General features: G+C 44.7%; 2 protein-coding genes and 1 long non-coding RNA gene across 3 annotated transcripts in view; all 3 read left to right on the top strand.

The window, feature by feature from the left end:
• Positions 1–23,043: 23,043 nt before the first annotated feature.
• Positions 23,044–95,848, top strand: LOC121281412. The gene is made up of 17 exons (XM_041194356.1): positions 23,044–23,141; positions 33,106–33,215; positions 39,495–39,833; positions 46,590–46,937; positions 47,689–47,958; positions 51,768–52,109; positions 52,201–52,470; positions 55,515–55,868; positions 55,947–56,216; positions 65,037–65,381; positions 66,984–67,256; positions 69,547–69,885; positions 69,964–70,233; positions 76,423–76,530; positions 85,054–85,107; positions 94,470–94,605; positions 95,725–95,848. The coding sequence occupies exons 2-17, from the start codon at positions 33,128–33,130 to the stop codon at positions 95,846–95,848; spliced, it is 3,930 nt and encodes a 1,309-aa protein (XP_041050290.1). The 5' UTR covers positions 23,044–23,141; positions 33,106–33,127.
• A 793-nt stretch (positions 95,849–96,641) lies between these two features.
• On the top strand, positions 96,642–98,157 carry LOC121280689. Its single transcript, XR_005943688.1, has 2 exons — positions 96,642–96,685; positions 97,662–98,157. It is a non-coding gene; the product is annotated as an uncharacterized LOC121280689 (long non-coding RNA).
• Positions 98,158–120,677: 22,520 nt separating this feature from the next.
• The window catches only part of LOC121281411, a 28,169-nt gene continuing 4,667 nt past the window's right edge, over positions 120,678–144,179 (top strand). The window contains exons 1-3 of the mRNA XM_041194355.1: positions 120,678–120,723; positions 121,513–121,833; positions 123,763–124,035. Coding sequence (XP_041050289.1) covers positions 120,678–120,723; positions 121,513–121,833; positions 123,763–124,035 — 640 coding nt within the window. The remainder of the gene's footprint in view (positions 120,724–121,512; positions 121,834–123,762; positions 124,036–144,179) is intronic.

Here is a 144,179-nt window from a genome sequence, read left to right as displayed (position 1 = left end):
CATGATCCTTACTTCACTGCTTTTAGTTGGTGAATCTGGGAGAATAAGAAATGGCTTCTGCTCCTTTGAGTTAGGGAACAGAAATTCAGTCAAGGTTCTAATCACTTATCAGATGTCCTCAGGGTGACCGTAAGCTGGGAAACCTCACTAGTGAGAGGAGAGTCATACGACCAGGTGAGCAGTGACAGAATGGCTCCCCTCTCTTTCCACCTCTCAGTTGACTGCAAAAGGTTTTTGTTAAAGAATTTGGTTGCCAATTCAGTGAGTGTTGAACTGTTTAAGAGCTGTGACTGTAAAAGACACACACAGGCTGGTTTTCTTGTAAGTTTTAAAAGAAAAGATAACAGCATTTATTGCACTTTAAATAAATAATAAAAATGCTCCAAATCTTACTCCCACACACACACACAAACCATCCTTCCATTACTGAGGGTTTCCCAGCTTACAGTCACCTTCTATTACATTGCCCAGTGAGTCTGGACAGCAATCAACCCTGAGGACATCTGATAAATGATTGTTAGCCAGAACCTTGACAGAATTTCTGTTCCCTAGATTAAAGGAGCTTAAGCCATTTCTTATTCCTCCAGCTTCACCAACTAAGAGCAGTGAAGGGTCATGGATTGAACCTGGCACCTTCCCAGCCTGCCTTAAGCATCTGAGACTGGAATACAAAGACAGTGTAGCATGGCTGCCTTAATGAGTTCTGACAAAGAATGTTAGGACATAGACTAGTGTCCTCAATTATAAGGGGAAGCTGAATGACAGTAAAGACTTTTGACATTTCAAGCATAAAATATCAGGTAGGAAATCTTTACTTCAGCTGTTCCCATTCCACGTAACAACCAGATAAAGATTGTCACTAACAAAGGTCTTGGACAAGTTTGCTTGTCCACTGTCTTATCTGGTGCGAGAGCCAAAATACTAATGAACATAGGACAAAAATAAACTATTTTTCTTTCTTATGTCTCTTCGGATTTTTAAAGGGTATAAAGCACCTCAAAGGTGCTTGGTTAGGAGGTCAAGGGGGCAAATTTGCTTTCATCAATATTTGTAATAAGCGCTTGTAGGTTTTTTTCCCCTGTGCGCTCTAAATGAATCTCTTTCTTTAAATGGCTTAATGAATGTGGCAAAATATCTCAAAGAATGTCATATGAGATATTGCTGAATACAATTTCACTCCACAAGAATATTTCCGGATTGTTTATTTATAAGGAGAGGAAGACATGATGCCAAAATCAGCACATTAAAAACTTTTTTGCAGATCTAGCCTTGGCTGCACTTGAATTGTGCTGTGACTTTCAATGTGGCAGTGCAACAGCTGGGATTTACAGACAGTATGTTCCTTGGCAGTTCCAGATAATGGATCTCTTTAAAAGCTCTCTCAGAAGATGATAACATCACATTAACGTATGCTATTTTTTATGTGGATTTTATACTCAGCAAAAGCAAAAACGCTTGTGCTCATCAAACTGTTGGAGCCCAAATTGCACGTAAGTTAACAACCAACTCCAACAAACTAACAGATGGCCAATGCAGAGGGAAAGAAAATCACTTTGGTGCAGTTAAGGAAGATGTTCCAGAGTTGTGATTATTGCACTTTGTTTAACTCTAATCTGGCCTTTAACTCTAATTTGGATGTACTAGAAATGACTCATAAATATTTGAATCTGACACCAACATCATTTACATTAGCGAATCCAATTTTTAAAATTCTCTCATGGGATGGGTGTGTCACTGGCAAGGCCAGTATTTGTTGCCCACCCCTAGTTGTCCTTGAATTGAGTGGCTTGCTAGGCCATTTCAGAGTCAACCACATTGCTGTGGGTCTGGAGTTACATGTAGACCAGGCCAGGTAAGGCTAGCAGATTTCCTTCCCTAAAGTGAACCATTTGGATTTTTACAACAATCGATGATGGTTGATATGGTAACCATTACTGAGACTAGCTTCCAGTTCCAGATTTATTAATTGAATTTAAATTCTAACAGCTGTCATAGTGGGATTCGAACCCATGTCCCCAGGGCATTAGCCAGGGCCTTTTGGATCACTAGTTCAATGGCCATTATGTCACTACCCACCCCATCCTTATTCCTAAGATATGTCAATGTACCCACCCTTATTTCTAAGAATGAAATGACATAAAATATACGGAAAAATAAAGTTAAAAAATAACCTTTTGTTACTGGAAATATTTGAAACTGGACTACAACACAAACTAACTCCTTCAGCTCTCAAGAATAAGGAGCAATAGCCAGAAATGTGTTCATCGATAGAAGTGCTAAGTAAGTGCATGTCCTAGTCTATAGAAGAAATAGTGGCTGATGAGTAAATAAAAAAGCTGTGATGTCAAACACTGAAACAAATTGCTTCTAATCTTGTCATCCCGTTCGATCCTGAGCTGAGCATCTCACCTCACAAGTTCTCCATCACAAAAACTGCCTATTTCCACCTCTGTAACATCACCTGCCCTTACCTCAGTCCATGTGCCACTGTACATTTCATTCATTCTTTTGTCACTTCCAGCCTAGCCTATCTCAATGCTCTCTTAGCTCTCTTATTGTCCATCCTTTGTCAGCTTCAACTCATCCAAAAGAGAAGAAGAAGGAGGTCAACCAGCATCTTGCTTTTTCAATCCAGCTGAGAAGATGAAATCAGGATGTAGTGGAGAGCACACACATTCAACATAACTAAATGCAGCTAACACAAATGATTCAGGAATTGTTTGAAATTTTCAAATCAGTCGAATAGACGATATCAAACATTTAGTTGTCTGATATTGGTGTAAAATGCAAATTGTGTGTTAAGCACACATTCCAATATCGAAACGGATCATAATTTCTGCTCTCATTTTTTTTTTTGCATTTTTTTTGGACAGTAGCTGTTGGTGTTGATCTTATTTTCCATTTGCAAAAGACCCAGTTTCTGTTTGTACTCTTGTCCATTTACCACCCATTTTACCTTGCACCATCATCCCTTTTGCCATTTAATCACTCCTGCCTTTCATCTTATCAGAGATGTTTTCATCTCCTCCTCTCCTTTTCCTCCTCTCCCCCCATTTCCCTGCCTCATCTTGATTAAAACTTGCTAATCTCTAACTTGTTCATGTTTTGATGAACAGTCAACGATCTGAAATGTTAACTATTTCTCAATCCATGGATTCCACCTGACATGCAGAGCACATCCACCATTTCCTGTTTTTTTTATTTCAGATTGCCACCATCTTTTGCTTTTGTTCAAATAATTTGAAACCACTTTGATACTGGCACAATAATTTGTGAGTTTGTAGGTTCCTAAATGTTCAGAAAACAACAGAGCAGCTAAATGTCCAATATTTTCCATGAATGATTGGTTGAATTGTTTTATCTGTGGTCATCAAGGTAAGATGACTAGTATCTGCCCAAATACTATGAATGTTCACCAGATCCATTATAATATCATATTGCATTATTATCACTAGGCTGACCTGTCCAATGGAAAATAAAATGCAATAATTCAATTTAAGCAGCTAACATTTGTAAAGATATCTCTTGAACTATGTTCAAGATTGTGATTTATGTCCTAAAGACAATTGCCAGTAAAAAGGGCTTAACGAACTACACTAAAAAAGCATAAGTTTCATGTTTCAATTAAATATTTTATATTGCTTATAGCAGTCAATGACTTATTGACAGGTAAATTTATTCAAATCAAGTGAGCATTGGAATCAGATTAAGATCATCCCCCACTGCTTTTTCTTTATTCATCCATGGGATGTGAACATTACTGGCAAGGCCAACATTTGTTGCCCATCCCTAATTTCCTTTGAGAAGGTGATCTGTTTTCTTGACCACTACAGTCCCTTTGGTCTATGTACACCCTCAGCGCTGCCAGGGAGGGAGTTCCAGGATTTTGACCAAGTGATAGTGGAGGGACAACGATATATTTCCAAGTGAGGATGGTGTGCGACTTGGAGGGGCATATGCTTAAATTTGGTAACTAAGTCTCCTCAACAAAAAGGGATTTAGAGAATTGTGCAAAGAATCTGAATGACTAAAAGAATGGAAATGGTAAATCTGACTCATTATTTAAAGAACAAGAATGGCAAAAGTTGGAAGAGCACCTGCTGACAATTAAGCGGGCAATTAAGCTCATTTATGGCCTAATTGTAAGTGATTTTTGCCTCATGGTTGCCGGGCAGGCCAATCAGCCAGGAGGCCTTTACATTTTTGATGAAACCTCATCCAAGGTCGGGATGAAAATTCCATTAGGGCAGACAGTCAGGCAGGGGTTCAGCAGGAAAAGGACAGGAGGGTGGTTCTCAGTGGGACTCCCTTCTCGATGCCAAGTCTCTCTTTTAGGCTCTGAGTGCCTTTGAATGAGGGGCCAACCCATCAGCCCACAAGCAAACCTGCCCCACCGTATGGTGATCTCCCTGCCCGTCACTGGGTTAATACTAGTGGAGGTGGGATGGGGTCCTTAAAGTGAACATGAATTGTCCATGTAAGGGCCTCAATTGACAATGGTGTGGGAAGGCCGACCACACGCCTTCCCAACTGAACTTAATCAAGGCGCAGGGGAGACAGGTGGCAGGGTTCCCACCCACCATCCTCCCACATGATTAAATGACCTCCCTGCACCCAAACTTACCATGGAGGTGGGCAGTTGATTCCACCCAATGACTTTGGTCACCCCAATATTTAATTGGAGGAAACTTCGGCTTATCCAATGCTGGATGTTGGACAAGCAGAGCTGATACATTGGACTCAATGGAGAGGTCAAATGAGATAGTGATGAGTATTTCGTTATCCTTTGACATTGTTGTTGAGCATTAGTGAGATTTCATTAATACCATGTTTTCTTGGTTTTTCTAACCTTGATAAGTCTTTGCTTCACTTTGACAGACTTAAGATAGTTAGTATGGTTTAACTTCAAACCTTTTATTAAGAGCTATTTACAAATAAAGTGAACATGAATTGTCCATGTAAGGGCCTCAATTGACAATGGTGTGGGAAGGCCGACCACACGCCTTCCCAACTGAACTTAATCAAGGCGCAGGGGAGACAGGTGGCAGGGTTCCCACCCACCATCCTCCCACATGATTAAATGACCTCCCTGCACCCAAACTTACCATGGAGGTGGGCAGTTGTAAGCACATTATAATCAGGACACAGAATATTCTGCTCCTCACTGTCTTAATTGGAGACTCTTTGTCATCTGACTACTGATGTCACAGTTACATTATTAACAGCATCATGGTCTCATTAACATATTCATTAACCTATTACCCTACATCCACCCGCCAAGTGTAAACTAAAACTGTTACATTCTTTTGTCAAACTATTTACATTACATTTTCCAACATCTTTAAACCTCCCATATTGTTTACAGTTTTTATCCAACTCTTACACTTCCCCCTGCCAAGTCACCCTGACAAAGGGCTTTAATCTCCAACAGTGTTATTGGCTATCTTGGAGGACATTGTGGACACATGCAGTCACTAGTCTTTTTCTGGAAGACAAGCTCGTTGGCAGTGTGGGATAGCAGCATTCCATAACTGCTGGTGTCTGGGCTGGGATCCCTATGATGACTGAACTGTAAGGGTCATGAAACTGATTTAAGGAAAGACTGATTCAAGACAGAAGACTTCAGGACATGGACAATTACATTCTTTTGAATAGGAAGGGGACAAACTAGGGTCACCCAGATCACTCAGCTCCTGACCTCATTACAGCCTTGGTTCAAACATGGACAGAGGAGTTGAACTTCTGAGGTGAGGTGAGAGTGACTGCCTTTGACATCAAGGCAGCATTTGACCAAATGTGGCATCAAGGAGCCCTAGCAAAACTAGAGTCAATGGGAATCAGGGGGAAAAGTCTCCGATGGTCGGAGTTACACCTAGCACAAAGGAAGATGGCTGTGGTTGTTGGAGTCACTCATCTCAGTTCCAGGGCATCACTGTAGGAGTTTCTCAAGGTGGTGCCTGAGGCCCAATCATCTTCAGTTGCTTCATCAATGACTTTACTTCCATCATGAGGTCAGAAGTAGGGATGTTCGCTGATGATTGTACAATGTTCAGCATCATTTTTGACTCCTCAGATACTGAAGCAGTCCATGCCTAAATGCAGCAAGACCTGGACAATATCCAGGCTTGGGCTGCCAAGTGGCAATTAACATTCGTGCCACAAAAAGGCAGGCAATGACCATCTCCAACAAGAGAGAATCTAACCATTGCCCCTTGACATTCAATAGCATTACCACTGCTGAATGCCCCACTGTCAACAAACTAGGGGACTGGGGGTTACCATTGACTAGGAACTGAACTGAACTAGTTATATAAATACTGTGGCTACAAGAACAGGCCAGAGGCTGGGAATCCTGTGGCGAGTAACTCACCTCCTGACTCCCCAAAGCTGGTCCACCATCTACAAGGCACAAGTCAGGAGTGTGGTGGAATACTCCCCACTTGCCTGGATGAGTGCAGCTCCAACAACACTCAAGAAGCTTACACCATTGAGGACAAATCAGCCCACTATATTGGCAGCCCATCCACAAACATTCATTCCCTCCCCCACTGACACACAGTGACAGCTGTGTGTGTGCCATCTACAAGATGCACTGCAGGAACTCACCAAGCCGCCTTACACAGCACCTTCCAAACCCACGACCACTACCATCTAGAAGGACAAGAGCAGCAGATACATGGGAACACCACCACCTAGAGGTTCCCCTCCAAGTCACTCATCATCCTGACCCGGAAATATATCACCGTTCCTTCACTGTCACTGCGTCAAAATCCTGGAACTCCCTCCCTAACAGCACTGTGGGTGTACCTACACCACATGGACTGCAGCAGTTCAAGAAGGCAGCTCACCACCACCTTCTGAAGGGCAATTAGGGATGGGCAATAAACGCTGGCCTAGCCAGTGACATGCACATCCCATAAATGAGTAAAAGAAAATCCTGTCTGGAATCTTCTGCTCCCTGGTTGCACTCTAGGGAAAGGCCTGGAAGAATGAAGCATTTTCAACTCCTACGAAGAATTTCACAGCTGTATCATTCACTGCTACATGGACGACAACAAAGGCGTACAATATCTAATATTTGTGCTATGGACAGGGGGGATTTAATTTAAACAGCCCTGATTTCTCTTCTCACCACCCATCTGTGAACAGAAAGGCAAATTGATTTTGATTTCCCTCTTTACAAGCGGTGATGTATTTCCCAGCCACTCAATTTTGGTGTGATCCATTTTTTATTAATAGCCCCACAGCAAACTTGAGATAGGGTAAACTTAGAGGGTTGGTTATTTGCACACACTCAAAACATAGAGATGGGTGTCACTATGTCACCCCTGGTGCATTCATACAATAAAAGAGGGATAGAGAAAGAAAGATTTACAGGGCAAAGACCACAGACCAAAGATTTATTTTGTCACGAGGGTCCAGAGTCCAGAATCAAAAGTACGAAGATGAATTCCGTCACAGAGGTCGACAGGTTGAAGACTGATGCTGGATAATTCACTTTTCCAGTAGAGATAACTTCCACAATGAGGTAGGCACGCAGAGGTAAGTTAGTCTTGGATGCAATGGTATAGAAGTTCAGAAATCCCATGAGAAACAGTATAGATGGTGAAGGTAGTGGTGGTGAGAGGGTGGGCACAGGTATTCAAACCTGGATTGAGCCCTTTTTCTGAGTTGCTGCTTGCTAGATGGAAAACGGCAGACTTAGTGGCAGTACAGCAAGATAGGGTAGGGTGGTTCTCCAAGCTGGGGGAGACGGGGTGAGGGGGGGAGGTTGTGGATGGTCATGTTACATGACTCCCTCTTCTCCACTTTGGCTTTGACAAAGGATGGGTGCAATGGAGCTGTCACTGGCAATTTTTGCAGCTGCTGACATTGCACACAATGCTTTAACAAACTCTCTATTTCGTCATCCTTTCCTGGCCATCGTAGATGCTATGGTCTTCATTCGGGAAGGGCACTGTGTAGTTCAACTAAAAGTGGCTCCTTTCCCTTTGGAGGAACTCTTGCATCCCATAATAGGATGCCATCCTGACTGGTTATTTCGTGTCTTCTGTTGAAGTATGGTTTTATTTAGCCAGATATGGGCTCCTGGGACCAATCATGCAGCACTTATTCTTGTATCTGAGATAGGACTGGGCCCGGACTTGTCCAGTCTCTGACCTGTCGAGCACATACCAGCGAGGAATCTAAGAAAGTTAACAATAAGACAAGCTACTGTGGAACTGGGATGTGCTCATCATTTTCTTGTAAAGGCAAACAACTAAGGGCATCGGCGTTTGCAATTTGATTGCTAGGCCTATGTACAAAAATGTATTCGTACACTGCCAGGATTAAAGTCGTATTGGAATTTCTGTATCTTCTTTCTAGTGCAGACTTTAATCTCGGCCTTCTTTATGACTTCATTATTGGCCAGACTTCTCTCAGATGCAAGTCCCACTTGACTGAGCTCAGTGGCTGAGTCTCCCAAAATTTCATTATCTGTCTGCTTCTTGGAAAATTCTGCAACTTTTGCTTCCAAAACCTCTTTGGCTTCATCTCGCTGATTCTTCAGCTCTTCCATTTCTTTTTTAAAATTTGTTTGCTGCCTCCTGGAAAATTGAACATTGTTGTGTCCTTCTGCCAATTGATTCTTCAGTTCGTTCAGAGGGGTGCTGAATTCTTTCTGTTTCTCTTTGTATTGTTCCAGAGGAACAAACTTTGACCTGAGGGAATCTTGTAGTGTGTGAAGGTCTTTCAGCAGGTTTTCTTTTTCCCTATGATGATTACTCACCTTGCTTTGAACTCTGTCATCAAACAGGGTCTCTTCAAGTTTCTTATGCTGTTCTTCTAGGTTTTGGTTTAAGACAGCCTTCATTTCTTCAAGTTGTTGAGTCCTTACACACTCCTTTTCCAAAACAGAAATGCTTCCAGCTTCATTTTGGAATCTCAGTGACCAATCAAGGTTGATTTCCCTTAGCCAATTTTGCCCTATAAGGCTTGGTCCTCTGCCATTCAATACCAACACTGGTAGCTTTGCCGATTGGCTTCCATAAGTTACTCTTCTTATTCCTTTTACTTGAATATCTTCACCTGTGTAAGTTTTGAGCTTGGCATCTGTTTGTTGCAAACTTAACCGATGTTCACCATAATTCAAATATCTGAAAATATGGTCCCCGATTACTGTAGTGGAAGCTCCTGTATCTACTTCCATTTTAACAAGTTTGCCATTTACTTTCACTTTGAGAAATATTGGTTCTGACTTTTCAACTTTCAGATAAAACAGTGAGTAAATGTTTGAATTTTTTGTTTCAGACTCTTATACATTAACGATTTCACTGGGCTTCTTCTTTTGTTTACAAGCCTGTTTGAATCTTTCCTAGTACTACCTCATCATATGTCCATTTCTGCGACAATAGTGGCATTCAATTTTTTTAAACTGCCAATCACTAAAAGACTGATTGTTGCCAAATCTATTATAATTATTTTTTGATTTTGCTGCTAAGTTATTTTTCTTTATTCTTTGGCTAGCTGGGGCTGTTTCCCGCTTCTCGGCAGAGTCTTGCTTTCTCACGCCACTTTTGGCTGAGGTTTCCCACCCGATGTGGAGGACGGCGCCATTTTGTGCAACCTGTATTGTTGTGAAACTCTTACAGAGCTTTCCATGGCCAGCACTATCTCTAGCACCTTCATGAAATCCAGATTCACTTCAGACAATAACCTTTTCTGAATAGTGTCCTCTTTCATATCACACACTGAACGATCTCTGAGCATATCATTCAGAGTCATACTGAACCCACAACATTCCATTAGCTGCTTCAATTTGCCACATACAATGCAATTGTCTCACCCAGGTCTCTACTCCATGGATTAAACCTAAACCTCTGCATTGTGACTGAGGGCCTGGGCTGAAAGAGGTCCACCAATTCATCAAAATTCTTTGAATCTGGGGCATTGGGTGCCATCAAACTTTGAATCAAACCATAGGTTTTGCTCCTACAAGTACTCAAGGGGATCACTCAATCACTCGCCTCTTCTCTTTCCTCGTAATCTAGTTGACTTGAAAAAAGGTGAGGCGTTCTATGTATAGAGACCAATTGTCTGTGGCTAGTTAAAAAGGATCAATTCTCCCACATTGTGGCATTTTGAGAGAGGATAATTTCAATTCTAACAGAGCTTAATACTTACAATCACTGGGTGAGGTACAGTGCTGATTTCTTTTCAATTTGATTTTTTCTGCTCAATTCTGTTTTATCCTCATCACCAGTTTGTTATGGGGTGGCTGAGTTGCCTATTTGTAATAGAGTTGAACTGCAGACACTTCTTGAGTGGGAACATTAAGCTTATTTATGATATACTCAGCAGCAACTACACATATGCTTTCAACTCCAACTCTATATCTTCACTGACTGCAGAAGTAGCCCACAGTACTCTCCTTTTTTTTAAATTTATTTATGGGATGTGGGCATCAATAGCTAGGCCAGCATTTATTGCCCACCCCTTGTTCAGAGGGCATTTAAGAGTCAACCACATTGCTTGTATTTGGAGTCATGTGTAGATTACTAAAGATCATGTGATCTTCCCTAACAAGTATTATTCTTAAAGGTACATGACGCACTAAACAAAACCATAATTACTACAAAGGCACTATATAAATGTAAGCTGTAGATATTGTTGTTGAATATACAAAATCTGCAGCCATGCAATCTTGTTCCATGAGTTTGAGTGTTATTCACTCCTAGATTTGGTAAATAAAATACTGTGATGTGTAAGTGGCATGTCAAAGGGGTTTTCAGGTACTAATTGGTATCCAGACACTTAATATGGGATCCACCTAATTTAATGCCATAACTTTGATGCACTGCCTGAAGAATTGACAAAAATGAACATTTTTATCAGCTTCTTCATTCCCTCTGGAGATTCTGTTGAGCTTCTCCGCAGGTTACAGTAGTCAATCAGAGAACCCCTGACATTTTAGTGGACAAATCTTCTGTCTCCGGATAGTCAGAGACTGGACACGCGATTGAGATGCTTGTTGGGATCCTGAGGCACAGACCTACATGGCAATTGCCCGGGAATTTTCAACTTTCAATGGGCAATTCCCCCACTCCTTGGGGCTGTCCATGAATGTCTCCGACTCTAGTTAGCATTAAAGCCTTGAGACAGCTCTGTGGTACTTACCTGGATAGTTACCCAGGAAATGTTAGACAGATTAAAATCTAGTCTGACATTTGAATAACTATACAAGCAACATGCAAATCACCACCTCCCGTGACTCGACCTGATTAACCCCCAACCCGAGCACTCATCTACCCCCTACCCCTTTACTCCCTAACCAATAACCCCCTACCCAATTACCCATCTCACACACTTACCCACTTTACCCACCTACATCCCTACAACCTCACACCCTACCCCACCTACTCACCTCACCCATGTAACCACCTTAGCCACCTCACCCACTTACCCACCTCAGCCACTTATACACCTCACACAACTCACCCACTTCCCCACCCTACTACATCACCCACTTACCCACCTCATCCACTTACCCACCTCACAACTTACCCACTTACCCACCTTACCCACCTCACCCATTTACCACTTCACCCACCCACCCATCTCACCCCCTACCCACCTTAATCACCCTACCCACCTGACCCACTTACTTACCTCATGCACCCATTTATCCATTGATCCACTCATCCATTCACTAACATTCAAACTGGACATTTAAGCATACCATACTGAAAATAGTACCATAAAAAGGGGAAGCATCTTCTGCGCTGATCCTCTTCGCATGGATTGCTGCACTGAGTGAGTTCTTCTGGCTGCTGCATCAAAAGTCGGAGCCTTTTAAACGTACCTAGGTAAGTGCACAGCTTTCTGACTGATCAGTGTCAGACACAACACTTTCAATGCTGATTGGAAGATTTGGACCTAGAACTATGAAATTACAAACACAATGCTGGACAGGTGAAATGATAACAAATACCGATATGATATAGTTCATTAACATTTCATGTTTAGGGGTCGTTTTTCTTCTTTTCAGTAGTATTAGTGGTAAATTAGTGAGGCTAATTATCCCATTTTTACCTAAGTTGAAAGCTTTGCTAAAATGATCTAATAGAGAGCATCCCCCTTAGTGTTTAGGATTCTATCAATGGTTCTTGATAGTTTGGCAGATAAGGTAATTAACCAGTGGGTAAGTGAGCCATACAGACCAGAAGGTTATTGGGAGTGGTCCCTGGCCTGTGCTAAGTTAGCAAGTCCCCGCTAAGTTTTCATTGACTATCACCAACTAAATGAAGCCATTTGTTCGGAGGTAAGGTAAATTGATTTAAACTTTCTACCATTACTAGACCCATCTTAAGGATGGGCAACAAATGCTGGCCTTGCCAGTGATTCCCACATCCCATGAAAGAATAACTTTATAAAAATGCAAGTAGCCTGCTAGTAGAGGGAGTATGGCAAGGAAACATATGTTAGTGGCCATTTAAGTTGCATACCAAGCCGTTCAGTTTTATTTAACAACGGTTTTCTGTGGTAACTGGGTATTAAATGTGACCTTGTTAAGATTGCCCACATCCTGAGAACAAATAAAAAGTAGACAGCAGCTCTAAAGTTGATGCCATTTTGTTTATTGGTAACACAATTTAAAAAAAACAAAAAAGGCAGCACATACTAATTATCAGAAATAATCCTACTAAATGATCAATCAATGTCCATAATCTCAATGGACAGCCACAAGTTAGCAAAATAGTAGAGCTTTGTAGCAATAAAGAACCAATCTTTAATTCTAAAACTTCGACACAACAGAAAATGAATAAGTGTTGCACAGGAAAGCCAAAACCCACAAAGGATGTGTAAACTGATGAAATTCTTACAAAACTGCTCATTCTAAGGGCCAAGAACAACAAGCAGCTCCTCTTCAGAACCTCCTGCTAAATCTGAAGAGTGATTCTGTTTGTTATTTTTTTTGATCAGACTTGTGTTGCCTTGCACATGGAAGATTCAAGGATATTTTAATTCAAGTGTTTAAATTGATTGAAGTGTTGGCTCAGGTAGGTGGAGAAAAGCAATTTCCTCTTGGGTGGGGTTCCAGAACAAGAGATAATAATCTTAAAATTAGAATGAGGTCTTTCTGGAGTGATGTCAGGAAGCACTTGCTTACAAAAGGGTAAGAATGAATAACAGACTCAAGGGACTGAATGGCCTTTTCTTGTTCCTCTGTTCCAAAATCATGTCAGGCAAATGTTTTGGAATTCTCCTCTGTAAAACATGTCAGTAATGTGCTCCTGATTTCACAATGTTCTTTGTCCTGCATCATTCGCGGTGCTTCAATATGTAAGGAAATTAGTGGACTCTCCATTTTCAGCAACTGTCTCAATGGGGACTTTAGGCCTTGGTGAATTGTTCAAATAATATTAGAATTTGTGAGTCTCCACTCCTTGTGCATTGAAAGTCACTCAAGGAGAGCAGTGATTGGAGGTCAGGAGGTCATTAGGTCCATTTCACCAATGCTTTTTGAGAGTGACTCCAATTTGTTTGGGAATGTAATGTAGACAGTTTCATATATTTGCACAGATTAATCAATTTTGGTTTATTGCATGAGGACATCACCAATCCCAAAGAGAGGGTTGATGTAGTCATACGTAATAACACGGTTATGCAGGGGTGTAAGACAAAACCTTCTACTCCTGACAGGTTAGTCATGAGAATTATGTGAAATTATGCGACAAAACCTAAAGCTCAAATTAAACACTAATGTTTTTATTAGTTTTGTAGGAAATCGTACACCCATTACAACACATCTGTTAACAATATACCCATTGATAATACAACTGTTGATCATGAATATGTATGATGACCCAGTGAGTGGTCGCCTCCCTTTTGGTCATAGCCTTCAGCAGTTGATCAAGCTCCCTAACTTAAGCACCAGATTATTCTTTGCAATGATTTTTTATCTCTTTTTTTCTCAGGTGGGCAGGATATTTCCCTGACAAGATTTTTCTCTCCTATCAAAACCTACCTTAAGCTACAATTGTACAACAAGGCATCTAATTTTTCTTTGTTAAATCTATGATACTAAAGACAGTCTTGATGGTATACATCTGTTTAAACTTCCTCCAGTAATTCCATTCCTTGTGAATGCTACAAATATCATCAGGACCTTAATCAGTAATTACAACAGCAGCTTCCTTTCCAGTCTTAAATTACTGACTTCTTACAAATTGTTGCTTTGAGAATTATAGGGCAATTAAAGATGGACTAAAATGTTGGCTTAGCCAATGATCCCCACATCCCATGAATGAATAAATAAAATAAAATTGAAGGCATATAAACAAAACGTGTGTTTTGGGGTGTTAGGTGCTCTGTATTTCAAAAGAAAGCAAACTCAGGCATTATCAATCAATGTCACTCTCTCACAGTTTTCAAAGCACTTTGGGCTACTTAGGCCAACTGAATTAGTATTTTAAAAACATATTTGATCATGTCAAGCTCTTATCTTCACGCTCCTTCAAATGTCTGAATTGGCATCAAAGTAAAACATAGCTTTGAAGTATGTCTGTTTATTGGTTTCGATCCATTTTGTGACTTTTGTGCTTTTTGCTAAAATTTCCATAGCCTTAAGATATTTTTACTGGTGACTTTTTGTTATCTACAATAACAAACTGCAGCTGTTAATAGGTTACTTAAGATTGAAAAGCTATTTTGACATTCACATTGTATACTTGTCAGACTTGATCAGTTTCTTGCATATTTGCATACAGCCAACAGCAGTCAGCATTACATGTTAGGAACTAGAGATAGTTTTTAGTAAGTTATGTGTATTTATGTGTGTTAGGAATACGCTATAGGTTTAATTTAAGTTTAATTTATATTTTTCATGTTTGTGTTTCAAAAGGGGAAACCTGGACTTTGGTCACTTTAGAATGTTGTGTACAAGTCTATGGGTTTGTTTATATACCTTCATTTTAATGAGGTTTTATGACCCTTGATGAGGTTTAGGGAAGGTAAAACAAAGTAGAGAAAACTGTGCTGTTGCCTAGCAACAGGGGACCTCAGAGACAGAGAACCAGAAGACAGTTTGAGTTCTGTTGGTGATTATGTTCTAGGTGAAGGGAGCAGTTTAAGTCTCTCTCGCTGGACATACTGGCAGATTTCTGAGGCAAATAAGTCTAAGAATCTTAGATGAGTTGCTTTAAATTTAAAGCAAGAGCGACTGTTGAATGAGTTCTGGATCTCAAGGGGGAAACCAAGTTGTCAGCAGTCTACTGGGAGAGGGAACTGCAGGGAATATGTCCTAAAGGAAAAGGAGAAAGGTCCCAAGAAAACCTTTAAGTTAAGTCAAAGGACAAAGACAGGAATCTGAAACAAGATCCTATCAGTGAAGTGAAAAGGAGTGGGGGAAAAGGCTCCAATTTAAAGAGAGAAAGCTGCGGGGAGCAGAATCAAGTCAAAGTGGGCTTGTGAAAAGCCAGAAGATCCGGGGACACAGCTAAAGGTTGGTGATTCCTTTATACAGGCCTGTGAAGCAGTGGTGTTCTGTTGGCATGGCTGAGCATCTGAGTGTGCATGGAAGGTGAAGCTTGAATGCACGTGGCTATCCAGGGGAAAGGAACTTCAGAAGTAAAATTGAAACCCTGGGGGTGTATCTTTGTGGAAGATGACTATGTGAAAGCATTGATTGGGAGAAGATTCCAAGGAGAGTACTTTAAGTGTTGAGTTTGGAAACGTTCGAGGAAAAAGATGGAGTTCAGTGAGATTGGATGGCTCACAGTGTGACAAGTGCCTGGGGGAGTTGATGAGAGATCCATAGCATCTACTTGGGTGGCAGCTGTCACTTGATCTAGGAGTGTGATGTGTTTGACCACAGGTTGCCTATTGGTTTACATAGGTTGTATACTTACTGTGAACATTCTAGTATACAATACACTTTGTAACTTGTGTTATTCTCTATAAAGGTATGATTGTGCGTGAAGGAGTAGTGTAATATAGTTAATCTTTTCTTGCTAATAAATGTTTTATTCTTTTGTTAAAAATACACCAGAAGACTCTGTGACTCTGTTCAGTAGCCACCCTCCACGTTTCTAAAGAAAAAAATAGAAGTTAAGAGCTATCAAGCCAGGTTCCACCCTGGAATCTGACTTGTCCAGTATTAACATCAGCTGGGATTGTAGCATTCATTTCAGTTATTGATGTTCACTCCTGGTGAAATAGCTTCCACAACTCCTAGCCACAAATTCCAATTAAGAGTAAGGTTAAGTCAGTCAAAAATATTACAGTTTCTTATAGGGGCTAGCTCCACAAGCCACAGGATATGAGTCTTAGACAACTACTTGTGTTAGTGAATGGTAGGAAGACATTATACCTCTGGCTGTTTCTCCTGGATTCAATTCCCAAATTTTACTTTTACACCCAAAAGCAAATATAACTGTAAATAGTTTGTGGTGAAAAATTATTTGGAACAGGGGCAATTGGGTCAAGAAGCTGGAATTGAGGATTGTTGAGGAAAAAACCCAAGAATTTACGCCCCACAGGTGAGGCATGTACCCGACCTGATCGGGCGTAAAATCGTGGGTGAAGACATTGGGTGAATGCCCAGTGTCATCGCGCACTCGTGCAATATTTCACTCGGCGGGTGCACATAAAAGTTGGAAGCACACCCTCCAACAATTAAGCAGGCAACTAAGCCCATTAACAGCGCAAATGACCCTGATTTTCCATTGCCCGTCCAACCTTACGGTTGGCGGACGGGCGAATTGGCCAGGCGGCCTTTGCAATTTTCATTAAACCTCATCCAAGGGCGGGATGAAATTTCCATGATGAAACAAAATAAAAATAAATTTCTGTGGACAGCATTTTTAGCAGCTATATTTTCAGATGTTTGATTATGATGCATGGACATTTTTTTCTGGCCTCCAGCTCCCTGGGGCAGTTGTCACCTGCTGGTGGACAGGACATACCCAAAGGATGGTGGTGTCTGGGGTATGATCTGCAAGGTACAATCCCCTGCTTGACTAATCAGTGAGACAGCCCTCTCAATTTTAGCATTAGCCCCCAGGGCTTTGCAGGGTTGACTTGGCTGAGTTTGCCATCATTTCCAGTGCATAGGTCAATGCCGGGGCATCCATCTAGTTTTGTTCCTTTTTTGAGGCATGCAACTGAGTGGCTTATTAGGCCCTTTAAGAACCACTGTGGGTCATTGATATAGGTCAGACCAGGAGAAAAAGACAGCAGTGCACCAGATGGGTTTTTACAGCAATTGACAATGGTTTCATGGCTGCCATCCAGACTTTTATTGAATTCAAATTCCATCTGCCAAGTCAGGATTCAAACACAGGATTCAGGAGATTACCCTGTGTCTCTGGATTACTAGTTCAGCAACGTTGCCACTACACCATCACCTCCCCCAAATTAATTCATTCACATTGCTCTGTGGAGTCTCAAACTTTTTCCTTCTTCCTAGGAGACTGAATTGCAGGAAAACTCCTCCAAGAAGCTGTTCAAATATTTGCATTTATTGAGTGACTAGCTTCTTCTGCAGGAAATCATCAAAAATGCTTCTCAGCAAAAAAAAAATAAGAACATAAAAATGTAAGAAACATGGGCAGGATCTTGCTCTGCCATTCAGTAAATCATGGCTAATCATCTGTGTCAACTCTACTTTCTCACCTGATCTCCCTACCACTTAACTCCCTTTGTGCTCAAAAACCTAATAATCTCAGTGCTGAATCTACTTGATGACTGATCCTCTCCAGCTCCCTGTGGTAGGGAATTGAAAAGTTCAAAACCCGCTGAGTGAAGAGATTTTATCTCAACTGTGTCTCTGGATCAAATGGCTGACATGATAAACCCCTTTGAACCCAGCACAGCCACAGTTCAGTACGTGAGAAAACGATTAGTAGCTGAGGAAATTACAGACGGTTTAACCATTATTTTCCAAAGTTCTTCCATAGAATCATAGGAGCAGGGAAGGAGGCCATTCAGCTCATCATGCCTGTGCTGGCTCTTTCAATTTAATGGTCCTAACTCTAACGCCTGAGAAACCACAATGAATAATTTCCTCAGCTCAAAAAACATCCTTCTCCCTCTGCCTCCTGGTTGCAACCATCTGGATTTACAGGTCTCTATTGGCCCAGAACCGGCCCCAATGCTCCAGAATCTGAGGCCTTCCTTCCTACATCACTTCTTTAGTCACACATTCACTTGCTCCCTTCTTCTGTACACATTTACCACATTTGAGGTTCTATTCTTGAATCTTGTTCCTAAATCCTGAAACCTTGCTTGAAGAATCTCAACCCTTTCCAACATTTACTGCAGTTACTGTCTGTTCCCCTTCCCCTCAGAAAGTGATAACCACAAATTACTGTTTTTGCTAGCCAAGTGTATTAATGGGATTATGGAGACAAGGTGGTTGGATGGAGTTAGGATACAAGTCGGCCAGGGTCTCATTTCATGTTAGAATAGGCTTGAGTGACTGAATGGTCTTCTCCTGTTCCTATCCCATGTGGTTCTGAAATACAGTCTCACTCTGTCCATTGTCCAATAGCAGCAGCTATTTTAATCCTGAACAAGAAAATAAGACAATAACCTCTCAATACAAACTGACCATATGACCAACCCAGGCCAGTGAGAGCAGCCCATGAGCTTTCCTCATTCTTTTACAGGGCATGAGCATCACTGGCTAGACCAACATTGGTTGCCCATCTCTAATTGCCTTTGAGAAGGTGGTGGTGAGACGCCTTCTTGAACTGCTGCAGCCCACGTGGTGTAGGCACACCCACAGCGCTGTTAGGGATGGAGTTCCAGGATTTTGACCCAGCAATATTGAAGGAACAGTGATATAGTTCCAAGTCAGGATGGTGCTTGACTTGGAGGAGAGTTTGCAGGCGGTTGTGCTCCCCTGCACCTGCTGCCCTTGTCCTTCTGGGTGGTAAAGTGATGTCGAAGGAGCCGTGGTGCATTGCTACAGCGTATTATATGATGGTACACACTGCTGCCACTGTGCATTGGTGGTGGAAGGATTGAATGTTGGAGCTGGTGGATGGGGTGCCAATCAAGTGGACTGCTTTGACCTGGATGGTGCAAGCAGAAGGAGATGCACTCTTTCAGGCAAATGGAGAGTGTTCCATCATACTCCTGTTGTGTGCCTTGTAGATGGTGGATACGCTTTGGGGAGTGAAGAGATGAGTTACTGTCAGCAGAATTCCTAGCCTCTGACCTGCTTTTGTAGCCACAGTGTTTATATGGCTAGTCCAGTTCAATTTCTGGTCAATGGGAACCCCCAGGATGTTGAAAGTGAGGGATTCAGTGATGGTAATGCCATTGACAATCTAGGGGCAATGGTTAGATTCTCTCTTGTTGGAAATGGTCATTGCTGACACTTGTGTGGCATGAATGTTACTTGATGAAATGTGCATTACCCTCCTTTTATTTATGTAGTTCCTGTTACTTCTTTGGCTGTCACAAAGCACTTTATGAACAATGATTTATTTCTGAAACATGATCACTTATTGCCTTCTGTTGGCACATATGGCTGCTGATTAGCCAACAGTTAGTGCCTACAAACAACAATCAGTTAAATAACCACTAACCTGTTTGTAAAATAGTGTTTGCTTGTTCTAAAATAAATTTAGCAAATGACACCTCTTCAGTAGATCAAGAGCTCCGTTCTGCATTTCAGAGAATATGATATGTGGTTCACAATACAGTGATGCCATCAATAGAAATGCATCTAGTAGATGGCACACATTGGTGTCACAGTGATGGAGAGAGAAGTGAAAAGTGGGTCTGTTTTCCCCAATTTCCCAACTTGTGAACCAGTCATCGTGAAATGATTAAAATGAAAGCAAAATACTGTGGATGTTGGAAATCTGAAACCAAAGCAGGAAATGCTGGAAAAACCCAGCAGGTCGAACAGCACCTGTGGGGAGTAAAACAGTGTTAACGTTTAGAGTCTGTATGACTCAAAGGAAGTCTCTGAAGGGACTGTTTTGTCCTAGATGGCGCAAGCAGAAGGAGATGCACTTTTCTAGGCAAGTGGAGGGTATTCTGGAAGGGAGGGTATTCTGCTTTGAAGAAGAGTCATACGGATTTGAAACATTAACTCTGTTTTTCTCTACACAGATGCTGTTAGACTCATGACTACCACCACCTAGAAGGACAAGAGCAGCAGACACATGGGAACACCACCACTGGGAAGTTCCCCTCCAATCCACTCACCATCCTGACTTGGAAATATATTGCCATTCCTTCACTGTCGCTGGGTCAATATCCTGGAATTCCCTCCCTAACAACACTGTGGGTGTATCTACACCACATGGACTGCAGCGGTTCAAGAAGGCAGCTCACCACCACCTTCTCAAGGGCAGTTAGGCTTGGGGGATAAAGCTGGCCTAGCCAGCGACACCCAAATCCCATGGATGAATTTAAAAAATCATCCTAGTCATTGGTGACTCTGCCTTTATTTGAGGATGACGTTGACTCAGGTTTGTGACTTTCAGGTTCTGGTCAATGGTAACCCTCAGGATGTTGATAGTGAGGGATTCAGTGATGGTAATGCCATTCAACATCAAGGGATGATGGTTGGATTCTCTCTTGTTGGAGATGGTCATTGCCTGACACTTGTGTGGTGTAAATGTTACTTGCCATTTGTCAGCTCAAGCCTGGATATTGTCCAGTTCTTTCTGCGTTTGGATATGGACTGCTTCAATATCCGAGGAGTCGTGAATGGTGCTGAACATTGTGCAATCATCAGCGAACATCCCCACTTCTGACCTTATGATGGAAGGAAGGTCATTGATGAAGCAGCTGAAGGTGGTTGGTCCTAGGACACTACCCTGAGGAACTCCTGCAGTGATGTCCTGAAGTTGAGATGACTGACCTCCAACAACCACAACCATCTTCCTTTGAGCTAGATTATGACTCCAATCACAAAGGAAGATGGTTGTGGTTGTTGAAGGTCAATCATCTCAGCTCCAGGACATCACTGCAGGATTTCCTCAGGGTAGTGTCCTTGGCCCAATCATCTTCAGCTGCTTCATTAATGACCTTCCTCCCATCATAAGGTCAGAAGTGGGGATGGGTGAATAGGACTTGATGCGAGTTAAGATACGGGAACAGAGATTTTGATGAGCATATGTTTATGTAGGGTGGAAGTTGAGACACCACTCACAAGACCACTAGAAGCCGAGTCTAGAGGTAACAAAGGCAAAGATGACAGATTCAGCAGATAAGACTGGATAGGAGTCAGATTATATTATGGAGGTGGAAGTATGTTGTCTTGGTAATGGAGTGTGTTTGGCAGTTTATCTCGAGATCAAACACAATGCCAAGGCTGTGAATGGTTTTTCTTACCTTCAGACAGTTTCCAGGAAGAGGGATGGAAGCAATAGAAAGGGACCAGAGTTTGAGGCAGGGATCAAAGACAATGGTCTGGATGTTTGTGGAGGTGTGGAGACTCTGTGGACATTTAAAAATGGTGGGCAGGACTCAGATTCATAAGTCTTGCTCCCATTTTCAACAGAACCCATTCTTGCCAGTAAGGGAAAGGGAGCAGGGCGTGTTTCACATAAGAGGGAAATCCAAACTCAGAATCTGAACTCAGTGCTGAGTAGCCAGGGCCTTAACCTTATTGTGGGAGTTGTGAAATTTTAGAGCCATCATAAATGCTCTTCAAGGACAGATAAGGTCTGTAGAACTGTTAAAGTGTGATGTTATTTAAATTCCCAGTCCTTCAAACATTAAAAATATACTGTCTGTGTAAGCCAAAGTTAAAACAATCTGTTCTAGCAGTTACAATAGCTATTTATTTGACATTACCACAACGGTTAGCATTGTGTTATTATTAACACTTGATTGCTTTCCACAAACTATCATTATCTCAGTAGGGGACCCTAATTTCACAGATTTATTGACAGCCTGTAGGGTTATTGAAGGATTAGCTGCCTTTGATGTGGAATTCTGAATATGTCTATTTGTTTTTATAAAGGATTAAATACTTGAGGTGATTTAAATGTTTAGAATGGGTTTTCATGATTTGGAGTTTTTTCTACAGTAAAGGCTGAAATAGACCATTAGACCTTTATTTTATTTCATCTCAACTTGGCTCCTGAGGTCTGCCCATGGTGGATACTGGGTAAGGTGGTTTGAAGGTTATAAGGGGAAAGAATAGTGCCTTGGAAAGAGTTGGCATTGAGTTGGCATGAGGGCTATAAGGGGTTATTGGAGTGGGTGGGAGGCATGCCTTTGCATGGATGGTTTTAGGGGGAATTGGGGGTGGGTGTTGTCATGGATGGGGCATGGAGAATAGTTGGGGTGGGGGGGGGGGGGTTGGTGGAGAATGAAGAGGTATGAGAAGTGAAGGCTATAGGACCTAATATTTAACAAAACAACTGGAATGAAGTGCCAGGGTGGTGGGCCTTTTAACCACTCTGCCTCAGTACTCAGCAACTCCTCTGATTATCTCTGGTCTACATCATTGGGGTGGCGGGCCTGACTCCATCCTGTAACACACCCACCCCCGCAACAACCAGGAGCAAAGAACCCATGCCAACCCATTGCATCCCCATCCACCCCAAAGGTCCCTCATGCCCTCCATCCCCTCCCCCACTATTTGGGTGAGCTTCTCCTGGGGCTGGCAGAACAAGACAAATAATTTCCCCACACCCACTACCTGACTTTGGTGTGAAAATCCAGGCCAATGCCAGCAGTCTTCCCAATATTCAGTCAGAGGAAATTTGAAGGTCAGACAAGCTGGGAGGCAATTCAGAGACGGGGTGGGGGGGTTGGTGATGATGTGTTGAAGGGAGCAGATGGTGAGATAGAAAGGAATGTGGAATGTAATGTTATGTTTTTGGATGACTTTGCCAAGTGGCAGCATGTAGATAGAAGGCGTTCACTGATACATCCATGGAGCTCTCCAGAAGTACCAGGGAGAAAGAAGAGTGGGTGATTGCAGGTGATTGTCTCACTATGATTCAATGGATAAGAATAGAATAACGTCAATAATGCCGACACCCTGAGCTGTAACGGAAGAGGAAGCTCACCAGCCCTGTAAGTTTACTGCACAGTAGTGACAGAGAGCTTCACTTTGTTGTGCATCTCTCTGTCAGGGGTTTTGCAGCTCAGTCTCTGGATCTCTTCACTCTTCCCACAAGGTATGAGGTCTTATTGTAAACATTTCTGTTTTTAAGGATTAATTTAAATGTGATTTGTAAATCAGCGCATTGTTCAAACATCTTGTTCCTTTTTGACTTATCATTATTTCAAAGAAATAAAGGCATTAGAAAGGGTAAAGAGGAGGTTGACGAGGATGTTACCAGGGTTTAGGGGTTTCAGTTATGAGGAGAGATTGGGAAAGTTAAGCCTGCTCTCCTTTGAACAGAAATGGTTAAGAGGTGACCTCAGTTAGGTTTCCAAGATGATGAAAGGTTTTGATAGAGGAAATAGAGAACAAATATTCCCTCAGGTGAGTTGTTCAATAAATAAAGGCCAGAGGTTCAAAACCATTGGAGACGAGCAGAATTTTTTTCACTCAGACAGTTGTTGGCATCAGTTACTCTCTAGCTGAAGAGAGGGGAGGAAGCTGGTTCTACAAATAATTTTAAAAGTGAGTTAGATAGATGCTTGAGAATGAGGTATTTTCAGGGTTACGGCAAAGAAGTGGGGATGAGGGCTGGCCTATCTTCTTCAAACAGCCAGTACAGATATGATGGGTTGAACGGCCTTCTTCTGTGCTGTAAGTTTCTATGCCTCCATGATCCTCTGGCTCTATGAAAGCAGACGTACTATTGCCTCCTGTTCCTCTTTCGACTAAACAAGAGCAGCAGGGATTTAATTATTTGGTCTTATACCCTTTTTCATGAAACTCCAAGAAGGAGGCTTCTTATAACTTGGTAAGTGCCATCTGCTATTTTCCACATTTCAAGCTTTCCTGCTTGTTGCCTGGTTGATACTTGTCTTTAACCCAATTTGTTTTTCTGGTGTTCTGATGTTCTGGTTCTGTTTGAGGCTTTTTTTTTCCTTCAAGCTTCTGCTGGCTATTCAGTTCTTTGATCAATGGTACCAATTTAGTTGAAAATATCTCCCACATAAATAGGAAATAAAAGAGTCAAAGGTTGGACTGTAAGAGAAGAGAGGTACCATTATCAGTGAAATTGATTTGTAGCCCTTTGCATGAGCTTGATGACTGTCCCTACTTCTTGTTCAACTTGTCCAGTGAAAACAATACAGGAAAAAGCAGAAGCTCTAATTCACCTTCTAATTGCTGGCAACTTTTATACCAGCACGTTGAGCTTTCATAGTTACCCTTTATCAGCACAGTAATGCAGGCCAGCATTTTCCCCCTGTCGGGGGTGATGTGCAGGAGCTGGCGTGGGCGGGCTGGTTCCCGATCAGTGCCCACAGTTGGGAGTGCGCAGCCATTTTACATGGGTGGGCCAATTAAGGCCCGCCCAGTGTGACGTCTGCCAGGAAGCGCTGTGCGCTCCCTGTGCGAGCGGGAGGGTATTCCCTGAGCCGGGAGTGTGCTCTTCCCAGTGTATGCGCGTAAAAGAGTGCACAGATCTCCCTGAGGCAAAGTGCTGCTCAGATTTGAAACTTCAAATAAACATGAGAAAAATATTTCACTGCCATGCCCCCTCATGAGACACTGCTAGCCTGGCCTGCCTGCTAACCCTAAGGTTGGATGGGGAGGTCCATTAATGGTTTCAATTAGTTTTTTAATGGCCCTAATAGGCCATTGACAGGTCAACAGGCGTGCAGCTGACTTGGCCGCACATGCCCGCCGAACTGAGAATCTAAATGATGGGGGGTGACGTTGGGACGCACGCCCGATGTCACCCTGCCTCATTTTACCCATCGGTGAGTGGGCCCCACCCCCGCTCGCCGAACAGAAGATTCTGCCCACAATGTTTGTGAGATGGTACAATGCTTCAGCCCTGATGAACCAGTCTCTGACCTACCGTGAGCAGCACCAAATCAGATACATTATCCTTAAAAAATTCTTTCTGGAAATTTATAATCAGATGGGTTACTGCCTATCTGCATTATTTGGATCTTTCAAGTGACAGACAATAATGGAATTGTCATCAACTTGTCTGATTGGTCCTGATTTTGATCACATGACTGACCCGAAGCAGTAGATGATTACCTTAATGTCACATTTTGAGATGAGCCGTACTTGGGTTTTGAACCAATGGCTGATGGATCTACACGTGGTTAGTCTAAAAGTATGATTAAGATAACTATCTACTGCTGCATGTTACATGACTGAAGTCAGCACCTGTTAGACATTGAACAAGCCTGTGACAATTTCATTATTGCCTGACATTTTAAAGAGCCATCTAAAAAATGTTTATTTCAGAGATCATGTGATATGTTTTATCTGAAATTCCAAATACAAAAATTTAGACAAAACTTTTAAACAAAGGGCTCCAACTATGAATTGTCAGACATGGCTCAGTATTAGAACTGCTTTGAAGTCAGAAAAACGTTGGTGTTCAGGAAGCTGAGCACATGATGTGGGCTGATACTTCAGTGCAGTATTGAGGGAGTGCTGCATTGTTGAGGCTTTAAACTGATGAATTTGCTGCCTGCTCAGGTAAATGTTAGTGACCCAAGTGCACAGGGATAATGGGTGCTGGTTGACTCAATACTGAACCTAACTGAGATCCCTTCACCAGCAGCTGGGAATTCTAGTTCTCATAACGATGGGCTGCATCAAAGCCAGCCCATAGTATTGTGAGATGATATCTTCTAATTACTTTTCACTGGGATGTGATCAGCCTGGTAAAGGTCTTTCAAAAAGGCACACAAATTGTCTTTTTTTAAAAAAACAGTCCATCCTCAGAATGTGAGCCTTGCTGGCAAGGCTGATATTTTTTTGCCCATCTCCATTTTCCCTTGAGAAGACAGTGGTGGGTCTATTCCTTGAACCGCTGCAGTAAATGTACTCTCATAATGCTGTTAGGTTTTATTTCATTTGTTCATGGGATTTGGGTAACTTTGGCAAGGCCAGGTTTATTCATTTTTTCTAATTCCCCTTGCGAAGGTGGTGGTGAGCTGACTTTTGAGTCTCTGCAGTTTCTTTGGGTGGGTACATCCACAGTGCTATTAGGGAGGGAGTTCCAGGTTTTTGACCCAGCAACAGTGCATCTGCTGCCCTTGTCCTTCTAGGTGGTAGGGGTTGGGGGTTTGGATGGTTCTGTTGAAAGAGCCTTGGTGACTTGCTGCAATGCATCTTGTAGATTGTACACGCTGCAATCTCAGGTCACTGGTGGATGGAGGAAGTGAATGTTGAAGGCGGTGGATAGAGTGTCAGTCAAGCAGACTGCTTTATCCTGGATGGTGTCCATCTTCTTGAGTGTTGTTGGAGCTCAACTGATCCAGGCAAATGGGAGTTATTCCATCACAATCTTGATTTGCACCTTGTAGTTGGTGGACAACATTTGGGGTGTCAGGAGGTGAGTTACTCACCCCAGAATTCCAAGCCTCTGATCGGCTGTTGTAGTCACACAATATTTATATGGCTGGTCCAGTTCAGTTACTGGTCAATGCTAACTCCAGGATGTTGATGTTGTTGGCTTCAGTGGTGGTAAGGCTGTTGAATATCAAGAGTGGAGATGGTCACTGTTTGGCACTTGTGTGACATGTACGTTACTGCCAAGTTGGTCCAAGCCAGAGTATTTTCCAGGTTTTCTGCATGCAGGCATGGATGGTTTCATTAAGTAAGGAGTTGCAAATGGAACTGCACATGTGCAATCATCAGCGAACATCCCGCTTTTGACCTTAGGCTAGAGGGAAGTTCTAGGATTTCGACCCAACAACAATGAAGTTGTAATGGATTCTAGCGTTGTAATCAGCCATTGAATAGAACCTGACTAACAGCACAGGGTTCTGGGGTCATCAGATTCAAAATGGCAAGGACTTGAGTGTGTTCAGTATGATTTGGAAAAGATTCTAATATTTATGCTTCAAGTCCAGGTTTTTCACTTTAAAAATACACCCTTGAAAGTCTTCCCACACAATGGACAGGATTTTTCAGATGGTGAGATTTCCTGCTCCACAGCCATTTAAAGCTCTGAGGAGTGTTAATTGGCTGGAAATGGGAATTCTGTCTCATATTTGGGAGCAAGCCCAGTCTGAGAGATCTGCCAACAATCTGATAGGACACACTGCACGTACAGTGTTCCAGTGGGGGAATGAGTATACGGTGTGAAAATGGGATGACAATTAAGCCAGTCACTTTTTCCTGGATTTTGTTGAACTTCTTGAGCGTTTTTGTCGTTGCAAGTGGAGAATATCCCATTCCTGACTTGTATCTATGATTTGGTTGAGAAGCTTTGGGAATCAGGAGGTGAGCCACTTGCCACGGAATGCCCAGCCTCTGACCTCCTCTAGAAGCCACTGCATTTATATGGCCGATACGGCTGAGTGTCAGGTCAAAGAAATCCCCTAGTTGGGACGTCATCAAAATCACATTATTACACGAAACACGTGCAATCAATGCGGCAACAGTGAATAAGAAAATGTAAATTGTTGTTAATTCATAACATCAGTTATTTAGAACATAAGAACATAACAAAGAGGAACAGGAGTAGGCCATTCGGCTCTTCGAGCCTGTTCTGCCATTCAATAAGATCATGGCTGATCCTCTTGTGTTTTGATTTCCGCATTCCCATCTAACCCCGATAACCTTTGATTCTCTTGCCTAACAAGGATCTATCTACCTCTGCCTTAAAAATATTCAATGACTCTGCCTCCACAGAGTCACAAAGTTCCAAAGTCACAAAACCCTCTGAGAGAAAAAAAATTCTTCTCATCTCTGTCCTAAAAGGGCGACCCCTAATTTTAAAACAGTGCCCCCTAGTTCTGGACTCACCCACAAGATGAAATATTCTTTCAACATCCGCCTTGTCAAGGCTGTTCAGGATCTTGAATGCTTCAAATCAAATCACCCCTCATTCTTCGAAACTCGGGTGGAAACAAGCCCAGTCTGTCCAACCTTTCCTCATAAGACAACCCACTCATTCCAGGTATCAATCTGGTAAACCTCCTTTGAACCTCCTCCAATGCATTTACATCCTTCCTTAAATAAGGAGACCAACATTGCAAACCATATTCCAGGTGCGTCTCATCAATGCCTCTATAACTGAAGCATAACATATTTACTTTTATATTCAGTCCCTTTTGTAATAAAGGATAGCGTTCCATTAGCCTTCTTAATTATTTGCTTATCTGTATCCTAACTTTTTTGTGACTCATGTACTAGAACACCTAGATCCCTCTGCATCTCAGAATAATGCAGCCATTCTCCATTTAAGTAATACTCTGCTTTTTTGCTCTTCCTGCCAAAGTGAACAACTTCACATTTTCCCATAAATAAACTCCATTTGCCAGATCTTTGCCCACTCACTCAACCTATCAATATACTTCCCTACCTATCTTTGTGACATCTGCAAATTTAGCTACCATGTCTTCATTCCCCTCTTCTAATTCTTGATGTAAATCGTAAAAAGTTGAACCCCCTGTGAGACTCCACTGGTTACATCCTGCCAATCAGAAAAAAAGTCCCATTTATGCATACTCTATGCTTTCTGCCAGCCAGCCAATCTCCTATCCATGCTAGTATATTACCCCCTATACCATGCACTTTTATTTTCCATAATAATCTTTGATGGGGCCTTATCAAATGCCTTCTGGAAATCCAAGTACAGTATGTCTACAGGCTCCCCTTTATCTGCTGCGCATGTCACTCCTTCAAAAACCTCCAATAAATTGGTTAAACATGATTTTCCTTTCACAAAACCATGCTGACTCTTTCTGGTTGCCTTGAGCTCTTCTAAGTGCCCAGCTACAACCTCCTTAATGATTTATTCTAATAACTTCCCCACAACAGAAATCAGGCTAATTGGCCTATAGTTTCCTGTTTTCTGCCTCCCTCCCTTCTTGAATAGAGGGGTTATATTTGCTACTTTCAAATCTGATGGAACCTTTCCAGAAGTGAGCAAATTTTGGAAAATTAACACCAGCGCATCGACTACCTCATTAGCCACCTCTTTTAAGACCCTAGGATGTAGTCCACTGGGACTCAGAGACTTGCCAGCCCTCAGCTTCATCAATTTGCTCAGTAACATTTCCCTAGTGATTTCAATTTCACCAAATTCCTTTCTCCCGTTCACCTCCTGATTTGCAGCTATTACAGGAATGTTTTTTGTATCCTCTATAGTGAACACAGAAGCAAAATATTTGTTCATTTCTTCCGCCATTTCCTTATTATCTACTAGTAACCTGCCACTGCCACTCTTTAGAGTGCCAACACCCACTTTACTTACACTTTTCCTTCTTAAATACCTGTAGAAACTCTTGCTATCCGTTTTTACATTTCTAGCTAACTTCCTCTCACACTCTAACTTCTTTCTCCTGATTAACCTTTTAGTCATTCTCTGCTGTTCTTTATATTCTGCCCAAACATCTGTCCTGCCACTCAAAACAAAAACAGAATTACCTGGAAAAACTCAGCAGGTCTGGCAGCATCGGCAGAGAAGAAAAGAGTTGACGTTTCGAGTCCTCATGACCCTTCGACAGAACTTGAGTTTGAGTCCAAGAAAGAGTTGAAATATAAGCTGGTTTAAGGTGTGTGTGTGAGGGGGCGGAGAGATAGAGAGAGAGAGAGGTGGGGGTGTGGTTGTAGGGACAAACAAGCAGTGATAGAAGCAGATCATCAAAAGATGTCAACGACAATAGTACAATAGAACACATAGGTGTTGAAGTTAAAGTTGGTGATATTATCTAAACGAATGTGCTAATTAAGAATGGATGGTAGGGCACTCAAGGTATAGCTCTAGTGGGGTTTTTTTTTATATAATGGAAATAGGTGGGAAAAGGAAAATCTTTATAATTTATTGGAAAAAAAAGGAAGGGGGGAAACAGAAAGGGGGTGGGGATGGGGGAGGGAGCTCACGACCTAAAGTTGTTGAATTCAATATTCAGTCCGGAAGGCTGTAAAGTCCCTAGTCGGAAGATGAGGTGTTGTTCCTCCAGTTTACGTTGGGCTTCACTGGAACAATGCAGCAAGCCAAGGACAGACATGTGGGCAAGAGAGCAAGGTGGAGTGTTAAAATGGCAAGCGACAGGGAGGTTTGGGTCATTCTTGCGGACAGACCGCAGGTGTTCTGCAAAGCGGTCGCCCATTTTACGTTTGGTCTCTCCAATGTAGAGGAGACCACATTGGGAGCAACGAATGCAGTAGACTAAGTTGGGGGAAATGCAAGTGAAATGCTGCTTCACTTGAAAGGAGTGTTTGGGTCCTTGGACGGTGAGGAGAGAGGAAGTGAAGGGGCAGGTGTTGCATCTTTTGCATGGGCATGGGGTGGTGCCATAGGAGGGGGTTGAGGATTAGGGGGTGATGGAGGAGTGGACCAGGGTGTCCCAGAGGGAGCGATCCCTACGGAATGCCGATAAGGGGGGTGAAGGGAAGATGTGTTTGGTGGTGGCATCATGCTGGAGTTGGCGGAAATGGCGGAGGATGATCCTTTGAATGCGAGGCTGGTGGGGTGATAAGTGAGGTCAAGGGGGACCCTATCATGTTTCTGGGAGGGAGGAGAAGGCGTGAGGGCGGATGCGCAGGAGATGGGCCGGACACGGTTGACGGCTCTGTCAACGACCGTGGGTGGAAAACCTCGGTTAAGGAAGAAGGAGGACATGTCAGAGGAACTGTTTTTGAATGTAGCATCATCGGAACAGATGCGACGGAGGCGAAGGAACTGAGAGAATGGGATGGAGTCCTTACAGGAAGCGGGGTGTGAGGAGCTGTAGTCGAGATAGCTGTGGGAGTCGGTGGGTTTGTAATGGATATTGGTAGACAGTCTATCACCAGAGATTGAGACAGAGAGGTCAAGGAAGGGAAGGGAAGTGTCAGTGATGGACCACGTGAAAATGATGGAGGGATGGAGATTGGAAGCAAAATTAATAAGTTTTTCCAAGTCCCGACGAGAGCATGAAGCGGCACCGAAGTAATCATCGATGTACCGGAGAAAGAGTTGTGGAAGGGGGCCGGAGTAGCACTGCAACAAGGAATGTTCCACATACCCCATAAAGAGACAGAGTCGGGACTTGGAAAAATTTATTAATTTTGCTTCCAATCTCCATCCCTCCATCATTTTCACGTGGTCCATCTCTGACACTTCCCTTCCCTTCCTTGACCTCTCTGTCTCAATCTCTGGTGGTAGACTGTCCACCAATATCCATTACAAACCCACCGACTCCCACAGCTATCTCGACTACAGCTCCTCACACCCCGCTTCCTGTAAGGACTCCATCCCATTCTCTCAGTTCCTTCACCTCCGTCGCATCTGTTCCGATGATGCTACATTCAAAAACAGTTCCTCTGACATGTCCTCCTTCTTCCTTAACCGAGGTTTTCCACCCACGGTCGTTGACAGGGCCCTCAACCGTGTCCGGCCCATCTCCCGCGCATCCGCCCTCACGCCTTCTCCTCCCTCCCAGAAACATGATAGGGTCCCCCTTGTCCTCACTTATCACCCCACCAGCCTCCGCATTCAAAGGATCATCCTCCGCCATTTCCGCCAACTCCAGCATGATGCCACCACCAAACACATCTTCCCTTCACCCCCCTTATCGGCATTCCGTAGGGATCGCTCCCTCCGGGACACCCTGGTCCATTCCTCCATCACCCCCTAATCCTCAACCCCCTCCTATGGCACCACCCTATGCCCATGCAAAAGATGCAACACCTGCACCTTCACTTCCTCTCTCCTCACCGTCCAAGGACCCAAACACTCCTTTCAAGTGAAGCAGCATTTCACTTGCATTTCCCCCAACTTAGTCTACTGCATTCGTTGCTCCCAATGTGGTCTCCTCTACATTGGAGAGACCAAACGTAAACTGGGCGACCGCTTTGCAGAACACCTGCGGTCTGTCCGCAAGAATGACCCAAACCTCCCTGTCGCTTGCCATTTTAACACTCCACCTTGCTCTCTTGCCCACATGTCTGTCCTTGGCTTGCTGCATTGTTCCAGTGAAGCCCAACGTAAACTGGAGGAATAACACCTCATCTTCCGACTAGGGACTTTACAGCCTTCTGGACTGAATATTGAATTCAACAACTTTAGGTCGTGAGCTCCCTCCCCCATCCCCACCCCCTTTCTGTTTCCCCCTTCCTTTTTTTTCCAATAAATTATAAAGATTTTCCTTTTCCCACCTATTTCCATTATATAAAAAAAACCCCACTAGAGCTATACCTTGAGTGCCCTACCATCCATTCTTAATTAGCACATTCGTTTAGATAATATCACCAACTTTAACTTCAACACCTATGTGTTCTATTGTACTATTGTCGTTGACATCTTTTGATGATCTGCTTCTATCACTGCTTGTTTGTCCCTACAACCACACCCCCACCTCTCTCTCTCTCTATCTCTCCGCCCCCTCACACACACACCTTAAACCAGCTTATATTTCAACTCTTTCTTGGACTCAAACTCAAGTTCTGTCGAAGGGTCATGAGGACTCGAAACGTCAACTCTTTTCTTCTCCGCCGATGCTGCCAGACCTGCTGAGTTTTTCCAGGTAATTCTGTTTTTGTTTTGGATTTCCAGCATCCGCAGTTTTTTTGTTTTTGTCCTGCCACTCATCTTTGCGGAGTTGTGTGCTTTTTTTTAAAAAAAATTGTGGAGTTTACTGATCAGTTTTATTTAACCATGTGTCAGTGAAAACTATGCTAAAGAAATCTTTTGCAGGTTTACATTTTGCCCATTCTTCCTACAATAGATAATTACATTTCTCTTTTGATTTCAACTTCAATTACTTAATTTTCAGTTCAAAAGTCCACGTGGCTGATGGATTAAAGGTAGATTACATATGGTCATTGGGATGAATAAATTTCACTACTGAGCATTATTGAAGACAGTTATTGTACATTTGACAGTTCCAAGTTTGAATGAGGACATAATTTTGCAAGTTGTTTTGTCTCATTTCTTTTCCTTCAGTCTGAATAATTCATATTGAAGAAATCTGCCTCAGTTACACATCAGGAGTTTTTTTTGTGCCATATACCTATATGTATCTATATATCATTATCTAAATATATATTTCTCACAGGAAAAGAGACCGTATCTGTGAAATGAGTCTACGATTTTTCTGCAGGAAATTGCCAGCTGGCTCGATGTTCGGTTTCTTTGTGTTTCTACTTCCACCTGTTTTCACACAAAGTAAGTGATAATTTCCACTAACCACACTCCCATTGTTTTACTTTATCATGGTGTTTAATGAATTTACACATACGGTACTCAGAAATAAGGTATTATCCTTATTATCATATTCCTGCTCATTTAAACAGGATGTGTTAGTTTGCTTTTCAGATTTCTACAATGGAACAATGGGTTCGAAGGTCCACAGTAGCCCTCGGCTTCTGTGCCTCCAGCTCTTTTCAGGGCTCAGTAGGGGATCTGTGTGCCATTTCTCAATCAGCTGCGCACAGTTTGTGACATGTCTGCACGTTGATCAACTTCTGAACAGACGAGGTGAGCCACGCAGAGAGAGCACAGGTTTCGCTACGATTGCTGGATTCCGTCTTGTCCAAGGTGTAATAAATTGCGCTCATGTGGCCTTCAAGGTGCGAGCAGATGAACCTGGAGCATTCGTCAGCAGAAAGAGTTTCCACTCAATGAATGTTCATATCGTCTGTGACTACAGGACACAGATTCTCCAAGCTTGTGCCCGTTACCCTGGGAGCTCACATGATACTTACGTCTTGCAGCATTCCCAGGCACCAGGGCTGTTTGTGGCTCCCGCACGAGTAGATGGATGGCTCCTAAGTGACAAGGGCTATCCCATGAAGAGGCAACTGATGACCCCACTCCATAACCCAAGAACTGAGGCCAAGGAGAGATAGAACATGAGTCGTGCCTCCACAAGGGCGATGGTGGAGAGGACCATCGGACTGCTGAAGATGCGCTTCAGATGCCTGGGCCGGTCAGGGGGAACGATACAGTACCCTCCCTCATAGTTGTGCACAACCTGGCTCTGACAAGGGGGGACCCAATGGAGGTTGAGGAAAGCGAGGATGATTCAAGTGATGGCTCAGAGGAAGAGCCTGGAAAAGCACAAGGTGAGGACCTTGAGGCAGAGGATAGGAACCTTCATGGAGGCAGGGACACAAAGGATGCTTTGATGCAGCGAACCTTCTGCCAGGTATCCAAAGCATCGATGCTTGGTCAAGCCAATGGCACTGTCTCCTTTGCTAATAATCAATAAATGAGAACCCAACCCAGTACGCCTGCACCACACAATGCCATACTTTTACAAACCAGTGCTGCATCTGGCCCCTATTCAAACCATCCAGCCAACTCAGCCCATTTAAGTCAAATAAATGTTTATGTTACTTCACATGAACAACAAAGGACAAAGTGTCCACCCCTCACACAAGAGTCAAAATAATTAATGCAAAAAATGTCACCAATGACAGGCCCCTGCTGCACTCAAGATGACTTCAACTTACATCTGTGGATGCTGCATCTTGGTTCTCCACCCCCCCTCCCCCCCCCCCCACCCCCCCCCCCCCCCCCCCCCCCCCCCCCCCCCCCCCCCCCCCCCCCCCCCCCCCCACTGCACCAAACCCCCGGCAGTGGTGTTGGAGATAGCCTGCTGATTCCACTGTCCTGGTGACCCTGATGACCTTGGCAGTTGGCCATAGGAGCCTAAGCGGGCTCTGCCTGGGAGGGTGCATCCAGCCCCATAGCTGCGCACTCCTCAGTTATTGCAGCATCATCAGGTGCAGCTGCAACAGGCAGAGGGGTAGAGGAGCTAGTGCCCTCAACCACAGTACCCTGAGAGGAGCGCACAGAAACGACAGGCACCTCATCTGCCAACGTGAGGTGCGTGTGCACCTCCCTGCTCACCATTGATGTACGGGCATCCAGTAGAGAGACTAGCTGCCTCATCCATCTCTCACACTGGAGATCACTGCCTGTGTGAGGGTTTGCAGGTCCAAGTGCAACCCCAGGGACCACTGAATCTGCTCCTGAAGCTGCCTCTCCATGAGGGCCACCACTCTCTCAATTGTGTGCTCGGTGTTAAGGGTCAACGTAGAACTCATGCTCCGCATGGACTCCTCCATGATGGACACCATGGCACGCAGACCCTTATGGATCCCCACCAGTTCTTCCCACGCATCCTGCTAGACATCCAGCAACTGCCGCCTGATATGACTCCAGAGGCTTGTCATCTGCTTCAGATATACCATGATCCTGGTCTCCAGCTGTGCTCCCACTTTCAGCTGCCTGGGGCCTCTCTGCCTCTACCAGCTACTCATGTGAGTGTAATGTGCCCTCACCACTGTACATTACCCACGGAACCGAATACCGAATGACCACCGACCTGTGAGTATCTGTACTTGTGCCTGGTTCAGAGAGGTGGTGTGAGGCTGATGCAGGTGTGCTGTTTTCCCCAGAGCTCAATGAGGTGGGGGGGGGTGGGTGGGGGGTCCTCATGGTTTCGGCAGCTCCTGTGGGTGGCGCATCTGCAGGAGGAAAGCTAAAGATCAATACATACAATCATCATAGTCACTATACATGCTAGGCGGGCAGAAGCAATAGTGGAGACCTGCTGCATGGTGCCATCTGCATTGGAGGTTCAATGGGCTTTCTGGCTACAACAGTTCAGTTTCTGATAAGAGGAGGCAGTTATGTTTCCAGTACCCTCTGCACATGCACCTCCCACCTATACTCTTACCTTCATCTGAGACCCCTGCCTCACTGTGACCAGAGCAGTGAGCTGGCCGGTCGCATTCCAGCTCCAGTGCATCACTCTTGTGCTTCATGAGGAAGCATAGATCTGGCACAGCTTCACCCATTCTGCGGCGTCCATGGCGCTATGACTCCTCTTCTCCTCCCACCCGGGCAGTGTCACTGTGGCACCTTTCACCCTGCAATGCACTAAGGTCAGTCGTGCTGACATCCCAGCCTTGGCTTCAGTGCCTGTTGGCGTACACACTCTTAAACAGCTGAACGTTCTGAGCAATGGACACCTGACTAAAGTTCTCCGCACAGGTCGATGCCATTTCTGCCCTCAGCCGTGCTGACCCCAGTAGATCATTGAACCTTTTGTGGCACTGAATCCACGTGCGGCGCACCATGTCATGCCCACTGACCTGGGCGGTGACCCCTGTCCAGGCCTTCTTGGTCAGGTGGGGCGGCCTTCTCATGCCAGCCCTGGGCATTAAGATATGCTGCCTGGCACTGACCTCCTCAAACAGCACTCATCTGAGAACTTGGCGGGGGGGGCGAAGAACGCCTGCCCGACTTGCCCTCCTATCTTCCATGAGCATCAGGTGCTGAGGCCATGACTGCGCACCAGGACACTTGTTGGATTGCTTCCAAACAGCTCCCTCAGTCTCCCCCAGGACTCCCAGCAGCTTTCAGGGAGCTGCCTCTTCCATTTCTTGAACGCCCCGCCGAGTTCCCATTGGACCCAGCACCCTGGCAGTCGTGTTTCACGCCGGGCGGGCCTTAATTGGCCACTCTGCGTAAGACTGCCCGATCTTAGCCGGGACTGAGTCTTACATCAGCTCCTGGTCGCGCTGACTTCGGGTGAACCCTGAGGGTAGAATTCAGGCCCATGTGTTTGAACCTGTGCAGCTGACAGAAGTTATGGTTGGAGAAAACATCATTTAAAAAGCTTTGAACCGATTTTTGCTGTTTCTCACATTGGATCACATTTTGATCTTGCGTTGAAACCTTACTGTGAGGATAGCGCGCACAGAGACACTTGTGGCTTTTTTGGTAATTGTCTTGTGAGTTGTTATTTAATCAAGGCTCCCAGACATATGGGGCAGGATTTTACATTTCAGGCTGAGACCCCGACGTTGAGGTCAAAGGCCTGTCCTGAACACATACCGTGTTTGGAGTCTGACATGGATTTTGCTTGGATTGGCCAATTTAGTGGCAAGAGGCCATGCTTGCTGTGGGAGAGAGAGAGGGCACCTCAATCTTGGGGCACCCTCTCAGCAACTTTGATAAAATTGAAATAAAAAATGGCCACAGGCACAGAGCCGTGGAAGGGGAACTGATCCACAGGGTGGTGTGTGCCCACAGAAATGGCCTAGTAGGCAGGACAGGGGCCTCAAAAACTTCTTGGAGCACTGCCTTACCACCTCACTGTGGTCTGTCATGGTGGTGGGGGGGTGCAGGGCCGGGGGGGGGTGGGTGGAGGGGTGAGGGGGGTGGGTGGGGCACAGGCTGACTTATATTTCCTTTCGGTTCGGTAAGTGTCCTCTTAAATAGATGAACAATCTTCTCACTATGAGTAACCATCCACCCCCAATAGGGTCTCCAGGAATACGGCTCAGGGTGGGACAATGCCAGCAAACTGGCACGCTGTCCGGCGGCCTGAGATTATGTTGTTATCCTTGAAATGCAGGCCGGAGACAACTTGGAAGTAGAAATACAATCCAGTAGTGATGAACCTCTGATCAATGTCACCAAGTGTTTGTTTTTTTTTCCCTGTATCAGAGCCTGCAGTGAATGCGACATTATATAGTGCTTTCACTTAATGGGGAGAATTATTAGCTGAGCAGGTGCCAGAGTTGGCAGCGCGCCCACTGACAATCGTTAAGGCCATTAACAAGGCCATTGAAACAAATTTTTCACTGCCCATCCAACCTTATGGTAGGGGAGGGGGGACAGACGAAAAGGACAAGTGGCCTTTGCATATTTTAGGAAGCCTCATCCACAGGCGGGATACGGTTTCCAACAGCAAATAAAAATAAAATAAAATTTTAAAATTTCATTTATAAAATGTCCCTACTCATGTGTCAGAGGGCACATGTTTTATAGCATTTTTAAAACTGTTATTTCTAATTTTTAAAACCCTTCAGAGCGCAGAGCTGCCTCAGGGAGATTTTCAAGCACGCACTTGCACGCAATCGCAAAGTTTGTGCTCGCCTTCCTCCTGCCAACCTCCCACCAACCACCACCCCCCCCCACCCCACCCACGAGTCCCCCCAACGCGGGCAGCGCTGAGCGATGCCGTTCATGTTTCATGCTGGGGGGGCCTTAACTGGCCCACCAGCGTGAAATCGCGGTCCGGCCCTGGTCGCGGGCGGAGGTCAGCTTCCCGAGTGCCCCCTGCCCACCCCAGCCAAGCCCGCCTGACAAGGGCAAAATTCTGCCCCATGTGTTCCTGTTTCATTACAACTCTCTCTGGATCTAACTCCTTAATGTAGTAGCCTTTCTAGCCTCTTTATTGTGCTTGGAAAGGATTTTTCTCTCCCTTCTTGTTCAATTTTGGATAAATTATATTTGGTAAAAAAAGTGGGGGTTGGGGATCGGGTGGGCATCTCCCTGCAGATTTTCATCATTTGATTGATTTTACAGACATAAATATGGACAGACATGTGAAATAGTCAAATGTTATCAGGTAAGGCATCAGCCTTCTTCATTACTACATTAGCGATCCTGAAACACAAAGGGCAGCACAGGTTCCTGACATCTCTTATTCTAATGGCTTGAGCAATGGGATTTAAATTTTAAACATCCATCTGAAGCCAGACAATGGTCTCTGAGGTGATCAATCACCCACCAAATTTGTCGTGGATCCAGATATTCCCCTCTTCTGACTGCCTCACTGCTGCCTCAGCTTGACTCTTGTAGCAACCACCTCTCTCTCTCCCTCTCCCAGCTGAATTCCTTGGATTGAAACACAAATCCTGCTTGTAACCACAATAATTATGGCCTCAGAAAAGTCCCTAGGGTTCATGGTTTCTGCAAGCTCCTGTATTTTCTATATCTCCAGTAGCAGGCAAGATGGTTGCTGTGTCATGTGATTGGCCTTCACTGCTAAGTCATGATGCAAAGGGAAAAGGGTTTACCCATCAGGCAGTGATTAAGTTCCAAATATCAAGGGGTATCTCTCACAGGACAGATGATTAATCTACTTCATCTTATTTAGCCAACTGGGACAGTCCAAAGTGGTTGAATATTAATGCCTCAGCTGATCAAGATGACAGTGAAACAGATCGGTGTCCTTAGCACCCTCCTTGCAAAATGAGTTTTATTAGTCCTTCTTTGTTCCTGGTGGTTTCTGTGGTCAGAGAATCTAGTAGCCTATTATCCTTATATTTTGTACAGAGGTCAGACACTGGCAAATGTGAAGTCCATCCAGGGAACTGTCCAGACATATCGTCTGGCAAATCGACTTTCAGTGGTTTCTAGAAACTTGGTCAACTTGTAGGATAGGTGACTTCCGCAGCTCATTTAAAACACAATCTATTTGCAGTTCTGGCTGTTTCCTACCATTACAAAAACAATCCAAGGCACTACACCAGCTGATGAAACTAACAATTAATATTTCTCATTGCACATGATACATCTTTGTGACAATATAAAGACTATGACTGTAGCTAAATGAAGTGTAATATTAATTATTTCAAATGGGATTGATGGAGTGTGGTTTAAATATTAAAATATTAATGCTTTCCTTCTTCCTAACAGGTAACCCAATTCAGATTTATTTTTTGGATGAGGGAGACGATGTTTCATTGAAAGGACCAGACGATCCTGGAGATGGTCCTGTTGTCTGGGAATGGAAACCACACTCAGGGCAAGAAGCCCAGCAGCTGGTTACTTTTCACAAAAGCAGCCAGTGGGATGGAGAATGGAATGAACACTTTATAAACAGCGAATTGTACCAGAACATAGAGAAGAATCGTGGTGGCATTAATCTGAGAATTAGAAATCCGACATTTAATTTTTCAGGATCGTTCATCTTGACTCAAACACAGCCAACACATAAGATCCTTCTGAAATGGTATGAAGTGTCTGGGATCAAAGGTAAGTGGCATCAAGTCTTGAAAAGATTTGATAAAATGATCCTGCGTAAAAAATTTCATGTGGAATGTTGAGAGATCGCCAGGATCATGTGAAGTTTATATCAGCCAGTGCAGACTGCATCTCCCAGAGAAACAATCAGGGGAACGATTTTGTTCATTATTTCTCCTGAAATGGTCAACATAAGTTAAGACATTTTAACAATTTCAAAAATAATAGATAACCGAGGAATCCACTCCACAGAGAATATTATGGTCTGTACACTGACACACTTTCTGTGGGATTATTGAACCCTGTTACCAAACTAAAAGCTCCCTTGTAGAAGGGAAGCTCAGCTTTATGGGATGGATATCAAATTGGTCATTTCACTGCTCCTGATTGATGTCCAGGGAATCTGTTTAATGTGTCATTTAATTGAGGTGCCAATGGATGTCAAGTGTCTGTAGAATTTGTTAATGCCGTCAGATCAGCACAAAGAAATGGTACAGACACAACCTGTGAACTCAATATTATTTAAAACCTTTAGTGTAAATGAATCCAAATCTTTAAATTTTGATAACTAAGGATGTCACTAACCAGCTGCACACCCAGTTTAAAAGCAAAAAATGCTGGAAAGACTGAACAGGTCAGGCAGCATCTGTGAAGAAAGAAACAGAGTTAATAGGCAGGATTTTCACTGTGCAGTGGAGGCAGGCTCGATGCAGTCGTGCTGGAAATTTTGTGCTACCAGGCACTGTGCCACTGGTATGACCTCACCTCTGATCTATTTTGAGGAAGGCATTATCTTTGGGCGGGGGAGAACGTTGCTGATGGTTACCTTCCTGTCAGTGGCAGGTGAACAACTTGGCTGATTAAAGTGCCTTTTGAGGGCAGTCTTAGTATGCAAGAATGACCCAGACCTCCCTGTCGCTTGCCATTTCAACACACCACCCTGCTCTCATGTCCACATGTCTGTCCTTGGCCTGCTGCATTGTTCCAGTGAAGCTCAACGCAAACTGGAGGAACAGCACCTCATCTTCCGATTAGGCACCTTACAGGCTTCTGGACTTAACATTGAGTTCAACAACTCCGGACCATGAACTCTGTCCTCCATCATCACCCCCTTTTTAATCTCCTTTCTTCTACATTCATTTTTCTCTTTTATCACTTGATTCATTTTTATTTTTATTCATTTAACCGTAATTTTATCCTTTTTTTTATCCCATTTTCAATCCTTTTTTCCCCACCACCACCACCCCCTCCCCACACCCCATTCCCTACAGGGACATCAGTCACTTGTTCCATGTTGTTCTTTCCCACAATGCTATCTCTGTTCTGCTATAATCACATTCTGCTTTCTTGCCTTTGCGCCACTATTAACACCTTTTTTTTAGCACTAACCACTACCATCAACACACCCTTTGTCCTTTAGCTCATGACATCTTTATCAATCTCTCCTTTGTCCCCACCTATCACTGGCCTTCTATCCAGCTCCACCTGCCCCACCCCCCCTTAAGCAATATAAATTTCATCATGTTTGCACTCCTCCTTAGCTCTGAAGAAGGGTCTCAAAACGTTAACTTTGTTTTTCTCTCCACAGATGCTGTCAGACCTGCAGAGTTTTTCCAGCATTCTCTGCTTTTGTTTCAGATTTCCAGCACCCACAGTATTTTGCTATTATTGACATACCTTTCATCAGGACATTGTGGTAAAAACAACAGCTCGAGTCTGTAAGCTGAGAGTAACCTAGGACTTTTATTTACAAGCATATGCTGAGAGGGCACAGCCTGGTCTACAGAGTGTCTCCCCTAAACAAAAGTCTGAGTAGCATATTTATACCTGTTAGTTATCACAGTTCACTGTAGTGCCTAGTACAAACTCCAGTTACATACCTAATGAGCAGAATTATTCAGGCTGAAGATATCTCTGTTATCTCACTGGGAGGCTGGAAAATGCCTCCCAGCTTGTGCTCTTATCACCCTAACAATTGTTTGCTAATCCTGTGAAGGCCATTAAGTTTTATGACTTGTGATTGTTAGTTGGGTTCCCACAGTGCCACACCCATCATGCCTATGTGTGGGCTACACTTCCCATCATGCTTAGAGAGAGCTCTCATAGCTACATTTGTCTATTCTAAATGCATAGATAAAAACAAAAAAACTGCGGATGCTGGAAATTCAAAACAAAAACAGAATTACCTGGAAAAACTCAGCAGGTCCGTCCAAGGGCCCAAACACTCCTTTCAAATGAAGCAGCATTTCACTTGCCTTTCCCCCAACTTAGTCGACTGCATTTGTTGCTCCCAATGTGGTCTCCTCTACATTGGAGAGACCAAACGTAAACTGGGCGACCGCTTTGCAGAACACCTGCGGTCTGTCCACAAGAATGACCCAAACCTCCCTGTCGCTTGCCATTTTAACACTCCACCCTGCTTTCTTGTCCACATGTCTGAAATTGGCTTGCTGCATTGTTCCAGTGAAGCCCAACGCAAACTGGAGGAACAACACCTCATCTTCCGACTAGGCACTTTACAGCCTTCCGGACTGAATATTGAATTCAACAACTTTAGGTCTTGAGCTCCCTCCTCCATCCCCACCCCCTTTCTGTTTCCCCCTTCCTTTTGTTTTTTTCCAATGAATTATATAGATTTTTCTTTTCCCACCTATTTCCATTATTTTTAAATATTTTTAAATCTTTTATGCTCTCCCCTCCCCCACTAGAGCTATACCTTGAGTGCCCTACCATCCATTCTTAATTAGCACATTCGTTTAGATAATATCACCAACTTTAACACCTATGTGTTCTTTTGTTCTATTGTTGTTGACATCTTTTGATGATCTGCTTCTATCACTGCTTGTTTGTCCCTACAACCACACCAACCCCCTCCACTTCTCTCTCTCTCTCTCTGTCCATCCCCCCTTCCCCCCCCAACCCACCCCCACACTCACCTTAAACCAGCTTATATTTCAACTCTTTCTTGGACTTGAACTCAAGTTCTGTCGAAGGGTCATGAGGACTCGAAACGTCAACTCTTTTCTTCTCCGCCGATGCTGCCAGACCTGCTGAGTTTTTCCAGGTAATTCTGTTTTTGTTTTTTATTCTGTCCAATGCATGTCCATCCTAATTGGTTACCCCACTTCAAGTTAATCCTGTTGACCTGTTTTTCACAGTTGAAGCAAGTCCACAGTGGCCTCTGGTGGGCAGGGACATCACTCTCAGTTGTACCATCTCCAGACTCTCAGATACAGTCAGTCTTCACTGGAAACAGAGAGACTCGTCTCAGCAGAACAGGAGGAGAACTGATCAGATCCGACTAAATAATACAGCCTATTTGATAGTCAAACATGTTACAGTAGAGGATGGGAACTTGTATGAATGTGAAGTGAAGGAAAATGGATCCAATGTTATCACAGGAAATGCAGATTTTCCTGTGTCTCAATGTGAGTGCAATTTCCTCACAGTAGATATTCGGAGTTACTAATATCAAACTGTTACATATAAAGTGAATTTAAGCATGTCAATCATCAGCACTTCATGTTCACAGTCAGTACGCATGGGGCCTGATGCACGTGTCAACATTGAACAAAAAAACTAGCCTCTTTCCCCTCAATACCACTTCCAACAGAGCTCTGCTGCTTTTAGAAATGCTTCTAGCTGCTGCACTCTCGAGGCTTCATATAAGCATTGAGCTGGGAGCAGGACTAAGGGAAGAGGAAAGGGCAGGGAATCAATGGCCATGAATGGGAGAGGGAAGGATGGAAATGATGGGGATGTAGAGGAGAGATGGTCGACAGAGAGATGTTGATTTGCAATGAAACAGTGAGTGGGACGAAGCAGCGACTGGGAGTTGGGGTCTATGGGAAGGCAGAGGGAAAAGCTGAATGTGGCTCTTTGGTGGCAAAGATAAGAATTTGCATTTGCAAGAAGTGTCGAAAAAAGACACGATTGATCAATATTGATATAGATCAGCGTGAGTCCAAATCTAACTCACAGAAGATATTAAATAGTTCCTGAAAAAACACTGTTACACATAAAGTACTGCGAGAACAGAGATAGCATATGCTTCGACTATAGCTCGAGTCCTTATATTTCCTTTGGAACATGGGTGGAAATATAACATTGTGATCAATATCAACAGCCAGAGCTTGATGGATCTGGCAATCATTCATAAAAGAGTTGATGCTGGGCAGCAACATTCTCACACAGCTCATCAGTGACCAAAACAAAGAGAGAACTCTTTCCTAAACGTGACGCACTTTCCTCACTGCATGGGGTGGGGTTTCAAAGCAGCAAGCAGGCTTTATAATGATTATTCATGATGTTAAAATGTATTTAAATGGTCATTGCGCATGGGGAAGTGGGTTGCGCCATTGAAGGCTGGAGCAGACAAGAGAACCCTGCTTTCCCGCCTGTAAAACAGATCTTGAAGCTCTCAAGATATTTTCCCGCCTGCCTTGATACCCGGTGTGGGCGGGAGCAGAAAATCTCAGCCTAAGTCCCGTTCGCCCATCCTCAGTGACATATCCCTGTCTATCAACACATCAAATCTAAAATCATCATCATCATCAACAAATCACTCAGCAGCCTCACCCCAATTTACCCTTCCCCAGAAATTAAGAAAGCCAGCAGCTCGGAGCACTGGGCTTTGCTGAGTTTGTCGGTTTTCCACAGGTGCAGGCTGCTATTGACTACCCTCATGTGGCTACTGAAGCTCCCTGGCAACAGGCAACTCCAATACATAAACGGGGCGGGATTCTACCCGCTCAACGTTCAGCCGGTCTGCAACCAGAAGCAGCAAATAATGCAGGTGTGTGCAAGACACCCAGAAAGCTGCCACGCCTCATACATCTTGGGCAGATCACAGATCCCTGACACCTTCAAGGGTTCAGATGAAAAGGATGCCCGCCTCGTGTGTGCGGTGAGTGTGGCAGTGGAAGGGATGAGGACACGATGTACACAGGACATGAGGCTAGATGGAGATGTGAAGGTGTGTGTGAAAGAGTGAGTGGTGATGTGCCTTCAGTTGGCAGTGTATGAGATCCCTGTGGAGTGTCACCTTGCAGGGATCTGATGGGTTTGTGAATGTGTGAGTTGAGGGTGAATGAGGGGGTTGACTTACCCTGCCTGAGTGGATGAGATCATTCATCCTCTTCATGCACTGGATTGGAGACGTGTTCTGCGTCGTATCTGCGCTGATTTAGAGGAAATACACTAAAGTCAGCGCCTCCCAAGCCGAGTGGTGGCATTGGTGGATCTCCTCTGGCCATCACTGGAGTAGAGGACATCCCGGCGGGCCTCGTCAGTGTCCAGTAGGTGGCCCAGCAAAGCGTTGCTGAACTTGGGGGCCACACTCATCTGGCCTTTCGGGGCCATTTCTTCTGTGGAGCTACCCTGGCCTGGAGACATTGAGAAGGCTGATTGTGGCTGTACATTAAATACGGCACTGGGAGGAAAAGACCGCTGGGGTCACGTGGGGAGGGCGAATCAGAGGCCGCCTGCCTGCCTGCGATCCGATGTGCTTCCGGTTTTTGCATTAGTAATGAGGCAGGCGGCAGAGAACGTGGCGCCAAAACCCACCGTTGTGCTCGGCAGGGAAAATGCCAGCTTTTCAGCTTGCTGCCACACTTAGAGCGGGGATGGGAAAATCCCGCCCACAGTGTGGAATAGAAAGCGGGCAGATAATTTTGACTTTGAGCAATTGTAAGTCGACCTTGTGAGATATAAAACTTGCTCGCCACAAAACTTAATTACCCGCATGTTTAGGTAAAGTTACACGATTGGTCCCAGGAAAGTGAAGAAAAGCATTCCCAACCTTCTAATTTTGTCCGCTGTATCTCAGCAGCAATTAGACCGATTGTGGGTTTGTCTGACTGAGAAAACTGAAGGCTTCAGTTGGAATAGAGAAAAAGGAAGAGAAGAAATGAAGGACGAGAGAAAGGAAGGACGAGAGAAAGGGAGAAAGAGAGAAAGGAAGAAGGGAAGGAAGAAAAAAGGATGGAAAAGAGAAAGGAATAAAGGGAGAAAGAGAGAAAGGAGGGGAGAAAAAAGGAACAAAGAAAGAAAAAAAAGTGGAAGGATGGAAGAAAAGAAGGGAGAGAAGGAGGGAGGGAGGGAAAGAAATGAATGAAATGAATGCACGGGTATAAAGTGTGTGTGCAAAATATTTACTGAAAAATCTCCAGGTTTCCACCAACACAGACAACAGTGAGCTTTCTTTAAGGATTATGATAAAAATGGATCAGGCCCACGGAGTAGACTGGTGTTCATCTGATACAGGGTGGGGAGGGGAGGTGAGTGAACACTAGAAGCAGAAATTTGACATATGAAATTATGCATGGGCTCCTCTTTGAAAGTTATTCCATATAAATAAGGGATGAATTTGCCTGAAAGAAACTATGCCGAGAACACGGCAAAAGAATTCTACATGCAAATTTTATTTCCACATAATTTGCACCCTCCACTGTGGGACTCCCCATTGCTGGCCGAGCCTCAGGATATTGGGCTTGTGCACTCATGTTGCTCTCCGTCGTACTAAAAGCTCAAGGTATTAAAAATCAAAAGATTTCATGTGATAAAAATCGCTGCCTTGTGGCTGTGGAATTCACTGTGGTTGTGCAATTTTTAAACATGTCATACATTTGACAAAAACCTGATGAAATAAAGCTATGATGATCAAGATGCTAAATGATTTGATATAATTGTGACTATTAATTATCCTGGCGTTTCTGTATCTCAGTAATTGTAAAACTCTGACACTGTTTCTATCTTTCACTGTTGTAGATTTATTATGGAAGAGTTACACGCTTTATCGATCAGAAACATTTCACAGTGAACTCCGCCTGATTTGTTATTATTATCATAATGTTGCTCACTCTTATGAATATGCTGAATGGTTTTGGAAGTCACATCTTCAAAATCTGGAGATAAAAATAGCATTTGCAAGGAAACCTCAGCTCATCAAAGTAGGCAGCATCTACTTTGAGAATCGGCTGGTCCCCACAGTCACAACTTTTAACGGTGTGAACTTCAATATGAGGATTGCCCCTATACTGTTTGAAGATGCTGGGGTTTACAGATGTATGTTGGGGACGTATAAATATGTGACCATTACACTAATCACGGTTAAAGGTAAGAGGCAGAGGTCTGAATTTTGTTAGGCTTATGTGGGTGGCTGGGAGGTCGGGGTGAGGGGAGGGTTGGTGGAATGGCTGGCACGAGGGTGGGAGAAGGCATCGGGGAGGGGGGGGTTTAGCTCAGCATCGTTCGGCTATCATGTCCTTTTTCCAGCAGCAAGAATTCTGGCAGAACAACTGCTCACTGGGACTCTAATTGAGTTACTAAGGGGCCAATTAAATGTGACTTTCCAGCTCCACAAGAATTTTTCCCACACTGGGCATGCTACCAAATGGAGAGACCCTGCTGACCCCGGGAGGGGGGCCCTCCTTTACAGGCCCCTCCACCCAAGTGGCCATGACTGCTATGCGGGCAATGCTACCACTAGTCCACGGCAGGACCCCACACCCAATCACAGGGGCTTGCTTGCCAGAACCCAGGTGTCCCCCACCTCACTTACACCCCTACAAGGACTTACAGCCATTGAGTCACCCTCATGCTGCAGCTGTAGCCTTAGTAATGGCCATCGCTCATTGTGGTGCTGCTGAGCTGCCGGCCATCTGATAGGACAAGCAACTCGAGGGATGGGAAGAATGGCAGCCCAGACAGCAGCCACTTCCTTTAGCTGCAGCTGGTAAAATCAGGTCCCAGGTCCCGTCGCCAATTTGAGGTTGACAGCTCAAGCCATAACTCCAGCCAAAATGTTCACATGTTTTTCCATGATCAAATGTGGTTTAAAATCTAAATGATATTCTTGTTTACACAGTGACAGCTGAACCATCTGATGCAGTGATTGAGGGAGACACCGTTACCCTGACCTGCTCTGTCTCTGATGTCACTGAAACAATGAGACTTGTTTGGATCAATAGTGATGGCAAATCTGTTGTAGAGAAAACATTGAAGGAACAGAGACAGGAACAGGGTTTGTTACAGCTGATTATTCAGAATGCCGACCGAGACAGAAGGAACTGGACATGTGTTTTGTTTCATCAAAACATTCCAAAGGTTTTAATTTCACATTATCTGAAAGTTAACAGTAAGTGTCTCAGATTTTACTCTTTACTCCATCGAAACTTCTTGCCACTTACTGATCTTTTCTTATAACTTTGTAATGATCGTATTGTATTGCCTTCTACATTACTGAGAGTTCCCAATCATAGGTGTTCATACGTAAACAGTTCAACATCAAAAATCAAACTATACAGTTCAAAGCAGAACAGGCTGGTGTGGATGAAAACAAAAAACTGCGGATGCTGGAAATCCAAAACAAAAACAGAATTACCTGGAAAAACTCAGCAGGTCTGGCAACATCGGCGGAGAAGAAAAGAGTTGACGTTTCGAGTCCTCATGACCCTTCGACAGAACTAGTTCTGTCGAAGGGTCATGAGGACTCGAAACGTCAACCCTTTTCTTCTCCGCCGATGTTGCCAGACCTGCTGAGTTTTTCCAGGTAATTCTGTTTTTGTTTTAGGCTGGTGTGGAGTCAATTTTAAAAATATATACTTTGGGTCCATTCCATTCCTGTAAGGAGTCTTTCTAATGTTAAATCCCCTCCTTCCCACTGTAATAAGCCCAGACGGCAGCAACATAGGCCTGAATGTTTCCCTTGACGAGCGGGCTTGGCGGGAGCGATCAGCTCCACTCCCTGATTTCACGCGGGCCGGCCAATTAAGGCCCACCCTGCATGGATCGTGAATGGCAGCGCTGAGCACTACCTGTGCGGGGTGGGGGGGGAGGAGGGAGAGCGGGCCTGGTGCTCAGCTCACGCATGTGCATGAAAGAGCATGTTTTTAATTTCAAAATAATGTTTTTATTTAATGTTTATTAGCTTTAGGAAACCTCATCCCGCCCGTGGATGAGGTTTCCTAAAAAATGTAAAGGCCGCTTGGCCTTTTTGCCTGCCCGCCAACCGTTAGGTTGACTCTGATGCATGCCCAACGTCATCGTGCGTCATATTATGTCCCGGCATGTTTGGTGCGCACCCGGACGCCTAAGGTAAAATTCTGGCCATAGTGTTAGTTCTTGCATCCAGTGTTGCTGTGAAGGGAATTGTGACATATCAAATTCAGTTTAAATATGAAATGCACTGGGAGCAGTGAGTGTCCGGTACTGCACAGAAAACCGATGAAATTCTGTCAGTGGCTTTTTATGTCAGCCACCTCACCAGAATTTAATGCCCAGGCTTCCTGTCCAATCAGTGACAGCGGGCATGATGGGGACCCCATGTGATCCAATTTCACTTCCAGCATATAAAGGTGCACTTCAAACAGGGAAGCTGGAAGGTTTTAAAATTTGGAGTTGAAGCAGAATGGGGTTCTGAAGAAGTGTAGAGGAAGACATGGATGGGTGCACCAATAAGGCCAGTGGACGTGAGGAGTGCAATGCTGGAGTAGGGTTGAGAAGGCTGAGTGAGCAAATGGGTGGCACAGCCTTGATTGGATGGTGATCCTGGATGCCGCCAATTAGGAGGCCGCCTCCATGAAGTTGCCAGGTTGGTTCCACTGCTGTCAAGTGTGCGCAAGGGAACTCCATCCTGTCCCGCGTTGGGGTCCTGCATCCCGTGTACAATCCTGACCATGGATTTACTGTTTCAGAAAGCATGTCATGTGAAAAGGAAGTTAAAATAAATGTTTAGAATGGGGGGTTTATTGCTTTATTGTTTGAGCTAAAAGCGGATGTTGATTGGAAAGTATAGTGTAGACCAGGGAATGGTAACAATGAACTTCTGACTGAATAATGTGACCAACGCAGCCACCTGAATGCATTAACTTTAAATGCACTTTCCACCATGACAGAGAAGCAAAGAAAGAGACTGGAAGTCAGATTCCAGGAGCTGGATTATCTCTGTCACAAATCAGACACGGGGCAAGTGGATAAAGGAACTTGCTGATCTCCGTCTACCTTGGGAAGCCCTGTTGAAAGATAGGGTAGAGACCTGACATCACCGTATCCCACCCAATTCCTTTCCCGCTAGCTCCTATTGAACCTGATAACGTCCCCAGTAGACCAAAAGCCACAAAGAGATTTGGAACCTTTATTTTCAGTAGCATGGAATTAACCATATCCTTTTGATTTTGATTATTTTTGCAGTTTGTTTGTAGAATTACATGGAATTTTACAGCAACAAAATATCGCTTTCATGTATTTAACTACATTCAGATTGTTCTAATAGATACAATGAATACTTACAGGAAGTGTTCTGTTTTCCCCTGTATCAATGCTTGCAGTGAATGCAACACGATATAATGCTTTCTCCCCATGCATTAATATGAATTTGTAACTATCTCTGCACTGAACTCCTCAATGAAGGGGCCTTCCAGCCTCTTGAATTGCATTGGAAAGGATTTGCTTTATCTTCTTGTTCAATTTTGGATAGATTGTAGTTGGTAGAAATTGGGGATGGAGATCATGTGGTCTGTTCCCTGCAGACTGTCATCATTTCAATGAATATATGGACACAAATATGGGCAGATTTATTCAAAGTGTGTGAAGTGACCAAATGTTTCAGGATGATAGATGCTCACTCATTACTGTCACGGCAATGCTGGAACACAAATGCCAGCAGCATGCCCCTGGTTCTATCTGAAGCCAGACAATTGTAAGTGAGGCGATTAATCACACACCAGCTTAGTCATTGATCCAAAGATTCCTCTCTTCAGAGAATCACAGAATTGTAATGGTGTAGAAGGAGGCCATTCGGCCTTTTGTGTCCACACCGGCTTTGTGAGCATTTTAACTTAGTGCCAATCTCCTGCCTTTTCCCCGTAACTCTGCACTTTGGTTGCCTTCTGGTTGTCTCCCTGCTGCTGCCTGAGCTCAGGGCATGCAGCAACCATCTCTCCCCCCTTCCTCTCCCAAGCAGGATTCCCGGTTCGAAGCACCCAATAATTATTGGAAATCAGGCTGACCTCAGGAAATTGCCTAGGGTTTGTGGTTTGGGGGTACAGGTAGGCACGGAGTCTGACAGCTGACCCACAGACAAATTAAGGCAAAATGGAAAACTCTGCTTCCTTTCCGCTTCCTTCTGGGTAGCCTGGTCACTGGTGGCACTGGAGAACCAACGAAGTACAGTGCATTGCTGGAGATCACTCAGCTGCAATGGCTAAATTGTCACTAAGAGTCTGAAGGGATATGATTCAGTTTCAGGAAGATGCTGATCATTGTGATGATATTCCAAATTTCTTACTCATGTGAGAGCATCAATTCCCCTTCCATGCTCTCAGTAAATGCTAGAAAGACAGATAGTGAAATTGGGTACAGCAAATGCACGAGGTAAGTCCAGATTATCCCACACAGACAGATCTCCCCAGGGCATGTATGTGTTATTGCTGAATCCTGTGAATATAAAAACTATGACTAACTATAACTAATTTTTTTTAAAATTCATGGGCGTGGGCGCCGCTGGCTAGCCCTGCGTTTATTGCCCATTCTTAATTGCCCTTGTTCAAAAGGCATTTTCTTTTTAAGAGTCAACACATTGTTGTGGGTCTGGAGTCACATGTGGGTCAGACTAGGGTAAGGACTGCAGATTTCCTTCTCTAAATGACATGAATGAACCCAGATGGGTTTTTATGACATTCGGCAATGGTTTTGTGGTGATCATCAGACTTTTAATTCCAGACTTTTATTGAATTCAAATTTCACCATCTGCTGTGGTGGGATTTGAACCCAGGTCCCCAGGGGCATTACCCTGGGTCTCTGGATTACTAATCCAGTGACAATCACTATGCCACTGCTGCCACTTAATTAATTATTTATTTAAAATGAATGAATTATTTAAAATATAGGATTAAGGGAACTGTGATTTAAATTTTAAAATGTTTACACTGTTCCTCTTTCTAACAGGAAACTCAAATCACGTTTATTTTTTGGATGAAGGAGATGATATTTCATTATACGGACCAGACAATCCTGGGGATGGTCCTGTTGTCTGGAAATGGAAACCACACTCAGGGCAAGAAATCCAACAGCTGGTTACTTTTCACAAAATGTGGTTGGGCTGGTGGGATGCAGAATGGAGCAAACAATTTAGATACAATGACTTGTACCAGAAGATAGAGCAGGAACCTGGTAGCATTAATCTGAGAATTAGAAACCCGGAAATTAAATTTTCTGGATTGTTCATCTTGACTCAAACACAGCCAGGACATAAAATCTTGAAATGTTATGAAGTATTTGGGATCAAAGGTGAGTGGCAGCAAGTCTTGAAAAGGCTCATTGAAATGATTCCCCTTAATTTCTGCCCCAGGAGTTAATCCTACTGACCTGTTTTTCACAGTTGAAGCAAGTCCACAGCGGCCTCTGGTGGGCAGTGACATCAATCTCAGTTGTACCATCTCCAGACTCTCAGATACAGTCAGCCTTCACTGGAAACAGAGGGGCCCATCTCAGCAGAACAGGAGGAAAACTGATCAGATCCGACTAAATAACACAGCCTATCTGATAGTCAAACATGTTACAGTAGAGGATGGGAAGTTGTATGAGTGTGAAGTGAAGGAAAATGGATCCATTGTTATCACAGGAAATGCAGATTTTCCTGTGGACAAAAGTAAGTGCAATTTCCTTGTGGAAATTGAAGTGTTACTCACAGAAAACTGTTACATGTAAATGGAGTCAAACATGTCAATGTTGAAGCACTTCATGCTTCCAGTTAACATGAGGGATACTAGTGCGCTTATCAATATTGAACAAAAAAACTGACCTCTCTCCCCTCAATGCCACTTCCAGATGAATTCTGCTGCTATTTGAAGTGATTCCAACTGCTTCATAGAAGGATTGAGGTGGGAGCAGGACTAAGGGAAGAGGAAAGGGCAGGGAATCAATGGCCTTAAACAGGAGGGAGAAGGATGGAAATGATGGGATGTAGAGAAGAGATGGTGGACAGAGGGAAGTTGGTTTGGAATGAAACAGCAAATGGGAGGAAGCAGTGGCTGGGAGTTGGGGTCTGTGTAGAGGGAGGAAAAAGCTGAATATGGATCTTTGGTGTAGAAGATAAGAATCTGTAGAAGTGTGGAAACAAGATACTATTCTTAAAATAGCATCAAAACTATTGATGGGGACCACAGTGAGTCCAAATCTAACAAACAAAAGATATTAAGTAGTTACTAAAGTAACACTGTTACACATACAGTACTGGGAGTACACAGGCAGCATATGCTTTTGCAACAGACTGCATCCTTCTTTTCTCTTTGGAACTTCTTCAGTTCTCTGCTCAAAGTTAAATCCGACCCAGGGCACCATGATCTCCACCATAGGCAGGGCTCGAATCCACCCCAGCCAGAATAGGGAAACAAAACCCTGTGCTGTTGGCATCAAATGTATCCACACTGGCTGCCCAGCCAACTGGCACCCCCCTGAACTGCTGTGTCAATATGTGCTTTTACACGCATTTTTTAGCCTGGAGCAATGAATCTCTTCCCATTACATTTCTCCTGCTCTTACAATCTTTCATTGGCATAATGATGGGAGGATTTACAGGTTGATACTCAATCTGTTCAGCCATGTTGTGAATGCACCTTCCTTGGCTATCAAGTGCTGGAGTAAGATCTGGACCCAGAGCTTCTGGCTCAGAGGCAGAGACGCTCCCCACTGCACCACAAGATCTCCCTCGCTTTGGAAGATGCGTGTGAAATATAGTGGAGGCAGTGGCATTTTCACCTGCCTAGTAATCCAGGGGCCCAGGATAATGCTCTGGGAATATGGTTTCGAATTCCACCACAGCAGATGGTCAAACTTGAATTCAATAAAAAGTCTGGAATTAAAAGTCTAATGACCGTGAAACCGTTGTTGATTGTCATAAAAAAAAATCTGGTTCATTGGCGCCCTTCAGGGAAGGAAAACTGCTGTCCTTACCTGGTCTGGCCTACATGTGATTCCGGATCCACAGCAATGTGGTTGACTCTTAAAATGCCCTCTGAAATGATCTAGAAAACCACTCAGTAGAGGGCATTTAGGGATGGACAATAAATGCTGGCCATGCCAACGATTCCCACGTCCTCTGAGTGAATGAAAAAAACAAATAGTGACACTGTGAACAAATATCAACAATCAGATCTTGATGGATCTGACAATCATTAGTAAAATAATTGATGCTGGACAGCAACATTCTCACACAGCTCATCAGTGACCAAAACACGGAGAGAATTCTCTTCTAAACATCGTTCATTTTCCTCACAACAAGGAGACAAGTCTAGTGTTGAGTATCTGATCTGTGCTCTTCAAATGCAGACACACAGGATACAATGATTGAAAATCATCAGTAGTGCAAGAATTGTACAATTAATTATCGTATTCTGTGATTGTCAGCATCTGATATGAACAAATTAGAATTGGAGGGTATTAATGTGCCCTGGGTCTGTAAAGGTCACTGAATAGGGAATGATTTCACCAGCTGTGGAGAGACAAAGGAGAGAGGAATAGCTCTGCAGCCAAAATTTGGTTTTTTTTGCTTCTTTCACCCTACAAAGACTAGTTCTGTCGAAGGGTCATGAGGACTCGAAACGTCAACTCTTTTCTTCTCCGCCGATGCTGCCAGACCTGCTGAGTTTTTCCAGGTAATTCTGTTTTTGTTCTAGAATTTTCAAAGTCAGTAAGGCAGTTCAACATCTGGAAGGCATGTAATAGGTGTAAAACATGCTACCCATTTATTATTACTCTATCACACAAAGTCAAGTTGCCCTCATGTTTCCATAAGGAAGCATCATGTTTGTGCCCAGGACAAAAAGGAAAATGATTCACGACTTTTCTCGTTTGTCAGCTGTCAAGTAGTATTGTGGAAGTAATTAAAACAAGTCTGGGTTAGACTGGCTGAGAAAACTGGAGACTTTACCAGAAATAGAGAAAGAGAAAGAGAAGAAAAGGAAATGAAGGAAAGAGGGAGGGAAGGATAGATAAGATGTGTGCAAAATGTTCACTCTGAGAAACCCCCAGTTCCCACCAAGCCAAACAACAGTGGGCTTGCTTTAAGGATTAGAATGAAATGAGCTAGACCCATGGAGTACACATGTACTGTTTGATACGGGGGTGGTGAGTACTGGAAACAGAAATTTGACAACAGTCATGAAATTCTGCATGCTCCTTTGATTAATTATTAATTATTCCATATAAATGAGAGAGACATTTGACCGAAGGAAACATGGACTGCAGTGGTTCAAGAAGGCAGCTCACCATCACCGTCTCAAGGGCGATTAGGGAGGGCAATATATGCTGGCCTAGCCAGCGATGCCCACATCCCATAAATGAATAAAAGAAAACAAGTTTAGAACATTGCAATATTTTCTCCATGCAAATTTTATTTCTACCCAATCTGCAGCCACCACCAGCAGGATCCCAGGTTGCTGGCTGAGTCTCAGAATATTGGGCCTGTGATGTCATGGTGTGATCCATGGCACAAAAACTCATCTTATTAACAATTGAATGATTTAACATGGAAAAATTGTCTTATGAATCTTGAATTCAACCCAGTTGTACAATTTTTAAAAAGTTTTGGCAAAAACATAATGAAATTAGCTTTGATGATAAAAATACTAAATACTAAATTCCTCTCAGTAATTGTAAAATCCTATCACATTGTTCTCTGTCTCTCTATTGCAGATATATTTGAGAAGAATTACACCCTTTATAGATCAGGCACAGGTCACAGTGAACTCTATCTGATTTGCTATGATTATTATGATAATTCCCTTCCGTCTCACAACACTGCTGCATGGAGTTGGAGGTCACAACATCTTCAAAATCACGAGAAAGAAATAGCATCTGCATCAAAATCTCAGCCCATCGATGTAAACAGGAACCACTTTGGGAATCGACTGGTCCCCACAGAGACAAATTTTAATGGTGCGAACTTCAGTGTGAGGATTTTCCCTGTTCTGTTTGAAGATGCTGGAGTTTACACATGTTCTCCGGGACCATATAAAATGGAGACCATTAAACTAATCACAGTTAAAGGTAGGAGACAGAATGTTGCTGCTGTTTTCAATAGTCAAGTCAATGTTTAAAATCTAAATGATTTTCTTGTTTACACAGTGACAGCTGAACCATCTGATGCAGTGACTGAGGGAGACACCGTTACCCTGACCTGCTCTGTCTCTGATGTCACTGAATCAATGAGACTTGTTTGGATCGATAGTGATGGCAAAACTGTTGTAGAGAAAACATTGAACAGACAGAATAGGAAAGAGAAATCATTGAAACTGATTGTTCAGAAAGCTGAGAGAGGCAGAGGGAAGTGGATTTGTGTTTTGTTTCATCAAAACAAGCCCCAGGTTTCTGCTCCATACTATCTGGAACCCAGCGGTAAGTAATTCAGAGTTTGAAATTATACTTAGAATCTCAATAGAAATGTTCATTGTATCAGCAGTGTCAGTGGTGCAGTCTCAGAGAATTTACTCTGAAGTAACTAAGCACAGCCTGGGATCAAGAGTTAAAATTTCCTGGTCTGTGTGTCACCACTGGGCTACTGCACTCTTGGTAAACTCACTGAGACATGGCAACTATTTATGTTTGTTATAAAGTGCTGTTTGTTTGTTTTTATAAATTAATTTATAAATTGTTTTTTATAAATTGGTTTTCTGACCTAATACCATTCAGAATTTTAGCCAGAATTCCCAAACTGATCACATCAGCAAACATTACAATTGAAACTCCACACTCTACAGACTCAGAGAATCTCTTCTTCTCTCTCTGCCTCAGCTGATCCTGGAAACATCTGAACCTCATCATTCTCATTCCAACTTAGGGTTAGTGTGAAGTGAATACAAAAACAGGAAACCCAAGGCTACAGAGTCACTGGCCTCTTTATAATATATGAAAATTAGTTGTTTTGGAATTTTTTTTATTCATTTGCGATGTGGGCATCACTGGCTAAACCAGCATTTGTTGCCCATGAGATGGCGGTGGTGAGCTGCCTTCTTGAACCACTGCAGTCCATGTGGTGTAGGTACACCCACGGTGCTGTTAGGGAGGGAATTCCAGAATTTTGATCCAGTGACAGTGAAGGAACGGCGATATATTTCCAAGTCAGGGTGCTGAGTGGCTTGGAGGGGAACTTCCAAGTAGTGGTGTTCCCATGTGTCTGCTGCCATTGTGCTTCTGAGTGGTAGTGGTCATTGGTCGGAAAGGAGCCTCCATGTGTTCCTGCATTGCATATTATAGGTGTTACACACTGCTGCCACTGTGTGTCGGTGGTGGAAGGAATGAACGTTTGTGGATGTAGTGCCAATCAAGCAGGCAGCTTTGTCCTGGATGGTGTCAAACTTCTTGAATGTTGTGGGAGCTGCACTCATCCAGGCAAGTGGAGAGTATTCCATCACACTCCTGACTTGTGTCTTGTAGATGGTGGACAGGCTTTGGGGAGTCAGGAGGTGAATTACTCATCACAGGATCCCTAGCCTTTGACCTGCTCTTGTAGCCACAGTATTTATATGGTTATTCCAGTTCAGTTTCTGGTCAATGGTGACCCCTAGGATTTTGATAGTGGGGGATTCAGTGATGGTAATGCCATTGAATATCAAGGGGGAATGTTTAGATTCGCTTTTGTTGGAGACGGTCATTGCCTGGCATTTATGTGGCATGAATGGTACTTACCACTTGTCAGCCCAAGCCTGGATATTGTCCAGGTCTTGCTGAATTTGGACATGGACTGCTTCAGTACCTGAGGAGTCACTAATGGTGCTGAACATTGTACAATCATCAATGAACATCCCCAGTTCTGACCTTATGATGGAAGGAAGGTCATTGATGAAGCAGCTGAAGATGGTTGGCCTAGGATAATGTCCTGAGGAAGTCCTGCAGTGATGTCCTGGAGCTGAGATGATTAACCTCCAACAACCACAACTATCCTCCTTCATGCCAGGTATGACTCCAACTAGCAAAGAGTTTTCCCTGACTCCCATTGACTCCAGTTTTGCTAGGGCTCCTTGATGACACACTTGGTCAAATGCTGCCTTGATGTCAAGGGCAGTCACCCTCACCTCACCTTGGGAGTTCAGCTCTTTAGTCCATGCTTGTACCAAGGCTGTAATGAGGCCAGGAGCTGAGTGGCCCTGGCAAAACCCAAACTGAGCATCAGTGAGCAGGTTATTGCTAAGCAGGAGGTGCTTGATGGCACTGCTGATGACCCATTCCATCACTTACTGATGATGAAGAGTAGACTGATGGGGCGATGTTTTGATCTCAGCTGTGATTACTCCTGGACAAGCCTGATCCCAGGGTGGAACCCAGCCTGATAGATCATAACTTATATTTGTTTGTTTAAATATGTGGAGAGTAGCTACTGAACAGAATCACATGACTTAGCTGATGAACTTTTTACAAAACGATAAAACATACAAGAAAAGATGAACTATATTACAATACTCCTTCACCCACAGCTAAACCTTTACAGATATATACAGATTTGTAAGGATAACTCAAGTCACAAAAGTTGTCTTATACTCTAATGTACACGGTAGGTACCCAGTTAATGTACACCTGGAGCACTCTGTGGTCACACACACCACATTCTTACCTCAAGTGACAGATGTCACCTCAACCAGATGCTATGGATCTCTCCTCAACTCCCCCCACCGCCCACCGGAAGCTTGTCACACTGTGAGCCAACCCGTCTCACTGACCTGCATCTTTCACACGAGGGTTTCCTGTCTTCACTCTCCAAGACCTCGCTTTGCAATCTTCTCCCAAACTCTCGTTTTCCCTCAGACACCTTCCACAAAGGTCCACCTCCAAGGTTTCAAAACTGTCCTTCTGATGTTCCCCTTCCCTGGGTCACCACATTCATTCAAGCCGTCTTCCATGCACTCTCTCTCACCAACTCAGCCTTAACAGTACACCACTGCTTTACATGCCCACAGCAAAGAATTACAGACCTTCAGATGTCCTTTTGAACCTTCTTACTTCTTGCAAGCTCTTCTCACTTTAAATCTGAATTTCGGAGCTTATTTCTCTGCCCCTCACTCTTAATTTCACTAAAGCAGTACCTTTTCCCAGGCTCCTGTCCTTCCTTTGACAACAAGGTCTCTTTTGGACTTTCCCCATTTCCACTCGTCTGGATTTTTGGGGATTTTCTTCACTTGGGACCTTTTTGTTCTTTTGGGAAATCTGCAGTTCCCTGTCCCATTGTCCAGTCTCTCTGGGGTCCTGGCTTCAACTGAACTTAAAACTGCTGTTTCTTTAGTTCAAAACAAAAACAGAATTACCTGGAAAAACTCAGCAGGTCTGGCAGCATCGGCGGAGAAGAAAAGAGTTGACGTTTCGAGTCCTCATGACCCTTCATGAGGACTCGAAACGTCAACTCTTTTCTTCTCCGCCGATGCTGCCAGACCTGCTGAGTTTTTCCAGGTAATTCTGTTTTTGTTTTGGATTTCCAGCATCCGCAGTTTTTTTGTTTTTATTTTTGTTTCTTTAGTTCTGTGTGTATGTCTGTGGGAGGGACCTGTCTGTCTGGTGTTGTGTTGTTAGGCGACAGCACTGTTTTTCTGCTCTTGTGTGTTTACCTTTACCTTATAGCAGTTGTAAACTCCTCATTAGAAATTCAAGCAGTCTTTAAAAGTGAAACTAAAACTCCACTTGACCTCTCTTAACACGCAGATTCAGAAATACAAATCAAACTTAAACTTTAAAACTAAAACTCATTCCTAACACCCACAGATACAAATATAGCATATGTAACTATCTCTATTAACAGACGGAATTGGCCAGGTTGGATTTGTCCTGCTTTTTGAGTACAGGACGTACCTGGGCAATTTTCCATATTGCCAGGTACATGCCACTATTTTGGCTGTATTGGAGCAGCTTGGGAAGAGGCATGGCAATCTCTAGAGAATAAGTCTGCAGTACTATTGCCAGAATATTTTCAGGGCCCATAGCATTTGCAGTATCCAGTGACTTTGGCCGTTTCTTGATATCATGCGGAGTAAATCGAATTGGCTGAAGACTGGCATCTGTAATGCTGGGAACCTGCGGAGGAGACCAAGGTGGGTCATCCACTCGGCACTTCTGGCTGATGATTGTAGCATCATTGAGGATGGGGATATTTGTGGAGCCTTCTCCTCCAGTGAGTTGTTTAATCACCCGTCACCATTCACAACTAGATGTGGCAGGTCTGCAGAGCTTAGATTTGATCCATTGGTTGTGGAATTGCCTAGTTCTGTCTATCACTTGCTGCTTATGCTGTTTGGCATGCAGGTGGGCCTGTGATGTAGCTTCACCAGATGGTAGTGCCAAACAACACAATGGAGTGTATCCTCATTGTGAAGGTGGGACTTTGTCTAAACAAGAACTATGTGGATGTCACTTCTACCGATACTCTCATGGACAGATGCATCTGCGGTAGGCAGGTCGGTGAGGATGAGGTCAAGTATGTTTTCCCCTCTTGTTGGTTCCCTCACCACCTGCTGCAGACCCAGTCCAGCAGCTATGTCCTTTAAGACACTGCCAGCTCGGTCAGTAGTGGTGCTGCCGAGCCACTCTTGGTGATGGACATTGAAGTCCCCCACCCAGAGTATGTTCTGTGCCCTTGCCACCTTCAATGCTTCCTCCAAGTAGTGTTCAACATGGAGGAGCATTGATTCAGCAGCTGAGAGTGGGTGGCACGTGGTAAGCAGCAGAAGGTTTCCTTGTCCATGTTCCACCTGGTACCATGAGACTTCATGTGGTCCAGAGTCGATGTTGAGGACTCCCAGAGCAGCTCCTTCCTGGCTGTATGCCACTGTGTTGCCACCTCTGTTGGGTCTGTCCTGCCAGTGGGACAGGACATACCCAGGGATGGTGGTGGTGGTGTCTGTGACATTATCTGTAAGGTATGATTCCGTGAGGATGACTATGTCAGGCTGTTGCTTGACTAGTCTGTGAGACAGCTCTCCCAATTTTGGCACAACCCTCCAGATGTTCATAAGGAGGACTTTGTAGGGTCAACAGGGCTGAGTTTGTCATTGTTGTTTCCAATGCCTAGATTGATGCCAGGTGGTCCGACTGGTTTCATTCTTCTGGCGGGAAAGGTCAAGGTCATTCAAAGGAATTCGTAGTGATTAACTTTAGGACAGAAAAGTCAAAGGAAAATTCTTCTTCCCCACTCCTCTACCAAAAACAATTATTCTGAGATTGCAAATTTGTTGCTGTTTCAGCCCACGAACACTGGTTGGGAGGTCCTCTCAGGTACCATGTTCCATGTTCTGTTGTGATTCTGGTGGCACAGGGGCCTATGATGGGGATGCCAGCTGTACCCACCTGGTGTCCTCTTTCAGCATCTGGGATGCCCAGTAAGGCCTAAGATGTCACATGGGAGGTTGATTGTGGAAATCTCTATGGGTCTAAGCCGTCATCCTCGGCACCTTTGGCTCCTCTGCCTGAGGGAATCATCTGTGCTGCCTCTGTTGCCTTCCTGACTCTCCTTGCTGCTTAGGGTGTTAAGGAATTAGCTCAGTCAATGAAATGGTTGAAAAATTACCTACACTAAAATACAGCAAAAAGGCTTGGTGAGAAACAGATACAGAAAAACAGACTGGGGCCTTGGATTAGGCTTCTCCAGACAGGGAGCCTTCCTTTATCTAATAACACGTCCAGCTGTGTATTGAAAACATCTTGATTCTCAAGAAACTCAGACGAGGAACTTTAGAAATAAAATAAACAGCAGTACCTTATTCTTAAACCAACACATTTGTTTTATAATTAGCAAAATTATTGAACAAAGGGTACAGATGGGAAGAAGTCTGCAAGGGACTCAGATCTTATAGGTTTGAGGCCCAAACCCAACCTCCCATAAAACTGAGATAAAGGCAGCAAGAATAAGTTATGTTTATACTTTGGATTGTAAGTATAGGCTGTTTCATTATTTGTTTGGATATCTTAATCATTTTTATTTTTTAACTGGATTTGCAAATTGAAATTAGTATTCATAGATAATTTAGTATAGCTTGTATTTGTATTTTCAAAACAATATTTCAATGTAATCCAAGCTATATATGCTTAACATAAATAAAGAACCATGGTAGTCATTAAACAGGTTGTAGTCTTATTCCTTAAACCTCACGGATCCTTAACATATTCTAGAATATTTAACGATAAGACTTGAATTTCTTGAAGCATCCCTCTATCAGAACTTAAAGTCTGTTACAAATATACAAGGTATATTTCTTCCTGAGATAATTTTGTTTAGTTTAAGAAATCCTGGGAGGAAGACTAATTATTTTAAGACTTAATTGTTACTTAGCTTGGTGATTAAGCTCATGATATTTTAGAATTTCTCTTAGTTGGGGTTTTAATCTAACAATAAGTTCTGAAGAGTGATTTACCCTTGCCAGGGGTTGGGTAGTTGTGTAAAGAGAACAGAACGCTAATAGATGTTCTACCTTTCCTACTTCTCATCACCACTGGGTCCAAAGTCTGAGAATTGTGCACTGTTGTCAGCTGCAGTTTTCCTTATAGAGAGATGGCCAGCAGACTTGCCCCCTGCTCTTCTGGCCCAACGATGCCTGGAAGATGAAGACCATGTTCACTACCTGAATGCTGAATGCCCACTCTCCCCAGCGAGTGCCCAGAGCCAAGGGCACCGCTTTCCCAAAGGCTGAGTCCCCATCTGTGGCACTGACTGTCTTATGAGGCTGGAATGGCCATGGTTGGCTTCACCATCTGTGCTCACCTCCCTCAGCTGATCAGCCCCAGATGGCGCGTGCAACCTCGCCTTTGTACGAGCTCCTCATGTACTCTTTAATAACTCTAATTGGCTGTAATCAGAAGGTGGATGGAATGACAGTCCCGCCCTCCCCACACCCTGGCGAACATTGCTGGCGCCGGCAATTGCATCTCAAAACCGAAATACTGATCGTCATCATTGTTTTCAGGCCCTGTCCCAAATGGGGCCCAAAAATTTCAGTCCAAATGCTGGCAATATGTTAGATTTTACAATGTTTCTGTATGTTGAGAAAGTAGATGAACCACTGCCAGGGAGCTGTGCATTTTTCCACCTTGATGCTCTATCAGGTTTACAGTGAAGTCTAATAGCCCATAATGGTAGGCAAGATTGTAAATGAAGGCAAAGTTTCTGAGCACATTTACCTGAGCAACCCTTGGGAGCTCAACAAATAACGTATTCATCAATTCGTAGATCACAAAGCCATGGGTAAGATGTGAAGAGGAGGGAGCAGAGGAGAAAAGGCTGAATTGATTTTGGACAAAATGTCCAAATGTTCTTGAATAGAAGTGCTATATAAATATAAGTTTTTGCTTTTGTTAAGCATAAGAACTTAAAAAATAGAAGCAGGAGTAGGCTATTCAGCCCTTCAAGCCTGTTCCGTCATTCAATCATGGCTGATCTGAACTCTACTTCTTGTCTACTTCTCCATAACCCTTCACTCCCTGTAGGTCAAATATCTGCCTAACTCAGCCTTGAATATATTCAATGACCCAGCCTCCACTGTCTTCACGGGAAGAGAATTCAAACGACCAAAGAACCTCTGAGAGAAGAAATTGCTCGTCTCCATCTTAAATGGGTGACCCCTCATTTTGAAATGGTGTTCCTTGGTTCTAGATTCTTCCACAAGGAGAAACATTGGACTGGATTATATGCTATTCCGCCGATGGACTTGAAATGGAGAGGGTTTGGTTAAATCAAGCGCATGACCTGCCAACTGCCTACCCATGCACCCTGCCCCCACTACAATTATACAAACGAGGAGGGTGCTGCTGGGCATCCTGCCCACCGGTGGGCAAATTAAGGCAATTAATGCCCAGTTGAGGGTTTCATTCTTTCTTTGCCAGTGTTTAAACAACGCCAAGTGACCGGTCTGGTGGGATTCCCTGTTCTATCTGGTAGTAGATGAGGTGTGTCCCTCCGTAATGGCCACCCTGGGCCTATTGGAAGACCTCCCCAAGGTGTTTCCCTTGCCAGGTTGCCCTCCTCCCATGGCCTCTCAAACCCTGGACTCCCCAGCCCCCACACCGGGGCCCGCCAGCTCGGCGAGGCACCCCAAACAGTGACCCAAATAGTGATCCCACACCGTACACCTTTGTTCCAAAGTGCAGGAGAGCCGCTGGCCCCTGACAGGCAGGCATCCCTCTGAGGCAGGACTTCCTGTTCTTGACGGGTGGAAACCCTTCCTCAAATCTATTATTGACCCTTTCTGCGGGGCAGCTACTGTTCCCCTCCTTGACTTTGTAGCTGGGGGAATGCGTGGAATCTGGCACCTTGTATAATTCAGCCCATCTTCTCAGCATCTCCTCTGTCAAGTCCCCTTAGAATTTTATATGTGTCAAAGCCTCTGGGGCGAAAAGAATGTTTGAGAAACAATATCCATTAAATAAGTATATTCATCGGAAAGGGACCTCATCTGGATGGCTTTTTACTGGATTGTGTAAGTGCTGTGTTATTGCTATGAAATGAATCAGAACTAATGTCAGAATTATCCTCTCCCCAATTCTGCTGTGGGTGTTTGAGCTGGGTTTGTGAACCTGAATCCACCTTGACAGATACACTATTGCGCCCAGAGGTTACCTTTATTTAACCACCAATACATGGGTTAAATCAGACAACACAAAAAATCTGTCCTGGAGTCCTCAAGCCCTCAAGTGCCCTGTTTGTCTAGATTTGCTGATCGCTCCCAGTCTGTTGAATCTTTAGACGTCTTCCTTACATTAGACGAGAGCCCACCTGTCCCAATCAACTAAAGTACAGAAGAATATTAAGTTTTTCGATTAATTGTGCCCACACTTCCTCCATGATCTTCACATGCACATCTCGATGATTGGTTCCTTCAGGCCAGCCTAAACCCCCTGTTATTCATGGTTGGTTCAAAGTTTAATGGGATTACTTTATAGTGAATGTCACTTTCTGCTGATCACTGGTTTCTTATCTCAAGACGGCACCAGTCGGTCCCTCTGATTCTGTAGCCACTCATGATTTGCTCTTGGTTACCAGCTGTTTTTGGTTAAAAGATAACATCTGTTAATTTTTCTCCGTGTTCTTGCTTCTCATCTTTCATATAATGTGGTTTGATCGTTATTAAAGATCTTGTTAGGGATGTTTAAAACAGATTTTTCCTCAAAAGCTTACTGAAAACAAATTCACTACACGACAATTGAGGAAATTATTATCTTAAAATATTTGTTCTTCTTTCCTTGCAGGAAGCTGGAATGATATATATTTTTTCCATCAGGAAGGGAGCTTTGTTTTGAAAGGACCAGACAATCCTGGAAATGGCTCCATTGTCTGGGAATGGAGACCACATTCAGGGCAACAAACTACAAAACAATTCGGAACATTTCACAGACAAGACCAGCGGTGGGCTGTACAATGGAGTGATGGGTACAATAATATACCAGACATTTCTCAGAGGATCCGTGAGGACTGGGGTACCCTTAACCTGAGAATCAGAAACCTCCCCTTTGAACTTGCGGGATTGTTCACCTGGAGCCAGACACAGCCCAGTAAGAAGATCCTGAAGCAGTATGAAGTAATTGGGATCAAAGGTAAGATGCACAAGGTCTAGAGTGGGGGGTTTAATAATATGAATTTGTGTGAGTAATTACACAAATATTCCAAACAGAATGTTGGGAAATCTGGCAGGTCAAGGGAGGTGTGGACAACTTTTCACAGAATCACAGAATCTTTACAGTGCAGAAGGAGGCCAGTGAGCCCATCAAGTCTGCACTGGCTCTCTGAAAGAACATTCTACTTAATGCCCTGCCTTATCCCCATAACCTTGTACATTCTTTCTTTCCAGATAGCAATCCAATTCACTTTCGAAAGCCTCAATTAAGCCTGCCTCCACCACCCTCTCAGGAAGTTCATTCCAGACTCCAAACACCCTTTGGGTGAAAAAAAATTTCCTCACTTCACTTTCACTCCTTTTGCCAAATATGTTGAATTTGTGCCCTACAGCTCTTGATGGTCCCTTGAGTGGGAACAGTTTCTCACTATTTTTCTCACTTTTTACCCTTTTCGGAAAGGGTTAATCCCTTTACAGCCCTGCTTCTTGCTTCCTTTTTAAAAAAATGTCCTGCTGAGATTTAGGTGTCACTGGCTCGGTCAGCATTTATTGAACATCATTAATTACCCTTGAGAAGGTGGTGGTGAGCTGCCTTCATGAACCGCTGCAGCCCATGTGGTGTAGGTACACCCACAGTGCTGTTAGCAAAGGAGTACCATCTTGCTGACACAGTGACAAAGAAGGAGCAGTGATATCTTTCCAAGTCGGATGGTGTGTGACTTGGAGAGGAACTTACAGGTGATGGCACTCCCATGCATCTGCTGCCCTTGTTCTTCTAGGCAGTCCATTTCTTGTCAGTTGATCACCCAATTCCCCACATCCTCACCATCAGTGAACAGCTCCCATTATGGAACCACATGCCCCTCATAATCAGATCCTGCTACTGGGATCAGACCTCCTCTGCCCACTGTGTTTGGACATCACCAACCACCCCCCATGGTCCTGCCAACTGCTGCAGGCTCTCTACCTGTGACTGTAACATGCTGTGGAGTACTCCCTGCTTAACTGGGACCTAAACCTGTCAGTCAGGCTGACTTCCAGGTTAGGACCCTGTTGACAGAAAAAGACTCTCACTAAACTCCACAGCACGCAGGAAAGCCCAATCACAACTGTTGTCTGGTATGTTCACCCACTTTGAACTATCGCCATTCAACAATTCATTACTGGCCTTATTGTCTCACCCAGGGCTGTCTGAACTGCCTTCAAAGAGACTCATTCACTTAGTTCAGTCAGTATAACCTACCTGTATGTACAAGTTCAATATAATGAACATCCTACACTTTCCCATAGATCTGAGTCAACTACTTGAGTGAAACAAGTTATCTTCTAGTGACCCTCCAACATACTGAACTTCAGAGGTTGACCTAAGCTTACCATTGCATCTTTCTGTTTCAAGACTGATTGGTTCCTGAAATTTTCTGACTTGGCAGGCATGTCTCCAAGACATAACCGCCATGTGAATAGTTTTCACTCCGGGAGGTGGGGTTTTTTTCCAACTATTGCTTCTTCCCCCTGCTCGAAAATCCACCCCAGCCAATATTTGGGCCTTTACATTTATAGAGAACTTTATCTTTTTTTACAGTTGAGACCGATTCCCAGATGCCTGTAATGGGCAGTGACATCACCCTCAGTTGTACAATCTCCAGACTCTCAGATACAGTCAATCTTCACTGGAAACAGAGAGGCTCATCTCAGCAGAACGGGAGGAAGAACACTGATGAGATCCATCTGAATAACACTGTCTATCTGATAGTCAGACATGTTGGAGCAGGAAATCAGAATCTGTATACATGGGAAGTGCAGGAAAATAACTCCATTGTTCTCACTGGAAACACAAATGTTGATGTGGATTGGGGTAAGTCCAGAGTTACCTTGCAGTAGATATTAAATAGTTACTGATATAAAACTATTACACACAAAGAACAGTGATCACAGACACCACTGTGGTCTTCGACTGCAGAACATGCTCCTTGTTTTTGCTCTTGAACATGGGTGTAAATAGAAAATGAGGACCTGGAGAAGTGATGTAGCCAACCAGGTGGGTTCACTGAATTCATTTCAATTCACACTCATGAATGAATAATAATAAAATCCATAATTAAATAAAGTATATGCCATTCCAGTGAATAGTCAAAAATAGAAATAAAAACAAACTAAAGACACCCCCAATATCCTAATAAATCCTAATAATTTACAGGATTAGGGTTTTTCTGAGACATTCTCTCAGTGTAACTCACAAATATGCCCTGAGTGTCGTACATTTAAGGGTATTTATATATTGTCCAATATTTGAATAAATGATCACAGAGCTTAGAGGTGTAAGGATAAGGCCCCCTTGTGATCTGAACTGGGTATTTGTGTCTATTATTTGTGTACTTCTTCAGTCTTTTTGAAAAAGAATCAAAGAATCCTTGGTGAGACAATAAGGCCAGTAATGAATTATTGAACTGCTATAGTTCAGAGTGAGTCCATATACCGAATAACAGTTGTGATCAGGTTCACTTAGTTTAATCAGTATAACCTGTATGGATGTGTATGTTCAAAATAATGAACATCCTACACTTTCCCATACATGTGGGTCAACCACTTGAAATAAGTTAACTGCTAGTGAACCTCCAACATATTAGACTTCAGAGTCTGGCTTAAGCTTACCCTTGCAGCTTTCTGTTTCAAGCCCGATTGTTTCCTGAAATTTTCTGACTCAGCAGGCCCATCTCCAAGAAATGGCCACTGCGGGAACAATTTTCACTCTGGAGAGGTGGGGGCAGGATCAAGTCTGGCCCGCTGACCCCAGAAGCAGGTCTGTTGCAGTCATGGAAATGGGAGAATTAGAAGGCCCGCCTTGGCACCCTGGGACTTTATCCCAGTTGTATTAAAGGTTGTCAGGCCCTCTAGCACTGACTCTTCACATCCCCTCATTCCCCACCCACTCCCCAAATATCCCCATGCCACCTCCATGTCCTCCATGGCCTTTTCAAACCCTCCATGTCCCTTTCATGCCTTCCATGCCCATGTCACCTTCATGCCTACTCACTCAGTCTGCATTATGTAAAGAACCAATTAGCTATGTCATATCAGTGGCAATTTCTGAAAAGTTAATTAAAAAAATCACCCATTCACAAACATGCTTTGAAAAAAACCTTATTTTTACAGCCCTATAAAAGTGCCATTCAGCCAGACCTAGTATATTATTAATAACAGAAGCTTGACCTCATTTCATACATTTTAATCTTGCTCAAATAAACATAAAGACATTGATAAAGCAGATCAAAGATAGATTAATCTATTATAACCTCAAAAATCAATTTGACTGATTGACAATCAATCAAAGTAAATATTTCCCTTCCACCTATCTAAACAGCCTCCTGCTGAGCTAATCTATGATTAAGTCTTGGAGATTAGCCTAGCATTCATAATGAGGCCATCTGGTGAACTGTATCAACAGGCACAGATGGCTGGACATTTGTTTTTCCATTTGGATCATTTCTCCTATAAAGCACCTTGTGATGTTTTATTTAATTAAAAGTGCTATATAAGTGCAAGTTGTTGTTGTTGTTTACTGAGTAGCTTATTGGCCAAGAAACACCCCTGCTCCTCCTGTCCCACAATCAGTTCTGTAAAGTCAATTGTCTGATGGATCCAGCCCATCTTTTATTTTATATGCTCCATTCCTGAAGCCTGGGAAACCTGGCTAGCAAAGGTTAGAAATGGAAAGGCTGTTAAAAAGAAAGCACATAGACTGCTAATCATTTTCAGAGCTCGGATTGGTCATCGTCCTCTTGACACAAACCCACTTGTGTTTGGGTGTTAAAATTACTCCCATTGGGCTTGAAGTATTTATTGATGATCAGTTGCTGAGACTGTTTAAAAAAGTGGTAATTCTCGGATGTCAGCAGGGAAACATCACTTTGGTAAGGTCCATGTTTGGAGCAGATGGACTTTGTACCACAACCCAGTGTTTAAACAGTAGTCAGTTTGGGTCAACAGCCAGTGTATCCTGATCCCGACCAATTTCCCTGTCCCAGTGCTGCACACCCAGCTGATTTATGCCAGGAGGGTGATGTTTGTCCCTGTGGAAATTCACAATATCCGTAACTCAGCAGCTATAAAAATCTAACACCTTGTCTTCTGTCTCTCTGTTACAGATTTACACAATAAGAAATATACACTTTATCGGTCAAGCACAGATCATAGTGAACTCGACCTGATTTGTGAAGCTCATTCTGAATCCACTAAAACTAAATGGACCTGGTCATCACGTTATTTTCAGAATCAAGACAAAGAAATAGCTTCTGCTTACAAATCTCAGTCCATTGATCTAAACAGGACCTACTTTGGGAAGCGTCTGGCCCCCACAAAGACAAATTTTAATGGCAAGAATTTCAGTGTGAGGATTGTCCCTGTTCTGTTTGAAGATGCTGGAGTTTACACATGTATTTCGGGGAAATATAAAATGGTGACCATTAAACTAATCACAGTTAAAGGTAGGAGATAGAATGTTGCTGCTGTTTTCAATGATCAAGTCAGTGTCTAAAATGTAAGTTATTTTCTTGTTTACACAGTGACAGCTGAACCATCTGATGCAGTGACTGAGGGAGACACCATTACCCTGACCTGCTCTGTCTCTGAAGCCACTGAATCAATGAGAATTGTTTGGATCAGTAGTGATGGCAAAACTGTTGTAGAGAAAACATTGAAGGAAGAGAAACAGGAACAGGGTTTGTTACAGCTGATTATTCAGAATGCTGACCAAGACAGAAGGAACTGGACATGTGTTTTGTTTCATCAAAACACCCCCAAGATTTTAATTCCATATTATCTGAAGGTTAACGGTAAGTGTCTCAGGTTTTACTCTTTATATAACCTCTATTGGAAGTTCTTGTCACTTACTGCTCTTCTATTATGGTGACCTCTTACATTTCATATTCTATTGCACTCCATGGGTGGAATTTAATGCCTCCCGAGGGACAAATTTGGAGGTGGAGGGGCATTTAATTGGGTGGGGGTGTGAAGAATGGGAACCCCACTATCTTCTCACCTCCTCCTGATTATGTATGGGGGCAGGAAGACTCCACTAAAAGACCTCATCCCGCCACTTCATTCACCACTGCACCTCACCCAACCAGCAGCGGGTGGGAGGTATCACTAGGCAGGGAGTCTAAAAAGCAAACCTTGTGGGCTTCCTGGGAGCAGGGAGGGTGGTCCCTCATTCAAAGGCACTCAATGCTTGATCAACAGGCCTGGAATCAGGACGGGGTGGGGCCGGGGTGGTGTTGTATGTTGTGCCTGCATGCCATTCTAATGTAAAGATGTTCAGCAGAGCAAGGGTTAATGTGGGATTGGAGAATAACACCGCCCACGGTATGATGCATAGAGTCACATGGTAATAGACTGGGAGAACAATCTAGAGAGAACACTCTGAAAGCAGCCTGCATGGATGTAACAGCACCATAGAATCATAGAAAAATAGAAGCAGGAGTAGGTCATTCGGCCTCATGGCTGATCCTCTATCTTAACACCATACTTCTGCTCTCTCCCCATCCCCTTGATGCCTTTAGAGTCTAGAAATCTAACTATTTCCTTCTTAACTATATTCAGTGACTGGGCCTCCACAACCCTCTGCAGTAGAGAATTCCACAGGTTCCCCACCTTCTGAGTGAAGAAGTTTCTCCTCATCTCAATCCTAAATGGTCTACCCGGTATCCTGTGATTGTGACCCCTTGTTCTAGAACCCCCAGCCAGAGGAAACATAATAGGAACGTAAGAGCACAAGAACTAGGATCAGGAGTAGGCGATTCAGCCCCTCGAGCCTGCCCTGCCATTCAATACGATCATGACTGATCTCATTTCAGCCTCAACTCCAATTTCCTGACCTCTCCCCATAACCTTTCAACCTGTTACTAATTTAAAAATTGTCTATCTCCTCCTTAAATTTATTCAGCATCCCGGCATCCACTGCCCTCTGAGGTAGTAAATTCCACAGATTCACCATCCTTTGAGAAAAGTAATTCCTGGTTGGTTCCACAACATACTGCTCCAAGAAACAATCTCTAATATACTCTATGAACTCTCCCTTGAGGCTACCCTTGCCAATTTGATTAGTCCAGTCTATGTGCATATTAAAATCACCCATGATTATTGCCATGCCTTTCTTACATGCTCTCAGTATTTCCTGGATTATACTATGCCCTACTGCATAACTACTGTTTGGGGACCTATAGATTACTCCCACCAGGTACTTCTTTCCCTTGCTATTTCTTATTTCTACCCAGACTGACTCTATGTCTTGCTCTCCAGTGCCTATATCATTCCTCACTATAGCACTGATCTCTTCCTTTACTAACAAAACTACACCATCTCCTTTTCCTTCCTGCCTATCCTTCCGAAACACTGAGTACCCTTGGATATTCAACTCCCAAACCTGTTCTCCCTGTAACCATGTCTCAGTAATCACCACCAAATCATACCTATTTATCTTTATTTGCGCTGTTAACTCATTAGTTTTATTCCGAATGCTATGCACATTCAGAAACAAAGCCTTTAAATTTGCCCCATTGTCAATTTTCCCTACGCTTATATGATTCTTTGGTGCAATATGATGTTCACACACTCTGTCCCTTCCTTTCAGTTTTTGATAGCAATCAGCCTCATCACTAACCTGCATTCTTACCCTCTCCTTAAACTGTGATTTTTTATATTTCCATGCAACTGAACCCCCCCAAAAACTATTTAGTTTAAAGCCCTATTTACAATCCTAGTTATGCGATTCTCCAGGACACTGGTCCCAGCCTGATTCAAGTGGAGCCCTTCCGAACGGAATAGCTCCCTCTTTCTCTAGTACTGGTGCCAATGTTCCATGAATTCGAACCCACTTCTCCCACACCAATCTCTGAGCCACACATTTACCTCTTTAATCTTATTGACCTTGTGCCAATTAGCTCATGGCTCACGTAGTAATCTGGAGAACATTACCTTTTTGGTTCTGCTTTAATTTAGCCCCTAGCTGCTCGTATTCCCTCAGTAGAACCTCTTTCCTCAAATTACCTATATCGTTGGTACCTACGTGGACCACGACACCTGGATCTTTCCCTCCAGGTTCCTCTGCAGCCCAGATGAGATATCCTTAACCCTGGCACCAGGTAGGACTCTCGATCCTGGCTACAGAGAACAGTATCAATTCCCTTAACCGTATTATCCCCGATTACAACCACATTTCCCTATTGTCTCCCCACTTGAATGGTTCCCTGTACCACGGTGCAATGGTCAGTTTGCTCATCCTTCCTACAGTCCCTGCTCTTGTCCACATAGCGAGCAAGAATCTCAAACCCGTTGGACAAGGGCAAGGGCTGAGGCTCCTGTAGTGCTACTTCCTGGATCTCTCTACCTGCCTCGCTCATAGTCACACTCTCCTGTCCCTGACCACTGGCCAAATTTAAGGAAGTAAATCTATGGGGTGTGACTGTCTTCAAAAACACAGCATCCAGGTAACTCTCGCCCTCCCTGATATGTCACAGTGTCTGACGCATACCATGCATGACAGTAACCTGGGATCTGTAAACAATAAATGGTTCATAGTTAAACATGCAAGTCTCAAGATTTCATCATTGAGACATCCAAAGAACCCATATTACAACAGCGGGTGGTGGTGCTGAGAGCCAACCCCTGTTCCATTCTTCCAACCCCTTCCTCCTGGTTAGCCAAAGATCCCCTCCCCTTATTTTTCATCCTGGCCTCACTCACCTGTGGCTTGGGTCCTTCGTCGATCTTAGGTCTCTGGTAGGTGCATTCCCAGCAGCAGTCAGCACTCCCGATGTTGCTGATGGACAGTGAAGATCTGCTGGCCTCTGATTGGCCAGCAGCCCCCGGCGGACGGGGTTGGCATCGCTGGTGTCCTAAATCCTGGTGAAGGCCTGATGCTTTCAGTGCTGGGTGGCTACTTAATTCTGGTGGGCCTTCCCCAAATCGGATGGCAGGGGGCTCCTGTTGGCTATCCAGCTAACGGGTGAGACCCCCGTTTCCATCGTTAAATTCTGCTCCCCTGTACAATCATAGATTTTCACATATAATCAGTTTAATATCAAAAGTCAAACTATATAGCTCAAAGCAATTGAGGCAGGCTAAAATGGAGTCAATTTTTGAAAACAAAACATTTGGTGTCCTTTCTGCTCCTGTAAGGAGCCTTTTTAGTTTTAAATGCCCTCCTTCCAAGTGCAACATATCTGAATGCCTTCTATCCAGTGTTGCTATGATGGGAATTGTGACATATCAGGCCCACTTTTAATACAGAATGCATTGGGAGTGGTGGGTGTCCGACAGTGCAGAGGGAAGCTGTGAAATTCTGCCAGTGTTTTTTTTTTAACTTGACCACCTTATTATCATTTTAATTCTGGGCTTCCTGTCCAATTGGTGGCAGTAGGTGTGATATGGATCCCGCTTGACCCAATCTGAAGCCCATTGTTCAAAGGGGCTCTCCAAACAGGCAAGATGAAGGAGTTTGGTATTTGGAGTTGGGAAGAATAGAGAAGCAACCAACAGAATAGACAGCTGGGATATTGAGGAAGTGTATGGAAAGAGAGGAATGGGGGCACCAACATTGGCTGTGAGGAATGAAATGCCAGGCTTGAGAAGACATAATAAGGTAGTGGGACTGAACACACAGCAAGATGTAGGTGATTATGTCACTGTACTCACGTTTCCTGACCTGCTTTGGTCACAAAACTGATTTCTGTGCTGAATCCAGCATTGTGACACTGCACCCCTGTTGCTGACCTCCTCCATGTTTCCATTCATATCATCGTGTTGGCAGCTGCTTTCTTCTTTCTCCTACTGCTGGGAACAGTATGTCTCTCTGACCCTCACAGACCCCAGCAGTATGTCCAGAGAGTCATCACTGAAAAAGGCTCAGGCTTTGCCTGTATGGTATCCATTCTGGAACCTGCTTCTTTTCAGGCCAACTCCATCTCCTTCAACTTGCATGTTTCAAGAGGCCCTTTAAATACCAGAATTACAATTGATTCATGAGGCTCTACAACATTCCCACTGTTCCTGAATGGACAGGATCAATATTGGCTGAAAAATAGGGAGCAGAGAGTGATGGTCAATGGATATTTTTCGGGCTGGAGGAAGATTTGTAGTGGAGTTTCCCAGGGATCGGTATTGAGACCCTTGCTTTTCCTGATATATGTTAACAATCTGGACCTTGGTGTGCAGACAATTTCAAAGTTTGAGGATGATACAAAGCTTGGGAGTGTTGTGAACTGTGAGGGGGATGGTGTGGAACTTCAAGAGGACATAGACAAGTTGGTGGAGTGGGCAGATAGGTGGCAGGTGAAGTTCAAAGCGGAGAAGTGTGAGGTGGACGTGAGTAGGAAGAACGTGGACAGACAATATAAAATGAGGTGTGGAATTTTGAAGGGGATGCAGGAGCAGAAAGACTTGGGTGTATATGTGCATAGATCATTGAAGGTGGCAGGACAGGTGGAGAGAGCAGTTATTAAAGCGTATAGTGTCCTGGGCTTTATTAATAGGGGCATAGAGTACAAGAACAGGGAGGTTATGCTGAATTTATATAAGATACTCGTTAGACCTCAGCTGGACTGTTGTGTACAGTTCTGGGCACCATATTATAGGAAGGATGAGAACGGATTGGAGAGAGTGCAGATGAGGTTTACAAGAATGGTTCCAGGGATGAGGATCCTCAGCTATGAGGATAGATTGGAGAAGTTGGAACTGTTTTTCTAAGAGAGGAGAAGGTTGAGAGGAGATTTGATAGAAGTTTTCAAAATCATGAGGGGGCTGGACAGAGTAGATAGGGAGAAGATTTTTCCACTTGTAAAAGGATCAAGAATGAGAGGGCACAGATTTAAAGTGATTTGCAAAAGAAGCAAATGTGATGTGAGAAAAAACTTCTTCACACAGCAAGTGGTTCAGGTCTGGAATGCGTTGCCTGGAAGTGTGGTGGAGGCAGATTCAATCGAAGCATTCAAGAGGGCATTGGATGATTATTTGAATAGAAACAATGTTTAGGGGTACGGGGAAAAGATAGGGCAATGGCACTAGGTCATATCGCTCATTTGGAGAGCCAGTGCAGACACAATGGGCTGAATGGCCTCCTTCTGTGCTGTTAGGATCCTGTGATTCTGTGATCCCAGGTAAAATTATAAAAAAAGTAGCTGAGTTGGAAAAGATACTGACAGACGTGCTGCATTTACTTCAGGGCTTCTCATTTGACATCAAACTACATCTTCTACTTGTACCAGCATGTTTCAAGACTAAAATTAGGGTATGGAATTTTGTAGTCTAAAAGGAGGCCATTTAGCCCGCCCTTCTTGTGGTGGCTCTTTAAAAGAGCCAGTCAATGATGAGGCTCACTTCCCTGTTTTTTTCCCCACAGCCCTGCATCTCCTTACTTTTCAAGTATTTATCCATTTCGCTTTTGAAAGTCACTATCAAATCTGCTTTCACTGCTCTTTCAGGCAATGCACCTAGATTGTAACAACTTACAGTTTAAGAAACATTCTTCTCATCTTTCGTCTAGGTTGTTTGCCAATTATCTTCAATATCTGTTCCCTGGCCAGTGGAAACAGCTTCTCCTTAATTACTGTCTCAAATCATTTAACCTTCTCTGCTCCTGGGAGGGCAATCCTAGTTTCTCTAGTCTCTCCACATATGGAAGTCCCTCTTCCTTGGTATAATTCTGACAAGCCTCCTGTGCACTCTCCAGATTCCTTTAAGCCTTCTTAAAGTGGGGTGCCTAGAACTGGACGTCACAGTCCAGCTGAAGCCCAACCAGTGACTTAGATGATTTTAGCCTAGCTTCTGGTCTTTTATGCTCTCTGCCTATATGTTGATAAAGCCCAGAAAGAAATGAGTAGAGGACTCGGTGCAGACTTGATGGGCCGAATGGCCTCTTCTGCACTGTGATTCTGTGATTCTGTGACACGACCGCCCTTAGGCAGATCCCTTTAAAAAAAAAGTTAATCTATATACTAAATTTGAATCTGTGCTTATTCTCCTGACAGGTGATTACATTTTTAAACGTACCAATGTAGTTATTTTTGTGAGTCTGGCTCTTCTCCTCATCATTATCCTGGCAGTGGTGCTGTATCTAAGAAGGTTCAAATTTCCAGGTAAGATATGGAAATTGCTGCAGCCAATTTCAGCTTTCATACTTTTAAGGAAATGTGAATGTAACTCATGATTCCCAAAATTAGGACTGACTATTAAATCCCTGTTTAAAATGAAAGAATTAGATAAACAGATTTTTCTATGTATCAAATATTCTACAAAGACAATAGTTCCTGAACTGGTAGAATAACAGGAGCTGTACACTAGAGGGTGTAACTACGCACAGATGCATATCAACAGCAACAACTGGTATTTGTCTAGCGCCTTTATTGATGCAAATCCATGCAAAGTGCTTTGCAGGAGTGTCACCACACAAACAAAATTTGACACTGTGTCATGTAAAGGGCTGGATTTTACTGGGCGCCATGGACCCCCACCCCTCTTATCCTGCTAAAAGGTCAGTGGGGACCCCGCTCACGGAAAGGAGGGCTGCTCCGCTGGCATTTAACAGCCAATAGGCCAGAGGCAGGATCCACGTCCCTCAGAGACAGGGAGTCGCACCTCAGAGAGCTGCTGGATAGCTCTGTGCTCCCAGCAGCGCCGGGGAGTGGGGTTGGGGGGTGCGGGGAGCACTGGCCACTGCCTGGACTACAGGCAGATTCCAATGGAGATCATTGCTGGAGCCGGACACCAAAGAAAGTGGAGGAGATGTCACAGTGGGCCAGGCTGGCAGGCCTCAGCAAATGGGGTGAGGTAGAAGGTCGGAGGGGGGGGGATGTTGGGTAAAGGGGGAAGTGCGATATTAGTGGCGTGTCTCCGATGGACACAGGGGACCTGCAAAGGAGCTCCCCACTTGCCGACATCAGCATGTGCAACGAAAGCTGCCGAGCTACCATTTGGCATGGACCTCACCCTGCCGTGGGTAAAATAGTAGCGGGGGTGGGTTGAGGCCCTCAAGTGGCCATTAGTTGGACACTTAATGACCACAGGCCCAAGGTCTGGCAGGCCAACAAATCCTCCAGTGCTCCCTATGGAGTTCCAAACAGGCCAGGGCTGGGTGGGTAGGCAGCAGGAAGGTCACGTGCTGGTTTTTAAGAAGTGTCCCCATCTTTAAATCTACCACCGGGCGAGTGTGAAATCTAGCCCAAGGAGATGTTAGAATAAGTGACCAAAAGCTTGCTCATAGAGGTAGGTGTTAAGGAGCTTTTAAAAGAAGGAGAAAGAGGGAGTGAGGTGAAAAAAGGTTTGTGGAGTTGATTCTAGAGGATAAGGTCTAGGCAGTTGTCAATGATGGAGCAGTCGAATTCAAGGACGTGCAAGAGGCCAGAATTGGAAGTGTGTTGAGTTGTGTCCCTGAAGGACAAGTGAGGCCAGGGAGGGATTTGAAAATAAGGATGAGAATATTTACATTTTAACAAGCAAAGTATAATCTGGGGCACTCAGTAAGTAAGATTTCAAAATAGAGCCATCTACAAGAGGAACAGATTTAATGGGTTGATTGATCTTTATGTTCCATACCCTTTTGCAGCTGGTTGTATTTGGAAATTGTGGGATAGTAGCATAAAGATAATGATATTAGACAAATAATCCAAAGGCCTGGATTAAAGATCAAGGGACGTGAGTTCAAACCCCACCATGGCATCTGGGGAAATTTGCATTCACTTGTTTAATGAACCTGGAACAGAAAGTCTGTCTCAGTAATAGTGACGATGAAACTACAGGCAGGATCTTCCCATTGGCGTGCGGGGGCTAGGCCTCACACGCACGTGCGTAAAATGATGTGCGGTGATGTCGGGTGAGCATCGCGACGTGTTATTTCGTTGGGCGGGTGCGCAATGATCTCTGATGCGCGCCCGCCATTAATTAATGGGCCACTTAAGGCCCTTGAGGCCCCAATCGAACACAATTTTTCGGCGCTCATGCAATCTTCCGGTCGGCGCACGGGCACAACAGGCAGGCGGATCGGACACATTTGTATAAACCTCATCTACGGGCGGGATAAGGAGGCTCAGTGGGGTCGCGAGTGTGCTCTGTCAAATACTGATGTTTCAAAGTTACTGATACCTGCCTGTGTGATCTGCAATACTTCAAAACACATACCAGCTGTTTGGTCTGGACTCACAACCTTCAGGTCAGCAGTGAAGAAGCTTTTTTGGGCCTGCATGTTTCAGCAAGCCCTCCCTGACCCTGGGAATGGGTGCTGAGCTCTCCACTGGAGGCAGCTCCTCTGAGGAGGAAGGGAGGGCTAGAAGAGGGAGGAGGCCAGGAGTGCACATTCAGCCTCCAGGGGAGCCACCTTTGGGAGGACAGGCGCAGGCACTAGGGGTGCAGGGCCAAGAGGTAGTCCAAGGTGGAAGGGGCTGCAGAAGACGCCACTATCTTGCTGCCAGGGTCTGCAGGAGGCAAAGCAGCTAACTCATATGACTGAGGTGCAGTGCCGAAGGAGGCTCCGTCTCTCAAGGGAGACAGTCAATTATATCTTTTAGATGATTGAATCTGACATCTCTCCTAACTGTGTGGGTGGACACCCCATGCCAGTGGCTCTAAAGGTCACAGCTGCCCTCAACTCATAAGCCTCTGGCTCCTTCCAGGGCTCAGTGGGTGATCTTTGCGGTGTCTCCCAATCAGCTGTCCACACTTGTGTCAAGCAGGTTACAGACGCTCTGTTCAGACGGGCATTGACCTTCATCCACTACTATTGGGACCAGGCAAGTCAGACACAGTGAGCCAGAGGCTTTGCGGCCATTGCTGGCTTCCCCCGTGTCCAGGGTGCTATAGACTGTACACATGTGGCCATCAAGGTGCCAGCAGGTGAGCCCGGTGCCGTCGTCAACAGGAAGGGCTTCACTCCATGAACGTGCAGATAGTGTGTGACCACAGGATGCTGATTCTACAAGTCTGTGCAAGTTCTACAAGTTCTCCACAATCTTGCGCTGGAAAGAGGGGACGCTGTGGACGTTGAAGATGTAGATGCATTGGCTGCGGATACACATGATGGGTCCAGCAGTGATTCCGAGGATGAGCACGCACAGGGAAATGCTGAGAGGGTGAGCACTGACCCGGGTATACTCCAGGGAGGCAGCGCTACCCGGGAGGCTTTAATCTAGTTAGCACATCACATATGGACCTCCAGGAGAAGCCTGGGCTGTGGGCTTCATATTCGAGACCTAGGTGCAAAATCTGCCTGGTTAGGAACATTAACTAAGGTCCTTGTTACTAAATCTGAATGTCCCACAAAGCACACATGACATTATTGGAAACCATCCACCTGCAGAACAAAAGAGGCACCCTCAGCCATGGTGACATGTCTGAATTTAATATTGCAACCAAAGAAACTTAATGAAAATGAAAAAGATGTTAAAAATCACACCAACTCATAAAGACCTCATTGTGGGCCAACACAATAGCACCAGTGATAAACCCATGGTGTGCCTAAGATACCTTATGTTTACATTTCCGGCTGCCACTTCTTGGTTCTGCCCCTCACTGGGACTGGCATCTGAGACAGCCTGCTGACTCTGCTGTCCTGTTGGCCTCGATGACCTTGGCGGTTGTCCTCTGGCCCGTGGATCCTGTGCAGGGCCTGCCTGGGAGGGAGCTGCCAGTTCCACAGCTGGCATCTCCCCAGTCATCGCAGCCCCACCGGATGTAACGGTCACTGGGAGAGAGGCAGAGGAGCTGCCGCCCTCATCTGGAGCGCCCTGAGAGGAGCCCACAGAAACAATAGGCAGCTGCTGCGCTCACTTGAGGTCACTTTGGACCTCCCTGCTCACCGTGAATGGATGGGCACCGAGCTGGGAAATTTGGTGCCCACACCATCTCCCACACTGGCAGCTGAGGTCAATGCCGGTGTGAGGGTTTGCTGGTCCGAGCGCATCCCCAGGAAGCCCTGATGGGTCTCCTGGAGGAGCCTCTAGACGAAATTCACCCCTCTCTCTAGGTAGGACGCATGGTGCTCAGATATGTGGCTCATTGCTTCAGCAACAGTCCGCGTAGACGCCTCTGCCACGGACAGCCAGCCAAGCATAGCCTCACGTATCTCCCCCATATGCTCCTGCACACCCGGCCGCATTTCCTGCGCCTGCTGCGTTGCGGACGACTCCACAGGCACATCATCAGACACCAACTGAGCATGTTCCTGGTCCCCTGCAGCCCTCCAACTGCTGGCGCCATGAGAACTCTCTGCCTCTGCCAGCTCCTCTAGCGACTGTGAAGTGCCATCACCGCTGTGCCCTGGGACACTAGCTGATGTTCTAATTTCCACTGAGGTGCTAGTATCTGTGCTGGTGCCTGCCTGGCAGAGATGGTGTAATGCTGGTGTGACTTCAGGGCCCTCAGGTGTGAGAGGGAGCCTCTGCTGCTCTTCCTCCCAGCCCTGCTCCACTGATGCTAAAGGAAGAACAAGGACATTGGATCAGTTGACATGGAGACAATAACAAAGTGCATCCCTGTCCCTCGGTTCATTATGCGCTCGTCCTTCCATAAACAATGGTCAAGCCATGTTGCAAATTTCAATCACTGAACATTCAGCACTGCCATGGCTGCTGGGAGAACAATGGTGACCTCGCTGTTGGGCAAACATACCTGCCCGTGGCACCCCAGCCTCGCCGACACCAGTGGACCTGGGCAGATGGCACCTCTCCAGATCTAGGGCTTCCTGCTCGAAGAGGCTGAGAATCTCTAACTGTGCCGGCCCTCTGCAGGTCCTTGCCCACTCGGCTGTATTATGAACATTCTTCTCCTGAAAAGGAGGGAAGAGCATTGATTAGTGCTACTTGTACCTGGACTCTCTTTGTGGACAGCCCACCCCAACCAGATTGGGACATTGCAGGGCTCCAGTGCTCCTCATCCAGCTGCTGCCGAACACTCACACAAAAATGCTAGGCCTGCCTCCACACACCCACCAACAACGCCCCCCCCACTTTGGCCAAATGCTGCCTACATCATATCAGGCACCACACGGTCAAACCTTCCAAAGAAAGGAGACACAAGCACGTGGAGCACAGAGGACAGCAGATCGATCGGTGCCACACCATATTGAAGCTCCCCTCCCAGTATGTCATCACCCTGACTTTAGCATGTCCTGAAGTTCCAGCTGTGCGCCTTGGTCTTGGTGCAGCTCCTCCGGGTTGCCCCCAAAACAGTCACGTGGGTCTCAGTGTAACACGTGCTGCGGGGGCAGAACACATCTCTTCACCACCCTCTCAGGGTGACCTCGGCATGGGCAATATCGGCTGGCCCACCCAGCGAAGGATACATGCCGTCAATGATTCAATGCAGTCACTGCACTCAGAGTTGATGGGGTGGGGGGCACCAGGGGGGGAATGCCTTCTTGCTGGGTTAAGTGACCAATGCCAACATGGTACTCATCCTTCCTGAGTGCAACAGGTTATTGAAGCGCTTGCGACACTGGACACAGTTGCGCAGCACCACGTCGCGGGAGCTCACCACCCCCGCCACCTCCTCCCAGGTATGTGTGGTCATGTTGGGAGGGCCTCCTCCTCCCACCCTGTGGTACCAGCCCCTCCCGCCGTGCTGCCACCTCCTCGAGGAGGGCAGCAAGGCAATCATCAGAAAAACGAGGGGTACAGTGCCCCCCTGCCCTACCCTCCTGCCTGGCCTGCTCACCAGCAGCGCTCTGGGAGGCCCTCCCACTGGCCATGATTCAGAGCCTTAGAAAGGCTGCAGCAACTTTTTAAAACAGGCTGCCTGGTCGCCATTGGACCCGGGGGTCATTGCAGTCCCACCGCCGCCCACCCACTCCCTCTTTCCCCGGGAGCCATGATTCACACTCGGTGGGCCTTAATTGGCCAGCTGCATAAACTGGTGGCGTGGACCCGATCACAGGCCATTCAGTTGTAGCTGGCTCACCAGCACCATCTCAAGGGCAATTAGGGCTAAGCAATAAGTGCTGGCCTTGCCTATGATGCTCGCATCCTGCGAATGAAAAGAGAAAATGATTTGAAGGGCACAAGGCTAAGCCAGTATATTATAAAATTCCACAGAGCTTTATTCATTTTTTGACTGTCAGGAATTTTATCCGGGAAATTTACCTTGTCGACTTGAATAACGTTCCTTATGTCCTCGAGTTTTACTTACCATTGTATTTATTCATTGATTCATGTGTGGTCTGTCCGAAGGCAGGCCCTTGACTCATTGTCTGCTCATGTTTTAACCTGAGCTATTTTTAATTGTCAGTTTTTGTCAGTGGTGGTATTGCCATTGTCTTCTACTCTCAGGAGCAGGGTGAGGAGACAGGTTCCTAGTCTACCTCTGCCAAAACAGGAATCAAATTCACGCTGTTGGCATTATTCTGAACCACAGGCTAGCCATCTAGCCAACTGAGCTAACCAGCCCCTACCCCAACAGAGGTATATCCACATTTGTTCAGGAGAGGATTCAGCTCAGAAACCCCAATCAGCTTGAGTCACTACATTCAAAGAAGAGGGTGCAATCCTTAGGGGAACATCTTCCCTAGTGACACTTACTGGTGGAAATGCAGTGTTGATTCACTCATGTAGGTTTTTTCAGAAAATATAATTTTTGGATATAGTATAAGGGGAATTTGAGACATAACACACGATAAGTGCAACATGCTTGGGAAGAAAGGTTATCTTGGCCCTATGGTTCCCAAAGTTCTCATCCACTGGGGTTTTCTTTCTGTCTGCGTCAGTTGGAGACTAATTAATAGAAATTGATTCTGTGATTAGTCCAGAACTCCATAATTGCTGGATCATGTGAAAGGAAAGCTGGGGGTATATCACCAGAATGATTTACTCCCATCTCTTGCCCTCCCCGGGGAGAGACGTGCCTCTGATTGTTGGATATATATCCATGGTCATATCTGTTCAGACATAATTTGCCTCAATTGTGCTGATGTCCACAGATGAGTAATCTAAATATGCACACTGGCCATTTCCTCAGTGGTAGCAACAATCTGTTAGTGCCCATGTAAATAAATTCCTAAAATTAGGGAAAGGTGATAAGACAACTTATCTCATATGAAATAAAGGCAGGAGGGAGCTTGCATTTATATAGCATCATATTCAAAAATAATATTTTCAGGATTTAGGCATCGCTGGCATAGCTGGCATTTATTCCTACTTACCCACAATACAAATAAGTGGCGTGTTAAATCACTTCATAGGGCAGTTAAGAGCCAATCAAGTTTGTGGGTTCTAGAGTTACATAGGCAGACCAAGTAAAGATGGCAGATTCCTTCTTAGTTGGGTTTTTGTGACAATCCGATAACTTCACGGTCACTTTTATTAATACAATATTTTCATTTTACAGTATGTCTTTTACGCCTGAATTCAAATTCTCAAGTTGCCATGGTGGGATATGAACTTGTGTTTAATGGATTACTAGTCCAAGCCTCTTGGGTGTACTCCAGGAAGATTCCAACAGGTTCTCAAGATGTCTGATAACACTTCACAGCCAGTGAATTATTTTTGAAATGTGCTTCCTGCCCTACCTGCAGACAAATTGGATAATGAAGATTCTACCACGTCAGATAAGATGAATGATCACTTAGTCAGTTCTTTGCTGCCGTTGGTTCAGAGAGAAATTTTCACCAGGATGTTGGAAGAACTCTATGGGCAGAATTTTCTGCCTGCCGGGCGGGCAGGCCTGACCCAATCTCCGGAAAGCGGGGAGCCAATTCCCGCTGGAGAAGCGGGCCCTGCCGTCATTTTACATGGGCGGGCCAATTAAGGCCCGACCAGCATGATGTCCGGCGGGAAGCGCTGTGCACTTCCTGTGTGGGTGAAGGGGGATTCCCCAAAAGCGAGAGTGCGCTCTTTCACGCATGCGCACGAAAGAGTGCACATCTCCCTGAGGCTAAGTGCAGCCTCAGGGAGATCACTTCCACGTTGAAAAATATTAAAAGCAGAAAAAAATTCCCTAACATATCCCCCTCATGTGACAATATCACATGAGATGGGACATGTTCATAATTTACATAATAACTTTATTAACATTTTTGAAACCCTGCATGAAACCTCATCCCGTCCTTGGATGAGGTTTCATGTTTTTTCTAGTTCCCGCCGGGGCTCCTTGCTGACCTGCCAACCTTAAGGTTGGACGGGCAGGTCCTTAAATTGTTTAAATGATCCTGTCAATGGCCAATTGAGGCCATTGACAGGTCAGTGGGCCCGCAGCTGATTTTGCTGCGCCCCCCGCCTTCCTGAATATTTAAATGGGGTGGGGTGACATCAGGGGTTCCGCCCAATGTCATCCCGTGTCAGCAAGCGGGCCCCACCCCCTGCTCGCCGATGGCAAAAATCTGCCCTATCTGTTTTCCGATATCCAACTGACAGGCAGGCAGAGTTTCATGTTAATATCCCATTCTCCTCTGACAATGCAGCACTCCCACAGTATAGCACTGAGGTATCAGCTTGGATAATGTACTCACATCCAAGAGTACAGCTTGAACCTGAGCATCTTCAACCAGTGAATAGTTTGAACTGCAGTACAATGCCAAGCCTGCAACCATCTGCACAAATTTACTGAGTTTATTTTTTAGAATATATGAAATTTATAAGGAAAACTGAATGCATTTTAATCGGTGATCTCTGTATGAACAGGTTTGGAAAATCAAAGGCAGAAGAAATCTCCGCAACCAGGGGAAAATATCGAAGGTGCGTTTCAGATTTATTCAAAAGTTAATGAGATGCAGCAAATGCCAGATAAACGCTAATACAATGTTCCACTTGTTTTGGGCAATTATGTATCCCCTTTGCAATTTCCACTCACATTTAAGGAGGTACTTAAACACAGAAATGTTTTGTCTTTGTTCTGTCACATTTAATATCTCGTAGGATGCAAATGCATTTTCTTATCCTTCACAATCACTTCCCATTTTTACTGCCAAGTCTACATTGCAGATTCCTGTTATTTACATACTTTCTGTAATAAGTTGACGTACTGGACAGGTTTCAAGCAGAAACTGATAACTTTATTTCAGACAGCATTTCAGATGCTACGTGCTTGTACCAAGTCCTTGATGGAAAGCTCTGCCACCTGGATTACCTGTTATTCGGGCTCAATGATTGGAGTCTCCAAGAATGGTCACGTGACACCTGACAGACAGTGTAAGAGACTGTATGCACAATTAGTACATTTCTTCCCCCTTTAGTTTTTTTTACACTTTCTCTTTGTAGGCAAACATTATATACCTAACACATGTACATATGTACAACTCAGGTGGTTAAAGAATAAATCTCTGAGGTGTTTTCCTTGTTGGGCTAGAGCAGTGTAGCTCTACCGCTTCAGGTTCTTCCATTGGATCAACATGATCAGGAACTGCAAGACCAGATATACCTCTAGAAAGTGGCAGTTCAGGGTTTGACAACTGTACGGGGACACCGGACATGTCTATCCTAGGTCCATCTGTCACCTCAGAGATTGATGGTTCAGCATAAATCACTGGCGGAATAGCTGGTTGTTGGAATGCCTCTCTATTCCTAAGATGGTCCACATGTTTTTGAACAATTCGGTTTTCCAGTTTCTCCTGGAAGGACAAAGGGCCAGCTTCGGAGACAATTGTACCAGGAGCTCAACAAGTCCACTTTCAAAATTCCTCACCAAAGCTGCGTCTCCTACAATAAATCTTCAAACTTTTCTATGAATATTGTGATTCAGTTTGTGTCCGACGCTATGATGAAATGTCATCCATGTAGGACTGGTGGAATTTCTTCACTCCGAATACCACTGATAAGCCTTCCTTTTCTAGCTGGGGATAGGGTTCTGGAGACATAGCCAATTGCCTTTCTGATCTATTTTTTTGTTTTTTTGTTTGCCGCAGAGTTTTGGCTTGTCCTTCATTTTGATTTCACAGTGAGCCAAATTTCTCTCTGATGAAATCTTAACTTGGTTCAGTTCGGTAGTTGGGCTACCCATGGTTTAATTATCCAATCGCATCTCAGAATGTTCTAGGGCTTTTCCTTCTAATGCCTTTCTTGCTTCATTCAGCTGATTCTTCAGCTGTTCAATCTCTTTCTTGCATCTCTTGGCTTTTTCCTGGAACATTGAACACTGTTGAGTCTTCTCTGCCAACTGTTTCTTCAGTTTGTTCAGAACAGCACTGAATTCATTTTGTTTCTCTTACTGATTTTCCAGAGGAACCAGCTCTGACCTGTGGAACCCTTGCAGCATATGAAGGTCCTTCAATTCTCCTAACTCGTCCCAAAATACACCGTCGTATTTCCTTAGGAGTTCAGGAACTCTTCCCATTCCCAAATGAGATATTTCAGACCAGCCAAGCTCGATGTACTGCAACCAGTCTCGTCCCAGAAGTCTAGATCCCACACCTGTCACTATTATCACTGGAAGCTGGACTGTCTGTTGCCTAAAATACACTGGTACTGTGGCAATGCCCTTTACTTCTATAGGCTCTCCAGTGTATGTCTTCAATTTGGCGGTTGCCTGCTCTAGACTCAGTGGCTGGGTACCTTCTTTGAGGTATTTGAATGTGTGTGCTTTCCCACCCCCTGTGGCTGAGGCTCCCGTGTCTACCTTCAATACAAGTGGCTTCCTATTAACCTGAATTGTGACAGTAATAGGTTCGGTTTTTATCACTGTGACATTGTACAGGGACTAGATGTTGGTATCAGCAGCTTCAGATTCTGTTGTATTTTTCAGTTCAATCATATTGGTTTGCTGCTTCACGGGCTGTTTCGACTTCGCCCTGCATTGCCTTACTACATGGCCTTTTTTATGGCATTAGTGGCATTCTGTCCTCTTGAATGAGCAGCTGTCCAGTACGTGGTCACCCCCACGTATAATACAAATGAACTTTGGAGTCACTGTTGAAGTGTTTCTACCAGCGGACCTTGTCTCCCACTTCGCTGCTGTGTCTCTGGTTTTCACACTACACCCGGCGGTAGGTTCCCGCCCCACATGAAGAACAAGGCCATGTTGTACTTGTAAATCCTGCGAGTCTCTCACAGGACACTCCATAGCTAGCGCTGTTTCCAGGGCGCGCTTCAAATCAATGTTGAACTCCACAAACTGATCAGTCCCGCAGCATATCATTGAGTGTGTCTCCGAGGTTGCAGTGCTCAATTCAACTGCTAATTCAGGAATTAACCTTAAACCTCTGCATTATTATGGATGGCTACAGCTGGAAATGCATTTTAACAAAGTCAACCAATTCATCAAACGACTTTGAATTTAGGAATGCTCAGGCATCAGACTGTGAGTGGGATGGTATGTCTTGTTACCATATACACTCAGAAGAATTTCTGCTTTTCCTCTGTGGTGATTTTGTTTGCCACAAAATTAAAACCAAGGCGCTCCACGTATTGGCTCCAATCTTCCATGTTTGCCTCATAAGGATCAATTCTGCTGAAGAGTGGCATGACTGCTGAGTAGTATTTCCTTTTTTCTTAAGGTTTGATGTACTCATGTTAATCAGGCGAGGAGCATCATCGGAGTTATTTTACCCACGTCGCCAAATGTAATGACTTGACGTATCAAGACAGGTTTCAAGCAGGAACAGTTCCCTTTATTGCAGAGAGCATTTCGGATGCCACAAACTTGCACCAAGTCCTCGACCAGAAAGCTCCGCCCACCAGATTACCCGCGCTTCGGGCTCATTGGTAGGAGTCTCCAAGAATGATCACGTGACCCTGGCAGACAGTAAGAGAGGCTATATCCACAATTACTACACTTTCGTAAGCTTAGACCCTAGAATGCTGTGGATTATGGACTACTCAACAATTGTAATTAAGAATCACACTTTTTCTAACACCATCCAGGAGTAAAATGATGGGGAGCACAGCATATCAGTGCAAAAGATAAGGCTGAAGCATTTGCTACAATCTTCAATGGGAAGTGCTGATTGGATGATCCATCTTGGCCTCCACTGGAGGTCCCCAACATCACAGATGCCATTCTTCAGCCAATTCGATTCACTCCAAATGATATCAAGAAACAGCTGGAGGCACTGGATACTGCAAAGGCTATGTGCCCTGACAATATTCTGGCAATAGTACTGAAGACATGTACTCCAGAACTTGCTGTGCCCCTAGCCAAGCTGTTCCAGTACAGCTACAAAACTGGTATCTGCCCGCCTATATGGAAAATTGCCCAGGTATGTCCTGTACACAAAAAGCAGGACAAATCCAACCTGTCAAATTATTACCCCATCAGTCTACTTTTGATCATCAATAAAGTAATGGAAGGGGCCACCAACCATGCTGTCAAGCGGCACTTGCTAAGCAGGAACCTGCTCACTGACACTCAGTTTGGGTTCCGCCAGGGGAACTCAGCTCCTGATCTCATTACAGCCTTGGTTCAAACATGGACAAAATAGCTGAACTCCTGAGGTGAGGTGAGATCGATTGCCCTTGACATCAAGGCCACATTTGACCAAGTGTGGCTAAAAGGAGCCCTAGCAAAACGGGGGTCAATGGGAATCGGGGGAAAACTCTCTGCTGGTTGGAGTCATGCCTAGTCATTACCACCACTGAATACCCCACTATCAACATTTTGGGGGATATCATTGACCAGGAAGTGAACTGGACTAGCCATATAAATTCTGTGGCTACAAGAGCAGGTCAGAGACTAGGAATCCTGCGATGAGTAACTAACCTCCTGACTCCCCAAACCTGTCCTCCATCTACAAAGCACAAGTCAGGAGTGTGATGGAATACTCTCCACTTGCCTGGATGAGTGAAGCTCCCACAAGAAGCTTGACACCATCCAGAACAAAGCAGCTCACTTGTAGGGGGTGGTGGTGAGTGTCAGCTTCACCTCTGACTTTTGAGCAGTCCGAATTGCTCCCACTTCCTGGGTTCTAGACCTTGGACTTATTTGGGGGTTGTGACAAAGTGCAGCAGACAACTGGTTTTGGTGCAAGAAAAAAAAACTGGGTTTATTGAAGTCACAAGTGAACATATAACATTAGGATTACACTGAGATTATACAGACCTACAAAGTACACTTAGTTAAGAATGGGGAACACACGGCATAACGAGGGAAAATCACTCTACTAATCCCCTTACCCTTGTCCCACCCCCAAAACCTAACTAAATTGAACTAGGAGAGGTCAGGGATCATGCTCACCAACCAGGGTTCCTTGACAGTTTGAAATCCAGCCAGGTAAGCCAGTTGCAGTTTTGGGGTACGCTCTTTGTGTCCTCTGGGGCCTGCCGTCCCCATGTGGCCCTGGTCTGTGTAATCTGTGAAGGTTCTTCAGTTGGGTGGAGGGTGCGGTCGTGGGTGGTCAATCTTCATGGAGGGCTGCAGTTGCAGCCCCGTTGTCTTCAGTTGAGCCTGCCACCCTGTGCCCCTCACCATGGTGTTGCCTGCGGGCCTGCAAACCTCCAGATCTCCTTCCTCTACTTGTCTCAACTACCTCTCCCTGCTTAAACTCTGCTTCAACTGCTCTAAAACTGCTCACCCTCCTTCATAACTGATGCCCCAGATATACTGTTTTTTCGAATTTCTTATCTGAAACCAAATCAAGGTTAGTTCTTTGTCTGATTTGGGCTTCTTCAGCTGATTGTTGTCTCGTTGTTTTTAACCGGCTCGCATGATGTTTATTATTGTCTTCCTGTCCACGTAACTAGTCTTGAACTGAAAGCCATTGTATATGTGGAATATTGATGGGTTTGCATAATTGCATTGATTGCTGCCTTCCTGCATTAGTAGTTAGTAGCGATTATTTATGCAAGATTTTGATGGGCTTTAGTTTCACGTAAGATGAAGTCTTTCTCTGGGTTGATTGTTTTAAAGGGAAGAATGCGTATTCTGTCTCCTCTCGTTGTCTGGCTTCAGGCAACAATCCACACTGCACTCAACAAGCCCAGGCATGTCCAGTCCCAGGCCTTCATGGACCTAGCCTCCTGTCTGCAGGGTTCTACACTTAACTTAGCAGTTGGGTCCTCTGCCATAAAAGCCCAAAAGTCATATCCTTGTTGATGATATGAAAAATGTGGGAATTCTGAGAACCTTTCACACTTGATTGGCACTACATCCACAAACATGCACCCCCTCCACCACCGACGCAAGTAGCAGCAGTGTGTACCATCTACAAGATGCGCTGCAGAAATTCACCAAAACTCCTTAGACAGCACCTTCCAAACCCATAACCACTAGAAGGATAAGGGCAGCAGATAGATGGGAACACCACTACCTGGAAGTTCCCCTCTAAGTTACTCATCATCCTAACTTGGAAATATATCACCATTCCTTCACTGTTGCTGGGTCAAAATTCTGGAACTCTGTCCCTAACAGCACTGTGGGTGTACCTACCTTCAATTCCCCTAGCCCAACAGGCAAAACCTCCACTAAATCTTTCCCCACTCCAGCCCTGAACTTGTAGCTTTCTCTCATTTCTCTCCAATCTGCCCTCATGCTCTCTCTGAGGTCACTTTACCCATGAGACCCGCCTCCTGTTCCCTCAACCCATTCCCTAGTCCCATTGAACTGCTGACCACCCAACCTCCCCCCGACCCCATGTTAGCTGATCCTGTTAACGCTTCACTTTATTCAACTAACTGCCTCTCTCCTTCAAAACTGCCATCATCACCTCTCTCTTCAAATAATTAAGAAGGCAGCTCACCACCACCTTCTCAAGGGCAACTAGGGATGGGCAATAAATGCTGGCCCAGCCAGCGAAGCCCATCCCGTGAATGAATAAAAAAAAATCAAAGGATAAAACAATTGCTGGTGAGACTAGTCACAGTTACTCAACCAAAGACCTGTTGAGATTTGTTCATTGACAGCAGTTGGAACTCCAGTCTGGGAATTGATCAGGAAGCTTCTACAATGTAGTTTAATATTATTTTACATTGTGATTTGATTCCATCATTTGGATTTTTCTTATGTCTGGCAATGTAGCATATTCTAATCTTCATTTCAGGAGTACGTTCAAACTATAAATCTTAAGAAAGCACATCACACAATAACAGCCTGTGTCAGAACTAAAGTTTAAATCTCACCTATAGTTTGCTGTGCATCTCATTTAACACTTTTATAATAATTGCATTTTTAGCCTTTAAAATTCCCCTCCCAAAAAGCATTCATACATTTTCTGAGATATAATCCAACATTGAGATGGATCCAATGCAGATCACTGGTAGTCTAGTGTTAAACTTACTTGTGACCCAAACCATTGCAATATCTTGCATTCGCAATGGAGCAGTTTTTGTAGAAATACCTGACATAGCATCTTGAAAATCAAATTAAATCAATGAGGTAAATATTTATTTCCAATGGATAACAAGACCCTAGTGCCAGAGGCAAGTGGCTTTGTTGAATATGCAACTATAAAGGAAAGAAAAGGCAGTAAGTAGCTGAATCATATTATTTGGCTCTTTCTGTCTAGGTATTATTATCACTGAAACTATCAGATTTTATTGAATTAATATTTTGCTTCTAATTTAATTCTCTGGCTAGGAAGCTCTTCAGGTATGCAAGGATATAAGTTTGGGATATTTTAACAATCTTTCCTTAACATATATCATATTATCAGTTTCTACATAAAAGCAGATCACACTCAGATCAACCTCACCACCATCTCTCTCGATTCCTCCTTTATCTCTATATTGTCAGACATCCAGTACTAGATGAGCATAAATCCTCCAATTAAATATTAGGAGGGCCAAAAACATTGTCTTTGGTCACCACCACAAACTCTGCTTCCTAGCCACCAACTCAACCCCTCTCCCTGGTAACTATCTAAAACTGAACCTGACTGTTCGCAGCCTTGGTGTCATATCTGACCCTGAAATAAGCTTCCAACCATGTATCTGCACAATCACAAAGATCATCTATTAACATCTCTGTAATATTGTCTGACTGCCTCCTTGCCTCAGTTTATTTGCTGCTGAAACCCTCATCCATACCTTTGACTATTTCATTGCACTCCTGACTAGTCTCTCACATTTTACTCTTTGTAAACTTAAGCTCATCCAAAACTCACTGCCTATCTTGCTCTGAGTCCTGTTCACCCAGCAGCCCTTGCTTGCTGACACACATTTGGTCCTAGTTAATGACTTTAAAACATTCATCTTTGTTTTCAAATCCCTCCTTATCTCTGTAATCTCCTGCAACCCCATAACCCTCTGAGCTATCTGCACTCTCTAACTCTGGCCTCTTGAGCATCCTTGATTTTACTCAGTCCTCCAGTGTCTGCAGCTGCCATTGCTCTAAGCTCTGAAATTCTCTCCCTAATGCTCTCCACCTTTCTGTCACACTTTTCATTTGTGAGACACTTCTGAGAGCCTACCTCTTTAACTAAGCTTCTGTTCATCTGCCCAATATCTTCTTATATGACTGTTATGGCACAGCGGATGGTAAATACTGAGCTGTTCAAATCCCAGAGGGAAACTTGAAACAGCTGCCACAACTGTTTTGCAATTTGTATTTCATTTCGAGGAGTGTGCCTTGGATTCAGTAGTAATAAGTCCACTGAGTCTTAGAGGTTTTTTACAAAACTAAATTAAACATTTATTAATGGAAGATAAAATTTTAAGCATGTACATAGGCCCACAAATTACTACTATGATAACTCCTAAATCTCCTAATTAATCTAGCTCCCAGTTATACCGCCATTAAGGCAAAACAAATAAATTTCAAGAGACCAAAGCAAAACCCACAATACCTTGGGCAGTGATATTCACAATGTGTTTTCTTAGCCTTGGTTCCTGTAGACAGCAACTTGATGCACAGATCTAGAGGCTTTTCACATTCATTAGATCTTAGAATTCCTTCCCCTTACACATAACCTCCTCCCCTTTATACATGTTTTCCCCTTTTTAATGTAAATCCCATTGTCCCAATATGTCTTTGCAACTTTACTTTTCTCATTATATAAATCTTTCATAGTGCTTATATTATCAGTAACCTTTGGGAAAAATAAACACACTGTTTGGCTTAACTTCTTATGGCTAGTTGTAACACCTCATCATCTCTTTGAAATTCAAACTACTCTGGTTTATCTAAAAATGCAAGTGTTCCTCACAGCTCACATTCTAAAACTTCAGCCATATTTACATATTTAGCATTTCAAACCTAACTTCCCTTTTGATAACTCAAAAGCCCCAGACCAGCTGCCTCCAATTCAATTAAATCCCCCCACCACACACAACACACCCAAACAGAGAAACTAATCCAAGCCCCACTATTAACCTACCTTTACAATAAATCACAATAATATTATGAAAATTATTATACTTTCATGGCAGTGACGCAATCTAGGATTTTGTTTTATTCTGCCACTGTGAGGTACCTTGGGAAGTTTAGTTACTTTAAATATCCTAGATAAATACAAGTTAACCTGCTTGTTCAAATAGATATTTTTGATGCTGTTTCATCATTAGGCTTCAAGCCCAATATAGAAACCTATTTATTCAGCCATTGTAATCATTCTGTATGTCACAAGTTTGCAATGGCAATGTCAGTTTAGAAATAATATAAATCTCTAAAACAAAGTGAAGAAGTAGCAACAAGTCCGGGTATCAGGATCACACTTGGCTTTGAGACTCCACATGGTTTGCGCAGCTTCCCAACACTAAATATCCAGGTTCATACATTGGGCAGGATTTAATGGGTGGCAGGGTTTCCTGCCCTGCCAACTGAAGTGTCGATGGGGAATGCATCCCCGCCAATGCTGGCTGCCCCTCTGCTATTTAATTCTCCATGGAGCATTAATTGGCTGGAGGCGAGACTTCTGCCCCTCGCTCGGGAAGAGGTCACCTCTCAGTGAGCTGCCCACCAATCTAATTGTGGTTGGCAATGTGGTTGACTGTTAACTGCTCTCAAAGGCAATAAGGATGGGCAGTAAATGCTGACCTTGCCAGTGACGCCCACATCCTATGAGAGAATTTTACAAGAACATGAGCGATTAATTGATGGTTTTCTCATTAATGCTTTTGAAACCTTGAATGTTGTGTTCATTCAAAGTAATTTTACAAGCAATTAACTTCTTGTTTTGGGAAATGCTGATCTATATACGGATGCAAATGCTCTATTTCTATATTATTCTCTGCAGGCGCAGAAGGAGAAGCTATTCACTATGGATCGGTCGTTTTTCAGAAAAAAGCACCAGGTAGTGAAGTCAAACATTGCAATTTTTTTGTGTTTTTCGTCATTTTTGTATTCTTCAAGACTAGGAATGTTGGTGTTGGGTAATAACGCTCACTACATTTAGGCACCCCCTGTCATCATCAGGTACTCCTCCCCTGAAGTTCCTCATAATCTTCCCCAGCAAAGTGCCCATCACCAACCTCGGAAATTCACACACTGATGCACCAGTGTGCCATCTTTCTATTCACTGCGCACATACATCGTGTGTATTCCCAGAGTGAAATTGTCAATTAATATTGAATTAAAGAAAATTTTGTGCTGTAGATCCATTCTTGCATTGAGACTGCAGAACTATAAACAACAAATAATAAGTTACTTCAATAGCCAGACATAGTATGGCACTGACTATGATACTGGGCATTTAGTTTATTTATTTAAGCACGGGATATTGGGATTGCTGGCTGGGTCAGCATTTATTGCCCATCCCTAATTACCCGTGAGAAGGTGACGGTGGGCCGTCGCCTTAAACAGCTGCAGTCATGTGGTCTAGGTACGCCCACACTGCTCTTAGGGAATTGAAACTGAAAGTTAAGAATCCAAATCTAATGGTATCTTGTGAAGCAGAATCCAATAAGCTTCATAATTTGCAGGTGAGCATGAGGGAATTGAGTTTATTAATATCCTTCATAGAAATTCACCCACCTTATGTTTTAAATGGGGACTCGAATCTACACTTTATGGTTAACTGCTTTCTGAAGTGTACAGTGGCTACGAAAAGAATGTCTACTGCCCTCTTAGGGTAACTTCAGACTAGCCACGCCCTCAGAACAAACATATAGGGCAGAATTTTGCCCTTGGTGGGTGGGCTCGGCGGGGGTGGGGTGGGGTCAGTCGGGAAACCAATCACCACCCCCGATCGGGGCCGGACTGCAGTTTCACGCTGGCGGGCCAATTAAGGCCAATTGAAACGTGAGCGGTAGCGCTCAGCGATGCCTGTGTGGGGGGCGCTGAGGAGTGCAAGTGGGGTGAGCACGAACTTCATGCATGAGCGCTTGAAAATCTCCCTGAGGCACAGAGCTGCCTCAGGGAGAGGAAGAGTTTATTTTAAAAAAAAAATAAAGATTTGAAAAATGTAATAAAACATGTCCCCTCATGTGATTTTGTCACACGAGCAGGGACAGGTTATTAATTAAATTTAGTTCATTTTTATTTGCTTTTAGGAATATGATCCCAGTCGTAGACGAGGTTTCCAAAAAAAATGCTAAGGTCGCTTGCCCTTTTTGCTTGCCTGCCAACTGTAACATTGGACAAGCAGAAAAACATTTAAGTTCATTGATTGTTTAATGGCCTTTACAGGCCTTTTAGTTGTTAGTGCGCGTGCTGACGACTCTGGCGTGACCACACGTTGACAGCGGCACGTTCGGCCGACGCCAACACGCATCATTTCACACTTGAGCGGGTGACACGCATGCCCACCCGCCAAGCCAAAAACGATGCCCATAAAATTTTGTACGGTGCCATAACGCCCCTATGACCAATGCATTCTCCTACATGGTTAATGAAGCATGGCAACTATGGCAACATTGCAAATTTTATTAATGTAAGTTGGTAATGTCTTTCCAATTGGCATTTTTCTGAAAAAAAAAATGACATGATAGATAATTAAGCATTTTATTATAGCTATTTTTGAAGTAAGTTTTGACATTATTAGCAACAGCTGCCTTAGTAACATTCAGTGACCCCACCTCCACCGCCTTCTGAGGCAGAGAGTTCCAAAGTTGCACAACCCTCTGAGCAGCTCCTGCTTCCTCCAGCTTCATCTGCCTGCCATTTAATATGAAGAGCACCCATTTTCAAAAGCACCTGAGTGACCCAGCAAGGCTGATTCAATCTCCTAACAATCACAGAAAGAGCTTTGTTTATTTATGATGTTCCCTGTGGCTCACTGTGTAAATGCAGTGCTTAATGTCAACCAGTGTCACACAAAGGACAAATGGGTTCACTGCCAATCAACGTCTTGCTGACCTATTGACTATACAAGAGAAATGCATTAATTTGGGGATGTTCATATTTTTAAGCTTTATGTTAGCCCAACCTATCAATATTATCCTTTAATTGTGATGTTTGCAATTATAAACAGGGGTCAGACGTATGCAACATGATAAACGCTCTTCAGCTATTGTAAGTACATTGATTCCTATTGGTTAAATCATGTGCCCTACAACATTAATATCTGCAACAAATTTGTAAAATTGTCTGATGTAAATAAGTCACATTATTATAATTATTATTATGCAAGATAGAGCTCATGGTTTTGGGGGTAATATGTTACCATTGAAAGCAGATTGCTTAACCAATGGGGAACAGGGAGTTGGGATAGATGGGTAATTTTCAGCTTGGCAATCTGTAACTAGTGTAAGAGTGATGGAGGATAAAAGTAGGAAGTTTTTAGGGTCATGAGGACTTGAAACGTCAACTCCTTTCTTCTCCGCCGATGCTGCCAGACTTGCTGAGTTTTTCCAGGTAATTCTGTTTTTGTTTAGGAAGTTTTGCTACGACTGTGTAAGGCATTGGTGAGAGCACACCTAGAGCACTGTGTACAATTTTGATCTTTGTATTCAAGGAGGAATATATTGGATTGGAGGCAGATCAGAAAATGTTCATTAGGTTGATCCCACAGATGAAGGGATTATCTTATGAGGAAAGGTTGAGTAGGTTGGGACCATATTCATTGGAATTTAGAAGAATGACAAGTGATCTTGTTGAAACATAGGAATCTGAGGGGGTTTATCAGGATAGCTGCTAAGTGGATGTTTCCCCTCGAGGGATATTCTAGATCTAGGTGGCGTTGTTTCAGAATAAAGAGTTACGCATTCATGATGGACTTGAGGAGGAATTTCTTCTCTCAGAAGCTCATTAATCTTTGGAATTTTCTAGAAAGCTGTGGAAGTTGGGTCATTTAATATATTACAGGCTGCAAAAAACAGATTTTTAATCTATAGGAGAGTTTAGGGTTATGCATCTGGAAAGTGGAGTTAAAGCTACGATCAGACCAGCCATGGTTTTACTTAGTGGTGCAGCAGGCTTGATGGGCTGAATGGCCTACTCCTGTTCCTATTTCTTATGCCTTTACAAATGGTTAATTTCTCTCTTGCAGAGCCTGAAGAAAAAAAAATCATCTGTTATCTATGCACAAGTAGCACAAGCAAAATAAAGATGAGCTTCATGGGAGAGACAGGATGAACTTGGAGCTGAATGCATGGAATATAACATTTCTGGAAATTGATATTTTTACCTGAGAACAGATGAAGAGTTTTCTTCTCATGTATCTGTTCTGATTTAATATAATTATTGCATCGCTCTTTTCGAAGATAAATCATGAATGATAATTTGCAATATAAATGATTCTCTTAATAATGTTTCAACAATCCTTTCACAGATTCTGTAGACGCTATGTTAAAAATAAGCAGCAATGATCGTTCAGCTATGCAGTGCATTGCGTAAGATTGAGTTTTTCTGCCTTCTGTTGGCTCATTTAATTAATTCACTCAACGATACACCTACCATTTCTATTATCCATGGTTATCAGAGTAAGTTCCATCTTATGCTGATGTTTTTCATCCTCTCCCCATTAAATACTCCAAGCTAAATTCTTCCAAGCTCTGTGCTATAAATTGTGTATATATTTGATAATGCTACATATCCTTTACAGAAGAAACAAATGGCATAAACTGACCAGCACACATACTTAGAATACGGGGAATTTTGTCTGCTGGGGTCTGGTTCACATCTATGATTGGTAAAGATTGATAAAATTGATGCACATTACATGGTGTGCAGTGGGGTCACTGTTTTATCCCTTCACATTATACTGGAGTTGATTATAACTCCATGATTAAACTATTCCCCAAGTGGAGCTGCATTGTTGCAACTCCAGTCTAATGTGAGGTAACAGCACAGTGCCTCATGATTTATCTAAACGTCATTGTCTTAATTCTCTCCAGACCCACCGTAGGTAAAAATGGGACAATGAGACGTTCATAAATTATAATTCCATGAATGTGGTGTGAAATTCTTGCTGGTTGTAAAGACCTTTCCCGATGTTGCTTGGGCTTTAAAATATACAGGACCTGAAATTCCTGGTGGCTCAGACCCTGATCGAAGTGCAAGGGTCAGGATTTCCAATTTTAGTGTGGGCCAGTGTTGTCCCGGCCCATTGTTTTTTTGTGGGGCAATGGTGGTGTAGCGGTAATGTCATTAGTTTAATCCAGAGGCCCAGGCTAATACTGTGGGGATGCAGGTTCAAATCCCACCACAGCAGCTGGTGGAATTTGAATTCAATTAATAACCCTGGAATGTTTAAAAAAAATAGTCTCAGTAACGGTGACAATGAAACTATCATCAATTGTTGTAACAACTCATTTGGTTCACTTTTGTCCTTTAGGGAAGGAAATCTAGCCATCATTATCTGGTCTGGGCCTACATGTGACCCCAGACCCCACGGCAAAGTGGTTGTCTCTTAACTGCCCTCTGAAATGGCCTAGCAAGCCACTCAGTTCAAGGCAATTAGGAATGGGCAACAAACGCTGGCCTTACCAGTGATGCCCACATCCCATGAAACAATCAAATAAAAATCTCACAGACACCAGCTCCACAGGGTGGCAGGAAGAATTGAAGGGGCATTTTACCGATCTCTCAATTTGTCAGCTCATACTGCCAAAGATGTTTTCCCAATGTGACTCCCTAAATTTCTCCATTTTAGATGCAAAAAAATGATGCTCTAGTACCTAAAGGCTGAATATTATCGGATTAATGAGGGTGGGAATGGAGATGAGGGAGAGAGTAAAATGGTATGGGATCGTGTCGGGATGGTTCCTGATGTCATCCTGCTGTCAACCAATTTTTAAGCTGTGAGCAGCGCAAAGGGTCAGTGGAAGGGGTGATAACTAACACTGTTAAACATCCAGTTGTCTGGAATTTTGTGAGCTTTTTGCAATTTTCTGAAGGGTGTATGGCCAGAATTTTCCCTTGGTGTGTGGGGAGGGGCTCCGCACGCCGATGTGTAAAATGACACGTGCTGACGTCGGGCAAGCATCTCCACATCGCCACGCGCCATTGCGATATTTAGGTGGGCGAGTGCGCCATTAATTATTCATGTACTTAAGGCCCTCGAGGCAGCAATTGACTGTCATTTTTCGGGGCCCTGTGCGATCTTCAGGATGTTGCACGGGCACAGCGGGCAGGCGGGTAGGGGACATTTGTATAAACCTCATCCCTGGGTGGGATAAGAAGGGTGAGTGGGGTCACAAATGTTATCTGTCAGATATTTAATTGTGCAAGTTACTGATACTTGCCTGTGTGAGCAGGAATACTTCAAATCTCATACCAGCTGCTTGGACAGGAGTAAAAGCCTTGGTCAGGATTTGACAGTAAAGAACATTTTTGGGGCCTGCAGCTTTCAGGAAACCTTCCCTTAGCCTGGGAATGGGAGTTGTCCTCTCCACTGGAGGCAGCTCCTCTGAGGAGGAAGGGAGGGCCCAAAGGGGGAGGAGACCAGGAGTGCACATTCAGTCTCCGGGGCAGCCACCTTTGGGAGTACAGGCGCAGGCACAAAGGGCGCAGGGCCAAGAGGTAGTGCAAGGCGGAAGGGGCCGCAGAAGACACCACTATCCTGCTGCCAGGGTACACAGGCAGCGATGCAGCTACCTCAATATGACTGAGGCGCAGTGCCAAAGGAGGCTCCGTCTCTCAAGTGAGACAGTCACCTCCATCTGTAAGATGATAGGGCCTGAGATCTGCGCTAACTGTGTGGGTGGACACCCCATGCCAGTGGCTCTAAAGGTCACAGCTGCCCTCAACTTCTATGCCTCTGGCTCTTTCCAGGGGTCGGTGGGTGATCTCTGCGGAGTCTCCCAATCAGCTGTCCACACTTGTGTTGAGCAGCTGACAGATGCTCTGTTCAGACGGGCATTGACTTTCGCCCACTTCCACTGTGACCAGGCAAATCAGACACAGTGAGCCAGAGGCTTCGCAGCCATTGCTGGCTTCCCCCATGTCCAGGATGCTATAGACTGTACAAATGTGGCCATCGAGGCGCCAGCAGGTGAACCCAGTGCCTTCGTCAACAGGAAGGGCTTCCACTCCATGAACGTGCAGATAGTGTGTGATCACAGGATGCTGATTCTACAAGTCTGTGCAAGGTACCCAGGCAGCTCCCATGATACCTACATTCTCAGACACTCCCAGATGCCGGGGCTCTTCAGTGCTCCAGCCCGGCTGGATAGATGGCTGCTGGGTGACAAGGGCTATCCCCTCAGAAGGTGGCTCATGACACCTCTCCGCCATCCAATATCAGAGGCTGAGCAGCGGTACAATAGGAGCCGGGGCACCACAAGGGCTGTGGTGGAGAGAGCCATCGGTCTTCTCAAGATGCGCTTCCAATGCCTGAACCGCTCAGGAGGCGCACTCCAGTACCCCCCAGATCGTGTGTCGGTGATAGTGGTTGCATGCTGCACTTTCCACAATCTGGTGCTGAAAAGGGGTGATGCAATGGGACGAGGGAGGTGTAGACGCAGTTTCTCCAGATGCACACAATGAGTCCAGCAGTGAGTCTGAGAATGAGCATGCACAGGGGAACACTGAGGGGGTAGGCACTGCCCCGGGCATACTCCAGGGAGGTAGGGACACTCAGGAGGCTTTAATCCAAAGCACCTTCCGCTAGCACACCACAGATGGGCTGCAGGCTCCATACTCGATACCTGAGTGCTAAATCTGCCTGCATAGTAACATCAACTAAGGCCCTTGTCAATAAAGCTCAATGTCAGACAACTCACTCATAACATCATGGGATCCCATCCACGTGCAGGAGTAAGGAATCACCCTGAGGCATGGCAACATGTCAACATTTATTGAGATATCAAATGTAATTTCATAAACCAAAACAAAAAGGTGTTGCACATCACACCAAGTCTTCCAGAAACTACTATGGGCCAACATAAAAGCACCAGTGAGAAACCCGTAGTGTGCCTATGGTGCCTTAAATTTATGCTTACGGGTGCTACGTCTAGGTGCTGTCCCCTCGCTGGCACTGGCATCTGAGCCAGCCTGCTCACTGTGCTGTCCTGTTGGCCTCGATGACCTTGGCTGCCGTCCTCTGGCCCGTGGAGCCTGTGCTGGACCCACCTGGGAGGGAGCAGCCAGTTCCACAGCTGGCATCTCCCCAGTCATCGCAGCCTCATCAGATGCCACGGTCACGAGGTGCGGGGTGGGGGGGTGGGGGGGTGGTGGGGGGGGAGCGCGGTGGGGTGGAGGAGCCGCTGCTTTCATCTGGAGCACCCTGAGAGGAGCTCGCAGAGACGACAGGCAGCTGCTGTGCCAACGTGAAATCCATTTGGACCTCCCTGCTCATCGTAGATGGATGGGCATCGAGCTGGGATACATGGTGCCCAGACCTTCTCCCACACTGGCACTGACCCACTGTGGCCATTGCCGCTGTGAGTTCTTGCAGGTCCGAGCACAATCCCAGGAGGACCTGATTATTCCCCTGGAGCAGCCTCTCCACGAGAGTCACCACTCTCTCCATGGAGGACGCATGGCGCTCAACCATGAGGCTCATTGCATTGGTGATGCTCCACATGGACTCCTCAAGCACGGGCACCTTGCCATGCCTAGCCTTATGTATCTCTGTCAGATCCTCCCGCATAACTTGGCTGCACTTCCAGCATTCACTGCCTCACAGACGACTCCAAAGGCACATCATCAGCCACTGACCGAGCAAGTACCTAGTCCCCAGCAGTTTTCCGACAGTCAGCACCCTGGGCACTCTCTGTCCCTGCCCTCACCGCTGTGCCCCAGGACACTAGTCGAAGATCTAATTCCCACCGGGATGCTAGTATCTGCACTGGTGCCTGCCTGGCAGAGATGGTGTGACGCCGGGGAGTGCATTTGCTTGGGGGCTTCAGGGGTGAGAGGTGGGCCCTCTGCCTCCTCCTGGCCCTGCTCCGGTGATGCTGAAAGGAAGAAAAAGGACATTTGATTAGTTACAGTGCAGACAATGTCAACTTGCAGGTCACTCCCCCAGATCATTATGCGCTCATCCTTCCATAACCAAGGGTAAACCCATGTTGCAAACTTCAATCATGGAGCATTCAGCAGTGCCATGGCTCCTGTGACACACATGGTGACCTGACTGCTCACCAAACATACTCCCTGTGGCATCCCAGCCTCACTGCCACCGGTGGACCCGGGGGCTTGGCGCCTCTCCAGATCCATGACCTGCTGCTCGAATGGTGTCAGGATGGCCAACTGGGCCTGGCCTCTGCCAGTCTGCTTCCGCTTTGTGGAATTGTGCCCAGTCTTCTCCTGAAAAGGAGAGAGGAGCATTGATTGGCCCAGCCTGTACCTGGATTCCCATCACATCCCTGCCAACCCAGCCAGAGTGGGACATTGCAGGACTCCAGTTCTTTGTCACCCCACAGCTGCCGCACACTCATGTGAAGAAGCTAGGGCTAACCTCCCTCCCTTTGCCCAAATGCTGCCTCTTTCACATGTGGCACCACAAGATGTAACTTTGCTCAGCAAAGAGGCACAAGCACATGGAGCACAAAGACCAGCAGATGGATTGGTGCCCCGCCAACTGGAAGTTCCCATCCCAGCACGTTAGCACCCTGACTTTGACATGCTTCCCAGTTCCAGCACGATGCCTGGGTGCAGACCCTTGAGTTTCATCCGCATTCTATACTCTAGGTGTCAGTGTCACACATGCTGCGGGTGCAGAACCCATCCTAGCTCAACCTTCTCAGGGCAAACTAGGCATGGGCAGTATCTTCTGGCACACCCAGCGAGGGAAACATGCCGTGAGGGATTCAGTACCGTTACTGTACTCAGAGTTACGGGGTGGTGGGATGGGGTGGGGAGGGGGGAAAGACTGAAAGCTGCATTAAGTAACTTCAGCCAACATTGTACTCACCCCTCCCGAGTGCAAGAGGTCATTGAGTCTTTTATAGCACTGGACCCACGTGCACTGCATGGGAGCTAACATTCTCAGCCACCTCCTCCCACACACGCTTGGTCCGCCTCCTGTCCCTCGGAATCAAGACCTCCAGCTGCGCTGCCACCTCCTCCAGGAGGGCAGCTGGGCACTCGTCCGAGAAACGAGGGGCACCACACTGTCCCGCTGGCCCACCCTCCGGCCTGGCCTGCCCCGCTGTCCTACCCCCTGGACTTGCGTGATGCACAGTAGCCCTCTGCTGTGCTCTTTCCCCCGGCCATTGTGAGCAGCCTACAGGAGGCTGCCGGGCCTTCATTTAAACAGGCCGCTGGGTCGCCATTGGGCCCAGTGGTCTTTGCATGCCTGCCAACGCCCGCCCACTCCCGCCAACCTCGGGAGTCGCGGAATACACTGGACGGGCTTTAATTGATCGGGCCCGCGTAAAATGGTGGTGCGGACCCGATCACGGGCGGCAATCAGGTCCACCCCCTGCCCAGACCCGCTCGGCCCGCCTGATATGGGGAGCGTTCTCCCCTATGGGTTCCTCAAAGAAGGCAAGGCTTGTGTGGCTGCTAAGTGGTGGAGGGAATCGGCAAACATTGTTGGCAGTTTTCTGCCACATGGCACAGCCGATGGTAAATGCTGAGCTGCTCAAATCCCAGAGGGGAACTTGAAACAGCTGCCACAACGGTTTTGCAATTTGTATTTTATTATGAGATACATGCTTTGAACTTAGTAGTAATAAGTCCACTGAGATTTAGAGGTATTTTACAAAGCTACATTAAACACTTGTTAACACAAGAAAAGATTTTAAGCACATACGTAGGTCCACAAATTACTACGATAATAACTCCTAACTCCCCTAATTAATCGGACTCCCAGTTACACCCCTGTTAAGACAACAGTAAAACAAAATAGATTTCAACAGACCCAGGCAAAGCACACACCTTGGACAGGGATATTCAAAGTTATTTTTCTTAACTTCAGTTCCTGTAAGCAATAACTTGATGCACAGATCTGGGGGCTTTTCACTCTTATGTTAGATCTTAGAATGCCTTCACCCTTACATATAACCTTAGCTCCTTTATATATATTTCTCCCTTTTTAATGTAAATCCCATTGTTTCAATATGTCTTTGCAACTTTACTTTCCTCATAACATAAATCTTTCATAGTGCTCATATTACCAGTAACCTTTGGGAAAAATAAACACACTGTTTGGCTTAGCCTCTTCTGGCTAGGTGTAACATCTTACCATCTCTTTAAAATTCAATCTAACCTAATTTATCTGAAAATGCAAATGTTCCTCATAGCTCACATTCTAAAACTTCAGCCAAATTTACATATTTAGCATTTCAAACCTAACTTCCCTTTTGATAACTCAAAAGCCCCAGATCAGCTGCCTCCAATTCAATTAAATACCCCCACCACACACACACACATCCACACAGAGAAACTAATCCAAACCCCACTATTAACCTACCTTTACAATAAATCATAATAATATTATGAAAATTATTATATTTTCATGACATTGCTGAGATAGGTAGTCTGTGTGTTGAAGAGGTGAGAGCTATCAAGTTTGGTGGCACTGCAGAAGGTGAGTCCAAACTTCAGTGCTGTTTGGGGAAGGGAGTTTCCAGTTTCCAGGTCCACAGCAATCCCAGGAGGTAGGACAAAGCTCTTGAGGGGCCTATCGTAGTTGAGGCTTCATTTAACTATGGAGTCAATACTTCCAATCTTTGACCCCTCCAGTGAGGAGGTGAGTAGCACAGAGATGGGAATGCAGTCATGTGGAGCACATGTGCCGCAGGTGTGAACAAGGACAATGCATGGAGGCAAGAGTATGGCCTCAATGTTGCAGATGGCACTACCCAGCTCAAAGGGAATACCAGGGGTGCAGCTTCATCAAGGTGGACGAACACCATTGTCTATGAAGACTGTGCCTCTCTAGGAAGGTAGTGACGCAGCTGCATGGTCTGCTGCAGCAGGAGCTGATGAGAATGGGAAGCGGTGGACACCCAGTGCTAGAGCATTAATGGAAACATTGGCACTCAATGTTTTTTGCCTATAGTTCATTCCAGGGATTGTCTACAGATCTATGTGGCATCTCGAAGTCAGTGGCCCATGACTGCATAAAGGAGCTCTTGGATGCCATGTACTGACCGATGTTTTAAGTTCACAGCCAATCGCTGGTCAAGCCAAGAAGGCAGTCAGCTTCAAGGACATAGCTGGATCCTGTCAGTCACAGGGGTTCATTGACTGGGCTCATCAAAGCTCCCTCAGTGCAGCTTTCGTGAACAGGAAGGGGTTCCACTCCCTCAATGCTCATGTTGTCTGTGATCACCCTAAGCAGGTCATACGGGTGTATACAGGGTTTCTAGGAAGCTGCCACAACTCCTACCGTCCCAAGTGCCTCAGCTCTTCAGGCCACCTGAATACTTCTATGGTTGGACACTGGGGACAAGGGATAGCAACTGAAACATGGCTTCTGAGTCCTGTTCATAAACCCAACACACAGGCAAAGGGCACATACAACGGCTGTCATAAGAACACAAGGGCACCGTCAGGCAGGCCACTGAAGATAAGGTTTAGATGCCTCCAAAGATCTGGGGGATGTTCTGGAATACACATTCTCAAGGATACCTCGCATCATTGTTGTCTGCTGCACATTGCACAACCTGGCACTCCAGAGAGGAGTAGGGTAGGAGCTAATAGAAGACACTGAGCCAGCACAGAGAGGGGAGGCTGACCATGAGGTGTCTCAACAGGCACCAGCCAATGAAGATGATGCTATGGGGCCAAATCACAGTAATACGTGTGGGCAAGGGGATCCAGGACTCTCTGATCAGCAGACATGAGGGCAAGATCAAGGGGCCATCGAACAACCAAGTTCTCTCCCAGAGGTGACCTGGCTGACCTTTCATAAGAGATCCTTAGCATCTCTCTGTACCCATCAGCAATATATGCCAAGCTCTCCTGTCAACACAGGTGCTCAAGAGGCCCTCACTTTTACAGTCTTTTGGCAGTATAAAAGTCTAGGGTATGTATTTATTTTACAATTACATATGAACATGTGAATTAGGAGCAACTCAGCCAACTCGGTCCCTTGAACCTGCTCCGCCATTCAATAAGACCCTGGCTGATCTGACTGTAATCTCCATTCCACGTTCCCGCCTACCCCCATAACCTTTCACCCCCTTGTTTATCAAGAATCTTTGCTTTAAAAATATTCAAAGGCTCTGCCTCCTCTGCCTTTTGAGGAAGAGAGTTCCAAAGACTCACCGCCCTCTGAGAGAAAACAATTCTCCTCATCTTTGTCTTCAGTGGGTGACCCCTTAATTTTAAATGGTGACCACCGACCCCTAAGTTCTAGTTTTTAGCGGCATAAGTTATATTATAACTTGACGCCTTAGTTAACTTTCTGGTAACCTCTGTCGAAACAAAGCCATGTTGACATGCTGCTAAAGCTATGAGGCAGAGTTTACCATCAACAGTGATCGTTGCCATTTGACCCGTGTTTAGAAAGTTGGGCCTGCTGATTTAGTTACTTCAAGAACAAGTTCAGCTTCTGTGACGCAAGTGAACTTTATGTAGCATTTCAATGAACCTTGAGTTAAAAGCAGATGAACAACAAATAGCGAAGTCTTCTTCACATAACAAAACACATTTTAACTCACCTACAGACTAATCAATCACCAATAAACTGTAACCTCTCCAGGTTGGAAATCCAAAATCCAGAAAAAACAGTTGCCTGGAATTTTTTTTGAGCAAAACCACAATGCTGCAACATATGGTGAAGTAGTGAATGTGATGGTCATTATTTATTCTAAAGGTCCTCTTTCTACTGAAGATATGAGTAACAGCCTTTGGCTGTTTCAGTGGGAAGACAGCAGGAGAGGGAGACAAGACAAGACAGAGGAAGAAAAGTTGGCTAATTACAAAGAAATTAAAATTAAAAATCAAAGCCTTTCAAACCTTTGGTACATTGTCCCTCACCAATGTCTCTCAGCTCTGCTTGAAGTCACATAGGCCCTTGCGAACCCATGCCTCAGGCAATGTGATTTTGACCCTGAACAAGCTTGGGAAAATGAATGGGTGTCACAAGAAGTCATGAACATACACCTCATGAAAGACCCAGCACAGAAGGTTCCTGGTTTTGACCTCCCATGAAGCTCGTGCGCGTCCCTAAACCTCATCCATACGAATCACGGCAGATGTGGATACCTGATGCACACATTGAAAATTAAAAACTCTCCTGTCAGTGAGTGTGGTCACCTGGAACAGACTATGGGACACATAACGGCTCAATGCTCGACTCATAAACATGAAGGCGGTATTACAGCAATATACACCACCCCTCCTGATATATCATCCTGGCTTGACCACCTTCAGGTAAAATTATAGTTGTTACCCTATACCCAGAAGTACATTGCCCATCTATTTGCCGAAGGAAATTGTTCTCGGATTTTATATTGAATATTTAATTATGCTCCTTTCCCCAGCCTGGGCCTGTTGGTGCTGCTAATTCTGCGTCACCTTGAATCACCATTTCCCTCGATATCATTGGCATCATTTCAGTACGTTTCTTTGGAAATATGACAGATACAGTACCTGGGTAAATAAAACAATTGTTATTAGTGCTTTGTAACGGTTTGTCACTGTCTCAGACACATATTTACATCCGGTTTACACACTTGGGGTAAGGCAAACTAACCCCATTCTATAATCCATAAAACTCAGAAATCCAGAAATGCCTTGGTCCCAAGCGTTCCGGACTGGGGAGGTTTCAGTGTAACTTGAATCATGAACCTGTCTTTGGGTGTATAAGCAATGATTGAAAGGGTGTTGTTTCCCTCCATGTACGCGTCTACCATAACTGGGTTTCATATTAAATGTCATATGCAGAAGTGAAAAAAATCGTGGGGGGGTTAGAGTTTCCTCGTTATTTAATCAGAATGCATTTGAGTGCAAAAATAGCTGCAAATACAGTTTGTGGTTAAAGTGCATTTGGAACAGCGCTAACGGGCTGTCATGCAGGATTGTAGAAGTTGAGGTTTTTCTTCAGGGTGAGGCTGGCAGTGCAAGGAAAGCAGCAAACAGCTTTCTGTCCTGTCGGTCTGTAAGTTAATTCATTAGAGCATTAGATTCAGCTTTTCCCTGGTCTACAGGTGACTGAATCACAGGAGCAGGCTGATCGGGGAAGCTGTTCAAATGTTGCATTTTTAAGTGACTGGCTCCCTCTGCAGGAATTAAGCATGAAGTGCACCTTGACATGCTTTCCAGCGGAACATTTCCTGACGGAGGTGGCCCAGTGGCTCTGCTCATCTCATACCCAGCAGACAGGCTTTTCTTGCTTCCAGCTGCTGAGCTGGTCGGGGGCAGGATAGTTTTGTGAGACATTTCCCAGAGATTTATTAACTTTTATACCATGTAGGAGCTCAGATTCTGTCAATAATCTGGCTGGTTTTAGATCAAACTCTGTATTACATGGTCACCAACAGTGGGGAGAAAGCAGCCAAGGCAAATATTAAGAGGCAGACTTAGTCATCCAGGATTTTTTTTGTTTGCAAAATTATTCTTTATTCATAAAACATCTAAAAGAACATTGCAAAACATTCCAAAATAGCCATCACAGAAAGTGCAATAATATTCAAGCTTTCTACATAGATCATGTTGCACTCTGAGATGCTTCAATACAATGGTGGTACATGGAATATTTACTGTGTACATTCATTTTGAGCTGTACAGCCCGAGGGGTCTATACAGTTCCCAGCCCCTCGGTGCACTGTGGCAGAAAGTTCTTAGACAGCGACCCTTCCCCATTGTGCCTTTGCGGCGGCTGCCCCAAGCTTTAGTGCGTCCCTCAGCACGTAGTCCTGGACTTTGGAATGTGCCAGTCTGCAACACTCAGTCGGGGACAACTCTTTCCACTGGAAGACCAACAAGTTTCAGGCAGACCAAAAGGCGTCTTTCACCGAGTTGATGATCCTCCAGCTGCAGTTGATGTTTGTCTCGGTGTGTGTCCCTGGGAACAGCCTGTAGAGCACAGAGTCCTGTGTCACAGAACTGCTCGGGATGAACCTCGACAGAAACCACTGCATCTCTCTCCAGACCTTCTTTGCAAAGGCACAATCCACAAGGAAGTGAACAACGGTCTCGTCCCCACCACAGCCACCTCGAGGGCAACGTGCAGAGGGGGTGAGGCTCCTGGTGTGAAGGAAGGAACTGATGGAGAGGGCCTTTCTCACCACCAGCCAACTACATCTTGGTTCTTGTTGGAAAGTTCTGGCGATGAGGCATTCTGCCAAATGACTTTGACAGTCTGCTCGGGGAACCATCCCACAGGATCCACCCTCTCCTTTTCCCGCAGGGCCTCTAGTATGTTGTGTACAGACCACTGCCTGATGGACTTGTGGTCAAAAGTGTTTCTCTGCATAAATTTTTCCACGAGGGACAGGTGGTACTTGGAGCATTCCGCGGCAGCGTGGCCAGACCCATTCCCTACAACATCGGGGACAGGTAGAACCTCAGCACGTAGTGACACTTGGTGTTTGTGTAACGAGGGTCTACGCACAGCTTGATGTAGCCACACACAAAGGTGGCCATCAAGATGAGGGCGATGTTGGGCACGTTTTTCTCCCCCTTTATCTAGAGGTTTGTACATCATTTAATCAACCAGAAATGTTGAAGTGCTGAGGGCTAAAAATTTGAAAGCCCGAGAGAATGGGCCCAGGTATCATGATGCATGTTTAACCAATATCCTATCAAAGCAAAGCAGGCATCAGGCACACTTTGTGCCAATTTAAATGATAGCGTCTGCATGCTTCAGCAGGGTGAACCACTTCAAGCGACCCTGCACTAAAGCCAAACTGCAACTCTTAAAGTCAGCTTTAAGATGAGATGCATTCTGGCTGCAGCAAGGGCTGGAACTGGTGCAAGAAGAGTTAATGATCAGGAAGAGCCTTGAAAAGTGGTCTTCTCCAGGAGCAGCTGCACTCCCTGCAGATGTTAGCAACTTTAACCAACTCCCCCAAACATGTAGCACTTCCTCAAACTGAAACAGAGCCAGTAGAGAGTAATCAGCAATGTTAGGGGGAAACTAAAAATGCTAAAAGAGAATACAGTAAAAATTTACTGATAAACCCTTAAAATCTCCAGGCAGCCATTGATGCTAAACATATTAACAGTTGAGGATAAGCAGATGGACATTGCTGTTGGTGGGAACTTGCTGTGTGCAAATTGCCTGCCACAGTGCATTGCAACAGTGGCTACATATCCAAAATCCTTCCTTGGTGGTAAAATCCTTCGAGATGTCCTGAAGTTGTGAACGGGCCTATACAAAGACAAGTCTATTTCTCTACGAACTGTAACCCACCAAGTTGAATATTGGCTTAGTCCAGAATGTAAGGTTATTGTCAGTGAACCTTGTACAAGGCAACTGCTATCATTCCTTCCAGTCTGTTCTCCACAGCAACTTCAGGCACCACAGAAGCTTTCCTGCAGTTACTTAACAGGATTGTTATTATACTTAATGGGCAGGATTTTGCCCTTGGTGGGATCGGTGCCACGCCGTGATTTTACGCAGTGGGCTAATTAAGGCCCGCCCAGCATGGTACGAGAGCGGCAGCGCTCAGCACTGCCTGTGCGGATGGGGGGGGGGGGGGTGGCGGAGGGGAAGAGGGCGAGCACAAACTTCGCCCTTGCGCACGAAAGAGCGCTTCGATCTCCCCGAGGCTGTTTGAAAAAAACTTAATGAACAAACTAAAAAGGGTCATAAAACATCTGAGTAGGGACATGTTTTTAACTCGTGTGAAATTTTAATTTTATTTTTAAATGCTTTAGAAAACCTCATCCTGCCCCCGTGGGATGGGGCTTCCTAAAAAGTGCAAAGGCCGCTGGGCGTCTTTGCCTACCCACCAACCACCAGGTTGGGCGGGTAGCATAAATTTGAATTTAATTTGCTTTTCGATGGCCTTATTAGGCCTTTTAATTGTCAGCGAGTGCGCTGCCGATTCCGGTGTGCACCCTCCGGCCAAAATATCGTGGGATTATGTTTTGACATCAGAACGCTTGCCTGATGCCATCACAAGTCATTTTATACTCGGCCAGGTCAGGCGCGCATCCGCCTGCTGAACTCAATATCCTGCCCAATAGTTACTTAAAATATATTGATTGTTCCTTATACAGCTAACGTGAACAGCGCAGTGAGTGATGTTTACCAGTGGAGGGCTCACTCCCCATGTGGGCTGCTCCAGTGACCAGCAATTTTCGACAACATCAATAGCAACAAACCAAAAGGCAACAGATCTGACCTCTGACCTGGGCCCCATGTTAAGAGGGACTTAAGGCTTCAAAGCAATGTCCAAGTCATTTCTTGGCTCAGTGAATAACCCATGGAACAAAGTGTTTTAAAAACTCAAGAGCAATTAGAGAAATCTGAAATGGGAAGGGTTAAAAAAAGCGACATGAATGTGAGTTATAGTCGGACCATTAAAGAAACATTTCCTGTGGATTTTCCCCAGGAAGGGTAAGATGAACATGCAGCGATAAATGAGGAGAAGGATATGGTTATCAGAATAAGGTTTTCAGTCACCAGGGTTTTAACTAATTTTTAAGGGGTACAGATACACGTTAACCAATGTCAAGTCTAGTTCAATGATATAATTATTAATATAAAAGCAACAAATATAAGTAGTAGCACCTGATTTGAAAATGCAACTCCCGTATTTAGAATTCATCCTGAAATTTAAGTTTAAGAATATGACATTTCTTTATGAAATAATAAAATGCCATATCTTTACTCTCTGTACATGAGTTCCCTGGTCACACACCTTGAACTATTGTGGAGTATTTTCCAATGAATCATGGGGAGGATCTTCTGGTTGGCGAGCTGAGGGGGTGGGGGGGTGGAACTCCCGATGGGATGAGGTTTCATGAATGATTTATAATCTGCACATTGCGTTTTAAAATAAGTTATGGTCATGTCCCAGCTCATGTCACATTGTCACATGAGGGCACATGGAAGGCAACTGGTAGGATGGCTTTTATTAAAAATTTGAAGTCTGAACCGATCTCCTGGGGGCAGCACGTTGCCTCAGGGAGATCTGTGCGCTCTTTTATGCACACTCTCGGCTGAGGGAATCCCCCCACCCCTGCCCGCACAGGGAGTGCACAGTACTTCCTGGCGGACGTCACACTGGGAGGGCCTTAATTGGCCTGCCCACTTAAAATGGTGGCGCACCCCCAATTGGGGGTGCCGATTGGAGGCACGCCTGCTCTTGCACTCCCCCCCCCAACTGGTGGGGGGATAATCTTTGCCCTTGAGAAACTTGTTAAAATGCATCAGCATTGATTAACAGAGTTGATATTCAGAAAGTTGTTCAGCACCTCCAGCTAAAGGCAGCTTCCTCAATCTGCTTGTAGTTTGATGGAATCGGGAACCAGAGATCATCTACCATTTTGACCCAGAATTTTGACCCAGCGACAGTGAAGGAACGGCGATATATTTCCAAGTCAGGATGGTGAGTGGCTTGGAGGGGAACTTCCAAGTGGTGGTGTTCCCATGTGTCTGCTGCCCTTGTCCTTCTAGATGGTAGTGGTTGTGGGTTTGGAAGATGCTGCCTAAGGAGCCTTGGGTGAGTTTCTGCAGTGCATCTTTAATATAAATTGTAGATAGTTGAGGCCTCAGCAATGATCCCTGCGGCACTTTAATAAATATAGTTTGTCAACCCAAAAATGATCCATTTATCCTGACTCTCAGCTTCCTATTAGCCAACAAATCCTCTATCTTACGTTACTATGTTACCCCAAAACCATAAGCTCTTATCAGGTTCAAAACCCCTTTATGTGGCACTTCAGCAAATGTCTTTGGGAAATCTGAATATATTATATCCATAGGTTCCCCGTTATCCACTCGGCATGTTACAATTTCAAAGAACTCTTAATAAATAAGTCAAACACAATTTACCCTTCACAAAACCAAGTTGACTCTGCCTGATTGTATTGTGATTTTCTAAATGTCCTTCTATTAGCTATTACCTCCATAATAACGGATTCAAGCAATTTCCCTGTGACAGATGTTAGGCTAACTGGCCTATAATTTTCCTATTTTCTGACTCCCATGCTGCCTTATACAGCCCATTGAGCCTGCTCTGCTATTCAATATGACCATGGCTGAGTTTGGGCTTCATCTCTAGTTTTCTGCCCCTCCCCATAACCCTCGATTCCCTGAGGGACCAAAAACCTGTCTACCCCAACCTGAAATATAATCAACAATGGAACATCCACAAGCCTGGAGTCGAAAATCCCTAAGATTCACAATCTTTGAATGAAGCAATTTCTCCTCATCTCAGTCCTAAATAACCATCCCCTTATCCTGAGACTGTGTCACCCTGTTCTAGATCTGCCACGCAGTAGAAGCAACCTCCCCTCAATGACAACCCGGTCAAGCCCCTTCAGAATCCCATATGCTTCAATGAGGTTTCCTTTAATTCTTCTAAACTCCAGAGTATATAGGCCCAATTTACTCAGCCTCTCATCATAGGACAACCCTCTCATCCCAGAGACTAATCCAGTGAACCTTCACTGTACTGCTTCAAATGCAAGTTTATCCTTCCTTAAATATGGAGACCAAAACTGCATACAGTAGGCGTGATCTCACCAGATTATACAATTGCCGCAAGACTTCTTTATTCCTGTACTCCAATCCCATTGCATTAAAGGCCGATGTGCCATTTACCTTCCTAATTGCTTGCTGCACCCCGATGGCAACTTTCTATGATCCTTGCAAGAGCACACCCCAGTCTCTCTGACCATCAATGCTTACGCGTTTGCACACCATATTAAAAAAAATATTCTCATAAGCCACAGGAACTTCTCCTTTTGGAGGTCATCATTTTCTGTCTCGTCGGTGGTTTTGCTTGTCCGGTGGCATTGATTTCATCAGATGTCTGAAACCCACTTGTCTACAGTCAGTTCTTCTCCTTATTTTTAACAGCAAATGCTGGAAACACTCAGCCAATGAGACAACGTGAAATGGAGAGAGAAACAGGGTTGGTATTTCAGCTCAAAGGTCTTTCATCAGAGCTGGCCACTCCTATAACCGCATTTTAACTCAAGGATGATTTCAATTGGACAATTCCTCCAAGGAACACGGATACTAACTCCAGGTGGAAAGAGCCATATTCAAATGTAGCCAATGCTTATTTAGTGACGGGACCAATCCTTCAGCCCCCTGGTTTTGATCTTCCATTGCACCTGGGATGTGAAATGATCAGGCAAATGCTTATAAATAAATAACGTTTTAAATACCATTTCAACGTATGGGGCCTTTTCACATTATCTATGAAGCATGTAATGCATGTAATGCAGAGAATAAGATGTTTACTTTATTGAGAGCATCCCTTTCAACTATTAGAAACGAGTAACGTGAATAATGTAGCTAGATGGAGCTTTTGTGATTCCCTCTGTTATATTGCTACATCAGCCCAGATGTTCCGTTCCCCAGAGTGCCGCACCCTGCAAGGCAGGCTGGAGGGCCCCTTGGACATCCCCATGCAAGGACAGCACGGGAAAAGCCCAGAAAGTTTCAACTTCAATTAGGCAATTGCCCTGTGCCTGGAACTCTCTAAAACTTTGATTTCAATTGGAGGCTTCAGGTGGTTCCGACTTACTTTGCCGGATAGTTACCTAGGAAAAGTTAGAAGGATTAAAACGAGTTCTCACTCTTGGGTAACTATACCACTGACCCTCCCGACACCCCCCCACTGGACCCCCCTAAATATAACCCCACCCCCTGACTATCCCCCACCCCTGACTACCACCTCTCCACCCGATCCCCGGACCCTCGATTAGCCACCACGCCCCAACTACTCCCTTCCCCACCACCTCCCAATCCCCTGGGCGACGTTCCACACCCTGCTTCCCCACCACACAACAATCCCCATCCCTTGGCTAACCCCAATCCCCCTTGACCACACGGCTACCTCCCACCCCCTCCAACTGCTCCCCACCCTCCAACGGACCCCCAAGACCCCAACTAAACCCCCACTCCTTGACTACCTCTAAACCCCCTGACAACCCGACTGTCCCTCATGCCCCTTGATTGCCCCCACCCCCTGACTAACCCTAGCCCCCTGACCCATCCTATCCCCTCAACCACTTAACTTACACACTTACCTCTTCTCCATAGCTTGTCAAAGTGGCTGGAACATTTAAACTTGGCGGAGTGCAGCAGCTAGTGCCATAAAAAGGGGTCGTGTCTTTTTTTCCTCCAACGCTCCTACAATACACTGAAGGATTCCAGGAACAACTACGTTCCACATCTTTCAGGAGGCTCGGGTCGAAAATCTGGGCAAGAAACGTAAAGCTAAGGTAGGCAAACAGGAGGGGAGTAGCAACTCGCCGGTGCTTGCCGCTTCATAGAAGACTCGGCCTATTATTCTTACAGGGCTCAGAACTAATTGTTATGTGAATATGTATCCCGGGGTGCCACAATCACTGTTGCACTGCAGTCACATGCTAAGTAACGTTGTATCAGTCCACCAGTCCATCAGCCAATAGGAGAGCAGAAAGCAATACACTCAATGAAGCTCCAGTATCTTGAGTCTAAGGTACGATTACTTCTAAGTGCTGGGCACCAGGAGACATAACACCCTCATTGTTGCTACGATAAGAGAGCAAACTAGCCTACACACATCAACGAGAGCAATGGGTTCTTGAACAGACTTGAGCATCGTTCTTCACTCGGTTATGGAATAGTTAGGACTAAGATGTTTAACTGGAGAGTTCATGTCAGCATAATTTCAAGAGAAAGAACCTGATGTGGTGAACTGAATAAGGAAGTCAGATAATAGAACCCATCTTGTGGGTTTACTGGACTGTTGCACTCATCTGTTGCACACAAAGGATCAGAGTGTCTGCACAATGCTGAAAGGGCTGGTGATATGTTACATTGTTCTGCTACATGGGTCTGTTCTCACACAAGGTAAGTGACCAATGATTTTGGAACAAATATGTAGATAGTTTGGAGCAGCTCACTTCAGTTGCTAAAACTCATTCTGTGCCTTTTCTAAAAGGAATAAAAGGGATGGTAGCAGCATGGATATGATATTGGCTGAATGATGGGAAACAGAGCAGTGATTAATGGATGTTTTTCAGACTGAAGGAAGGTTTGTAGTTGAGTTCCCCAGGCATCAGTGTTGGGGCCCTTGCTTTTCCTAATATATATTAATGACCTTGACCTTGGTATGCAGGGGACAATTTCAAAATTTGCAGGTGAACTTGTGAACTGTGAGGAGGATAGAACTTTATAAAGATATAGGCAATTTGGTGGAATGGGCAGACAAGTGGCAGATGAGGTTCAATGTAGAGAAGCTTGAAGTTATTCATTTTGGTAGGAAGAATATAGAGATTCCAAATAACATGAAGGGTACAACTCTAAAGTGGGTGCAGGAACAGTTGTATATGTGACTAAGTCATTGAAGGTTGAGAGCATGGTTAATAAAATATACAAAATGCCAGGCTTTATTAATAGGGGGACAGAATACAAGAGCAAGGAGGTTATGTTGAACTTGTATAATGCACTAGTTTGACCTCAGCTGGAGTATTATGTTCAGTTCGGGGCACCACGCTTTAGGAAAGATGAGAAGGCATTGGAGAGAGTGCAGAAAAGATTCACAAGAATGACCCCAAGGATGAGGAACTTCTGGCGTGTAGACAGGTTGGAGAACTTGGGACTGTTTTCCTTGGAACAGAGAAGGCTGAGAGAAGATTTGATAGAGGTGTTCAAAATCATGAAGGGTCTAGTCAGGGTAGGCAGCGAGAAACTATTCCCACTTGTGAAAGGATCGAGAATGAGAGGGCACAGATTTGAGGTGATATTCAAAAGAAGCAGTGGAGACAGGAAGCATAACTTCTTCAGGCAGTGAATGGTTAAGATCTGGAATGCACTGCCTGAGAGTGTCTGGGGGCATGTACAATTGAGGCTTTTAAGAGGGAATTAGATGATTATTTGAAAAGAAATAATGTGCAGGGTTATGGGGAAAAGGCAGGAGATGAAGTGCTCGTTCAAAGAACCCACGTAGCCATGACAAGCCAAATGGCCTGCTCCTGTGCTGTAACAATTCTGTGAATCATGTTCGACATCTCAGCTGAAAGACTATTGACAATCTATTACATCAGCGAATGGTTGTGCTGCTTAATTAAAACATAAAATCAATTACAATCTTAATAAAAAGTGTTGGAATATCCCACCAGATGAAATCTTTCATCAGTTTGTGTCTTTACTGTAAACTGTATTTTTAATAAATGATCTGTTTTGTGAGTAAATTGTATCCGCCTGAAGTCTTCCCCTGTCTTGCAGAAGATCCCATTTCAATTTACTTACCAGCGGGAAAAGAGGACCTAGTCCTGAATGGATTGGATATTCCTGCCCAAGGAATTATGTTATGGGATTGGACCCCACACAGTGGGCAATCCAACACAAAAACATTGGTCAAAATGAAGGCAGAAGGGCAAGGCTGGAGAGCAGAAGGGGTCAGTGAAGCTATGATAAAGAAAGAAATCAAATGGCAGCAGATGAATGACTCTCTCAATCTTAAAATTGAAAATGTTGCATTTGAAGTGGCGGGCCTGTTTACCTGCAGACAGACAGAACCCAAGGAGAAAATACTGAAACAGTATGAAATATTTGCTATCAAAGGTGGGTAGAACAAGATACAAGAACTGGACACAACAGCCTTTAGCCATTACTGTACAATAATAACTTTTCCATATTTTGTGAAAGAGGAAAGCCAGTATGATAGTGCAGTACTTTGAATGTGCATTCACAAACATCTGCTTTGTGATAATAAGAGAAGTAATAATTTCTATCATGTTTCCTTCTGTCATTCCTTGCTGACAGCCATTCTTTGTAGATGTCCAGTGACATTAACATTGGTCGCCTTATTGTTAACAATCATTAAGGAGTTTGGAGACGCCCTATATCTGTATTCTATATTTCTGATTTTGAGTTCTTCTTTAAAGCCAGGCAAAGAGTACAGCTGTTAATATTTTGGCAAATACATATCACCATTCCAGTGTTCAGCTCACATCCCACTTTGAGTGACTTCACGACAAGGCAATTGTTTCAGATTCCAGTTTGATTTCTGCTACATCATGTAAAGTCATGTGAGAAGTTAAAGATTTCTAAAACATCGGCCACAAATTTCAACATGCAGGATTATACACATGCAAGTGCATGTGTCCAAGATTGGAAAAGTTGTGTCAATTATTGTGGTGTTCCTTCACTTAACATGCCACAGACCTTGCAGTATTGTGATTCAGATGTCAGGAGGTGGTCTTCCAATAGCAGGCCGGGAGGCTGAAGTTTCCTTTAATTACCTCATTTTCCCTGCACAACCCACCCCTCCTCCCCTCCGCCTCAGTGGTGCGGATGCCAGAGGGTAGTGACTGCAGGCTGTCCTGTGGAGGGGTGCACAATGCTGACTTGGCAGCTGCGGGCAAAGTTTATTTAACCTTATTTTTAACGTCTTCAGAGGCCGTTTCCACTTTGAGCCACTCTCGTGGTTTCCCTCCTACATGTACCCACCCCTCCCAGTGGTGCTGCCGCTGCCCAGAACTTGAATGGATTTCCTGAGTGATGTTTAATGAGTTTCCTTCGACAATGATTGGAAAATCCTATAACACTGCTGACCTGCATATTTAAGATTAAGGAAGAATTGGATTGATAATTGAGAGTGTGTGATTAAGAGGCTTCAGTGTGGGTCTGGCCAGATGGGCCATAGAATTTTTATGAAGCTTTATTTTCCTTTGTCATTACAGATCGTTAATAATTTTTCCAAGAACAGATGAGACTAACATGATAAGGAATAAACCTCATAGCAACATTACCTGTGGCTGTAATTCCAATTGATTCTAGCCCCTTTTTGCTATGTTGTTCCCGTGTCTTTCTCATTCTTTTCTCTATATAGTTGACCAGGAATTCCGGTATCAGTTTATCGGCAGTGATGTCTCCCTCAGCTGTACCATCTCCAGAATCTCAGAAACCATTACTCTTCATTGGAAAGAAAAAGATTTATCTCAGCGAAACAGGAGGAACAGCACTGATCAGATCCGACTGAATAATACTGTCTATCTGATAGTCCAGGATTTCCAAGCAGATGATGCTGAACGATATGCATGCGAAATACAAGATAATGGAAGAACTCTTCTCTCTATTCCTACAAAATTGTTCGTTAGTCCCTGTAAGTACAAAAGTAACCTTACAGTAAATGTTGATTATTGATATATCATTGTTGCAAAGAGTTTCAGAAGCATACCTTAGCTCACAATATGGCCATGATCACCTATATCAAAACCAGCTGATATAACCCTACCTGGGTCAAAATCCTGGAACTCCTTCCCGAACACACCTACATACACCACATGGACTGCAGTGGTTCAAGAAGGCAGCTCACCACCACCTTCTCAAGGGCAACTAGGGATGGGCAACAAATGCTGGACTAGCCAGCGACACCCACATCCTGTGAATGAATATAAAATAAACTGCAGTTTCTTCCTTTTGTTTGTATGATGTGAATACTTGACTGAGCAGCTTAAACTCCCTATGCCTAGAGGACTAGAAAAGCTGCTTGCTGATTGGTATGTACTGAGCAACATTTATGAACCAATCTGGATTCAGCTTTCACACCAGGAAGCTTGAATGGACTGAAAGACCTTCCATCTTACAAACTACAGGAGAACAGGGAAAGCAGCAGGAAGTTACTGTTGCTGCTACTGGTGGTGTTAATTGTTCTGGTGATGTTGGAGTTGGTGCTGGTGTTTGTTCTGATTTTGCTGTGCTGATGTTGGCCCTTTGTTGTCTGTTCTGCTGTTGGTGTTAGTTCTGGTGTAGTTCTTTGGTGGTTCTGGTGTTAACGATGGTGCTGGTTTGGTGATGGTTGTCTTGGTGGTGGTGATGGTGTTGGTGGTGGTCTTCCAGTTGGTGTTGGCAATGCTGCTCATGATGATGTTCTTTCTGGTGTCGGTGCTGATGGCAGTGATTGTGCTTCATTCTGGTTTTGGAGTTGGTTCTGGTTTTCATGCTGATAGTCATTTTGTATCAGGTCCTGCATGGAGGATGAGGTGGATTAGTACACCAGACCAGGCGAAGTTTGAAAATATAGGAACTTCCACATGTACCATGGACACAATCAAACTGGTGACAACTGAACTGATAGCCGCACAAGGTATGCCCAAGAATTTTAAAGCAGCAGGGATGAAATTATTCACGAGTTCCATCAGTCTCCTGAGGTATCTGTGGCAGGATACTGGGAGGATAAACCTCTTGAAAATATCAGAAATGTGTATTTCTGTTGTTTCTGAAGGGCACTGGAGTAGAAAGACTTGCATTTATACAGGTCTTTACATGACCACTGAATAGCTCACGGTGCTTCGCAGCCAATGAAGTTCTCTTAGAAGTCTAGTCACTGTTGCAATGTAAGAAACATGATGCTCAATTTGTGCACAGAAAACTCTCACGAAAAGATGTGAGATGCAGAGTCCTTGTGTGCACTGTTCTTATTCATATCCAGGATGCTTCCCTTCAAGACTGTTGAAAATGTGTGTTTTCTGCCACTCGGCCTTGTGCTTTTTCTAAGTGTTGGACAGGGAAAGGTTTCATCTGCTGCTCACCAATGGGTGCTCTTTGGGATTCTGGATTTCATGCGCTTCATTGTGCTGGTCACTTAATGGCCCTGAATTTAATGTCATTGTTTAATGACCAGGAATCTTTACAATGGACTGAAATCAAGGCCCAAGTTTATTGTAGGCAGGTTCCCTCTCCACTCTTGTCACCTGCGCTTGTTCCTTTTAACTTGTGCCAGATGCTTCACCAGGGGCTCCCTCCCTCCTAATTATGAATATTTGAGACATTGTATATTGTATATTGTATATAATAATATTTTTTAACTGGTAATGACAACTGCTGCCTTCTCTTTCCATGTTTCTATAATTCCTTATCTATCTCTCCAATCTAGCTGAATTTGGTAAGCAGTATACAAGTTATTGGCCAATCTTTGAACATAATTCAATTGACTTGAACTGTAAACTTAAGACTGAGCGCAATATGTCCATGTGGTTTTGGAAAAATGACAATCGTGGAAGAGGAGTTATGATTATATCATCTGCTGACAAGAAGGATGATATCGCAGAGATTCAGAATCGAATCAGCCTGCAACATTTCGATGGGATGAGCTTTCCTCTACAGATTTCTCCAGCAAAGTTCAAAGATGCAGGAACTTACACGTGTACCATGGACACAATCACACTGGTGACAATTGAACTGATAACCACACAAGGTATGCCCAAGGATTCCAAGGCAGCAGGGATGAAATTATTCACGAGTTCTATCAGTCTCCTGAGGCGTCTCTGGTCGGAGGCTGGCAGAATAAACCCCATGGAAAGGATTTTCGGGTTGGCGAGCGGGGAGGGGGGGGGGGGGCGGGGCCCGCTCTCTGCCACGTAAAATGACACGCGGTGATGTCAAGCGGGCATCCCTAAGTCGCCGAGCGTCATTTAGATTTCCAGTTTGGCGGGTGCGCAGCCGACTCCTATTAAGGCCTGTTAAGAACTAACTGAACTAATAAAACGATCTGCCCGTCCAACCTTAAGGTTGGTGGGGTGAGGGCAGGTGAAGAGCCCAGGCGGCCTTCGCATTTTTCATGGAACCTCATCCACGGGCGGGATGAGGTTTCATGAAGTGTTTAAAAATTCAATACATTTTTTTTTTTAAAATTCATTGAGAATGTCCCAGCTCATGTGACACTGGCGTGAGGGGGGGACATGTCTTTAAACGTTTTTAATTTACTTAGTTGTTTAAAACTTAAACTAAGCTCCCTGAGGTACAGAGGAGCCTCGGGGGGATTTCTGCGCTCCCTCGTTGCGCATGCAAGAAAGAGCACAGGCCCCATCTCAGGGAATCCCTCCTTGCCCGCATCAGGAGCGCACAGCGTTTCCAGCTCCCCCTCAGGCTGGGTGGGCCTTATTTGGCCTGCCCACGTAAAACGGCAGCATGGACCCGATTGGGGGTGCTGATTGGGTTCGCACCTCTTTCTTGCCCGCCCCCACACAACACCCAACCACACCCCCCCCCCTCCCCCTCCCCAACGGGGGGAAAATTCTGCCGCATGAAAATAGCAAAAATGGGTATTTCTGTTGTTTCCAAGGGGCACTGGAGAAGAAAGACTTACATTTATACAGCTCTTCACAAGACCATCGAATAGCTCAAAGTGCTTTATAGCCAGTGAAGTTCTCTTAGAAATCTAGGCACTGTTGTAATGTAGGAAACTTGATACTCAATTACTCAATTTGTGCGCAGCAAACTCTCACAAACAGGAATGTGATAATAATTAGATAGACTATTTTTTATGAAGTCTATTGAGGAATATATATTTGCCAGAACACTGGGGATAACTCCTCTGCTCTCCTCTGAAATAGTGCCACGGGCTCTTTTATGTCCTCCAGTGCAGATAGATTAGAGCCTCACTTTAACGTCTCATCCAAAAGACAGCACCTCCGTCAGTGCAGCACTCCCTCAGTATTGCACTGGAGTGTCAGCCTTAGTCTGTGTGCCCAAGTGCTGGAGGGATCTTGAGGCTAGAGCCTTGTTGTCAGAGGCAAGAGTTCTACCAACTGAGCAACAGTTTACTGTTCACTAAACACTGAAGTTTAGTGGGGATTCCATGGAATTTCAGCCACAGATTATTTGACACTGGCCTGAGTGAATGAATGCATGAAATATAAATACTCCTGCTATTTGAACATGGATAAAAACAGCCAGATACGTGGAATTGAAAGAGAAAGTGACAATGCGCTCTGTGTGCTGGCTTTTTCACTCAGTTTTAGGCTTTACAATATATGTTGAATTCTGAGGAAGGGCTCCTTCCTGGGGCAGGATTAGAAGTGGATTTAGGAATGGGAGGGGGGGCGGGGAGCGGGGTGGGGTGTGCGGGGGAGGCGGTGGGATTTAGGGAGATCCAACAGCAAATAAAAATAAAATAAGAATTTTAGCGTTTCATTAATAACATGCCCCTGCTATTGTGACAGAGTCAATTGGCCTTAATTGGCCCTCCAGCTTGAAATTGCAGTCGGCTTCCTGACTGTCCCTGCCCACTGAAGGCAAAATCCTCCCCAATCTTTAAATGGGGTAAGTGTGAAAAGTGGAAATTGTAAGGTTAAAATAATGTAAAATCCTTCAATACTGTAAACACAACTTTCTTTTGTTCCAGTGACAGCGATTCCATCTCACCCTCTGGCTGAAGGAGACAACGTCTGTCTTACATGTTCTGTTTCTCATGTCAGTAATGCATCAAGGCTTGTTTGGATGGATAATGGCAGGGGAATCCTTGTTAAAGAGGAAACATTTAATCTCCCGGGAGAAGGAAACAGCAGCCTGTCACTGTTTATTCCGAAGATTGGACAACATAACAGGAGGTGGACCTGTCTTGTATTTAAGGGAACCATGCTAAAAATTCACATTCTGTATACGCTTGAAGTTAATGGTAAGAGCATTTTTAAAAACAAAAAGTCTTGCTTTTAAAACTAATGGTTCATTTAACTTCATGGGGAGGGTTTTTCCCTCTTCGTGTGGGCTCGGTGGGGACAGGCGCAGTAAGTCAGGAAGCCGACTGCTACCCGCAGTCAGGACCTGGCTGTAATTTCAGGCTGGCTGGCCAATTAAGGCCCACCCGCCATGAAACGTGTGCTGCAGCGCTCAGCGCTGCCTGTGTGTGTCGGGGGTGAGGGGAGCTGCCTCAGGGAGAGGAAGAGTTTAAAACATTAAAAATAAAGATTTTTAAAATATTATAAAACATGTGCCCTCATGTGACTCTGTCACTTGAGCAGGGACATGTTATTAATGAAATGTTTAAATTTTTATTTAATTTTTAAACAGCTGTTAGAAACCCCATCCCAGCCATGGATGAGGCCTTATAGATGGTGGACAGGCTTTGGGGAGTCAGGAAGTAAGTTACTCATTGCAGGATTCCTGGTCCCTGACCTGCTCTTGAGCCACAGTATTTATACGGCTAATCCAGTTCAGTTTCTAGTCAATGGTAGCCCCTAGGAAGTTGATAGTGGAGGATTCAGCAATGGTAATGCCTTTGAATGTGAAGGGGCGACGGTTAGATTCTCTCTTGTTGGAGATGGTCATTGCCTGGCATTCGTGTGGCACAAATGTTATTTGCCACTTGTCAGCCCAAGTTTGGATATTGTCTAAGTCTTGCTGCATTTGGACATGGACTGCTTCAGTATCTGAGGAGTCGCAAATGGTGCTGAACTTTGTGCAATCATCAATGAACATCCCCACTTCTAATGATGGAAGGAAGGTCATTGGTGAAACAGCTGAAGATGGTTGGGCCTAGAGTTGGGTCAATGGTTGGACCATAGAGAAGGTTCCTCCAAATACAGGCTCATTTGCTGAAATGATTGCAAGTTTTTCTGAATCATCTATTATTTATTAACACAAAGCCCTACTCCAATCTGTGACTTTTTGCATTTCTTGCAAAACTCAGATATAACCACAGTGCCTATGTGGAAACAAACCGTGTGGGCTACAGTTGTAGCAGAGTTAGACCACACGGTTTCAAATGGACAAATATGTATATCTTAGCCTTGGGTTAGCACTGGGACTCTCACCTCAGAGTCAGAAAGATCAAGAGTTCATAGTTCCACTTCAGGCACTTGAGCACATAATTCAGACAGACACTTCAGTGCAATGCTGGGTGAATGTTGACTGTCACAGCTGCCATCTTTAGGATGAGGCATTAAACCAAGTCATCTCAGATGTCTGCAAAATGCTCTGTGATACAATCTGAAGAAGAGCAAAGGAGTTCTCCCTGGTGTCCTTGCCAATATTTATTTCTTAGCCAACATTGCTAAAACAGGTTAACTCCACTGTTAACTGGGCCAACCATATCAATGATAACAAGAACAAAATTTCTCAATGGCACTGACAGATTTTCAAGGCCCATCAAACTCAACTTTAATTATTAAGTCACATTCTAAATTATGAACATTGTGGGCTGCCCTCAATACATCTTGCTATTAGATGCTGCTAACTACTTGCACCTTGAACATTCAATGGAAGATAGGGTGCATTTACACTGCAATTGCAGCATTGGTGCAAGGAGGATTTGTATAAAAACGTTTATGGGAGGTGGTCATCACCGGCAAGGCCAGAAATTATGGCCCAGTACTAACTGCCTTGAGAGAATGGCAGGGAGCTGTCTTGAACTGTTGTAGTAATGTGATAAACGTACTCCCAAAGTGTTGTTATAGAAAGAGTTCCAGGATTTTGACCCAGTGGCAATGAAGGAATGGCAATATAGTTCCAACTCAGGATGGTGTGTGAACTTGCAGGAATATTTGCAGGTGGTGCTGTCCCCATGGGTCTGCTGCCCTTGTCCTTCTAGGTGATAGAGGTGGGCCTGGAAGTTGCTGTTGAAGGAGGCTTGGTGAGTTACTGCAATGCTTCTTGTAGATGGTACACACTGTTGCCACTTTGGTGGTGGAGTGTCTGAATGTTTAAGGGGATGGATGTAGCGTCAATCAACTGGACTGCTTTGTCCTGGATGGCTTAGAACTTCTTGAATGTTGTTGGAGCTGCACTCATCCAGGCAAATGGAGAGTATTCCATCGCACTCCTGACGTGGGCCTAGTAACTGGTTGACAGGTTTTGGGGAGGCAGGAGGTAAGTTGCTCATCATCAGAATTCCCAGCCTTTAATCTGTTCTTGCAGCCACTGTATTACTGTGAGTGGTCCAGTTCAGTTTCTGGTCAATGGCAATTGCGGGTTTGTCAATCGTAATGCTGTTAAATGTCTGTGGGGATGGTGGGGGTGGTTAGCCTCCATAGTTGGAAATGGTAATTGTTTGGTACTCACGAGCCCAAATCTGAATGTTGTCTCTGTCTTGCTGCATGTGGACTGGGTTACTTCATTATCTGAGGAGTTGTGAATGAAAACATACAATCTTCAGCAAACATTCCCACTTCTGACAACGAAGGAAGTAGCTGAATATGGTTGGGCCTAGGACATCCCTCGGACCTCCCTGAGGAACTCCTGCAATAAATCCTGGGGCTGAAATGAATTGTAGCAAGACTTCTTGCTTGTACTTCAATCACCTTGCAAAAAAGACCCATGCCATTTGCCTTCCTTAATTGCTTCCTTTACCTGAATATTAACTGCCTGTACAAAAACAGAATTACCTGGAAAAACTCAGCAGGTCTGCCAGCATCGGTGGAGAAGAAAAGAGTTGACGTTTCGAGTCCTCATAACCCTTCCACAGAACTGAGTGAATGTAAGGAGAGGGGTGAAATATAAGCTGGTTTAAGGTGAGGGGTGGGGGGGGGGGGGGGGGGGTGGTGGGGAGGGGGTGGGGTTGGGGGGAGGGAGAGAAGTGGGGGGGTGGTGGTGTGGTTGTAGGGACAAGCAAGCAGTGATAGGAGCAGATAATCAAAAGATGTCACAGACAAAAGAACAAAAGAACACAGGGATGTTGAAGGTAGTGATATTATCTAAACAAATGTGCTAATTAAGAATGGATGGTAGGGCACTCAAGATACAGCTCTAGTGGGGGTGGGGTGGAAAGATAGCAGGGCATAAAAGATTTAAAAATAATGGAAATAGGTGGGAAAAGAAAAATCTATATAAATTATTGGAAAAAAACAAAAGGAAGGGGGAAGATACAGAAAGTCAACTCGCACACACTTCCTCCAACCTCTCCCTGGACCATGACCCCACCACTGAACATCAAACCATTGTTTCCAGGACTGTCACTGATCTCATCTCCTCTGGAGACCTTCCTCCCACAGCTTCCAACCTGATAGTCGCCCAACCTCGGATGGCCCGCTTCTAGCTCCTACCCAAAATCCACAAACAGAACTGTCCCGGTAGACCGATCATGTCAGCCTGCTCCTGCCCTACGGAACTCATTTCTCGTTACCTTGACTCCCTTCTCTCTCCCCTTGTCCAGTCCCTACCCACCTACATCCGTGATTCCTCTGACACCTTACGTCACATCAACCATTTCCAGTTCCCTGGCCCCAACCGCTTCCTCTTCACCATGGACATCCAAGGATGGTCTGAGGGCCCTTAGCTTCTTCCTTGAACATAGGCCCAAACAATCCCCATCCACCACTACTCTCCTCCGTCTGGCTGAACTTGTTCTCTCAGTGAACAATTTCTCCTTCAACTCCTCTCACTTCCTCCAAATAAAAGGTGTGCTATGGGTACCCGCATGGGCCCCAGCTATGCCTGTCTCTTTATGGGGTATGTGGAACATTCCCTGTTCCAGTCCTACTTCGGCCCCCTTCCACAACTCTTTCTCCAGTACATTGATGATTACTTCGGTGCTGCTTCATGCTCTCGTCAGGACTTGGAAAAATTTATTAATTTTGCTTCCAATCTCCACCCCTCCATCAGTTTCACATGGTCCATCTCTGACACTTCCCTTCCCTTCCTTGACTTCTCTGTCTCAATCTCTGGTGATAGACTGTCCACTAATATCCATTACAAGCCTAGCGACTCCCACAGCTACCTCGACTACAGCTACTCATACCCCGCTTCCTGTAAGGACTCCATCCCATTCTCTCAGTTCCTTCGCCTCCGTTGCATTTTTCTGATGATGCTACCTTCAAAAACAGTTCCTCTGACATGTCCTCCTTCTTCCTTAACCGAGGTTTTCTACCCACGGTCGTTGACAGGGCCCTCAACCGTGTCCGGCCCATCTCCCGTGCATCCGCCCTCACGCCTTCTCCTCCCTCCCAGAAACATGATAGGGTCCCCCTTGTCCTCACTTATCACCCCACCCAGCCTCCACATTCAAAGGATCATCCTCCACCATTTCTGCCAACTCCAGCATGATGCCACCACCAAACACATCTTCCCTTCACCCCCCTGTCGGCATTCTGTAGGGATCGTTCCCTCCGGGACACCCTGGTCCACTCCTCCATCACCCCCTACTCTTCAACCCCCACCTATGGGACATCCCCATGCCCACGCAAAAGATGCAACACCTGCCCCTTCACTTCCTCTCTCCTTACCGTCCAAGGGCCCAAACACTTCTTTCAAGTGAAGCAGCATTTCACTTGCATTTCCCCCAACTTAGTCTACTGCATTCGTTGCTCCCAATGCGGTCTCCTCTACATTGGAGAGACCAAACGTAAACTGGGCGACCGCTTTGCAGAACACCTGCGGTCTGTCCGCAAGAATGACCCAAACCTCCTTGTCGTTTGCCATTTTAACACTCCAGCCTGCTCTCTTGCCCACATGTCTGTCCTTGGCTTGCTGCATTGTTCCAGTGAAGCCCAACGCAAACTGGAGGAACAGCACCTCATCTTCCGTCTAGGCACTTTACAGCCTTCTGGCCTGAATATTGAATTCAACAACTTTAGATCTTGAACTCCCTCCTCCATTCCCACCCCCTTTCCATTTCTTCCCCCTTCCTTTTGTTTTTTCCAATAATTTATATAGATTTTTCTTTTCCCACCTATTTCCATTATTTTTAAATCTTTTATGCCCTGCTAGTCTTGCCACCCCAACCCCACTAGAGCTGTATCTTGAGTGCCCTACCATCCATTCTTAATTAGCACATCTGTTTAGATAATATCACTACCTTCAACACCTGTGTTCTTTTGTTCTTTTGTCTGTGACATCTTTTGATTATCTGCTCCTATCACTGCTTGCTTGTCCCTACAACCACACCACCCCCTCAACTTCTCTCCCCCCACCCCCCACCTTAAACCAGCTTATATTTCACCCCCTCCTTATATTCGAAACTTCAACTCTTTTCTTCTCTGCCGATGCTGCCAGACCTGCTGAGTTTTTCCAGGTAATTCTGTTTTTGTTTTGGATTTCCAGCATTCGCAGTTTTTTGTTTTTATCTTTGTTTTTACTAACTTTCTGTGTTCCTTGTACGTGTACACCCAAGTCCCTCTGAACATCAAGATTTATAGATCTCACACTTTTAAAAAATATTCTGTTTTTCGATTCTTACGACCACAGTGAATTGAGTAAGACTTCTGCACATTATACTCCAGTTATCAACTTGTTAACCACTCACTTATCCTGTCTAAAATCTCTTTGTAGCTTCTTTGTTTCCTCTTCACAGCTTGCATTCACAGATAGCTTTCTATTGTTAGCTTCTGTATTTGAGTTGACATATGGGCTATTTGGAATCGCACAGGAGAACAATTAGAAGAATTTGTCAATGCCCTCAATAATCATTGCCCCTCTATTAAACTTAAAGCCACAAGGAAATCATTAATTTGCTAGACACCACAGTATTTAAATTGGTACAACAGGCATTAGTTAGCAACAAATGTTTTTTCATAAATAACTGACACACACTACTCAAAAAGTCATACACATGCCTCTCGCAAACAAGTGAGGTCACAGCTAATTCGTTTCTGTCACATTTGCACAAAGCTGTAGATTTTTAACAACATACTTATTAATCTTTTTTTTACTGCATCTCAGATCTCAATCTCAGATTTAAATTTCACAATTGATCTTGCATTGATATTGATTTAGCATCAATTGCTGTTTGCAGGAGAAAGTTCCAAACTTTTAATACTCTTTGTGTGTAGAAGTGTTTCCTAATTTCACTGCTGAAAGACCTGATTCTAGCTTTTAGATTATGTTCCCTACTTCTAGATTCCCCTAAATTAATTGATCATTTACCTCATTACATTTGCTACATTAAAACAGTAAATACATTTCCAAAGTATTTTATTGACTGTAAAGCACTTTGGGATGTTCTAGGTCATAAAAAGCACAATAAAAATGCAAGTCATTCATTACTGTTTGGGTTCTTAGTACATGTAAAACGGTTGCATATTAGTGTCTAACACTCATTGCACCTCAAGTAAGTCACAGTGTGTAAAACACTGAGATTTTGGTAACACATAAAGGCAAATCTTCTTATGAAATAAGAACATTCATTATTAAATTATCCAATTAATACAGTGTTGATTACAATAGCATCTGCTCCATTTTTCCCCATTTAGTTGCTCCTGAACTCATGCATCTTAATCTAGAGACACCATATTTATTACAAGGAATTCATTACCTCAGTGACTTCACGTTTCCAAATTCACAGTTAACAGAGTATTCCTTTGCAGGCAGGTTTAAAAGTTGCCCTTCTCCCCTTTGCAGTCCCCCTCTCCCCTTTGCAGCCTCTTCCATCCTCCTCCCCTCGCCTTGCTTCGCCCAGCATCTCTCTCCCTCGTACCCTAGCTCGGCTTGCTTCCCCCTGCCTTCCATCCACTTGCCTTCCCCCTGGGCCTCGTGAGACTCACTTACCCCCTGGGGGGGGGGTGGTTGTCCAGCAGGTTAGATTTCCAATGACACTCATCTTCCCACTGTTCGCTGCTCCTCCAATCACAGGATGTTTCTCTGCTGCGTTTGCAGCAAACACAGGAGAGAAACAGCTTGCGATTGGAGGAGCCGCTCCTCACTGATGCTGCCACTTCCATGTATGGGGGCATCTTTCCTCTGATTGGTCACGCCATGATTGAACTTTTCAGGCATTTTGGGGGCTTTTGGGGGTGACTTCACCAGCCATCCCTGTGCATTTTGAACAGTGGTCTAAGTCATTAAGAATAATTGCAAATAGTTGAGGCCACAGCACTGATCCTTGTGGCACTCCACTGGTCACAGCTTGACAACTTGAAAGTGCACCATTTAGCCCTGCTCTTTGCTTCTTGCCCATTAATCAATCCTCTAATAATGATAATATATTACCCCCAACTCCATGAGCCCTTATCTTGCTTATTAACTTTTTGTACAACACCTTATCGAATGCCTCTTGGAATTCCAGCTGTACTGCATCTACTGGTGACCAGTTCCCCCTTATCTATCTATTAATTAGACCCTCAAAAGACTCTAAACCTCAGGCTTTTTGATCAGTTCCAACCACTTGCAGGATTGCAAGTGTAATTTAGACTGATGGTTCAATGTATTTCTGAGGATTTGCTGCACCTTTGCAGGTAAGTTGTTAAACTGAAACCATGTTTGCCTGTTCAGTTGGACATAAACGACCCTGTGATATAGAGAGTTTTAGTAATGTTAACTTAGGAAGTCAATGCACAGGGTTTCGTTATCAATCACCAGAGCTGCAGAACTAATAAATATTAGGAGTGTGGAACTCGATTTCCTTACTTGTGGGGATGTTAATCGGCCATAATTTGGAATGGAAGCAGGAAGAGAATTAAATGGGGAGAGAGCTCGGTGAGATGGAAGGAGCTGGATTTTATGAAGCTCATCCCAGCAGGAACCATGACTGTCCAGCCCATTTAACCATGGGAGAAGCCCCTTGTCAGTCTCCCAGCAGCAGCACAACCTCCCTGATTACATTGGGTGTCAGAAGGAGCTGAGGCAGGATTCATGGCTGCCAGCACCGGATTGTCAGTTAGACTCCTTAATGAGCCAACTGACACCCATTATCCCTGAGCCCATTGTGGGTTAGTGATAAAAGCAAAATACTGCGGATGCTGGAAATCTGAAACAAAAACAAAAATTGCTGGAAGAACTCAGCAGATCTGACAATGTCTGTGGACAGAAAAACAGAGTTAACATTTTGAGTCCGTATGACTCTTCATCAGAACTGAAGAGAAATAGAAATGTGGTGAAATATAAGCTGTTTAAGGGGGGTTGGACAGGTGAAGCTAGATAGAGGACCAGTGATAGGTGGGGGCAAAGGAGAGATTGCAAAAGATGTCATGAAGAAAAGGTGAAAGGGGTGTTGATGGTGGTGATATTAGCAGAAGGATGTGCTAATGGTGGGTAGAAACAGGCTGTCTGATGTTGGGAGACTATGAGGTTGGAAGCTGTGGAAGGAAGATCTCCAGAGGAGATGAGGTCAGTGACAGTCCTGGAAACAACGGCTTGATGTTCGGTGGTGGGGTCATGGTCCAGGGGGAGGTAGGAGGAAGTGTCTGCGAGTTGACGCTCAGCCTCCGCGAGGTAGAGGTCAGTGCGCCAGACAACAACAGCACCACCCTTGTCAGCGGGTTTGATGACAATGTCAGGGTTGGACCTGAGAGAACGGAGTGCAGTAAGTTCAGAAAGAGACAGGTTAGAGTGGGTGAGAGGAGCAGAGGAATTGAGACGACTGATGTCACACCAACAGTTCTCAATGAAAAGATTACTTAGTGATAGTTCAGGGATTAATCGGGAGCCGCATGGCTTTTCTATGCCCTCGGAAGGCTGCCCAATGGCAACTTGGGTGTAGGAGGGTGGGGGCGAATCCCACATGGTCTGGTCTGCTGTCGCAAGCTGTGATGTGTTCTGCTTAGACCTATGAAGCAGCCTTGCTGAAGTTACAACAAAGTCTTTATTAACATTCAAAACAAAAACAGAATTACCTGGAAAAACTCAGCAGTTCTGGCAGCATCGGCGGAGAAGGAAAGAGATGACGTTTCGAGTCCTCATGACCCTTCAACAGAACTGAGTAATATTAGGAGAGGGGTGAAATATAAGCTGGTTTAAGGTGGGGGGGTGGTGGTTGTGGGGGGGCGGAGTTGTGGTTGTAGGGACAAGCAAGCAGTGATAGGAGCAGATAATCAAAAGATGTCACAGACAAAAGAACAAAGAGGTGTTGAAGGTGGTGATATTATCTAAACAAATGTGCTAATTAAGAATGGATGGCAGGACACACAAAGTACAACTCTAGTGGGGGTGGGGTGGAAGGAGTAACAGGGCATAAAAGGTATAGATTTAAAAATAATGGAAATAGGTGGGAAAAGAAAAATCTATATAAATTATTGGAAAAAACAAAAGGAAGGGGGAAGAAATGGAAAGGGGGTGGGGAAGGAGGAGGGAGTTCAAGATCTAAAGTTGTTGAATTCAATATTCAGTCTGGAAGGCTGAAAAGTGCCTAGTCGGAAGATGAGGTGCTGTTCCTCCAGTTTGCGTTGGGCTTCACTGGAACAATGCAGCAAGCCAAGGACAGACATGTGGGCAAGAGAGCAGGGCGGAGTGTTAAAATGGCAAGCGACAGGGAGGTTTGCATCTTTTTTGTGGACAGACCACAGGTGTTCTGCAAAGCGGTTGCCCAGTTTACATTTGGTCTCTCCAATGTAGAGGAGACCGCATTGGGAGCAACGAATGCAGTAGACTAAGTTGGGGGAAATGCAAGTGAAATGCTGCTTCACTTGAAAGGAGTGTTTGGGCCCTTGGACGGTGAGTCGGACACGGTTGAGGGCCCTGTCAACGACCGTGGGTTAAGGAAGAAGGAGGACATGTCAGAGGAACTGTGTTTGAAGGTAGCATCATCAGAACAGATGAGACGGAGGCGAAGGAACTGAGAGAATGGGATGGAGTCCTTACAGGAAGTGGAGTGTGAGGAGCTGTAGTCGAGGTAGCTGTGGGAGTCGGTAGGCTTGTAATGGATATTGGTGAACAGTCTATCACCAGAGATTGAGACAGAGAAGTCAAGGAAGGGAAGGGAAGTGTCAGAGATGGACCATGTGAAAATGATGGAGGGGTGGAGATTGGAAGCAATATTAATAATTTTTAAAAATAAAATAAGTTCTTTATTAACATTACTGAATGATGTACATATTTATTTGGAGGGTAAAGGTATGGAGAGGTATGGAGATGACCCCATGCTAGGTTCTTACAGTTTGCTACCTATCTCTAAACTGCCTTAGCTCCAGGTCATGTGCCTTCTTACATTACCATGTGGCCAGTGTTGTAATCAGTCCCTGGTTAACCCTTTAGGTACCAGATCCTTTTACTACACCTCCACCCAGTCTTTACCCCTGGATATAGATTGATGTTACTTTGTTTAAAGTTTGTTTCAAGTCTTATACTGCTATAAGTCTAATGTGCTTAACTTTAGTGTTGCAACTATGAACTATTCTAACTCAAAACTACTTCAAGGTTAACATTACAACATTAGTGGCTTGCATTAACAATGTCCTTATTATCCCATCTCCTATTTCAAATCCTTGAAATTGGGGATTCGGGTGGTCTAGAGGTCTTGTACCCCTGCCACCCCTGGGAGTGGTTTGATCTAGAGATTAAAAACAGAAAATGCTGGAAAAGCTCAGCAGGTCAGGCAGCATCTGTGGAGACAGAAGCAGAGTTAACATCTCAAATCCACATGACCCTTCTTCAGAGCGAGCTCCAGCATATCTCTGACTTCTATTTGGCTCCACCAGCTCCATCCCCTCTTTAACAGAATACAATCCATCACATTTCTACCTCCCTTCTGCTCTAAAGAAGAATCATAGGGACTCAAAACGTTAACTCTGTTTCTGTCTGTACAGACGCTGCCAGGCCTGCTGAGTTTTTCCAGCATTCTCTGTTTTCATCTCAGATTTCCAGCATCTGCAGTATTTTGCTTTGATTTTAGGCTCCAGAGGCCCTGGATCTTGGTGGTGGTTTCGAGGTTGTATCTGGTTGTAGGCAGCTTCATGCATTTCTTCTACTGATGGATGCTGCATCACGCCTGATTGGCCTGGTTGATGTGGCAGTGATATGTTCCAGTAAGAGGTGATTGTTTCTTTCTGGGTGGATGAAGGCAGTCTTCTTCTTCTCCTCCTTCTTCTTCTTCTGCCTCTCACTGCGATTGAGGGAGACCAGTCCTATGGATGGATGAAGAGTAGGGAGGTAGCGCACCTTTCCCTGAGTTGTGTTAGTGTGAGGCTGCTACCTGGCTCCAGCTGATGCCGTGTTTTTGGCAAGCTGATTGGTCGCTGTTGAGGCTGTGCGTTGATCAGCATCTCTACCATCATGCACCTTGATTGCTGGTGGATGTAGAGTCTTCCCTGGAGGTGGGTCTGTCTCTGGCATCACCTCCATTGGGTGTGCTATGGTGACCTCCTGTGCGGTGGGCTGGTTTGGCCCTTGGGTAGGTTTGGGGACCTGAAATGAAGAAGGACAGACCTGCTCCGTGAACAGAGAAGAGAGGTTACAAATAAAGTCAGCATTTGCAAGCTTTTATTTTGCTAACGACTCAGGGTTGGTTTCTGCTCTATGATGTGTTCTCTCCATTTTTATCTTGGTGCATTCTAATAGCTTTCGAGGTCACACTCTGTAATTGCTTTCCTGCCAGTTGGTTTTCCTAGTGTTCATGCTCTTTGATGAGAACTTCGACCTTCACTTGTCATTCTGTGTTCTTGATCTTCATCTCTTCCTTTCCCTCTTTGGGAATTATGCCATTTCAAGGTTCCTTGCAGATGTGGAACTATTTCCTTCAGTGCTGCAGTCTCATTCTCATACCTCTTGGCATCTTCCCAGAATAGTGAACACTCCTGGGTCTTCTGTGAAAACTGGGTCATCAGTTCATTTAGAGTGGCAGTAAATTCATTTTGCCTTGCTTCATAATGTCCCAAAGGGACAAACCCGGCCCTGAGGGATCCTTGTAGAGTGAGGAAGATCCTTCAACGGGTTTTTCTTTTCATTGCAATGCTCAAGCACTTCATCTTGAGTCTTCCTGTAATTTAGCAGTGTCTCATTGAATTTGTTCTGCTGTTCTACCGTTCTGCTGTTCAAGGTGTTCTGTATGCGTTATATCACTGAAGGGTAATGGACTGTGTTTGATTCTGATCCTGAAGGACAAGTAGCTGCTCTTTCAATTGTTTATTTTCTTGTTAGCTTTTGTCTTCTCGAGCTAGTGTCATTGAGCACATTTGTCATTGCTGACAACTTTATCTGAAGTAATATTCAACGCCTTCACCAGTTCCTTGTGTTTTTCTAGGGATACGCATTGCTTTGTCAAAGAGTCTTTCAAGGCAGCTGAGTTCTGCTGAGTGCCTTTCTTGTCTGCTGTCATGCCTGGCTGTGCTTCAGCTTCAGCTCTTCCAGCTCGACTTTAAGACAAACCTTTCCGGCTTGTATCTCTGCTTTCTCTTGCTCTGCCTGGTGCAGGACTTTTTACGTAGGAATATACAAAATAGGAGCAGGCCAATTCGGCCCCTCGAGATTACTCCGTCATTCAATAAGATCATGGCTGACCTGTTTGTGTTTCAAATTCCACCTTCCCACCTACTTCTGGTAACCTTTGATTCCCTCGCCTGTCAAGAATCCATCTACCACCGCCTTAAAAAATATTCAGTGACCCCGCCTCCATCGCCTTCCGAGGCAGAGAGTTCCAAAGTTCCACAAGCCTCGTCTTCTACTATCAGCCATTGGCACAGCTCAGGAAACATACTTAGGTCATTGAGAAAGAAATCACCTGTATGTTCTGACTCAGACTCCCCATAAAGATAAAAGACTGGTCCTGCTGAACAGTTCTATGCCTCTCTGGCACCCCCGTGTGGCTTGTCCAGGTTTTGTCCTTTGCTTCTCCTTCATTTTTCTTGGGATTTGTTACAGCTCTTATTAAGCCCAGAGTTCTCCTCAGCTTGAAGATTAAAATATTTATCGAAGGCTGTTAACAGTCCCCTGAGGCTGGCATCGGATTCGTCAATGCCTTGCATCAGGACAACATGATTGTCAAGATCGCCAAACCAGTAAAAAATGAAAGGCATTCATCTGGTGATGTTTTTTTACTGATGCCTGATGCAGTCAAATGATGTGAAGATTCGCTCTTCAAGGATGCCGAGTGCCCTGTTGTATTTGGCCCTTGGGTTGGCCCAAACTGGTCTGCAAGTGTCAATTTCCTACCCATGGCCATTTTACCCTTTGTTTCTTGCAGTTGCTGCGTTAAAGGTCGTTGCCCCTTTTAAGAACGTTTTCAGGTCTTTGCCTTTTTTCAAATGGTTGCCGGTACTTTTAAAGTGCTCCGTCTGCAGTAACTGTTCGAAAACAAAAGTCTGGGCCCCTCTCATTAAGTTCCTTCAGCAGAAACAAGAGACCGGGGCGATTTTTGAATCCAGGCTACGTTTGTTGAAAAAGTTCTCTTTTTTTTTGCACTGCACAGGAGGTGTTTAAAAGAATAGGTTCGGACAACAACGGGAATTTTTTAGATGAGGAAATGTACGGGAAGGCAATTTTTAAGCTCTGCCTCCGGTTTTGTTTCTCTTTTCTCACGGAACTTCTTTCAAGGTAGTGTCACCAGTCTCCGGGCGACAAAGGATTTTCGCAAATCGCAATTGCAAAATTCAAAATGGCGGCGGCGGTTCACTGGGGGAGAAGAATCCCAAATTGGCCACAGGGTGGGAGGAATGCCGAGGGTCGTTACATTTGTGATTGCTCAGGAACGAGGCAGGAAGGCAGAGTTTTCGCTGGCCGGGGTGGGGTGGGGACGGGGGGGGGAGCGGAAAAATCGTAAGGCGCCCTATTTGTTTTTTTTAATAATATTCCTCCCTGTTCGATCTCTCTTTATCTCCTTACATTCTGGACTACAGGCGTTGCATGGGGAGGGTTTTGAGTCGGAGTTTGGGCTAGCGACGAAATTCACAGTGGAGTTTCTGCCTGACTAGTATTTTTTTTTAAAAATGGTCCACAGGACTGGCTTGCCTGGAACTTTGAAAGGGTTTTATCGCACCCTGCAGGCTGTTGGTTTCTGCTTTGCTGTAGCTGATCTTCCACAGGGATTCAGCAGAAACTTCTGCTTGAGTTTAACTTCTGCCATTTTTTTTTCTGCTGCCAGGCTCTTGTGTCTCTGGAGCTTTTCAGGTGAGCTTTCTCAGCGTCTTGTTTCTTGAATGAGGTCCTTTCAGTGCAGAATCGTTGCTGGTATCCTTTTCTTGAGTTCTTCGGTCTTTTAGTGAGGATGTGGGTTTTTAACCTCTACTGTCACCATGATCTGTTCTGTTGTCAATACCCATGATGTGTACTGCTTGGACACCATGAAGCAGTCTTGTTGAAGTTACAATTAAATCTTTAATAATGTTAGTGAACTATGTACACATTTACAGTGGAGGGTGAGGATTGGAGATGACCCCATGCTAGGTCCTTACATATTGCTACTTGCCTCTAGACTACATTAGCTTGAGGTCATGTGCCTTCATATATTACCATCTGGGCGGTACTGTACTCAGTCCCATGCTAACCCTTAAGGTACCAGATCCTTTTACTACACTTCATAGTCAAGCACTCTGCCTGATCGTGGGATCAACTATTGGAAAGGGTGGCATGGGTGGGGTGGGGGGGGGGGAGGTGCAGAAAGCCAACATCCTGCCCTTGCCTCCGAACCCCTTCCTCTCCCTTCCATGATCCCCCGCTTGCAACCTCATTCCACCTTCACTCACCTTTGGCCTAGGGTCCTGAACCTCTGGTGGGTGCATTGCTGTCAGCAGCTGCCGCTCTGACTGGTGCTGGTGGCAATCATGAGCTGCCAGCTTCTGATTGGCTGTCGGTTCTTGGTGGGTGGGACTTCCACTACTGGGGACTGCAATCGAGGGAAAGACCCAATGGTGGCCACTTAAATGCCTGAAGGGCAGCTGGTTCAATTAGGCCTTCCCCATAGAACTGATGGGGGTTCCCTGCCAGTTTTCTGACAGACTTCTGGCCCAGGATTTTTGAACACGTGCCCTGAGTTTGCTTTTATAGCCCTAGATAAACTGCAGGACAAGCTGTAACTTCATATGAAACAAACCAGAATTACCTGGAAAAACTCAGCAGGTCTGGCAGCAACGGTGGAGAAGAAAGGAGTTGACGTTTCGAGTCCTCATGACCCTTCAACAGATCTAGGTGAATCCAAGGAAGGGGTGAAATATAAGCAGCTTTAAGGTGTGTGTGTGTTGGGGGCGGGGAGGGGGGGTGTTGGGTGGGGGGAGAGAAGTGGAGGGGGGGGTGTGGTTGTAGGGACAAGCAGTGATAGAAGATGATCATCAAAAGATGTCACAGACAACAGAACAAAAGAACACATAGGTGTTGAAGTTGGTGATATTATCTAAACGAATGTGCTAATAAAGAATGGATGGTAGGGCACTCAAGGTATAGCTCTAGTGGGGGTGGGGGGAGCATAAAAGATTTAAAAATATTTAAAAATCATGGAAATAGGTGGGAAAAGAAAAATCTATATAGTTTATTGGAAAAAACAAAAGGAAGGGGGAAGAAACAGAAAGGGGGTGGGGATGGGGGAGGGAGTTCAGGACCTAAAATTGTTGAATTCAATATTCAGTCCAGAAGGCTGTAAAGTGCCTAGTCGAAAGATGAGGTGTTGTTCCTCCAGTTTGCGTTGGGCTTCACTGGAACAATGCAGCAAGCCAAGGACAGACATGTGGGCAAGAGAGCAGGGTGGAGTGTTAAAATGGCAAGCGACAGGGAGGTTTGAGTCATTCTTGTGGACAGACCGCAGGTGTTCTGCAAAGTGGTCGCCCAGTTTATGTTTGGTCTCTCCAGTGTAGAGGAGACCACATTGGGAGCAATGAATACAGTAGATTAAGTTGGGGAAAATGGAAGTGAAATGCTGCTTCACTTGAAAGGAGCGTTTGGGCCCTTGGACGGTGAGGAGAGAGGAAGTGAAGGGGCAGGTATTACATCTTTTGCGTGGGCATGGGGTGGTGCCATAGGAGGGGGTTGAGGAGTAGGGGGTGATGGAGGAGTGGACCAGGGTGTCCTGGAGGGAACGATCCCTATGGAATGTCGACAGAGGGGGTGAAGGGAAGATGTGTTTGGTGGTGGCATCATGCTGGAGTTGGCGGAAATGGTGGAGGATGATCCTTTGAATGCAGAGGCTGGTGGGGTGATAAGTGAGGACAAGGGGGACCCTATCATGTTTCTGGGAGGGAAGAGAAGGTGTGAGGGTGGATGCTTGGGAGATGGGCCGGACACGGTTGAGGGCCCTGTCAACGACCGTGGGTGGAAAACCTCGGTTAAGGAAGAAGGAGGACATGTCAGAGGAACTGTTTTTGAAGGTAGCATCATCGGAACAGATGTGACAGAGGCAAAGGAACTGAGAGAATGGGATGGAGTCTTTACAGGAAGCGGGGTGTGAGGAGCTGTAGTCAAGGTAGCTGTGGGAGTCGGTAGGCTTGTAATGGATATTGGTGGACAGTCTATCACCAGAGATTGAGACAGAGAGGTCAAAGAAGGGAAGGGAAGTGTCAGAGATGGACCAAGTGAAAATGATGGAGGGGTGGAGATTGGAAGCAAAATTAATAAATTTTTCCAAGTCCCGATGAGAGCATGAAGCAGCACCGAAGTAATCATCGATGTACTGGAGAAAGAGTTGTGGAAGGGGGCCGGAGTAGGACTGGAACAAGGAATGCTCCACATACCCCATAAAGAGGCAGGCATAGCTGGGACCCATGCGGGTACCCATAGCCACACCTTTTATTTGGAGGAAGTGAGAGGAGTTGAAGGAGAAATTGTTCAGCGTGAGAACAAGTTCAGCCAGACGGAGGAGAGTAGTGGTGGATGGGGATTGTTCGGGCCTCTGTTCGAGGAAGAAGCTAAGGGCCCTCAGACCATCCTGGTGGGGGATGGAGGTGTAGAGGGATTGGACGTCCATGGTGAAGAGGAAGCGGTTGGGGCCAGGGAACTGGAAATTGTTGATGTGACGTAAGGTGTCAGAGGAATCACGGATGTAGGTGGGAAGGGACTGGACAAGGGGAGAGAGAAGGGAGTCAAGATAACGAGAAATGAGTTCTGTGGGGCAGGAGCAAGCTGACACAATCGGTCTACCGGGACAGTTATGTTTGTGGATTTTGGGTAGGAGGTAGAAGTGGGCCGTCCGAGGTTGGGCGACTATCAGGTTGGAAGCTGTGGAAGGAAGATCCCCAGAGGAGATGAGGTCAGTGACAGTCCTGGAAACAATGGCTTGATGTTCAGTGGTGGGGTCATGGTCCAGGAAGAGGTAGGAGGAAGTGTCTGCGAGTTGAAGCTCAGTCTCTGCGAGGTAGCGGTCAGTGCGCCAGACAACAACAGCACCACCCTTGTCAGCAGATTTGATGACAATGTCAGGGTTGCCAATGCTGCCAGACCTACTGAGTTTTTCCAGGTAATTCTGTTTTTGTTTTGGATTTCCAGCATCCGCAGTTTTTTGTTTTTATCTTTTTAACTTCATATGACCTGTTAGAAATTAAATAAGTCACTAATTAGTGTCATAAACCATCAATCCACATTGACATACAGTCAAGAAAAATAGCAGCTCACGATTTTTAAAAGTTTGCCTTCTGATTTAAAAGATATTAATGAATCTGGGAGTAGCATTGTATTGAGCAAGCATTACTGACCCTGTGAGCAAGAGGGAGCTAAATGAATAGGCTTGAGTCTAATAGTAAAAGGGAACTGAGATAAGTGAGTCTGGACGTAAGTGAAAACTGGGCTAACGTTGCTGAGTCTGACTGGAAGAGAAAACTGGGCTAACGTTGCTGAGTCTGGACGTAAGAGAAAACTGGGCTAACGTTGCTGAGTCTGGACGTAAGAGAAAACTGGGCTAACGTTGCTGAGTCTGGACGTAAGAGAAAACTGGGCTAACGTTGCTGAGTCTGGACGTAAGAGAAAACTGGGCTAACGTTGCTGAGTCTGGACGTAAGTGAAAACTGGGCTAACGTTGCTGAGTCTGGACGTAAGTGAAAACTGGGCTAACGTTGCTGAGTCTGGACGTAAGAGAAAACTGGGCTAACGTTGCTGAGTCTGGACGTAAGGAGCTGAAACAACATTATTAACCCTGGCGGTAAGTGGAAGTTGAGATAATATTACTCAGCCTGACTGTAAGAGAAAACAGAATACCTACTGCAGACACATCTATCCACAATAGATTTGGTAGGAGTGAGCACAGTTGCTGTGGAGATGGGGATCCTGCCTTCAGACTGAGGATATCCTCCAACATGTTAGACGGCACCACCAGGTAGCTAAATGGAATAGATTCAGAACAGATCTAGCAGCTGAAAACTGGACATGAGGCGCTGTTGGACTGCTGGCATTATATTCTACCTTGAAGTGTGGCAGCATTGATATCAATGACTGGGAGAAGCTTGCTATCAATAGTTCAAACTTGTGACAACTTATCCATCAAGCTGCATCAGGCTTTGAGTCCAAGCGCCTTAATGATTAGTCAAAGCGGCAGCAGAGGTGGAAAGAAAAGGAAGAGAATCTTGCACTCTGGACCCCACACTCTCATGGGACATCGTGCCCCATGTGCCCAAAGATCTGCAGGTCAAGAATTGGCTTGTTCAGTCATATGAAGACCCATGATAGAAAATCACGATCCTGAGTAAGTGTCATCCTTGAATTGAGGGACAGCTGGCAAAACGAATATCCAACCACAATCTGTAATCACATGGCCTGGCTTATCCCTCACAGTACTGCTACCATCAAGGCAAGGGACCAACTCTGGTTCAATGTGAAGTGTGACACGGCATGCCAGGAGCAGCACGAAGCATACTTAGAAATGGCGTGCTAACCCACCGAAGACAAAGGCACGGGATTACATGCACGTGAAACAGCTGAAGTGGCATTCAAGAGCAAGGACAAAGTGATCCCACAAGCAAATAATCAAATCTAAGATCTGCAGCTCTGCTACCTCCAGTCATGAATGGTGATGGACAAATAAACAACAAATTGAAGGAGGAGGCTCCACAAACAGCCACATCCACAATGATGGAGGATCCCAGCATGTCAGTGCAAAAGGCAAGGCGGAGCTGCTGAGTGGATGATCCATTTCACCTCTTCCTGAGGCCTCCAACATCATAGACACCAGTTTTCGGTCAGTCAGTTCACAGCGTGTGATGCCAAGAAATGGCTGAAGGCACTGAATACAGCAAAGTCAAAGGGCCCTGACAACGTCCCAGCCGTAGTGTCGAAGACCTGTGCTCCAGAACGAGTGATGACCCTAGCCAAGATGCTCCAGTACAACTACAAAACTGCCATCTATCTGACAAATTGGAAAATTGCCCAGGTATGTCTTGAGCACAAGAAAAAAAATTCAATCCAGTCAATTACTGTCCCATCCATCTGCTCTCAAACATCAGCTAAGTGATGGAAGGTGTTGTGGCAGTTACTCAGCAATAACCTGCTCACTGATGCTCAGTTTGGGTTCTACTAGGGTCATTCAGCTCCCGACCTCATTACAGCCTTGGTCCAAACATGGAATAAAGTGATGAATTTTGGAGGCGAGGTGCAACTAATGGCACTTGACATCAAGGCAGCATTTGGCTGACCATGATATCAATGAGCTTTAGCAAAAGTAAGGCAATGGGAATCAGGGGGAAAACTTTCTAATGGTTTGAGTCGCACCTAGAACAAAGGAAGATGTCTGTGGTTGTTGGAGGCTATCCCTACCCCAGAATATTGCTGCAGGAGTTCCTCAGGATAGTGTCCGAGGCAGAATCATCATCTGCTGCTTCATCAGCCCTCCATCATAAGGTCAGATGTGGGGGTGTTCACCGATGATTACATAATGTTCAGTACCATTCGCAAATCCTCCGATAATTAAGTAATCCATGCTTGCAATTAACAAGACCTGGACAACATTCAGCCTTAGTCTGATAAACATCAAGTAACATTTGCACCACACAAGTGCCAGGCAATGCTCATCTCCAAAAAGAAAGAATCCAACCTTCATCCCTTGACATTCAACAGCATTACCATAGTTGAATTTTTTTTCATGTGTCCATGGGATGTGGGCATCACTGGCCAGGCCAGCATTTATTGCCCATCCTTAATTGCCCTTGTTCAGAGGGCATTTTATGAGTCAACCACATTGCTGTAGGTCTGGAGTCACATATAGACCAGGCCAGGTAAGGACAGCAGGTTGCCTTCCCTGAAGGACATTAGTGAACCAGATGGGTTTTTACAACAATC

This window comes from Carcharodon carcharias, chromosome 8 (assembly GCF_017639515.1).
Source record: "Carcharodon carcharias isolate sCarCar2 chromosome 8, sCarCar2.pri, whole genome shotgun sequence".
Lineage (NCBI taxonomy): Eukaryota > Metazoa > Chordata > Chondrichthyes > Lamniformes > Lamnidae > Carcharodon > Carcharodon carcharias.
Note: the sequence above shows the minus strand (reverse complement) of the source record. Positions and strands in the feature narration are given on the sequence as shown.

What these genes read in the sequence shown, in the direction of transcription:
- LOC121281412 (XM_041194356.1), top strand. Translation starts at nt 33,128, where the DNA reads ATGAGTCTACGATTTTTCTGCAGGAAATTGCCAGCTGGCTCGATGTTC. An exon ending in TGAAGTGTCTGGGATCAAAG is followed by an intron (nt 39,834 to 46,589) that starts GTAAGTGGCATC and finishes TCACTGTTGTAG; the next exon opens with ATTTATTATGGAAGAGTTAC. An exon ending in ACATTATCTGAAAGTTAACA is followed by an intron (nt 47,959 to 51,767) that starts GTAAGTGTCTCA and finishes TCTTTCTAACAG; the next exon opens with GAAACTCAAATCACGTTTAT.